Genomic DNA, 142,323 nt, shown 5'->3' on the forward strand with positions numbered 1-142,323 from the left:
CTGCGATGGCCAAACAGCAAACTGGACCTCAAAGTTGCTGTTGCTCTTAGCTGCTGATAATTTTGTTCCTTTGTTTATTCCGTCTGAAATCAGTTTATAGTTCAGCCCACTTCTGTTCCTGTTGGAGTTTTTGCTCCATAAACTGTATGTCTCCCTGGCTGAAAAGTCAACAGTTAATGCACTTTCATTTCCTCCTGCGAGGGTGAATCATAACCAAGCAAGGGCTGTAAGACCAAACAAGAGGAGAGAGAAGTAATGTGGTGGATCAGCTTCTCCAGGCTGTGTGAGCTCCGCAGGCTGCCCTTTACAAATGCAGTCCATGAACTGAAGCTGAAATAGTTTCCTTCGCAATGGCTGAAGTAAACTGACCCTTGAAGGTTTGCTTGGTGATTCTAGTCAGATGAACTGGAGCTTTCTAAGGAGAACAGCCTCACAGCACTGCTCTCCATGATTCTTGCATGTACCCTTTTGTACTCATCTACAGCAGCAGCAGATGGGCTTGATGACTTAGGAGACTCCAAGCCTACCTCTGTGTCCTCTGAACATTCAGAGACATGTTCAAACATGCAGCAAAACATGAGCCCTAAGCTGGGACTGTGAATGCTTGTCTGCAGTGGGGGTTTTTTGAATCTCTCCATTCTGAATCAGCTTCTACACTGAATGAATGTATAATGGCATTATTAGCAGCTTTCCTAAAAAGTTTCTTTGGAGGGCATAACTGCCAAAGCAGTGGGGTTTGTGTGACTTTATCATTTCCTTTTAACATAATTTGTAGCTATTTACTGCTTATTTTGATAAACTACTTCCCCATGCCAGCAGGGTAGGGCTGTTGCGGAATATCATGCCAAGTTTGGCTTATAGAGAAGAGGGGAAGACAGAATACATGTTCAAATCAACAAATATATATACGTGTGCATGTGTTTAAAGACTAATATTTGACTGGAAAATATGAGTGTAAAAAAATTATCTCTATTTTCATTGACATTTTCTTGAGAAAAAGGAGTATTTTCTGATCAGCTTCAGACTGAGAAATAACCTGAAATTTATTTCACTGAGAAATTTGCTTTGCTTTCTTCTTCCCAGTGCAATTAAAAAAAAAAAAAAAGAAAAAAAAAGCCAAGTTAGAGATCTGGCATGGTTTTCAAAACAAATGGGTGTTCATCTGGGACTATGACATCTCAAACAAAGGTAGCCCATGAAAGTATGAAAGCATCAAATTGCATGGTGGTGTGGGGGATTGCTCAGCTGGACACACTGATGAAAATGCCAAACAAAATGTTCCATTCAAGGGCAACAGGCATCGCTTGTGTGTTTTCACTTACTCCATTGCAAAAAGGAAGCAGTGTAACTGTACTGCAAGTCAGTCTGGGGTGAGTGTAAGTCCAGAAATAATTTATACTGAGGGACTTTAAGTCTCACGGTTTGGACCTTCAGGAGATGCCACCTTACTTGAACTTGAAGTTTCTCTGAATTTCCTACTGTAAGTTAATCATAGCACACATACTCACTAAATGGTGGTATCAAAAATTTGGCAGATGTTTGGGAAAAGATGTTCTGCAGTTTGTTGAGTTTTGCTGATATCTGAACCCTTTTTTGTCCTCTGTGGCTTGGTCCAATGCCCATCAGTGTTCATGGAAAACTCCAGCTGAAGTGGATGAGTTTTGCAGATCCGGTTCTGTAATATGACAACTTTCTTCCATTCACGCTAGAAAGAGTGGAAAGTGCTAAACAAACTGCAGGAGGTGGGTGACCCTCGTCTGTGCCAGGTCCCCAGGTTCTGCCTTTGGATATTGAATGACAAGATAGAAGAGAAAAGCCAGTTTCCCTGCAACGGTTGAATTCTGACCTGAACCAGCTCTTAGGGTCATGTAGGCTTTTGAAGAACTGACATTTTACTCTATGAATCACACGTGGAATTTGCATCTTATGTCACACACACACTGAATAGTGGAAAGAACATGACTCAGTTATAATCTTTTTATGAATTGAACTCTAAGACAAGATGGTTTGCATTGTTTTGTTGAGGACTCTCTGTTCTCCTCCCTTACATCTCCTCCAACGCCTACCCACTCAGAGGCACACACACTTACTACCCCTTACTGTACCACACATTCCCACCGCTCTTTTGCTTTGACTCTTCTACTGGAAGCTGTTTACTGTTACCTATTCCCTTCAGTGACAAGTCACTGCTGTTATTACTGTATAGTTATTATTATTTTTGTGCCAGCCACTCATCTGGACAGGAAGGCTTTAAGAACCTTAATTACTTTGTGGCCAGACATGGAGCTATATTTCTAAAAGTAGCTTTTCTTTTTTGGATCAAGTTCATTTCCTACAGTGTCTGGTTTTATGAGTTTGCTAAAAGCTTTCAGGTTCTCAGGAACCCCCGTACTTCCTTCTCAAACACACACAAATAAATATATATAAAGAGTTGAAAATCTGGAACAATTAAATTGTTTTCACCTCCTGTCAATCACCTACATGGTGTTATTTGCAATTTCACATACACACTCTGCTTTCACTTCTGGGCTAAATACCTCTCTAAAATGATCTTTGTGATTATTGTATGCTATAGTTCAGGACCCTTCCAGCTGAAATGTTCTATAGAAAATATCACTGTTATTCTTGAAATGTAATTTCTGGCATGCACCACCAACTATGTTAATTTTTATATTTTTTAAGAGAAGTGCAGCAGAACTGGCAGAGAGATCGTGAGTAATTCCCTTGAAGCTATGTCCCCACTGATTTGATTTTTCCTTGACAGCTTATCCATCATGCTATATGCTTATTTAGACAAATAAATAAGAGGGCTGTTATCTGCCAGCCTGGCCTGAGGGCTTTTAGCAACACCAGAAAGTCTGCCGGCTTTCCTTTCAACATTCAACAAGACGATTAGGGAATCACATTATGGTAAACGTGGATACTACATGCTCAAGTGGGAAAAGAAGAGCTGGTCTGAAACTTGTGAATCCATGAAAGTCCAGTGTTGATTACACAGTAATGTACCTCTGACCTGCAGCTAAAAGAAAGGCCCTCTGAACAGGGATCAGAGAGCCAGCTGAAGAAAAACTCAGCTCTAATTCTGTGTGGTGAACAGAACTGTTCTGGGATTTATTGCTAGCACTGGGAGATATATTTTGATAAAACATCATGCTCTGAAGAAAACAGATTTGGGTCAACTGAAACATTTTGTGAATTCATGTTCAACTTAATGAGTTGTTTCATTCTTAAAATTTAAGCAAGTCAAAATGTTCCCTTTCAACATTTTTACATGAAACACTACACCTTTCAGAAATGTACCCGGTTTTATTTTTTAAATGCTTACAAGTGAAATGATACCTTTTACTTCAAACTAAGTGACATATTTTACTCATCCTAAATGATTCATTTCATTCGGTTAGAACGGGGCAAAAAAAAGCTATTTCCTTTTGAATCTACCCTAAAACGTTTTTTCCACAATTTTTCAGTACAATTTTGCAAATAACTCCTTCCCCTCCGTGACAAACCCTTTAGCGCATCCACAGAAACAGCCATTCCTCCACCTGGTCTCCACCTGCACTCCAAGGGAAATTTTCTCTCTCTCTTCCAGTGAGAATAAAACAGCTCTTCACCAGTCCTAGCTGGTGGTAACTTGAGGACAGACTGAGGGCTGAAATGAACCTGCTCAGTCTTTATGCTGTTCAGTTAACTGACTTACTGTCTGAACACGGACAGGCTTGGAGCTTCTCACAGTCAGGTAAGCTAGGGGTGAAATTACAAGCAGAAATTTGCTCAGTCCTAAAGCTGTGGGCTGCATTTTCAGAAGTTAGGCAAATAAATTCATGCAGCACTGTATGTCTGTTTGCAAAGTAAAATTCCAGAGAAGTTGACATGAAATTATAATTAATAAGAAAGTCTCATAAATGTTTGAGTCTAGCTCCTTTGGTCCATATTGTATGCAAGCAACTCCCTTGCATGTGCAAAGAAGGCCCACATATACTGTTCTGATTTTCTGCAAAATCTAGATTTGACTGCACAATCTATCCTGGAGGTTTTCATAATGTGGGATAATGGGATAACTGTGAATTAGGCAGAAAATCAGCTCTGAGGCACAGCCCTAATACCCATGTGAAAATGTGCATCTTTACCCAGGTAATCATAAAAAATTCCAAGCTGAAATAAAGCATGGAGCTGTGTCTATATTTGTATGGGTGTCTGGAGAAGACCTGATCTCATCTGACCTGTTGAAACGTTGCCACCAACTTCGTAAGGCTCTGATAAATAGTAACTTTCCAAGGATAACTTCATTTCTTTCTAAGCTTGGTTGGAAAGCTGGAAAAACCTGCCTTATAAAAGAGAATGGTCTCATCAAAATGAAGATCTCCCCACGTTCTAAGACCTGAAGGAGTAACAAATTTTATCTTCCCTTAGCTTTCTAATAAATTCATTTCATTAGGGAAAGTTTGAAGTGACAGCTTTTAAAAATCACTTTTCATTCTTTGCCTGTTCTCTTTTTCAACAACACAGTCACACCCCAATTAACTAACTGTACTGCTTACAATAAAGACTAATGATCCTCCACTGGCCCCCACCTCCATTAGCAGCTTCAGAATCCCACCAGAACCCCAATTAACACATTGATTTGCTTAAAAGAAAAATAGTGATCTTTGGCTGTCCATTCCACCAGCTGTGTGCTCCATCACCTGGTCTCCAGCAAGTCCATTGATTTCCTTAAAATAAAACCAGTAAATGTCCCATTAATTGCCCTCCCCTAACTGCAGGGTCCCACTCTGATTCTTCTTTTTGCCAGAGTTCACTGGGACATTTTATCTAAGAAGCTTAAAGACTAATATGCTGTGTTTCTCTCCTGCTGACCCACTGGTTCATCAAACTGATTTCAACTGACTGCTAGTGTGGGACCGAAGGAAAATGCTCAGTGAGGATGTTAGCTGCATGCTGCCAGTTCCAACTTGGTGAAGCATCTAGATAAACTGGGTAAAGAAAAGGGTCATGAAAGCCTGTATGTTAAGGTTGTGTCCTCTACAATCACACTCTGATAATTAGACTTTGTAATGAGGGAGCCCTCATTATCGGAAGCTATACAAGGAGTTTGCAAATGTTATTCTTGAGGCTGGCTGGAGGTCAGGAGGGAGCACATCCACAATGCTGACTTGCCCTGAGGCCCAGCAGAAGAGCGGCAGTTCTTGTGTGCCCAAAGGGACTCTGCTTAGGGATTCCTTGTGAGAGAAAACAGCAGAAGTTTGATGTGCAAGAAGTTTCCTGTTTGACAATACTCATCATGCTGTGCAATGCGCTGCAGATAGAGGTTATAAATAATTAGGAATGAGTGCTCAATTCGGATAATAGAACCAACCTGCCTGCAAGCTCTTTCAAGCACCTGCCTTCTGCCTGGGCTGCCCAGCGTTAGAAACTTCTTCGGGACGTGCATGAAACAATAATGCAGATGGCTTTTGGAGTAAACGTCACTAGGCATCTTTTGATGTTTCATCACAATGTACAGACTTCACAGATGGAAAATACCAACTTCCGCTGGCCACCTAAGTACCTGTTTTTCACAGGCAGGCTACAGTGACAGAAGCTTGCTCTCCAATTGCTAACGCCAATACCCACAAGACTCCTGTAGTAAAAAGTGCAATAAAACCCACTGTGAAATAATAACCAAGTGATAAAATTACAAGTAGGAACACATAAAAAAAAATCACATGCACTGCAGGAACAATGATAAAAGCCCGCCTCTCAACCTGTCTAATCTCACAAGCAAACCACACCCTTGGGTACTGCCAACCAGCTGAAAACAAGAGTAGGAGCAGAGTAAGTGAAACCACATGAATGTGTGATGTGTAGCAACCATTCTGAATCCATATTATAGTGTTTTTCTTTTACTGCTTATATGAGGTTTCTTGGGAAGGTTTCCTCCCTGGCTGGATTTGAGAACCAGAAGTCAATGGGACATATACAGACATCTCAGGGTATTCCACAAAATAGGCTTGACATACTATAGAGTTACTACTGATAGCTGCATTGTGCCAGATTACTTGTGCAAGAGGCTGTGATACTTCTCTTAGGAAGGGTTAGGCTGTACTTTTTTGACATACGTTTCAGGAGACAGCTTCTGTGAAGGGGAGAGAACAGAAAGCATAGGAAAGGCCTACTTAACAGGTACAAGGAATAAATAAAATAGTGATGGGCACAAAGTATGTCCTATGGATATTATTGTAAAATACGTTTTCCTCTTGCTTTTCTTGCTGACTGCCCAGTCAGAAATTAAGATCTGTGTTAATTTTCAATCAGAGTTGAGTCAGTCTTAGCATCTTGCTTTACATCTCCTGTGTCAGTAAAACAGGTTAAGGCACAAACCGTCCAGCAGTGATATCTTATTCTTAATGAAGTCAACAAAAAGTTTGCTAATGTGTTAGGCAAAGTCAAGATTTCACTAGCCTTATACTCCAGTCTTCCTGAATGCAAATTTCTTTCCCTACAAGGTGATTTGAATAATGTTCACCTTCAGTTTTTATGGAGAGAGCACACTGGGGCAGGCCAAATCATATGCGGTTATTGAATTCAAAACCAATGCTTGCATCAGTTTTATTTTGGTTTTATGGTGGGGTTTTTTACTTTCCTAGCATTTACTGGACTTCAAATGCAAACATAGAAAAAGTATATATAAAACCTGGCTGCATTCCTCTTTTCAATTAGAGAGATCATTCTACATACTGAATGAGATTAACACGCTGCAACTTGAAAATGTATGCGGCTTTTAGGTTCACTACTGGATGCCAGCATACTACTAGAGATTTGCAGATAACGACAGGGCATTAGACAGTCTCTAAATCACAGCAATTATTTTCAATGAGAATAAAATGAAGATAAAGCTGAAAATAGCATTTCACTTTCAAAAGAGTGATTACAGGGCCTAAAACCTGGGCAGCAAGGTATATGGATTTTAGCAATATGCAAACTGAATGCTAAGGAAAGCCTTGCATTTGTCATCATTGCAGCCAAGCCCAAAACCAAGCACCCATGGCATGCACATTTTGAAACTCACCATTTTAAGGGATTAGTGCGAGGGGTATGATCCCAACCACACCGAACCAAAGGCAGCATTTTCTTGCTTGGTGGATGAAAGTGCAGTTTCTGCTTGCTAAGTTCTTCTGTACACCCTCATCTAAAGCCTACTTACTCACCAAAGTGCCAACTCCAATTATGAAGGCCCAGCCTACCTCAGAGTTTGCCAGCATACCTGGATCTGCGTCTGTTTCCTTCTCACTCCTTTTCCCCCTCTTTAACACTAGAAAATTATTGTCAAGTGATTAGCATTTGCAGTTAGAAAATGGTTGGGTTAAACAATTGAAGTTTTAATTCTGTTCCAAAACATGTGATCATTTGCAGAGCTTAAAGAGAATTACAAACACTAATTGAGTCTGACAGTGCGCGTGTGATGGCAGATAAGGAATATTAAAGCCATTTCACTGATAGGTAAACAAAAGTAGGTAAAAGTAATATAATTTCCCTGAGTTCACACAGAAAATCTGTTATGATGGTGAGATGAAAACTCAACATTTCTGATTGTCTACTATCATGTCCTATGTAAGAGAAAAGCTCTCCATGAAATTGCAATCTCTGGTTATTAATTTCTGTACTGTGAGGACTTAGGATCTTGTTTTCAAAATAACATCTGCTAAAATACACAGGCTAATAGATACATCTGCATTCACAAGGAATAATGTAGCTCCACATTCGGATTTCCACATACAAATCTTGAATTAGTCTTCTAACAAGTTCATTATGTGAACGATGTCTAATTTGCACATGCTGTTTTGGCAACTGTCTGTGCAATTTTCAACACGCAGAACTGCATGCATGGCCTTTGGAAACAAGCTCTTTAGCAACCCTTCCTGTAAAATTCCCTATTTTTCTTTCATTGAATTAAGCTGGTCTGAGAACTGTGAGCTTTTATTATTACTTAAAGGGAACCAATACAGAATATTACAAACAACATCCTTAAAAATGAGTTAAGAGTATGATTGACTTTGAAATCACTTTAGTCTTCTAGTTTTTAAAGAGGTTTATTCTGATTAACTGACCTGAATGTTAACAGAACTGAAATTTTAATTTGTATTCAGACTGTAACAATATCATGCACTCAGATGAGACAGTGTTGTTTAATTAGGTCTAGTAGTTAACTCAGAAGAAAGTAAATGTACTGCTAGAGGTTTGGAAGACTGCTACAGGCTCCTGGGATTTGCAGGAGTTTGGAGAAGCTTAAAAATAAGAAGTCAGTAGTTTTAGGAATTAGAAATGAGTGCTTAGAAGGTATCGGAAAGGTTCTGCAAAGTCTGTAGTCAGCATCTTTTAACCTTGTGCCTCCCATTAGCGTAATGACCTTGGAAAGACTTAAAATTTTGCAATCCAATAAATAAAGTAAATCATATATATGTAAGGTCCAATTTCTGTGATTCCAAAGAAAGCCCTCAGATATTATGATAAATGTGGTATCTACACTATCTTCCCCAGGATTCTTTGTGTTTCATTTATGATGCGAATGAGCTGTGAAAATTAGAAGTAATGTATACACCACAGACAGCAGCCATTAATAGCAATAGAAGAATATTAACTTCACAATTATGGTTTGAATCTTTGCAGTTTTCTCTGTAGTTGATAAAATAAATTATACGTATTCTTTCAAATTACCATGCCCACATAGTTTAATACATTGTTGAGACTTTGCTTCTGGTTTTGCTGCTGCTGCTGTTGTTATTTTGGGGCATTTTGTTTTTAATTGAAAGAAACACTGCAAATTACAGACTGACATATTTTTGATGAAATGACAAGGCAAGCACAAAGCCATACAGAGCTGACAAAATGAGATAGAAAAAGGGAACTATTCTTTAAAGTTATAAATGTGAAAATTGATTCAAGAACACTAGCTGGTTTCAATTTTTTATTACAACGTATTTTAAAGACACCCATGTTCTTACAAACTGGAGTTTATGTTCTGATATGAAAATATAATTAACACTTAAATTGACACTTTATGTCCTGTGGAGTGGAATTTTTCTGCTCTCAAATGCGAGCAATTTGTAAAGAAACATGGTGGCAGTACAACATCTAAACATCTTAAATCGGGGTGTCCCTACAGGAGCCACTGGCATGGGTGACTAATTTGAGTAGCCTGAGTAGCTCACTTTGGGCCTGCCTGCACCTGGAGAAGCAGGAACAGTTTATCTGATGGGGCTGGCTGGGAGGCTGTATGCTTGGGCTCCAGGGGCTGCCACGAAAAGGGTTTGCATGTCACCCTGCAGCAAGTCATCTGCAGATACTTTTCAAGCACCTACATAAGGTGCTTTAGGGACAAGGCTGGAGAGTGGTTGTGAGCAGGCTGACATTTTTGCATGGTTAGTTTCCGTGGCTTTCCAAATATGCTGTAGAAGGACAAGTACTTGGTAGTGTATTTTGAGTTGTCCACTGGACTTCCCTGTCACATCAGAAGGGTATTTGGAAATAGTCATATTTTCAAATTCCCAATTCACTTTTCTTCCCTGTGTTCATGTATATTCCCTAGGGTTTGCTGGCTGGCTTACATGAAAGCCTGTGCTGCAGAAGATACTTGCTAGACCAAAGGGTCTTTCTCAAACTGCCTGAAGTAAATGGAAAGACTCTCTGTAGCAAAGCAGCACAAAAAAACCCTCCAGACACAGCTGTCATTGTTATTACAGCAATGTTGAGAGGCTCGGCTAGCTGAAGTCACAAGTGAGATGCATTTCTATAAACCACACAGCAAACATCCCCACAGCCACACCTGAATTCTATATAGAATGTGTGCAGGGAGGGCAGGGGCTTCAGCACAGCACATTATTAGTTGCAACAGTAATTTTCCAAAGCCAACACAAAATGTCTCTTTTAGAGCTAGAAAGGTCTGGAAGAGAAAAGGTATTCTTCCTGTTGCCTGGAAAGATAACTGTAGAATCACAGAATATGGATTTCATTGTCTTTACATTCTAACATCGCAAGCTTCATTGTCAAAATCAGTAAACACAGTGTTAAAACAAATCACACAGTGGGGCTTTTTAGATTCAGTCTTGTATGATTGCACAGTAGCTTCATCCTAATATCTCTGCTTAGGTAGTAGTGAAATGATGCACTCTTTCCATCAAGGTAGCAAACAAAACCTCATTTTGCTCAATAGAGCAAAGAAAAATCAGAAGGCATTGTTCTCTGGTGGCAACAGATTTCTACGAACTCGATAGAGATGACAAACATGGGTTTCAACTGAGAAAGATGACCAAGATGACCAAGGATGGTCTGCATCCCATGCACTCAGAATAATGAAATTAGCTGATAACCCTTCATACAACCACAGTATGCACTGCACTGGAATAGTGCTCGACTATGGTCTTCATTTCCCATATGTTTCAGTGGGTTGCTATTAAATCCCTCCCTTCTTTACCATGTAATGCCAATAATCTGATCAATATTTGAGAGTTATTCTGCCCTCACCGTACTGGAAAGTCAGTACAAATGAATAGGTAGCTGGTAGCACACGGGAAGCGCAGCTAAGTGCTGAGCTTTGGAAACACTGGGCAAAGTTAACAGAAATATTTCCTTCAGGGTACACTGTGCATCGTTAGTCCTCTGGGAAGCTGAGGAGGTTATAACATGTGACTGTTTCTTCTTTGCGTAAAGCATCTCCGATAGGACACTTTTTCAACAAAATGTCACAAAGCAGGACACCTACATGGATAACATTCCCCTCCCTAGCTTTTATCGGCCCTTGTTCAGAGAAGAAGTCACTGTTCTCCTTTCCTGTGCTGATGAGCAGTGTGAGAGGATACAGCAATACATTGGTTGGGAGCACAACACGCTAGGTCCAGTTTCGGAAACTTTCAAAAAAATAGAGACAAAATCCCAGGGAAGGGACAACAGGAACTATCTGAAATTTAGATACTGTGAGTGAGAAGAAAAGATTGAAAGAACTGGATTGGTTTCGTCTGGGGAAAAAAAGATTAAGGGCGGGCATGATAATAGCCTAGTACTATGGAGAAGGTTGATTTAAAGAGGGTGATGGTTAGTTATTTCCCTTCTCCACTGGAGGTAGGACATCAACTTAAGAAGAAATCAGCTTAATTTGCAGCAAAAAAGATTGAGATTGGATATTAGGAAAAGCTTTCTGCTTATTAGGAGAGTTAGGTAGTGGAACACACTCTCTAGGTTAGTTTTAGGTCTCATTCTCTGAAACGTTAAGACTGTTACATAGACAAAGAAGACAGCAGTACACCAGGGATAATCCAGAAGTAACTTAAGACTGTACAGCAGGAGAGGATGTGCGAAGTTTGCTTCAGATCTTTGTGCTCTCCTTATCAGAATAAGTGGAGGTAGTTTAGCCTAGGGAAGGTGTGTATAGCTATTCAAACATGCCGCTAACCTGACCCAGTTTTATTGAAATTTTTATTTTATTTCACACAAAAACGGGAGGCGATAGGAAAAGTTCCATTTCTGGGATGAATTATTTCACTTTTAATTTTCCTTATAGTAACTTCTCAAAAGTCTGCATCAAAACATACATTTTGGGTTTTGAAATAAAATTAAAAGCCTGAGTAAAAATTATATTTACCCATAGTTTTCAGAGAATTTCAGGATTTTAGGTTCTTGTTTGGAAAAGAAGCAAACCTCAGAAGTGCTAAGCAGTTTGTATCTTGGAAAATCTCTACCCTCCACAGCACTTGTGTGATCTTTGGCCTCTGGCAACTGGCAGGGCTCCTCAGGGTGCCCAGGGGAAGTACGGGAAACTGCACTGCTCAGAGCTGCCAGAGATTTGTGGGCTGGATTGGGCTTCCTGTGCTGCTGCCTTGACCTCAGCATCGCCAATGCCCGCATCTCCAGGGAACCTGTGGAAGTCAGCCTGTGAACATCTTCTGCAGTTCCTGTTTCCTCTTCCCTGGTTTGACAAAGGCTTTAATCATCCCTGTAGGTTTTGCGAGACTCTTTATTTCATTTAGGGGGGGATAAGAGAAAGGCATGAGAATCTTAGAGGATTCTGTGACTGAATCAAGGCTAAAGTTCAAACAAACTACTTAGTGCACTGGAGTGGCCAGGCAGCTTCAGGGACTGCAGCAGCAGCTGCATTCCTGCAAGTCCTGCAGCGTGCGACCTTGGCGGGCAAAAGGCGATGTGCTCCTGAGCTGACTGACATTATGGTGGTTTATTCTCCAGAGCAAGCCCAGACTGGAGAGTTTCATTTAAGACATCATCAGCCATCTCCTCATGAAGTAATCAGCTAAAGAAATAAGACTGGACAGATGAAAACCTGGGAAGGTAATAGAAGCTAGGGGAATGGAAGTTGGTGCCTGAAACAATTAAGAGTTCAGAGGTGAGTCAGAGAAAAAACAACCGCTTTTTATTAAAAAATCATTTCAATTTCATGGGCAGGCTGGAGAAGTAATTCCAGCACAGTCTGACTTCAGAGAAATGCCTCCCAGATAGCAGGATACAGAATAGCTAAACAGTACCAAGAAGACACAAAGACAGAAGTATTATCATTAGAGCAAACTTCTACCAGCTAGACATGCCCTGGCTGAAGAACACTAGAAAATTGACGTAAAATGTCCTTGGTGCAGGGAAATTTACAGGCTCTTCTGCAAAAACTCCTCTCACCAAACTCCAAAATCATATCAGGTCTATTATCTCCGGAACCAATGATGCACCAGTTTGAAGCATTACATCACCGGCACCAGGCTTCATTGGCTGGTCCTACCCTGAGGACAAGACATTCCTTCTTGCACCTTTTCAAAGCTGCTGCTTCTCAGGAATTAACTCTTTGAAGGATGTCACCTAGGGACAAGTCTAAATTTTTGACTGATACAAATATACATGTATTTAATATGAGAGGTTTGGTTAGCCACAGCTTGAAACCCCAAAGGAACAGCCATGCCTCTTCAGTTCAGATTATTTCTCAACCTTCACTGCAGAAAAATGAACTATATCTTTTCTGTCCTTCAGGAAAAAAAAAATCAAGTTGTCAGTGATACTATAAAAAGCAGAATACGCTGAATCAAGAATACTATGCAACCTCGGTAAATAGGGAATTTCTAAGGGAAAGAGAAGGGCTGCTGCTGCTGCAGTATAACAAAAAATTCCTCTAACTGGTTAATTAGATTAATCGGTGGCACTGCAAAAAAGATGCTGCAGATGCAGGTTAGCTCTGCCTTGCTTGAATTTGTATTGCTCTATTTCAGTTTGCATCCAAAAATAGCTGATAGATCTAGACAGTGTTGCAGGAAGATGAGTGGGGTACATCTGTGTGTGTATATATTTTGTGTGTGTGTGTTCTTTCCCTTTTCCAAATTTCCAGTTTGCCTAGTAAGTGTGAGAAATCAGTTTCATAAGATTACTGCCCAAAATCAGCTGATGAAACCCATTGCATTCTAAGTAATTTGGTTATATAACTTTTCAAAAAAAAAAAAAAAAAACACCCCACAAAAAAAAAAAAAACCACACAGAAAGATGCAAGGAAGTTTCTGGAAGATCATTTCTTGCCTAACTTTTCTTTTTTTTTCTTTCCTTTTTTTTTTTTCCTGAAGAAATGTTGTTCCAGGGAGTGTCTGACTAGTTCTGCAGCTTGGCAAAAAAGCCAGACGTTACCTCATAGCTGTGGCCAGACAGCCCATTTCTATGCCAGGCAACCACTGCAGAAGCACACAGCACAGGGCCCTGCTTGATTAGCACTTCTGCTGTTTCAAGAGTCCTGGAGTGTTTTGTTCAAGGTGGGCTGCTGAGTGGGGACTCGGTGTGCTTTTGTGCAAATGAGCTTGCAGGCAGGGGGAGGCATGTGGGGTGCGGGCGAAATTGGGGGAAGGGGGAAGGGAGGCAAAGGGACACAATAGGGGAAGTCTGCATTAATATTCCGTATTCATGTTATCTTTGGGAAACAGGATCTGTTTGATCTGACCTGGTAAAAAAAAATAATAAAACCAACCCACGAAGTACCACATCCTAAAGGTCAGAGTAAGAGAAAGAGATGGGGAAACAAAGAGCTGTAATGACAGAGCAGGTCAAACTGAATTAAATGTTTAATTGTCTCCCTTGTGCCTCATCAAATAGCTGTCTTTAAAGCAAAAGGGATCTTTTCTTCCAGCAAAAAAATTACCAATTCATCAGTGAGTTGGAAGGTGACGAGTGTTTGTAAACATTACAGTCAATATAATTTTCTCATCCTCTCCCTCATTGTTGATTTACCTTGTTTAACTGTGTCATTTACCGAGTAAAGCTGTGTCTATATGCTGTATACCATAAATGCTGGGGTCCCTGCACAAAATTAGAGCTGCCCAGCATTACTCTGATGTGCTTTTTAGCAAACTGTACCATTTGCACAAGAGATGGGCAAATAGGAGGGCACAGAGTGGGCAGAGATGCTCAGCCCTGCACTACCGCACCTCCTCCTGGCAGTGTCCTAGGGTGACTTCTTGCAGCAACTGAGATGTGGTTCAGCACTCTGCAATGGAGACAGTCTGTGCAATGAGCTGGGAAAGCACGTGGTGTGTCCGCCTAATAGCCCAAGTTCACGTACTCATGTTGCACGTAGCTGTGGGAATGCTATAGGGCACTGGAGCTTCATGATCTGTCCTGATGTATTGCCTCTGTTCTTCTAAATGGTGGTAGAAATTTCTGTTTGGAAGAGAAGAAACACATTTTAATAATTTTATTTTATTGGGTGACAAGATAACTACTAATACACTCACCCCTCTATCTGAGAGTACTGCATGATTGTCAGCAAATTTGATATCAGAAAATGTATGGGTTTGGATTATCTTTAGTAGCCAATTTTCCAGATGAGAAAAGTTATAGATAAAGAGGTAAAATTAATTGGGTTTGGTCATCCATAAAATCAGTGGGCAGCATCAAACCCTTAACAGCTCTTGACTCCGAGTCTTATATTTGATCCCTAATGCAAGATGTGCGCCCATGGGAGGCATGAATCAGTCCTTATTCAGGACAACTTCTCCTGAAACTTCTTCCAAGCCTTTTTTTTTTATTTTGGGGGGCTTACAAAGAAAAGCAGATCCCCAGATTTTTAGGAACATCAACTGCAAGTTGGAAGAGGAGTGAGAGGGACTAAAATGTTATGCTAATGGATTTAGGGTAAAGGTGGGATCCATCTGACCCAGTTAAGACCAAGTCCAACTGCTGCATTATAAGGCCCAACAAAATGTGTCAACACCAGGGATGGGGAAACCTCAAGGGGAGATTTTCCAAGATTTTTAAGAAGAGATGTGCCCTGGATCTTCCCAGCTTCACATGTGGGCTAAGAGGCTTGTAATTCCAGTCCTCTCTCCAGTTACAGCACTGGAGTACAGTTGCTCCAGCCAAGTCCTTCTGCTCAGGATGCCACAGAGATCTCCTGGAGGGCTGTGCTCTAGAGGTGTCACCTAGGTTGTGTGCTTGCTAGAAACATCACAAGCTCATTGGGGGCAGAAGAGAAGGAGATGAAGATTCCACCACTACCTGCAGTTCTATCATCACACAGCCAGATGCACAGCTACTGGGCTTTGGGTCTGTGCTGCGGTCGTAGGCAGCCTGACAGGTTCAGGTGTGACCCAGTTTGCAAAACCAGCACCGATTATAGCTGGGAAACTGGAAGAGCCCATGAGACAGAGGAGAACGGTGGACACCCTCTGCATTTGGTCTTCTCAGGGATTTCCCAGAGCTGTATGTTACTGGCGCTCAGACCACGGCCTGGCTCAAAACCATTTGGCTGCTTGGCTGGATGTATGTAGCATGGTAGTGGTGTTTGTGGGTGTGAGTGTCTGTATCAGTAGTAACCATAGTATTAACAGAGCTTTCCTATGGTGCAGAATCCAGCTGATTCCCTGGATTCTAGGGAGCCCCATGGGGCTATGTGGAGAATCCAGTCACAGGGCTGCAAAAGAGGAAAAGAAGGAAATTGCTTTTCTCTTCCTTTTTGGCAAATAAGAAGTTGGAGCAGTGAGCAGGGTGGATTGCTGGGTGCTGTGAACTGTGCTGGCTATATCCCTCTGCATCCCTCCCAAGCTCTTCTCCAGATCACTTACACAAATACATTTAACTCCAATTTTACAGTCACCATAGGACCAAATAATTTTGGGGCCAAATTTCCTTTTTTGCATAGTTAAGTTTAGTGTAGAGTAACTTTCCTCAAACTTTGGCCTGGTGCTTGAAAACACACTAGTAACCCTTGGCACATGGGAGCAAATCCTAACCTACTCCTAACTCCTCTGACTTTTTCCCCAGTGTGAGGGGATTTGCTGTTTCTTACAGTTTCTCATATCAATGGTGAACAAAAAACATGGGTGTCCCAGCTTCCAAGGATGTTCTGAGCATCATTTGGGAAGCTCTGGACTTTGAGTTGTTCATGAACTCCTCATTTGGCTACTTTAGAAAATCTTGCTCAGGACAGCCTATGTGGAGCTCCTGGCAGGCTAAACACAGGAGAGCATTTCGCAGCTCACGCTGAGTCTGTGCTGCAGCATCCTTGCACAGATTTAGTATAGGAGATGAGGAGGCATTTGGTCACACCTCTCCATGGGGCACACGCGAGTGATCTGCAAGGTGGTTGGGGTATGGCAGGGGAGAGCCCACAGCTTTGCTCAAAGCTGTGTCAGCCCCCATAGGACTACAAGTACCTGAAACAGCTGCAGAGACCTGGCTGGGCAGAAGAACCTCGTGAGCTACTAGTCACTCTCCCACTGCAGCAGAAACATGTGCTAAGAAAATGCATTTGGAGGAATTTAGGGCATTGGAGGTCAAGGTACGCAGTGAGAACCTCAAGGACGGTCTCAACCGCAAGCACAAGGTTCATCTTACCAGCCTACAGCACAACACGGAAGGATGGTTCGTACAATGGGAGTGGGAAAAACTAGTTAAATATATTTATGGGATACAGTGGAAGAAGCGCATTAAAAAGTAGAATTCCTTGACTCTAACCAGATCCTCCCTTCCAGACAAATTGGAAGCAGTTGGTGAAATGGAGACATGCAGGGTGATGGACAGAAATAAGAACCAGCCCTGCTTACCCTGATCAGGAACGGCAAAGCCATGAATCCCAGATGTGGTCAGGAAGAGGTTATATTTGTACAGGGAACAGGAGGAGGAGGACGCTCATTGTTGTGTCTTGGTGTGGATGCTAGGAGTTTAGCTGTACGCATAGGCACTGCCCATTGGGAAATAGGTATAGATGGAGCTGCAGTTTCCTTAGAAGATAACAGAGGTATTAACATTAAATAGTAGAGATTGTTTAGATTGTTTGGGGAGGAGGAGAAGGGAATGAGAGAAGAGAGCGCTATTTGAGAAGGAAAGGATTTATTAGCCTTTGAAAGTGGGGATCTGAGAGGGCTGGAATGGGGCTGCTATGTCATTATGGGTTGCAGTTGGAGATGTTTCAGAGAGTAAACTAGTAATAGAAATATTTTATAGGCCACCTGACCAGAAAGAACAACTGGACTGTGAAATGACTGTGCAAATAAAACAGGCGTGTAAAAAGGAGAGAGTGGTAGGAATTGAAGATTTTAACTACCCAGGCATAGACTGGAATACATTAAGGGAAGGGAAATAAGGCTGGAGGTATGTTTGCAGATCAGACACAGGCCTGCTTTCTAATTCAGTCTGAGCATCAACTGCACAGCTTGGGTATTACAAAGGGACTGCATGAGGACATCACAATAGGGGAGAGCCCTGGGGAGGCAGCTTTGACAGGCTCCGGGGGAAAAAAGATTTTTAAAGATGGATTGTGAAGCAAAGGATAAAGAAACATAACAAAACAAAACAAAGAAATAGTGGGTTTGGTCTGAGTGGCCTTAGAGCTTGAATTTCAAATATTCGGGTTTTACTGGGCTCGCAGTTCCACAGAATCAATCAGTGGTGTGTCTCCAAGTGTCAAATCACGACCCACTAATGAATTAAATCCTGCAATAACCCAGGTGAAGGTCTGTCTGCCATTAGTTAGGCCTGGGGAAATCGGGCCTATAATGAAATCCTGGCCCCACTGACACCAGTGGTAAAAGTCGGACTTGATTTAACGAGGCCAAGACTTCATACCTGATGCTCATAATCCCGTTGGGCTGGAGGATGATTAGGGGAAGTGGGAGTACAAAGCTGGTGTGAGGAACCATGGAGACTCCCCAGTGAGAAGAAGGTCTAGGGTTTCATTGCCTGCCATACACGCCTCTTAAAGAGTCATCATGGAGTGAAAGACCCACCATTAAAGGTAATGATTTCAGACCACTAAGAGCAAAGCTTGAGACTGTTAGTGTCTGCATCTCTGAGAGCACAACCAAGAGGACTTGGCAAAGGTTCATTCACTAAAAATGGCTTGGGTGGCCCTGTTCCACATCCTCCATGCATTTCTGGAGATGTAGCCATCTCTGCAAAAATGAACACTTGAGTCTGGAGTCAGCTGCTGCCTACAGACTGCATTGGTGAAGGGTCTTGCTCCTTGCTAGGAAACTCTGAAGTAACTTTGTAGGGACAGGGATACCTCCAAAGCTTCAGTACTGCAGCCCATGTGACCTGCTTGTGTTTATAACTTAGAACTATTGAACCACCCTGAAAGCATTTGGGTTTTTTTTCATAATTTTGTGGACTCCTGCCTTGCTAATTCTTTTTGCTGGCTGACTCAAAGGTACTGTTACCAGCTACATATGAACATAACTGATTTTTTAATTTACTTTTTTTTTTTAAATCAGGGAAAAATGGATCTTTTCTAGGCAGGGTATTGTGTATGTACATGTATAAAATGGTCAAGGAATAGCTAATTTTTGAGCATTGTAGCTGTTGTGAATCATACACTGTTTTCTTATAGCCCATATGCTTGACTTCACCTCATATTTCCTATCTGATGAAAAAAATAAAGATAAATAGCATGGTAGGTAGATTTGAGAGGTTTTAGGAACTTGCAGATGGGTCTGAAATAGCTGTAGGTATGACACATAGTAAGATATGAATTTTACTACAATTGTAGAGCTACTGCCAAAAAATAGCCTTCTCATTTTATTCCTTTGTATATTTTAAAGAAATAAATATATATATGTGTGTGTGTTTAGGGGAAGCAGAAGGAAGAGGTTGTAAAGAGTGAAAAGAAACCTCAAACCCTGGATACCAACAGGTGCCAATGAATCACAGATCTCTTAGTCACCATTACTGGCTGCATGAATCAATAGATGACTGACTATTAAATAAAGATTCAGTCTTTGTATAAAATATTAACTGATAACCAGTCTGTATTCAGTGAATACCTCATGAAAGACTCAGACTGAGACCTCCAAAGAGAGACAGCTCTGTGCACAATCATTTAGCAGGAGAAGCATTTTAAGAGTCTTTATTAAAAAAAAAACCAACCAAAAAAAAAACCCCAAACAACAACCCCAAAAAACAATACAAAACAAAAAAACGAACAAAAAGCCCCCTGCTATTATTACAGACATAATTTAAGTTTTTAATTGAATGAGAATGAACACTCCAGTAAAATTATTTGGAGCACAAAGGCTACCAGAGAGAAGAAAGGTAATTATATTTGTGTTGCAAATGTTTGCTTAGCAAGATGAAGCATGCTGTGACAGGGGCCCAAACTTCCAGGGAAGCTGCGGGTCGTGAGTGATTCAGGTTGTAGCACCAGAGGGTGAAAGCAGCCCCTGTGCTGCGTGCCGGGCAGCTCGGTGCAGGGGTGCAGCCAGAAACCCCATCCTGTGCGGGCAGGCACTGCCTGAGCCCCCAGGCCTCAGTGCCGCTCTGAACAACAGCAATCGTCAATCCAAAAGCAGCAATTTGCAAACTATGTGGGTTCATATTTGTGCCCAGCAATGGATGCTGCTAGTGTCCAGAGCCAAGGATACATCCATTGTGACTACTCCTTGCAAAAATGTTGAATTGCATAGGAACACACCTTCCTTCCCTTCCTGTCTCTCCCAGACTTTTCAGTTTGGCAGACAAAAGTCCCATGTGTGTCCCCCAAATACCACTGAAAATAGTGACTATTCAAACAGATTTTCTTTCAGTTGGTAGTATTTTTTGGAGGTGAGGAGATGTGCGTTTGTTCATTAAAACTAAGATTTTCTTCAAGAACAAACACGATCTGTGACAATTGTCTCTGAGTTGCTAATCCATTTTTCTACCTCCCGCTCCTTTAACATTTAGTGGAGAGTTTTCATCCATTCTCAATAAAGACTACTCATTAAATGAATCTTCTAGCAGAACTGGCAGAGTGTAATAAAGAGATTTTTAATCCCTTTTTACTCCGAACAACATATGGGCAACAGATATTTTCAGTTTGATTCACCTGGAGTTGTTGGGGGGGCTCTTAAGAATCTGGTTGCGTTTCTCAAACCTACTCGGAGGATTTTAAGCAGCAGCCGATCTCCCAGTTCCTAAAATGTAATTTGTGACAATGCTTTCGAGATGCTTAAACTTCCTAAAAGGCTCCTGACTGCCAACTCGTAGTCAGAGAGAAAGGCAGCCCTTATCTGGCTGGCATGGGGGGACGGTGCCGTTGCATGTGGCACGACGCAGAGGCAAGCGCTATGCCGGCTGGTGCTTGCTGAGACCTAAATCCAATTTGGCCTCTGCTGTCTGCAAAGCTGCGCCTGCTCCTCCTGCAGCAGGAGCCGCTGGGATGCTGCAGTCTGTGAGAGGGCTGGGATTTGTTCTGCAAGAGCCAAGCGTTGATCTGTACTGCTGATGCTTAGGATAATTAAACAATAGAAGCAAAATGATTAATAAGGTTCTTTTCTAAGTCGTGGAGAAGGCTGAAGGCCTGGAGAGGGGCCACTGAATTTGACTAAATAAACTTAGCAGAATAGGAAGATTTTCAGCAATTATTGGCTCATTTTTTCCTCGGGCTTTCTAACCCGTCGCTTTAACTTACTGGCTTAAGACACTCCTTACACCCACATCACATTTTGCCTTGGGCCATTTTGCTGCTTTTGACAGCTGTCTAGGGCAAAAGGAAATCACCCGACCACAAACGTTTGCTCATAACTTCATAACAAGGGGATCTGAAGAAGTCAAAACCTTGGAGGTTCAGACCCTGCTTTAAAAAGCAAGATAGCCTGAAAACCAGGCATTGCCCTCTGCCACCCTGGCTATATATCCAGTTGGGCTGCTGTGTACGCAAATTAATAGCAATTAGCAGCAGTTTGAAAACGGTTACCTGAATTGCTGAAGTATTGGTGATCATTAGAAGCCAAATCATAGCCACTCGGTGCTGCTGTTATGTACGTGGATGGCAATGCAGATCAATGGGGAAGCGCTGGGATGTGGCTGGCATGGCGGGACCTCTGCAGGGGCTGGGTCCCAGCTGCTGATGGATGGCAGTGTCTGGGGATAGGTCAAGAGTGGCAGGGCGTGTGGGCAGAGCGGTTTGCCCTCTGGCAGTGCCAGGTGGGCAGGACAGTCTTGATAGGGTGATTAGTGATCAAGCTAAATCATGTTCAGCACTGACCTGGCTGCTGACCATCCTGGTGTAGGGAAAAGAGAAAGATGCCTTTGAGCCCGCCCAGCCCTTGTGAACTGTACCAGAAGATGCAGAGCCATGGTCATACGCCTCACCATGGAAGCAGGTCTTCCTTGCGTAGGCTGCTTGGTTGTCTTCATTGTGCATATATATGGGCTGGCTTCATCGATGGCTGTGAATGTGCCTCCTGCGCCGTGCAGCATGTTTGTGTTAGCCCTGCCCGCAGCACAGCTAGTCACACCAGTGGCAGCTACTCTCATGGCATATTTTTGATGCCTAGTGGAGATTTACGTTGTTGAAGGTTTCAGTACAGTATCACCTCTATACTGTAGATGTTTAATGTTTGCTGTGCTGTACATCCGAAACACGCTGAGTAAAGGGTGTCTGTGAGGGAGTGACATTAAAGGGACTGGGAACAAACACATGTCCTGACACTGTGCTTGTGGACATTACAGTTCAGTGATGTTCAACTTGTGCTCCATTGTCTGCTGATGGTCCCTACAACAGGTGGATCAAGGAATGAATAGAAAATAATAAAAACCTGCTCTGTCTTCCCACACAGACAAGCTAGCAAACAAACTTCGGGAAAAGAAATGCAAATTAATGAGCAGTCAGTGTTTAGGGTCTTTTGTTTTCTCTGCAAATGGGTGCGAGGGAGTCTTGGGACTGCTTGGGGAAGGTCGGGGGTCCTTTAAATGTCAAAAGCTTGAGGGATCCAGCTGGATCTCACTCAGATGTCCCGGTCTGAAGACAAGGCAGACAATGAGCTGCCTTTTAATTTCTTCATGTGTTATTTAGACCTCTTCTTCCTTTGAATCTGTTTAGAAAAATGTACACTCAGTCATTCTTCCACACCTCTCTCTGCTTCCGCAGAGAGGAGAAATGGGGAGGTTGTTTTGGTTTTACTGCAAGTGTGACTCTGCCTGTCTGAACTAGTAAGAGATTAAGCAACTTGCTCAAGGTCACAAATAATTCACTGACTTTCCCTGATGATTTTCAATACAACATGTGCTCCAGCACAAGTCCTCTTTGGAGAGTTTGTATTTCAGTTTTACTGTGGCTGCCTGTATATGATGACTTTCCCTTTTTTGGACAATTACCAGTGCTCCGCCTGAAAGCCCAGTTTGAAGGAAAGTTGGTATATTGTTCTGGGAATAAATCTGTCTGCAAAGTTGATAATGGTTGAGCACCTGGGCCTTTCTGTCTTCACTCTTCTTTTTCCAAACTTGGGTTGGAAAATTTTGAAGGGATGTTCTTGGGGCTCTGAAATGTACTGCCCAGTTCTGATTTCAGTCTGCAACTATGACGTGGCTGTAAGCTCAGCTGCACGCATCCTGACCCCCTTGCTAGCTGTGTGGTGAAACTCTCAAATCTTGGTGGAAGAACTGTTGGAGGTTCATGGTGTTGCATCCAACAGGGACAGAACAAAACTGCAAAGCAGTAGCTACTGGCTATTAAAAAGCATAATTAAAAATTTAATTACTTCTGAAAAGAGTAGTGTCACTGGCTAGACATGCAAATCCCACTGCAAGCCAAGTAAGAAATTCAGGTTTCCAGGAGGACCCTTGTTGGGTGCCCTTAGGAGAGTGGAGTGAGAGGATGGGATCCTGGTAAGACGGGTATTGGGTGCCATACCTGTCCTGGTTAGATCACTCTCCCCAAACTGCCTTCCTTCCCTAGCAGTCTGTCTGTCCGTCTGTCTGCCTTCCATTGCTGTACTTATCTGATGGTCGAAGTCACTTACTCTTATTTACATTGCCCACAGGGCATGTTGGATTGGAGCACATTTCCTCTCTTGTTACAGTTGATGAATGCAGCCCTATTAAAATATCATCTCATCCTCACACTAGATTGCAGTCTAAGATAATATGTGTTTTTTCTATATCGTTTATACAAGAAAGATTATGTTAAATGCCAGACCCAGTAAATATTTCAAGATCCGCTGCATTGCTGAGAACAGTTTCTCCCCGGGCATATGTTTCAGAGCCAAAGAAAACACTTTAAAAATTTCCTTCCTGTTTAATTTTTTTTAAAGGGCATTTTCCCTATATCTCTTACTGAAATGACAAGTTGTCATGTTCCATGAGCTTATTACAGTTGCAGATGTAGCTCAGCAGGGAATCTGCCCAAGTTTACATTTAAAATCATAAGACTCTGATTCTGATCTTTTTTTTATTGGTTTAAATCTTTCTATGGTGTAGGACTTCCAGCTTTACCTCATTGTAATCAAGATCAGAATTGCTCCTAATTATAACACTTAACTCCTGTGTAGTACTTTACACTTTCCAGGCTCTATATTCATCAATTAATTAATCCCCAAAGCAGTATTACATTCCCACTAGGAAAATGGGAAACCAAAGCACGTGGGTGAGAAGAACTTGCCAAAAGGCAGAGGGGACGGAGCTGGTGCTGACACCATCAACACAGTAGCCTGGGTCCTTCCCTGATTCTCCCCAGCTGCCCTCTCCTGACCGTGCTCTGATCACACAAAACACCGGAGGGTCCTGGAAAGATCCCACAGTGGGATCTGGGTTCCTCTGGATTTGGGGGACTAGGTGATGGTTTAGAAAAACAAAAAAGCTTGGAAAATCATCTGTCTCTACAAGAGCTTGTAAGGTGTCTTGCTGAGGCCTGCCAGTCCATGTGCATTGCTGAGCTTTTATCAGGAGGGGACCAGAGGGATGGCCAGGCACTAGAAATAAAACCTCAGACCACTGAAACCTTCCCTGAGAGAGAGAGAGAGAGAGAGATCTGGAAAAGCACATTTAGGAGTAGCCGTATGTCTGAAAAGCTTACAGATCTGTACACCTAATGCAAGCAAAGGTGATGGCCTTTAACCTCAGTGGAACCAGATTTGTCCTATGTTTCAAGCATTTGCTCCATGCTCCAAAGACCTCACTGTCCTGGGCTGATGTTGAGCAAGGTTAATGACAGTGGTGAGCGAAACAGCTCAGGGAAGAAGAGAATGGCCCCAGTTTTAGTCCCAATATCTTTTTGCAGTTCATTCTCTTTTAAGTCCTTAGTGGACGGATAGTCCTTCCTAGCGTGCCTGGGCAGGGAAATTTGCTTGCATAGTTGTGTCACAGTAACTGCTCTCTGCAAGCTGCACCAGGATAAATCCCTGCATGGGTTCTGCAATAAAAGCCATGGCTGCACAGAGACGTGCTTCCAGAATAAGAGAAATTTTATTCCAGAATAATATCCAGGCAGGATATTTTACTGGCCTAGCTATAGGGATTAATTATTCTAGTACAGCTTTTCTGGGAAGGTATTTCCCTGTAGACAGGCCCATGGACGGTAAAGGGGAAATGTGAGCTTGTTGAGGGATTAGGCAGAAGGGTGGGATGTTTAAAGGTTCAGTTAAGCTTCAAATAGATGAATTGAAACCTTTGGAGGTTTCCCCATTGCTTCTCATGGAGATCAGATCACTTTTATCAAAGAGAGAACAAAAAGGACTGAGATGCAAATTTTTTCTTACTAAGTTGGTTAGTTGGAGAGGGAAAAAGAGAGAAGTGACTTCAAGAGGAAAAGCAGGTTACATGGACTTTAGATTATGTGATTTTGGAAGGTGTGAGTCATTAGGAAAGAAGAGGGGGGAAAAATCATTTTCTCTGGTCGCTATGCAGTAATGCAGAACAGTTGTTCCTGTGTTTATTTCTGTGTTTTCCAGCACAGAAATTGTTGGCATGCACCATTGTGAGATAGGGATAGTGCAAACTCAAAGAGAAAAGCAAATATTCACCAATACAATAGCAGCTGATGCCAACTGTAACACCTGATGCAAATATGTTAAACAGAGAAGGGGGGATCATTAAATGAAACAAGTATTCTTTTAACTTTCATTTCCTGAAGAGTTTTTGATTTGTTTGCGTTTTTTTAAGAATAACTGGAACAACTGGACTGGAAGTGCACACCAAGTAAGGGCAGAGAGAAGAAATCTTTGATTTCTCCTTTTGTATTACAGAGTCTGAAAACAGAGAAAAGTACTTCATTAAAAATAGGGGCAGCAGGAAATTGAATGGTTTATTCTTCTTACAGTGTATTAGTATTTTGAATCAATATTTCATTAATATAATTCACTCTTACACTCCTTTCTACTTTTTCTGAAGAAAAATTGAAAATCAAATACAAGCAAAACCAACTGTTGTTTGTGTTCCTCCTGAAGGTCCTCTCTCCTGTGCGTGTTTGTCCCTTTCCCCCATTTTATTTTCTTTTTAAACCCTGAGGTTGATGAAAGTCAGATTATTATCAAATTGTTTATATTGCTGCCTACACTAAAACCAGCCCTTTTCAAGGAAATTGACTTAAAAGCAGCCAAGTCTGCTGACATGGTATCATCTGTTGAAAATGCCTCTGGTCACGGCTCTTTTCTCAGATTGGTTACAGGTACATGAATCATTACAGCATTTTTCTGTTGCTTTCTCTGACCTTGCTTTTTAGTTTGTTTGTTTGTCTTTTGGGTTTCTTGAGCAGATTCATAGAGCAGAGTCACACAGGAGATGTCGCAGCATTAACCTGGGCTGCCAAGGAGCTCTTCGTTCCACACCTTGTACACAGAGCGTTCAGTGCCACGGCTGCTCCAGGCCCCGTTAAGAGTTCATATTCCTGTGATTGTTGTTAATGCTTGTAGAGCAGCTCTGTGGCCTCTGGCCTGCGTGCCGTGTGAGGCTGCAAGCTCGCCGAAGCTGGAGCAACCTCAGCACCGGTCTCTGCTGTACGGTAGCTAGTGCTTTAGCCTAAGCATCCTGACTAACAGTGCCAGGGCAAATCCTTGCTCAGGTTATTGCGTCCTTGGTCTTTGTCTGTTTACTTCTGCATATGAGGGCACTCTGCGCAAAGGCAATCTAAAGCTCACCAGACTGAGACATGGTTTGCTCAAGGACCCAAATGCAGCAGTTCTCCTCCCACCTGGCCCACCTCTCCCTCGTGGCTTGGCTCCCCATGGTTCCCTCCCTGGGGAAAGCAGCTGCTTTTGTGCAGACGTGGGGCTTGTCCTGACCCTGGGTAAGGAGAGAGCCGAGAGCACAACTGAGAGCTCAACTGAGAGCTCTCAAAGGCTTCTGGGTTCACCTGTGCAGGTACAAAGTACACAGCAGGAGAACATCTGCCTACAGGGAGTACTGTGGAGGACTTGTAATGCTTGAATCATTTTTGTCTGCTCCTCTGGTGCAAAATGGACAGATTCCAACCCAGCACATAGCAAAGTCAGATGCTGGATTCTCTTCTGGCTGGATACATTACCACTGACTACAGCTCCTTCCCATCCTGGAGGAATCCTTTGCTCTGCGGACGGTAGGGCAGCAGCACAGCGCCCAGGCAAACTGTGTGCTGTGAAGGACCTCTGTGTGCAGTTGTGCGCCTTGGCAGTGCCCCACATTTGGAGGCTTCAGACCCAGGGTGTTTGTCTGTCCTTAGTCTCATGAGAGGGACGGGAGCGGAGCTCAGATCCAAATACGGATGCTAGTCTCCTGTATAAAGAAAAAACTGGGGTTTGGGGAAATTTCTCTTTTTGCATCTCTAGTTCCAGCCTTGAACTGTCCCTCCCCATGCCACAGAGTTACCATCTCCCCTAGCATGGATGTATTTGTTTTTCACTGGTCCTTCGATAATTGCATTTCTTCTCTCCCAAAGTTTAACTCTTCTACAACAGAGGCTCAAACGTGTTTTCTCTATGTTCATGGCTAGCCTAGCAGAGCCATTCAGACAAGCTAAGAAAAGCCAGCCAAGCAGGTCAGAGAAAAGAAAGCCTTCATGTGCTTTGTGGATTCCTCTCATGGTTGGTGAAACTGGCAGGGCAGGAAAAAAAAATGTGTTTGTCTGTGTGTGTGTATGTGGAAATCTTTGTAGCTCCAGTCTAGACCTTCCCTGCTGTTCAGGGAATGAGGGAAACTGCAGCTGAAGCAGCAAGGCTGGGTGAAATCATAATAGTTCCATTGACATCAGCCTGCGCTCGGCAGACGTGCAGACCCAACACCCCGTCAGGGAAAATGTCCCACACTCGCACTGACACTGTTGTGACTGAGGGACGCTGGCTAGCACCAGTTGTGCTGCTTTCTCATGCAACAGCTGAAATACCAACCAGGACACTTCCTCTGAGCCTTAAGTAGATCCAGGAGAGCTGTCAATCAGATGTTGTGTAAGTAAACAGCACTTTAGCACCCCATTTATACAGGAACATGTATGAGGTATGATGAGAGTAGCTTTTCCTTCCGTAGTGCCATCAATGCTCTCCACTTCTGATGTGAGAAAATCACATACGCTACCCTGGAGACTGAAACACGTTGAGGTTGGCCAAAGACGGTGCGTTGAGCCATATGTTGACCCAAATCATCAGGAGATTCTGTGGGTTTCGTGTCCCAGCTTTGTTGTGTTCAGGCCCTCCCTTGTGTTTGTCAGGCTTCCAGGGACTGATGTCTGCCGTTCCCACCCTGTCTGCCACCCAGTCCCAGGGAGCTTTTTTTCTGGAACAGGAGCCTTTGATTTTTCATTTTGAAATAACTTTGGGGGTTGAAATTTCTTTCCTGGGTGTTTTTTAAGATTTCAGATGAAAAGAATAAAAAGGCTGTATCCAAAACAAAACCTTTTACGTTGGGGGCAAATGAAATGTTTCCCCTTTTTTCTCCCCCCGCCCCCCTTCCTTTTTCCTAATTTGATAACGGTTTAAAACACAAACTGGAGTCAACCAGAAATGACGTTACAGTACTATTATCCTCTTTTTCCTCCCTTTCCTTGGCACTGATGTGTTGCACTGCATGCATCCTGACTTCCCCAGAAGACACTTCCTGGGAGCCTCTTTTTCCTTAGAACTCCAACTCCAGCTCCCCAGGTTGTTCCTGTATGTACCAGATTAATGACATCAGCTCCACCAGTCTGTATTTGCGGCTGCAAAAATAGCAAGGTGGTGACTCAAAATGAAAAGTGCTTTCCAAGTGGTTATGTTGTATTTAGTATATTAACCACCACCCCTCAGAGGAGGCGGATGAATGTGGAGGAGGAAGAGGTTGTTTTGGAGATTTTGTGTGAAACTTCTTTTGACTGACAGCATTCTGTGACAGTTCTCAAAAGCAGTGCTTTTTACTGGCTCCTGAATTCGCTTATCTTTTGGCAAATCTCCTCCCCAGCCTGCTGCCTCTCCTCCTTGGGATACTGAGACATTGTAAAGAAACAACAAAAGAAACACCTGGCATGCTACCCCCGTGGCACAGGGACACAGGATGAATGCAGCTCAAGAGTCAGTTCTCAGCAGATGGGCTTGTAGCGGAGCGACGGCTCCTGCAGCCTTCAGTGTCATTTTGGCCCTGGTGACCTGAATTTGGATCATGTGTCCCTGATTATTTTCTGAGCTGCTGCTGACTTTTAAGACCTACTGCATGGCTAACTGATGGAAAATAAAACCTTTATAAGCGCTACTGGCAGCAAGGGTGGGGGAGGATCTTATTATGAAAGCCATATATGGCACGCTGGCCTATGCTATAACTGTGTATTTCAATTGTGCTCTGCAAACTTTGCCCCTGCAGACTGATGGAAAATGGCTAGATGGAGCACGGATTCATTTTCTAAAGGAAATGAGGATATAAATTCATTTAAGAAATGACATGCCAATTTTTCTTGCTCTGTTTTCCTCTCATAATAAACGGTACAGCTGCCAGGAATTTTTGTGAAAATAACACTTGCTTTCTTTTTCCCTTTTTTTTTTTTTTTTTTAAATCCTGCTTAAATGTTGTAAAAGACCCAGAGCCAGATATATCCTATTCAAGATCTCAGCAGAGGTAAACCGCATTAAACAAATTAAGAACTGTCCCTGTCCCCATTGACTGCTGACAATGATAGCAACAGAGGCTGCAACATTATTTCCTCAAAACTTGGAGAAAATATATAACCCATTTACTTAATGGACTGAGCTATAATGTCATCAGTTAAGTGAATTCCGTGAATAAAGAACAAGATGAAGTAATTGCTTCCAAAACATTTCTGGAATGAAGTAAAGCTTCACAGTGACTGGTCTCCTGGGGTCCCATTGATAAACTCTTTTGAGCAAAGTTTTTTCTTCTGTGATGCAGAGATCCTTTTCCAGGTGTTATTAAGGACTTAATTCACTAGCCAGTGTTAAAGGGGGCAGCTTGATCTAACCCCACTGTGCCTAGGTTTGTGGATTGCCATCTTAGTTTGGTTTGAAACATAGCAGCTGGAATAAGAGCCCCCTCTAACCACACTGATTAAAATTGTTACAGAGGCATAGTGCCAAGTGCTGTTAAGCTTGTAAGGGGGTATAATAAAGTCTTAATGCCTCCAAAATACACTGGTCTAATGATCTAAGCACAACTCCAGAAGTCGGGCCACTTGACCTGTGTCCCATGAGCACTATGCAGAGCTGGGAGGTCGTTACTGGTATGTGTAACCCGTGCTGGGTGGTGCAGGCGGAGATGCATGTACCTTCATGAGGTTGGTACTTGCGGCAGTGTAGACCAGCACTGGAAGAGCCAGGAACCACCACCACCGCAGAAAAGTGGCTGTTGTGCCACTAGGATCCAAGCCCATGCCTCTTTGTGGATACAGGGGGCTGCTGGCTTCAGCCTGTAACCCAGGGCTGTGCTGTGCACTATGGCCGCGGCTTTGAACACCAGCCCCATGCCTCCTACTCTTCACCTTGCCTCTAGTTCTCCCTGTGGCTGAATTCCGGGGGAAGAAAATCTGAAGTGTGCAAACTGGCATGCATATGCTGTATTTCAGCTATGTTTCTGGAGGTGCTGAGCACCTGTAGGTCCTATGTACAGCAGTTATAAACACAGCCAAGAAATGACACGGAAAGCTGGGGTGTGTGTCCCAGCTGAGACAGTTTCAAAACAAATGAAGAAACTCTACTGGTCTAATGTTGCAATCGTCACTCCTTGACTGCTGTGGGAGACCAGCAGAAGCAAGGTCTGCAGCATTTGCAGCTTATCTTTCACTTGACTTTGGCTTTTTTCTTAAGAGGCAAATAAAACGGGAGAGAAAAGGCTAGTATGCCATCCCACAGCAAAAGCAGAGAATGAAAGGCTTACCTTGCCAAGTAGCTTGGCGATCTGTCTGTAGAGACCCTCTCTTTGCTCCAGGATTTTAGGGGTGTTGAGCCTCTGAGATCTAGGTCTAGGGCTTTTTTTGATAATGAAACAACTGTTGGAAATGCCATTTTTGTAGTCCACAGGATAGAAGAGTTGTTTTCCTGAATCTTTGCAGCTTTTACTGGTAACCTGTGACAAAATCAGAAGACTAGGTTGGAAGGGACATCTGGGGGTGATCTAATCCGACTGTCTGCTCAGGGAAGGGCTATTTTCAAAATCAGATCAGGTCATATAAAATAATCAGTTTAGCCCTTCATTATAATTTTTAGAGATTTCTGCCTCTGTAGCCACACAAAGGGCTAATCTGGCATTTGGCACAATGGATTAGGCAGAAATTTCCAGCTCCAGAGCAAAAGGAAGACAGAGGCAAGAAACTCTTGAGGTAGGTCAGCTGTGGGCAGGATAGCTCATTTCTTTGTCTGTGGCAGATCCATTTGGCAAGGTTCCCACTCCTGATTCCCATCTTCCCTCTTGTCCCCACTGCCTGGCTGACGAGGGTCGTGGGACCCTCATGGCTGTGCAGAGTGCGAAACGAAGTGTTTGTGTGGCTGTGCTGCCGGGGTCAAAAACCTTGGGGAGCGGGAGCAGGAATAGGAGTGATAATTGTTCACCAACTGTGCTTACAAAGCAAAATTAGCAGCCTTCCCTTGTTCCTAACTCTCCTTCCTTATCCTTTGCACAATGCGCCTATCTGCCCTTCTCATGTGATTTTTGTATTTCTCTCAGCAATATTATTTGCACAATGTTTTTTTTCCCCACATGCTTATTTTTGTGGCTGCTTCACATTGGCTGAAATATTTAGTTCTTTCCATCTGACTTAGAGGTTTCTGATCTTACAATTACTCTGGAAAAATTTAAGTGCTTAATGAACATGCAGCTACTGGAAGGGAAGAGAAAAAGGAAATATACAATCACATTCTTTTTGTTTGACAGAGAGGAGAGCCCTGTGGCGCAAAAACGGGTTTCATCAAGAGATCTGGATTCCCTTCCCATCCCACCGCCTTGTGTGATTTCCAGCCACTGCCTGATGTCTCTAAGCCTCCTTGCCTACCTCCTGCTATTGTGTCTTGCTTTTCTTTCCCATTCACTTATTTTCCTCTCTGTTGAGGTGGTGAGCAGCTTAGGGCAGGCACCATCCAACCTAAAAAGTATCTGTGTCAGCTAGCAAAGCACCTGCCCTGTGATCCCTTTGCACTCAGTGGGGAAGAGAGACACCTCAGAATGATTCAGATCTTGAGTGGGATAAATCACAGCTCTTAAAAAGCCTTTTTCGCTCCATTAGCTGCAGTGGGAACCTAAAGCTACTGTGTTGCTAACCTGGACAAAGAACAGCTAGTGAGAACCTATGCAGGCTGGAGCATATGCAGTGTTTATCACAAGCAGCTCAGCTGAAAACTTTAACACCTAACTGTAACAAATTATAATGCTAGGAAAAGCTACTTTTCCTGGGTTTCTTTCACACAAAGAATCTCATTGCTGAATATGACTATCAAAGCAAGCAGAACAGAAACGACTTGAGCTCTTTTTTGTAATAACAGTGAAGGACTGTAAGCAAAATCAAGCACTGTTCTTCTGGGAATAAATAAAAGAGCAGGGATCTGTGTTAGAGCAACCCTTATGGAAACTTAGAGGAAATGTAAGGCCTGATACCGTGTTTGCAAGGTGAAGAAGAATAATGAAGATGCAGTGATTGGAGGGGGGGGCTTGACCTGGCAGATCATTCTTTAGTGGAAGCAAATATTCTGTGTAGCTCTGCAAGATGAGCAGACTGCCTCATTATAGCCAACCTAGGTGGAAGAATTACTGTGAAGGGAAAGGGAACTGCATGGTGTTTAGCTACCTGCTTCTAAACAAAAAAACTTGTGGGATTAAGATAGCGAAATGTTGAACCAACAAGGAACCCTCACTTAAAAAAAAAAAAAAAAAAAAGAACACCTACCCCCAAACCTCTCAATAGGCCAAATGGCCTTTTGAAATGTGGTATTTTATCTGAGAACTGCAATAACAATGGAACATTGAAGTCAGTAAGGGGTTTCTGAAGGCAGTTGCAACTGCTGGGTGTGAGGATGGAAGAACAGGTCTCTGTTAGCTGATCTGGTGGAGTCACCTCTCCTTGTCCACCCTCGTCATTTTCCATACACCCCTGCTGCCCTCTTCCCCCCTTATCTTTGCTCCTATTACATCTCCTTCCAGTTGGATTGGTTTTGATAGATACACTTGCTCCTCAAAAAAGCACATACTCATGAAGATAATCTGTCATTTGCCACTATGACTTTGTGTGGTTTGTTTCCTTCCTACTGTGTGTTGGGGTCATCTTTAGCTTTAGCTCTGGAATATGGGAGGTCTTTTTCTTTTCTTCCTACCCTGTGCTTGTGCAGTGCCTAGCACCACAGAGCTCTATTCTGCTGCCATAAACTCTACAATGAACCACTCCTGCATGTGCTGAGTTGGAGGACTCATCACCCAGCAAGTGGGTGACGGTCTCTACAGTAGCTAACAGAGCCACTGGTTAGGTAAAATAGCAACAAATTTCTAATAATTAATTTACTAAAGCCTCTTCTCATGGACAGATTTCCTGCTACAAAATTATGACTCAGGCACCACCATTTTCAGTGGTCCATTCTTCAAAGGATGAATGTTTTTCACTCCACAAGGTATTGAATCCATTCCCTAGGATGTGTTAGGTATTTGTGCAAGCACCATGTCGAGGTGGTGTTGTTATGGTAACTCTTCTGTATTAGTCTTGATTCCGCATATAGCGCAATTATGAATGCTGTTGTTTTAAAATAATCCGAGCTGTCTCCAGTCCAGGGAGCCAGCATTGCTCAGTAAGACCTGCACATCCACACTGAGGCAGAGCTGCTTTACCATATGTTGTTAAAATAAAAAGTTGATGAGGGAAGATAACACATCAGAAATATTTCTGTGGAAAATCAATGGAGAAGTCCACATTTCCCGTGAACTTTTCTACACAGCTATGAGACAAACACCTACTTTTTTTTTCCCCTTTAAATTGATTCAGCCTTGGTTCTCAGGTAATCACATGAGTCCAAATAAGCAAGACTGCACTGTACTAATTGAAATGATTATATGAGGTGTGATACTTACACAGAGGTGCTTTAGAAAAGCCCACTTTTGCCCAAGTCTGTCAAGGTCCAGAAATTGTACACCCATGCCAGACCTTCCTCAGCATATCCCCCAAAAGCTAGAGGAGGGAGCTGGAAAGCAGAGGGGCATGTGCAAACCGATGGTGTCCCTGTGTGGTAACTTCCAGGGTTCTCAGACGAGGAGGCAGGGCCAGCGGGAGGCCCAGGGCAGGGTAAAACCCGCTGACCCTCACCACTACGCGGGGACGTGCTTCTTGCCTTCTCTAGCAATAACTGTCTGCCCCGAGGCAAGTGATGAAGATCTCGGCAAGCTCACCTCGGGAATAGCTCCCTCAGACTTGGTCAGGAAACTGTTAACCTTTATCTCTGTAGTAGAGATGGTCCAAGCCAGCATCCTGACCTGCAGAGCCCAGCGTGCTCAAGCTGCAAGCAGTTTCTTCAGATCAAAGTCTGAATTTCACAGCTCCGAACTTCCTCCTAACTTGCAGCCTCCAGCCCAAAGCCTCTTGGTCCTGGCCAGCGGCTACCTCTGCCACCTTGGCCATATACAGACCCCTCCTGCGAGGTTTGTGCCGACACTGACGTAGTGGCCTACGGTGCAAGGACCTCCTCTTGCCCCCTCCCTTTCCAGGTTTAAGCCACTTTTCACTTCTCTGGATGTGAAGTAGCTCAGATCTCAGTGCAATATTAAGGACACACAAAACCACTGAGGACTGTGGCTCCAGCATCCACAATTTGCCTCAAGGCTCCAAAACATTCCCTGGATGTTGCCCAGGGGACTATAAATCCACTTCTATCTCTCCAGACTTTGAAGGACAGACATTTTCTCTTAAATAGACCTCTGTTTTCATTCCCTTATTTATCTGGAGCTGACACTTTAACACAGTAGAAGCAGCCAGGCACTAATAACAAAGAGAACCTCAAGTCCTTGACTTCTTCTGAGACTTGCAGCCTGTTTAAGACGAAAAAAAAAAATAATCTAGCAAACAGAGAAAGCGCTTTTACAGATTTGTTTCTTTGGCTTTTCTAAAACATCAGATAGGCAGAGCAAAGATTAGTGGTTTCTTCTACTTCATGAGATACTAAAAGAAAAAAAAAAGAATAAAAATATTCACAGAATAAAAAAAGAAAGAAAAGATTCAGTACACAAGGTGTTCCTTCGGTTTCTTGGGAAAATGTGTAGTGAGGCTTGAGATTGTTTGTCTGCATTGCAAACCTTCACACTGAGCTTTTGAAAAATGTTTCATTTAACTAGATACTTGACCATTTGTGTGGATAATATGTCTCCAAAATGAAGGGAGGAAAGGAGGAGGCAAGGAAGAAGAAAGGAACTGTCTTTGCTCCTATTATCTTCAAAGACTGCAATGTTTCTGCAGGGTTTCTAGATAAACTGTGAAGGAGAGCTCTCCCATCCTTTCCCCCTGCTCGGGGAGACGTTGTCCTCCACCCGGTCTGGTGGAGGGCTGATTTCACTTTCTAACCATTTGCTGCAGCATGTTTTACCAGGCCTCAGCTGCAAATAAACCAGATTACCCAGCTGGGCTGGCCTCAGCAGAGAGTATTACCACTTCCAAAGACTGAAATCAAGGCATTTCGCTTCATGTTCAAGTACTGAATAAGGCAGAAACCAGTAATAGGGGAGAACGGTAAGATGGCCAGACATCCAAAAGCGCTCCGAGCTGCATGGGATAAATGGTATCTCTTACTAAGGGAATTTCCTGTTCTTGCGCAACTTTGCGTGGAAGTGCCCTGTTTGCTTTTGCTGCTAACAACGCGATGACCGCTGTAGGTGTGAGCACTGTTAAGTCCTGAGAGGGTGCAGAGAGCAATTGCACTGCGCTCAGGTTGGGCAGTCAGAAATGAGGAAAGCAGTGACCAGAGAGGAAGGCAGCTGCAAGGACATAATTTGGCCCAAAAGCAGTTTGAAAAAGTCTGGAAAGCAGTTTGGGTGTTGGTTTGGCAGACAGTGCACTAGTCATCCTAGCAGGCCTTGCCATACCCTTCCTACATCAGTGAGGGCTTCACAGTCTCTGTAAAACCCAGCCATTTATTGAATCACTCAGATAAGAACTTAGGGGAGTTTCAGGCAGGCAGGTTTGAAACTCTTGGCCCTGGCCTTGAAGAGAAAAATGAAGCTGGTCCTGAACACGGTGGTTCTCACGTGGGTTTTTCTGTCGCCACCATGTGAGGCTAGCGCGTGCATGCAACAGGCACGGAGCCACAGCCACCAAACACATCCAGACTGCCAGCTGGACTTCAACCAGACATGCAAAGGTGAAATCTTATCTCCATGCCTGAGAGAAAACAGGAGGAGATGCAGATGGTCCCAATAAACCATTGCAGGAAACAAAGTACACTTGATAAGGAGCAAGGGAAAAGGAGGACGAGAATTCCTAATGTCAGTGATTCTGTTAAAGACTTTGACCATGCCTTATGGGAAACTGCAAAGTTAAAATATAAATAAACTGACTTTAAAACCTCAATATTGCAACAGTAGCGGCTGAGTTGAATTTAAATTACCTTCTGTAGTTCTTGGAATGTCTAATGCTCTAAGAAAGTGTGATGTTTTTCTTACCTCTTACGTAACTTTATTTTTTGTCAAATTTCTGAAGCAGTGTATCGATTTTATTTTTTTAAGGCAGAGATTATCAAGCCTGTTATCAGCTGCTTACAAATAAGATGCAAGGGCTAGGCATAAGGAAGGGAACTAACAATTCAAAGAGTAGGGGATTCTTCTCAAAGTCTTGTCCAAGAATGCTAACTCTTTTCTCAAAAGTCCCTGAGTATCGAAGATAGGGATGGAAGCATCATATTAGTGAGTGTCATTTTATTTTATTTATCTGCTGAGTGCAGTGCAGAGAGGGAATCATTTCCCAGCTCTAAATTACTGTAGGTCTTGTCCACAAATAGGACCTAAGTGCTGCAGACTGCATTGTGCATTTGCTTTTTGCATTCTAAAAGACCCGTTGGCTTGAGAAAAAGGCAGTTGTGTATCTGCTCATAAACAGTGAAAACCAGACAGCCGCACACGTAAGATCTAATTTGACGGCTTAGTTTTGTCTTCACCATCTGAATAGGAATGAGCATTACATCAGCAAGAGCACAGTCTAGCCTCCTCAATAGCTCAGCATTTTGGGGTAAGTCTGTGCAGACCTGCAATATTCTGTCTTACGGATTAGAATTAATTTAATAATACTATTATGCCTCTACTGAACACAAAATGATTCTATAAACCCTGGTGGGTTTTTTTTCCCCCCTTCTAAAACAGTATATGAGAGAAGTAAATCTATGGGACACTCTTAGACTGACTGCTGATTCATTTCTGATTCATAAAAATAAACAGATAGCAAGACATATGTCTGAACCAAACAGCATTTACTCTGTGGGAACATGTAAATGTAATAACACTCTTTAACAGGGTTAAACAATATTAGCCCTCTGATTTGTCATTATTAGTGTCACTAATTCTAGTTTCATGAACATCACTGAAAATATATGGCACGCAAAAAACAACTACCATAATGTGAGCACATCCATCTGTCTTTCCAGAAGAAAAACAGGCTTGGCAGGGACTGCAGTTCTGCAAGGATTTGAAACAACAACTTTTTATTCATTAAAATGTGGTTATGGTCTGAAAATGGACTTGGGGGAGAGGAGGAGGGAGGGAAAAAATGATCTCTCATTACAGACAGCATTTAGCCCTTCCAGTTCGTCTTCCATTGGCAATCTGCACTGACAGATACAATGGCTTATTACTGCCCCCATTGAAGCCAATGGAAAAATTCCCTGTTGAATTCAGTGGGAGAAAGACCAGACCCCAAATCTGGACTGCTGTCAACAGTGGGGAGCCAATGTCAATCTAAACAGAGCAAATTTGGTTTCTTTTCTGCCCCGTGTGTCTTCAGCAAATTGCCAGCTAAGTGTTGAATCCAGACTCTTTATAGCTCTTGAGGAGAGCGGCTGGTCAGGCTTTGCCAAGCTTGTGGAGTTTGAGGCTTTGTGAACCTCGTGAAATATTTACTAGCTTTGCAGAACGTGATTGACTTTTGCAAGCCAGTTCTCCTCTGACTTCAGGTCAGGGCTCACCTCTTTACCAGGACGCTACTGTTTTGTCTGGATGTCCATGTGCATGTGCACATGAAGGCAGTGGTCGAAATGTGGCACCCACACAGGGGTGCGCTTTCCCAAAGCCACAACCTTGACCAAGTCTCTTCTCCAGTGCGTCCGTGCCTTGCTCTCCCTCCCCTCCTCCCCTGCTACGCAGATTGTTTGTGCTGTGCCCACGAGTCTCACTTTGCACAGAGCCTGACACAGTGGGTCTTCCCTTCGAGCTGCGAGGGGCTAATACCAATAAATAACAGTACCCCGAGTGGAAGAAACGCCTCCGCTGCAAATGAAGGGCCAAGCTGTGATGAAGCACTGAGCTGGAAAGATGGACTGAGCCATCTTCTGCCCCTGTACGTGCCAAATATGCCCGTGATAACTGCAGCCTGCGTGGGAGCTTGGGCGTACATGGGTACCTTCTGAGGCCAGAGTTACCTCCAAACGGTAACTGTACCCCAATGGTCAGTGTTTCCCAGCAGGCAGCTCCAGCTTTTTCCCTGACCCTACCAGCAAGAGGACAGGGGCTGCTCAGGGTGAGGGGGGGTGACGATGGACACACACACAATGGATGTCAGCAGCAGCATCTGGCTGCAGGAGCTGAGCACAAAGCAATAGGAGATGGGGCCAGAAGAGGGTTTCAGAAGTACATGGCTTCTGCCTCATTAACCTGTTCTGAAAGCCACCAGTGCAGAGGAGGCACCAGAACTGCCTTAAGCAGTCTGGTCCAGGATTTCCCTACTCCTGTATGTAGTTGGAAGGATGTTTTCCTAATGCCTAACCTCAGTCATCTTTGCTGTAAATAAGGTGATTTCTAGGGAACAAGAAGAGCAGTTGATCATTGTCCTCTTTGTAACAAACTTCTGCATATTGGAAGACTTTTATCATATCTTTCCTCATTCTTTTCTTTTCTAGACTAAACAAACCCAATTCCTACAACTTTTCCTTACAGGTCATGTTTTCCAAGTCTCTTATCATTCCTGTTTGCTCTTCTCTGGCCTCTCGCCAATTGATCTATGCCTTTCTCAAATTATGGTGCCCAAAGCTGGACATCCTGCTCGTATTTTACTGCTTTGGATATAGGAGGACAGTGAGGCAAACAGAACTAGCAGGAGATGAGGAGCTGATTTTTAATCCCCTCCATTATCCCTGAGCTGGATAGCACTGCTGCAGGGTTTTAGGAGAAAAAGGAGCCAAAGTGGGAGCTCACTGAAGCACTGAACATCAAATTACATCAATTCCTAGTTATGACCAACTCTTAAATTATGCCAAGTCCTAATTAACCCTGAGGTTATTACTTTGCTCAGATAAATATTCACCTGTACATTCACCTCTGATGGGGTTTGGGGGACAGCGTGAAAAGTTTGCCTCGCTTCAGCTTGACTCCGGCCGGCGCCTCTGTCTCTCTGCTGCATTCCTGCAGTCCCATCGCTGAGTGGATCACGACAGATATTGCTGTACCGACTGCGGGAACAGGGGGAGGACACTGTTGTCATGTCCATGTTCTATCTGTCATCTACTGGTAGCTATTTATACTGCGCTTATCGCTGTGGTGGGGATGAGCATGGGGTAATGGTAACGCATTAGAGAGCCTTTAAAGCAGAGAGCTGAAAAAAGAAAGATACTGTTGGTTTTTTAACGTGCTAGACTGAGCCTGGCAGGGAATAGCTACCTGTCACAGCACAGGGACTGCTCTGCAGGCACGGCGTCTCCGCAGACCCACGGCCTTCCAGTGGCGCACAGAATCCCTGAAAAATCACAGTCTGCATCGGAAAAATGCAAATCCCTTCAGGACTGAGCTCCAGGGCTTTAATGGCAGCATGTTTTATTCAGCCTGTTTCTTCTGTGCTGTATGTTGTCCTTTATGTGTTTTCAATATTTAAAGCCTATTTCTCATGACAGTGTTTCTTCTGGCATTTCCACCCCAAATTTCTCTTTTTCTGTGCCTCTTCATTCCAGAAAAGGTGTGGTTTTGTGCACTGTCCTCCTACAGTTGTGAAATCTCTGGGTGTCTATTAAGATGAAAAGAGTGACAGAAAATTAAATTAGTTTTATTATCTATGGTAGCAGTGCTAGTGAAAAAGTGAGAGCCATATCTGTTTGGGCTGTGTAGCACAGGTAGAGCCAGAGAGCAGGACATGGCAGCACCTGGATTATTAATTTTGATTTTTTCTTAATTCTATTTTTCCCCTCAAGTGATTTGTAAGGAACCATCATTGCCTTTTATTGTAATAAACTAAGCTGTGCAGGAGGTTTCAAATGAAACCATTTAATTTTTTAATCCTCCACTTCCTTCATGAAAAAAACATTCCCCAAACACTATGCATTTGGTGCCAGTAGTGATGGGAAATCAAGGACCATTTTTAAATAGATTCATTTCTCCAGACAGTCCTGCCATTGACAAATCCAGTTAATAATACTACACGATTTTAGAGAACACAGAGAAATGTTATATCTACTCATTCACCTGCAGAATAACTTAACACTGCATGTCAGCATTTAAAGTGGATTCTCTGTAATTAGGCTGCTATAAAACATAAGTATAGTGGTCACAGACAATAAAACCCAAGGAAGTATCTTTGCAGTACGTCTGAGCACAGGCAGTTATACATGACCATAACAGTTTTTCACGAGAGACTCATACAGAAAAAGAATAACATGTATGTCTATATATAAATGTATATACACACAGGGATACACACACTACAGAGAGCAGGTCTGTCAGTCGTGTTAGTTATGTATCACCTCCAGGGAAAATGGAACTTGGGTTTGGGGAAATTTAAAGGAAATTTTTGTAACTGAGGATGATTACATCTACGTCTGTGATCCTGCAAGACACAGGGGTTTCTCTGTCTTCCTCTGTGTTTTCCCTGGAGACTATGTAGGAAAATGAACAAAGCAGAAATGCAGAGATCTGTGGCTGCTCTGGAGACAGAGGCAGCCTCTTGTACGGCATGGGAGAGGAGAGCCAACACTTCTTTCCATCAGGACTCCAAAGTTCCTTCATAAAGACAGATACGCTCTGCCAACGCAGAGGACATCCTTTGAGGGCTCTGGAGGCTTTGGAGTCACTCTGGACACTGTTGCTGGCAGGTTGCAGCCCCAGAGAGTTTTTCTGCCACAAGAACAGGGCTGCTTATTCCCTCTGAAACAGAATATCAAGGGGTAGGGAGTCCCAAATGACCGGGGTGTCAGGACTCTTGGGTTATATGCCCAACTGCACAGCCCCACCTGAGTGCTCCAGTTTCTTAGTCCTCTCCTTTGCCATGCAGGGATGGTGACCGGGCACTCTGGGGACTACAGAAGCAAAGTGCCATATCGCTTGCTTTGGTATCGCTCGGTATCTCCCGGTGCAGAAAGGCTCACAGCCGTGCCCACTGGGGAAGTGTGCCCAAAGTGCTTAACCTTGCTTCAGACCAGTCTAGCTGCAGCTTATCTACAGCGCTCGCGTCTGTCAGCTGCATGTTTAATCACACTGCTCTCTGGAAAGATGAAATATATGGTTGGGCAATAAAAGAAAAGCTGGAAAGAAAGATTTATAATCTTCCCCTTAAGCCTGTCATTCATGTCATTAATATAGATGTGATTTAGGAGGGCAACAACTTTTCCTTCTTTTTTCTTCTTTCTTTTTTTGCTAAAAGCTTTGTGTATGTACCCACAGTCTGACAACCAAATGGGTCTGCCTTTCTTTTTTCCCCTCCAATATGTGGATTGCTTCTAATTCTGTCAGTCAAATGGAGCAGCAGTTTCAGGAGGGGAGTGATTAAGGCTCCCTCAGAATAAAGGACTGCATGCTGCGCCTCTGCTATTCATCAGAGCTGGAGATGGAAGAGCGACTCCGGGCTCCTGAATAACAGGATTTTTTCAAACATACAAAACACACCTTAGAAATACTGCACAAACAAAGCTCAAAATCTCCAAGTGCCGTGCTTATTTTCTGTTTATTTCTTCATGCTTTATTTTCACTTTTCATCCTGTACTCCAGGACCCCACTCAGCCCAGGCGCTCGCTCGGTGCTTGACTGCAGACTTGCTCAGCAAAACACTTGGCAGTTCCTTAAGTCTGTGCTTAACTCACTAAAATCAAACGGATTTAAGTTTGTGCTTAAAATAAAGCCTTTGTTAAAAGAAACTCTCCTGATTAGAACTGAATGCATGGTTTTGCTCATTTGCGGGGGGCAAAAAATGCGGAGTAGTTGATACTGCAGTGTCTCCCAAACCACTGTCAGGTTACCAAAATATTTGTGTAAGGAAAAAAAAAAAAAATGAAAAAGGTGAAATGTTTTTGAAGGTGTTTCTAAGCAAAACATTGCCATTTTTTGCAAACTGTCATTTTGCAATTTCTTCCAGCATTATTTAGAAATGTTTAAAAACCACTTATAATGTAAAAAAAAAAAGCCTTTTTTTAATAGTCGAACAATATCTTTTATTTGACTTCAGATATTTTCTCCTTCCTTTTTGACTCCTCAAAGATTTTTGACAAACATTAATTTCAAGTTCTTCTGAAACAGAAACACGGAGTTGTTTTTAGACTAATATTTATCAACATTTTTTATTATTAATATTTATTCTTAACTACCAGAAAAGACTTTGTTTCTTTTGTTAAGCTGTTCCCTTAAAAAACAATATAAAAGCACTGGTGAACATACTGAAGCAGGAACAGTATCTGTGCATCTTTCCCCCCCAGCCCCTCGGGGGTGGCCAGCCCAGGTGTGCTTCTTTCCAACTGCTGGCAACTGTTGGAGGAGCTGCAATATGAGCTCCTTGTGTGCAGTGTGTGAACCCAGGGCTGCATCTCTCCCCAAAGCCAAGGAGATGTTTCGGGCTGGGTACCCTGCAGCTTCCCAGCTCCACCTCCAGCAAGCCTCCAACAGCGTTTTCCAAAGAAAAGGGAGAAGAGGGGAGCTAGTTCTGGAAGAAACAAAACCAAACAAACAAAAAAATAGAGTTGTCTGTATATGTTAGAATTAAAGTGGGAACATGGACTGATTTTTTTGTTTTCAATTCAGTTAAAAGATAAGCCCCATCTCCGTGTCATCGGATACGCTATTGTCATTCAGGGAAGCGAGGAGGTACCAGTCCTGGCAGCAGGGCTGGGAATGGGCTCAGGGCAGGGGAGCAGAGGCATTAGTGCCTTGTTCCGCAGATGGGAAGCCAAATGGCTGTGACTTATCAGGGGAGTCAGGGAGTCTATTGCAGGACTGGTAACTGATCCACAGTCCCCCAAATATCAGTCCAGCACCACTGTCATAATACTATCTTCTCCATGCAGTTAGGTTAAAAAATATAGATGACTAGAAACTGTACTCCTACATACCAAGCGTATCAAATGGATGGTGGAGGTCCTCAGACACCAAGCATTTGTTGAAATGCAAGATATTACTTCCTGATTCCCTACTATGTTTTATGGTGTGGCAGATTTATTATGGAGATAATATTCAATGCCCACACTTAACTGAATTTAAATCCAGGAGAATGTATCCAGGTCAGGTTTTTTTCTCATCACTTTTAATGGCTGCAAACATCCTGCACATGTGAGTGACTGTAACAGCATGTCTGCTGTGTTTGCTAAGGTACAATGGAGTGAACACTTCAGTACAACATGGTAAATGTTTCATGAAAAGAGTATCAAATGGACTGTCTAAAACCCTCAGAGACTGTCTGCTCTGCACTCAAACGCAGGACATTATTTCATGATTCCCTGTGATCCCTTTGGCATTGTAATTCTAAACTGTGCAAAGAGAAGTGGATGAAGGCGGATTACAAATTCTAGTCCATATAAAGAACCTGTAATTATTTGTTAAACTGTTGTGTTTAGTCTCCTGTTCTGCTCTCTCCAGACTGGGCTATGCAGTATTTTCCAGTTTAACTCCCTGACTGTATTACTAGTTTATAAGAACTATGTGTACCTCCTCCTATTTTCTCACAGGCCCGCAGATAAGATTTCTCCTTCAGATCCCAGGCGATAGCCTGAGCGCGTCTGCAGGTGGAGGATAACTGCCTGTGGGATACAAGCTCCAGTCCCACGCTGTGCTGGTGGGACACTTTTTGACCTGACAGCAGACATTTTTGTGTGAGCATTTTACACGTCTCCAGACATCTTCTCGTACTTTTTTTCTTTTGCTCTTGTTTCCCCTTAGACATGATAGGATTTGTTTTGCTTCAAGATAGAATTTCCTCTAAATGCCAGAAAGTATCTGCTTCTCTGTCTGTCCTTCCTTTCTCTGAAAAAGTGTCCCCTGCTTCATCTGGAGATGTGTGTGTGTCTGTCTATACCTATATATATGTATCTATCTATATGTCTATTCTTTCTTATCCTGTTCCACTGTGATTTAAAATAGCAACACTTTGCCAGTCTCTTCTCTCCCACCAGAGACAGGTAGGGTTATTTTGGAAGGTGCGAGGGTTGTTTGTTTTAATTTTTCTTTAAGTCACCAAAATGGTGTTAAATATAATTTTCATGAAATGCTCCAAACCCACTGCGTTTGCCTGGGTGTATTGTTTTTCAGGCTCTCTCCCACCTCTAATCAGCTATGATTCGGCACAGTTGGCAGTCTCTGCTCGGTAAGCAGACTGTCTGAATCACAACTCAGCCCTAGAAAGGATGGTCTTTCTAGGTCAGGGCTAAATATACTGACTATGGGGGTGAGGATGGAAAAGTTCCCATTCCAGCTGCTATCCTGCACTGAGTCTGCGGGGATAAAACTCCCCATCTTGCCGGCACATTGGGAAACTTCATTCACTGGGATCTGCAAGGGGAAGAGGGAAAGTCCTACAGTGTTCCTACCCTGGCAGCAGAGAGGTCCCCTGGGGACATGGCATTCACAAGTGATCCAAAGCAGCCTCGCCGTGGCTCTGAGCTGGCCAGAGAAAAGGGGCATCAGAGTAGCCACTGGTCAGCTCAGCATGAACCAGGCTCATGTCTAAACATCGCTCTTCCCTAGGACTCCGAACTTTGGTAGTAGGATCAAGAGGTCTGGGTTCACCTCCTCTCTGTGCCTAGCCAGGCAGGGTGCCCTCCGAATGCACTGGCCTGCAGGATGCTGCTTGTTCTCCAGTAGCTGCCCATCCTCAGGCAGTGAGGGATAGCTACCAGATCTTTTCCTGACCTTAGGGATGCTTCCAGGATGGCTAGCTGGCAAGGACAGCAAGCTCAGGCAACCTTGCTGAGATATGGCTGTGATGCGAAGGGCAGGGTATGGGTGACATTCAGCCATGTTTGGATGAGGATGCCCCAGCTAGTTCATGAAGCACCAAGGTTGGCAGTGTAGGGAGAGGCAAGTGCTTTCTTCAGGGCTGACGTTTGCATGATGCCTTCTGAAGCACGTCAGCTATAGAAAGAGAGCACTCACAGGATCTCCCTCCAGCATGGTCCAGCTATTCCTCCAGCCCATGGCTGAGACTTGGCAATCTGGCTGGAAAAATTAGAGCACAAATCCATGTGCTGTTTGAAGTCAGTAATGAAACAAACTCCCTTTTCCAGGAGTGGGGCTACATTTCCATTGGCCCCTTCCTATTAATTCTGTAATACCATCTTTCATTTTTATATAACACACTAGCCTCCTGCAAGAGTTTTCTTTCCTTTTAGAGGATGAAGCTTCAAGATTGTTACAGTTGCTAGAGGCAACTATTCTGCAAAATCTTTTTATAAAATGCTTTATCTAATTAAAAATCTTTTAACAGCACTGTGCCTGTAGGATCAAATATCTCATTTATACCATGCAAGGCTGGGGCAAGTATTTGCTGCTTCGGTAGAACCACAGCTAAACAGGGACTGGAGGGGCATAAAATGGCTGCTCCAACTCAGCTGATCCTAATGCACCTTTTCCAATAAGAAAGTGGGCTCTGAGATCTCTCTGGTTTATTATTGGAAGAAAAGTAATGGGGAGGGGGGAGGAGTAAGCTTATAATGGAGTCAATTCAATGTAGTTGGCAACAAGAGTAGAACAGCCTTACATCAGTGACATTTTCCAGTGAAACAAACCTGTTGTACAGAGAACAATTTTTAATTAACTCTGTATCTCATGTGTTGAGGAACGTGAGCAAACTTCTTTATGGCTTTACTTTTGGCTGCAAAGTATATCCCAGTTTTTATTCTCCAAGAATAGATTCATGAGGTGAGTGGCAGGGAAGAGAGGGTTTCTAAATATGCACATGAAACTCGGTACAAAGCAACTTTGCAAGGCCTTTATTGATTTTTTTATCTACTTCTTTTACATGATGTAAAGCACGGTTTATTAAACATTAAATGGTACTCAGAGAATCTTAAGAAGACAAGGCTTGGTTGAAGTTAGTATGGAGTTTGGAGAAATGAAATACTTGATGCTCAGCCTTGACGAGAAAGAGCCCGGGCTTCTCAAGATGGTGGCCAACATGGCCCCATCAGACCTGCCTGGGCATCTCTCGTGGCTCAAGGGAGCGGCCCAGGAGCTGCCGGTGGCCCAGGGCGGACATCCCTCTGCTCTGCTCTCCTGTCCCCACTGCGAGGGCAGGGCAGCAGGCAGCCTGCTGCACAGCCCGCTCCTAACTCCGACATAACGAAGGGTGAAAAGCATTTTCTTTCTGGTGGCATTAACCTGTCCGTGTGTTTGGCTCTTCTCCAGTGGGGCAAGAATGCTGCCTGGTAAAATGTGGGGGACAAAGCTCAGATGGGGTGCCACAGGAGGTGACTGTTTTCAGCTATTGGGTTGGTGTGAGCGACTTCTCATGTTTGAAAATTAAGGGGAGAAATCAGGAAGAAACTGGAGTGTCTGTGCCACAGCAAGGTTTCTGCTGCAACGTAGGAGCCACACTGAAGGCTCCTATATATATATATATAGGATAATGTCTGGAGATGTTTCTCCAGGAACCGAAGCTACTGAATCACAAAATGAAACACTTTCTCTGTGTTTTTTTTAACCTATACTAGCAAAATAACTTCTGCTCTTAATTAACTTACCCAATCAACACCAGAAAGCAATCATTGCTAGCTATTGGCATGTCTGGTTTGGCTGCGTTTCTGCATGTTGCTGAAGATGTGCACAGAGCTTTGCAAGCAAGAATGAGGCAGAAGCTTGCACTGGCTACAATCTGAACTAGTGTGCAGACAAAAAAGAGAATGAGTTTAAAAAAGCACATGAGCATCTCTTTGGCTTTGCACATCTTTTGACATTCCAGGAACATTGTTCAAAATACAGATTGCACTTACGGCCACAAAAGGAGGTTGATGATTTCCAGCCAAGCTGAAAAAATGAGTGTTTCATGGGGAGTTGAAAAGGAATTAAAAAGAACTATCTATAAACCAATTGGTTTCATGTCTGGTCCCGAGGCTCACTAGAGCTCAGGTATTTGTCTTGGTGGGCTTCCCTGCTTGGCCTGCACCCCCCCACTGCTACTCCCACTAATGTGTATAGATTAGAGCTGCGTTGCAGACGTAGTAATGGCATGTTGAACAGCATAGATCATAGGGCAGCTGAATTTGTATGCTTTAGCGCAAATTAGATTGCATTTCTAAAATCCTAATAAGCATAAAGATGGATCCAGAGGGATTGTTACAAACCAAACCAGAGTAATAAACTCATCCAGAATTTACCTAATGGACAAAAGGAGAGACGGTTCTCAAATAATGGGCACATCAAATGAACCAGAGAGCATCTCAGTAAGAAGAAATACGATCCTGTTCTGGGATGCTGGGGCCTGCAGTGGGACATGGAGGAACTTTGCAAATTGTAGCTGTGTTGGAGAGAGATGCCGATGAGTGGGTAGCAGACTCTCGCTCTTCAATACAAGAGTCAAGGAAGTACTTTATGTATGGATGAATAATTGCTTTTATGAGGCCAAGTCCTTCACTGAAGCTAATGGAAAATTTGTCATTGACTTCAATGGGATCGGCACTAGACCCGTAACAAGAAAATAATAATGGTCTTATCTACGATATAAAGCCAAAAAAACCCCAACCCAACAACAAAAAAAGAGCCAGCATTCACAGCAGCCAAGAAACTTCTGCATGGATCTAGGAACACTGTACTTGGTGAATCATTTCACTGTTAGATAGAGCATTTGGTCTGTTCCTGATTTATCTCCAAGCAAATTTAGATGACTCAAAATTGATTTGCTTGTTATAATTTTTCAATGCCTATGGGCAAACTCTTGGCTTCTGCTGTTTCCTATTGTTATTCCTGCCGAGCAATTGGTTGCCTGGCTCACGTGGGTCTGCTCTTCCTCCCTGCCTGAGTGACGCAACGTTATAAATAGAGGGCTGGTAAAAATCACAGCTACCCATATTTCACAGAGGTGGGTTGGCATGGCTCAGAAGTGCTCTGTTACACTACCCGTTACATGGTTAGCCCCCAAATCCAGAGATTTTTAGAGTAATTTCAAAGCACCTGTTCTTTAAATGAACTGGGTGCACATGTTAACAGGCGATAAGGAAAAGCAAAGCACATAAGGCAGCAGCTAGGAAGACCTTAAAAGGCTTTCCCTGGGAGAACCATTGAATCAGGAACCTGCAAATCTCCATTAATTAAAATTATTTTGCTGATACAGGTTTTTCACAATAATTTGATTGGGTTGGATTGGTATTTAGGAGGAAGGGACCTAAAGAACATTACTGAAGTGATCCTAGGGAGCCTGCTGAGTCTTAAGGCACTACCAGCCCCGTGTCAGCACATCTTATGGACACTGCTACAGCTCCTCTAGCTATTTTCTGGGTGGGATTCAAGCAGTAGCCTGGAGGGGATTTCACAGACCTCTGGCCTTTTCTGTCGAAGCTGCTACTTACCCAGGATCCTGTCCAAATTTTATTTAGATATTCCTATTTGGCCTCCCTGTCTACAAATTTAATTACATTTGGCTACTCTGCGTCCCATCCAGTCCAGTTTTGTGCTCCACTGTGTGCTCTTCAACACTGAGAATTCATTACCTACAGGGGTACTGAATGATCCTTTAGCCTTTATCACCTTCAGTTCCTCTGAAGTTTTGGGGGGTTACAGCCCTGCCTATCCCAGAAAACCTTTCACAGGAGATGTCCCATTGCAGGAGCAGATCCCCTGTTATTAACCAGAGTAAGAAGCTCTGTTCAACTGCACAGCCTGCAAGAGTGCCCAGGCTTAGCTTAGCTTTGTTACGTACAAGTAAGATGCCGTTTCTAACTCACACAAGTAACGTACAGGTTTGTCGTACGTCAGACTAAGCGGCCAATCTGATGTTGGGTTTAGCAGTAAGCCATCGTGCCTTTATCAGGATCCTTTGTTCTTGCAGTACCTTATACCAAAGACATTTTTTGGAAATGCTAAGAATTTGCATGATATTAAAATGCACGTTCCGTTGGGCTTTCCAGTTAATTCTTTCTTGCTTTTTTTTTCTTTTTTTTTTAACAAATAGGGTTCAGTTTTACCATTGTTCAATTTTTTCTTTTATTTAAGCAAAATTTTCAGCCATTCAGTGCCTCTGTTGAGATTTTTTTCTTTCATTACTTTATGGCAGATGAAAGTTAAGAGGTCCAATTACTAACATTTTATGATAGCACAGAATATTATTAAAGCACTTAAGAGGTTATTAACACCTTTTATGTACCTCATTATTTAAAAGCCTGCCATATTTAATCATTTTAGCACCATTAAATTGGCATTAACAACAACCCTATGACTTACACTCAGAAATGTCACCATTTGACAACACTAATGCAATAAAACATCTCACAGAAACATGGAGGCACCAGGTGAACTATAATACTTCGCAAAAAATTGGGCTTTTTCGTGGCTTTCAACCACAGAGAGCTGCAAGGAGTGCCACGGGGGTCCCCACCTCACCCTGCAGGCAGAGCCTGCTGCCAGAGAACCGGGAGGGAGCTGGTGCAATGCATTTGGCAGGAAAGCTGGGTTTGGTATAGGACCATCTGCAGTGAGTGAGAAACAAGGCACTGACTGGGATTTCCATGTGCAGAGAAGCAGGAGCTAATCCTAATTCAGTCCTCTGTGGTGTCCGAGCGCAGGTGAAGCTCACAGGTCTTTCTGGTGCATGCTGAGTCCTGGGAACCCTTTTGTCTCCCAGTGGGTGCCCTGATGATGGATGAGTAACTCTGATAGATAAGCAAGGGAACAGTAGAAAAGCCCTTCATTCCCTGTCCTGCTGGGTCCCCTTGTTTGTTGGAGCAGTTACACATGTACTACTCCCTCTTGTAAAGTTGTAAAATTATTTCTCCTGTGACTCTTCTCTTGGGTCCCTTTCCTTTCTTTTTTTTCCTCACTCCACTTTGCTGTGGAGGGCTGAGGCTGACATACAATCTGGTGGGTAGCAATTACACACTCAGTATCAGGCTCTACCCGTTGATTATCAAGGACAAAAAACAACAGCCGTGCAGTGGCTAAGTGGAACATCATGTTAATCAAGTCAGAAATATTATTTTTACAGCCTCCTGATTATTTCTAACAACCTGCTAAAAGCCAGTGGGACTGGGTGGGTCGGAAAAGCTCTGGCGACATTGGGAGCATTCCAGCCCCTGCTTTTCAGCTCGCAAGCTGAAACTCCAGGAGCAAGATTCAATTCATATGGGACTTTTTCCCAGCAAAATATGGGATGAATTGTGTTTTCTCTTTAAGGCTTACAAACAAATCGCTTTCCCATAATCATTATTTTCCTAGATGAGTGTTACTAATACATTTTGGCATTTTAAAGCACATCCTTGAATTTACTCTGGCAACAGCTATACAGCTGAACACAGAATCAGGCAAATCTATTCCATTACTTATCTGCCCAGACTTCAGTAGCATTCCCTTTCTTTGTGATTGCCTAACAGAAAAAAATGGAAAAGGTCCCAAAAGCCTCAAGTTTGGAGCCATAAAAGGCCTCCTGAGATGTTTTTCAGATACTGGCACTCAGACAAGTGACTGTGTCAAAAACCCCAACAGGTCTATGTACAAAACATATCAGTCCCATCTGCTGGAAGGATGCTACCACCACTATCAGTATATTAGTTCAGCCATTTTGGAAGAATAAATGTCAGTATTTGTAACTCAGAAGGGTCAGGGCATTCTGCTGTTAATGAGGCTGCCTGGCCACAGCCAAATCCCCCCTGTGTACGTGATCTGTGGGTGCTTCCCTATTTCCATTGCCCTTGGAGAGACGGATTAATATTCCAGCCCAGCCATGCTTGGGTTTGTTTTGCTGTTTATATTACATCTATATCTGCAGCAGTTAAATGCTGGTAGGTCTTCAGTCTGTTAAACAAATTATGGGAGCCTTTACGCATCATGTGCTGGCCTTTATCCCCCACAGCCAGCACGCAGATCACTCAGGTGCGAGCGGAGAGAAGTGAATAAGGCTTCTTGCCAATCCCCTTCCTCCAGCAGAGCCAACTCCCTTGTTATCTGGAAAGGCGGGGGGGGGGGGTTAATTAGCATGTATTACTGTAGGGTTTAACAGCAGTGCCCTGGCCCTGAGGATAGCGCTGTGTCTTGTTTTCTCCTCCAGGTCTAGTTCCTATTTCCCCAGGTGCCTCCAATCCCTCTGGAGTTCCTGGCCCCTCCTTCCTGCAGCTCTCCCACCTTTTTTTAAGGCTTTTCTTTTTTTTTTTTTTTTTGGTTGTTTTAGCACCCTTCACTAGAAGACTCCTGCTAATAAATGAGCTGAAGCAAGAGAGGGGTGTAAGGTACTCAAAACAGCTTAGAAGCAAGTGCAAATTTTACTGAGATTTGAGCTCTTAATTAATTTGGCTCTTTTGAGATATGTCCCTTTACACAGCCAAGGGGTTTCTTGAGCCTCCCACCGTGCTGGGTTTGCCGTGACCTTCTCCCCCTCTGCCTGCTCTGCCGTGGTGTTGTGTCCTTGGGATCTGGGCCGTGGGGTGCGTACCTGCTGTGCTCGCTGCAGGACCCTGGGGAGAAGGAAAGCTGTGGCTGCCTGTGTGTCTGATGTGTCCCTGCCACGACTGCCCTCGCCATGTGCTTGTGCCAGCTGAGGTGGATGGAGAGATGAATGTCTCTGCGGGGTCAGGAGCAGCTCTTGCTTGCCAGCTTGGGCAGCGTGTCTGTGATGCTTGTGCGATGGCTTTAGTGGCAAAGTGAGTGATCAAAGTGGGCGATGATTGGGCACCAAGGGGAGGGAGACCAGAGGTGAAGAGCTGCTATATATTTATGTATATTATACTATATAATGCTATTCTTAAAATGGCAAAGCCCAGATCCTGCCTATGTGAGCAAGTTTTATCTGTTATATCAATACAGTTGCAGCAACATGTAACTGTACTCTATTCAATGCTGTAGAATAGCTCCCATGTGGACTTTCCTTACTAAGTCTTCATTGCCAGAAGAGGTGTGACTTTTATTTTTTTCTTTATGAGCAGACAGCTAATATATGCTAATTATTTTTCTGTAAAATCTAGTGGAGATGAGACTGAAGACCTAAATGCAGTGTTGCTAGGTGAGACTAGCCATGGGCCACTTAGCGTCGCGCAAGTGAAATGGTTTAGTCCCTGCGGTTATTTCAGACTTGCTATTGCTCTTTGCCTGATGAGTTAACTTAAAGACCCATCTCAGCATTTGTTCTGCTTCCATAAATGAACTTCACTGGGACATTCATCCCAGCCTGTGTAGCCAAGCCAGCAGAAGTTTCTAGTTTAGCCTGTCCTTCATTGGTTGAGGGGACCGTCTCCTCAGCAAGCGGAGCTAGGCAATTTGGCTGTGTTTTGCAGAGTATCAGCCCAGGCTGGTGCAAACCCAGGGTCATTTATCATCTTGGTGTATGATGGATGAGGTGATATGAATAGGTGGCTTTGGTCCATTACTGTTGGAACCAACTGATCTCCTTATTGGCAGTCTCAGCAGAAAGTCTGGGAAAGGCTCTTCATGCCCTGTGGCACCTTCCCCTCCTTGGAGGAAGCCGCTGCCCTTCAGTAGGGACTGTAAGCAATCCGCACAGTGACCCTTGAGATTTTGCCGCCTCTACTTTCTGGAGCCCTTCCCTACTCTGCCAGGGCTCGGTGGATGCTCCCGATTGCTGGCTGCCAGGCCCAGAAGCCGGCTCCCCAGTGACTTCTTGCCCAGGGCCCCCAGGCAGGTGATGCAGATCCCACAGCTTCTTTCCAGTCGGAGATTTGCATGTCTGCTTAGTGGCTGGTTTGCAGCACTGAGGTATTTGCATTTGTAAGTGCGTCTTTTTTTCTGCCCCAGATCCCACAGTGAGCTCTGCTAAGAACTGCTTCGCCTCACACGCAGCACAGGCGAGGCTGGTTCACTTGCGTAGCTCACCTGGTGCTCGCTGCAGATTCGGCATTTTAAGTTAAAGTTAGCCCTGGCTTTTAAGGTCTATTCCAACCCATTTAACTCCTGAGCTTTTTGTGAAAAACAAGATGGGAAATATAAAAGCTTACATCAGCTCCTGTAACTCGCAAAGTAAATGGGAAAGCTACAATAAATTTACAGTCAGAAAAAGAAGAGCTGTGCTTTATAAACTCTCACTTCATTCAAAGATAGTTTATTATCAAAGGCTAATTTTAGGTGGCAGTTGTTGCTGGGGTTTTTTGTGCTGATTTTTTTAATTATTACTACTTTTTTGTTATACAGCATCATTCTTGAGCAGATACTCAAACAAGCAAGATTGGCTCATCATTCCTCTTTAATTCCACATCATGTCACTTTGGAAGGGAAATGGCTTGGTAAAAGCCAGAGAGTTCAGATATGATGCTGGCAGATCGTTATGAAATATTCACAAGACATTTAGTTTAACTTGGTGCTAATTGAACACTGACAGCACAAGTTACTCCTGCCTGCAGCAATAGTCTATCACGTTTAAGCAAGTGGCATTCCTTCCCCTTTGATGCTCTGCTGGATAGAAGACTGCGAGGGAGCACAGTTAACAACCAGTAAACACTTGGGTGAGCAGCATTAGAGCAACACTTGTGGTGCAGGGAGAATCCTCCAAAGCTGGTGAGAGTTTACTTGCACAGGGGCTGTGAGAAGACTTCAACTTTCTCTATGAAAATGCTCAGTATTATGTGAGGGGTGAACTGAAATTGATACAGATTTTTTTTTTTAATATCTTCCTCAGTGAAGACACTTGAAAGCAAGACTATTTGCAGATTAGCTAATGTCACTTTTCTGAAGCCATGGCCCAAAAGCTCTCCTTGCCCTGAGATGAGAGGGATTCCAGGGCAGTTATAGCTATACTGGTATAACGGTGTATTTTCCTATGGAGGGATGGCCTTATTTACTACTTTCATTTTTATTTCTATAGCTCAACATACTGTTTGCTGATATTTGTGAATTTGTTTCTTATTTGTCAGTTCGGCTTCCCCGTGGACATTTAATAACAGGAATTTTCCTACCATTTTAATTGTCTCTTATTCCAGAGCCAAGCAGAGTTTGAAACAGAGTATTAATGCCATCATTTTAGTCACCAGACATGATGTGTGGTCTAAATAGCTTGGATCAAAACTCAGTACCCAGCTTTGCCTGAAACCCTCTGCCCATCTGTGGTTTAGATGCAGTCATCTGCCTTGGGTGCCTCAGTTTCCCAGCTATGGAGAAAGGTCAAGTTGTTAATCAAGGACTTTTCTCATCTTCCCATTTGGAGGAGTTCGCTCCAGGCTTCTCCTGTGTGGTTAGCACAAGGGGTGCCCAGTGGGAGTGTGCAGGAACGGCTGCCTCGGTAGGGACCTTGCTCCCCTCTTTGCACTGCAGTCCATGCCAGCCACATTTTGTCGCTCTCGGTGTAGGTGAAGGACTAAGTGACTTCTACTTGTAGCAACACGTTAAAAAAGTGACGCAGAATATTTTTAATCCACCGGGGGAAATGTCCCCATCTGACCAATTCACCTAGTCCAGGGAGTTAAACTGGAGATGGAGTCACATATGAGAAGGCGTTAATGAAAGTAATCAAATATTGAGGTGACAGTGACTTAGATTACATGAGTTCATCTAGCAAATGGTGTGGTGACTCTGAGCTCTGCCATGAGCACTTGCTGGATGTAGAAAAGCAGACAGTAGTGCAACCACCATGACTGATCAAAGTAGTAGTAGTACAACAAGTAGTAACCATCTAAAAGCTCCAGCAGCTCAAAGGAGTGAAGATCCATTGTTCAGTGCTTGTACAAAAGCAGGGAAAATGGGCATCGCCTTCCCTGTAGTCCTGATGGGAACCTACAGATGGGTGTAAACAGCCAAGGAAGACGAGTTAAAATGTGAGTAATATTGCACAGGCAGTAGTCACAGCACACACTGGTGCTGAGGGTTTGTTTTTCCCTTTTATATAGGAAACATTGGAAAAAGGGAATGTTAAGAAAGGATTTAAAGGAGCTAGCTGTAACTTCTTTGAAGCCTGGGGTAGGGTGGAGGGTGAAGGACAGTTTCTGAGCTGGGCAGATTGGAAGCAGCAGCTGCTGACTTACCTTTGGGGTGATCCCCATTTCACTCGCCTCTAGCACCAGGACTGGCACTGGAGGCGAGTGAAATGGGGATCACCCCAAAGGTGCTTCTGTCCGAGGAGTGGGCACCCAGCTGGTATTGCAGGGATGGGTGACCAGGTAAATATAAGCAACTGAGAAAAAGATCTTTTCAGTAGCAGAAGATCTTTTCAGCCCAAGCAGAATCTGGATATAAGGTCATAGCTGAGCTGAAAGCTATAGAAACTGAGCTTTTCTGCCTTGGAGTTTTATGCGAGTTGGCTAATTGCTGTAGATAGCAATCTGCTGTAAAAACACACCTTGCTTTCAACAAAGACCTGTTCTTAAACATATTTTCAAAAGCCAAGGATGCAATACTGGACTAAAAGAGCTCCCAGACTTCCTTGCCATGAACACCCCACTCTTAGATTGCTGACTATTGCTCTCCCAGTAATACTGCCCTTGGGAAGGCTGAATAAACTTACAGTCCCCTTGTGTCTGTATAAACCATCCTCACCAGAAGAAGTGGAGGGAGGGACATGAAATGTCCTATCCTCCACAGAGTCATGCTCCAACTGGCTTCCATAAGCATTGCTCTTCAGGAGGGAAAATAAATGAGGCTTTCAGAATTGTTTTACTTGATTCATTTCATTCTGGGCTACAGCAAGACAAATAGACAGTGGGAGGACTTCACCGATAAGGTATTTTTTTTTCCAAAGCAGAGAATACCAGAAGATAACACAACAGCAAATTACTGCATATTTTAAACCCTTGTAGCTAAACATTCCCTTTTGGGGCTGCGCCAGGTATCTCGTGGTGCCAGTGAAAATGGAATACAGATGTTCACTTGTTTGGATGGAGACACTGCAATAATTCATGCCTGCTACAAATGATAGGATGCCTCACGCTCACAAAAGTATACCCTGATCTTTTTGTCAATAATAACAAAATATATTCTCTGTACCTATATTAAGGAAAATAAGGCCTGTAAAAACTGTGAAGTGTGTTTTTTCAGTTTCCAAAATGTAACTTCTGTTGTAGCGACACAGGTGAAAGTGCTGGTAAAAGTGCTACTGCCACGATACTGACCAAAGGGTGTCATCACTCAGAGGGGAGTGAATCTGTGCCTAGGACAAGTATATGGAGTGTTAAATACCTGCTGCTAAATGTGTATGAACAGAGGACCTGAGCTTGCAGAACAGTGGAGGTTTAGGGTGTTGTGTCTGAGACTTTTTTTTTTTTTTAACTTTAGCTTTGAATACTTGCTTTTTTTTGTAAGATTAATTTAGGTGTTTTTAAAATGTTACCTCTGAGTTTGAACTCATTTGTGGTGAAAATAGTCTCATTGAAGTCCATGGTAACAGTGTTCAGGAATATCATCTGTCCATTTTAATGGACATTATGGAAATGGGAGCTGTATACCTCCAAAATACATAGGGATGGGATAGGGAGAAAGAAGAGCTGAGCCCATCACGCTGCAACATAACAGCAGGGCTGACGCTCACTTTCTGCTTTTTCATGTGTAGCAGATAACTGCAAAACTGGCATCTGCCAAAAGAATTTGTTAGCATACCTGAATAGTTGCACCGCTGGTTTCCCCCTGTTGTGCTCCTGTCAGGAGAGGTACAAACAGGTTCACACCTGCTGTATAGCTTCAGGTTGAAGGAATGCATGTGCAAATTTGGCAGGTAGAAATTGCACTCTTTAAATTAGACTCTAGTTTTTGAAATCGGAGCTGCTTTCCCTGCCTGCTGTTCTATTTTTCACTTTCTTCTTGCAATGCCCATATTAAAATGAAGATTTTTTTTTTAATTTTTTTTTTTTTTAATCTTCTTAGTTCATTTTCATGGTGGAGCTGTAACTGAATCCAAAATCACACTTCTGGGAATCCAGCACCAATGTTGTATGAAGGTTTTAAAGGTGTGCACAGTTTTTTCTCTCGCTCCCCTGAATTTTACTTTCTCAGTAATTTTTATGAAGTGGGTTTGGGCTTGACACAACTGGCACAGTTTGGGATGTAATGACTTATTCTTCTGGTTTATTTGGGAGGCGTTTAACCATTTGCTCACCTTTCTCAAGTTGTATGTTGACTTTTAACTGAAAAATCTCATTTTGAAACAAAAAAATCCTGAAAATCTTTTGATTCAGTAGCACTTAAATGCTGTGCTTTATTTCCCTAATTTTTTTTCAACTGTCTTTCTTGGCTTAAACCACTCACCAGATTTTTTTTCCAATTTAATGAAAAGTTTTGGCATTCTGAGATGGCATCTTTTGCAGGACTAGCTGTTAACTGATTGTTTTTTCCCTGATACTGTTTACTACATTGCTTTTTCACATCAGTGCAGACCATGGACAACCCCAGCTAGCCCTATATATTAGGGCAGTGATTTTTCAGTCCTCATCAATATGCAAACCATTCAAAACTTTCCAAGGGTAATGTGGGTCCCTGGATAGCAAATTACAGGCTGCTAACAGCTGAATACCTTTTCTCATATCTCTGTGGACTCCTTGAACTCCCCAGGCCCCTTGAAGTTCATGGAGCACAGCTAAAAACTACTTCAGGTTCACTGCCATTTGCTCATACAATGTAGTAGTTTAGCAAATACACGCTGCCCCACTGGTATTTCTTCAGTGGAGCTAGTCTCAGCCAGAAATAAAGGCAGGGTCTATTTTTTTTCTTCTGTAAGTATGTTCAAAACATGAATTTCCATGAGTTTCCAACATAAGACCTATATATGCATGGTAAGTAGAGTCACTTTCACTTGCAAATGAGGTTGGATCTGCTAAAAAATCTGCTAATTTGCAATAAAAATAGCATCCATCTTTGCTCTGCAAATATAGCCTCTTTGAAAACTGTCCCATTTTCAGAACTGTAGCAGCTTGTAGGAGGGGAGAAAGGGGAAGGAGGAAATACCTTGCATTTGAAGTCACTTCGTATTTCTCCAGGACTATTTCACACACCTTTAGTCATTATGTTGTGTTTTGTGTTGTCACATTAATTTTCACAGCAACAGACTGATATAAACAGTGTGACTGCACTGCAGAAGCAAGGGAAGCTGGATTGATTGGGAGGGAGAAGGATTTGTTCAGACATAAATATCTCCTGCCATATTGAGGGGAGTTTAAAAAAAAAAAAATGGCCAGCCAAGAAATTGCTTTTTTGTAGGAACGTTCTGTTTCTTTCTTTTTCTTTTTTCTTTTTTTTTTTTTTCTTTTTAATGCGTGCTTCAGTGTGAAAGACCAAGAACCAGGGGGAACCAAGTGGCTATTTAATGAGTCTGGGATGCTGAATGCAGCTGCTCTTTCAGGTGGGTGAAACTGCAAGGCATGGAAGACAAGGAAGGTGAACATGTATGCAGAAGATGGTATTAAATAAGGAGGCCTGGTCATGTAAGGTCTTGTTGGGGAAACCGCTGACTTTCTTGCAGGTTAAATGCTTGAAGGAATTGCAGAGTCAGGCTCCAAGAAAATGAGGGCATACACCAAAAAATCAGTACCTCAGCACACAAACAGGTGAAAATACCAGGTGCAGAGAGGAAAACCAGTGCAATGCCTTCTATCCCAATCTTCCTGCACCCAATGAAGGATGCAGAGATTGCATAGAGAAGAGCAGGTATTGTTGTACCTATAGAGCAATGCCTACCTGGCCATCACTTTTATCCCCTATGTATTGGGTTGCTATATGCATGTCTCTAGGGCTCCAGACTTTCAGAAACCTCCTATAAGGGCAGGATGAGGTGGATTTCTTGCTATGTAGTTTCCCATCTCACCTGTTGGTGATGTTTCCCATGAGGAACTTGGTGCTCTGGGGACTAGGAAATGTATGGCATCAGTCTAGGATTTCAGAGTAGTGTAGAAAGTGTCAGTAGTATCTTCTAAGTTTACATTTGTAGGACTGAGACCTTCCCTGTTCTAGGACTGTCGTGGTTTAACCCCAGCCAGCAACTAAACACCACGCAGCCGCTCTCTCACTCCCCCCCACCCAGTGGGATGGGGGAGAAAATCGGGAAAAGAAGCAAAACCCGTGGGTTGAGATAAGAACGGTTTAATAGAACAGAAAAAGAAGAAACTAATAATGATAATGATAACACTAATAAAATGACAACAGTAATAATGAAAGGATTGGAATGTACAAATGATGCGCAGTGCAATTGCTCACCACCCGCCAACCGACACCCCGCCAGTCCCCGAGCGGCGAATCCCTGCCCCCACTTCCCCGTTCCTATACTAGATGGGACGTCACATGGTATGGAATACCCCGTTGGCCAGTTTGGGTCAGGTGCCCTGGCTGTGTCCTGTGCCAACTTCTTGTGCCCCTCCAGCTTTCTCACTGGCTGGGCATGAGAAGCTGAAAAATCCTTGACATTAGTCTAAACACTACTGAGCAACAACTGAAAACATCAGTGTTATCAACATTCTTCACATACTGAACTCAAAACATAGCACTGTACCAGCTACTAGGAAGACAGTTAACTCTATCCCAGCTGAAACCAGGACAAGTACTCACATCTGCCTGGCTTGGCAATGCTGCTTTTGGCCTGCCGTGGCCAGTGTGATGACATTCAGTGCAGGCTGGAAATGTTCCCTGTGCTCCCATGGCTTTTCCTTTAAGGGAGGAGCTGAGAGATGCCTCAGCTTTGGAGCTGATGATTTGAGTTCTCTGTTGGCACTTGTCACTCCTTGAGTATTTGGGGCTAGAGCTTGTGGACTCCTGTAAGAAAATAAATCCACCTGTAAGGAGGTATGAAGAATAGTCCCGGTATCTGATCAGACGTTTTGCTAATAAGGATGGGATGGGTTGCAGCTCTAGGAATGCCTTATTCCTCACACTTCTCCTGCGCTAAGTCCAGCTGTGATGGGTCACACCGTGCTTTGCACAGTGTCTGAGCTTTGAACTGAGGTTTCCGCTTGGTATGTCCAAGTTTCTGACACCAAAAGCCTTGGGTGGAAACTTGCTTATGTCTGGATGGTTTGCAGCAGGCAAAGCTCTTAGAAGAAGAACAGCTAATTGCATATTTGTAATGTAGTGGATCTGTAAATTCACCTCTGGCCATGCTCAGCAGCATCTATCCCCAGCCTCTGAAAAGCATGGATCAAGAGGAGCTTTTTGGCCCTTTTCCTCTGAGAAAGAACCACTAATTTCTTCAGTTTGAGCCCATTATTATTTTTTTAACAAAAGACCATGAACTGCTCTATATACCAGTTGGTAGCAACGTGATTTGTGTCATGAATACCAATATGCGTTTGACAGTATCCTATAAATTCAACACGTTTTGAAGAGCGTTAACAAGAGTTGTAGGAGCTATACTTAAATTTTTCCCCTACTTTTTTTCAATTAAAAGAAAAGGAAGCTAGCACGAGTCTGTATTTGTATCCAAAACAAATATGGCTTGGGTCACGGCAAGACTGCTGCACGCCGTGCTAGACCTGGGTCTACAGCACATTCATTGATTTTTGTCTCCATGAATCACCCTAAAGCTATAGGCAACAAAAGCTGAAGCTATGTAGATGTGATTTCTAGTTCATTTGTTGTTCATTAGAAAGATTTTCTCTCTCTTATTTGCGGCACCCCTGCTGCTGCATGTTCATTAGGAGAATGGAATGTATTCCAAATATTTCCTAGCTCTGGCAGGGCAGATGGTGGAAAGTAATTTTCCAAACTCTTCTGGAAAAGGGGGGAAAAAACACACCCAAATAATCCCAAGTCACCCCCTGCACACCAGAATAATTCGGTATTTCTGAGTGCAGACATGCCGTACACTTTCTGTCTCTCTGGTTGTACAGTGCTGTGTGTCAGAGTGGTGGGAAGTGTGTATGAATGGGAATGTATCACATTACATGTGGGATGTTAGCAAGGCTGGGATTTTTTTTTTTTTTTTTCACAGGAAGCTGCATTTGCAAAGAGCACACAGCAACATGCAGTACCCTAAAAGATGTGTGTGAAGGAGTGAGCGAGATTCATTTCCCTAAATCTTCTGGGCAACCCAATGCCTAAGGGAATCCCAGGGAGGGAGGACAGAGCCTGGGCCACACTCCAGTTTCTCCATCCAGCCCTGCGCAGAGGCATGAGGCGAACTGGAAGCTCCTCAGACACCCCGTCCCCATCCCCTGCCCTTCACCAGCATGGGCAGAAGGATGTCCAAGTGCTCAGACAACGGTGGAGGAAGCGGCTCTGGCGTTTCCCTTCTGCTCCCTGGGGAGTCGGGGGAGCACACAAGCCAGGGCCAGATTTAGCTCTTGGATCCACATGAAACATCTCTGTGCCGACTGCTCCCTTCCTTCGTGCTCAGCCTCTTGTCACAGGAGTGGAAGCCGCACACACACACGGGGAACAGAAAAGCCGAGTCAATATGCAGCAGGCAGAGCCGGGAACACAATGCGGGCAAAACAAAGAGCGGGGCTGTATGTACTGCCTTCCCAGTGGCATTCACTTCTCGTGCTTGGAGCCGGTTTCCTCTTTTCACGAGCCTCTTGACCTGCAGATCCCTCTCCTCGGCAGACAGACCCCAAAGCCCCGCGGCTGGATCCTTATGCCTCTTCAGATCAAACCAGCGAAACACTTTGAACACAGAGCCTGAACTGTGTGTTTGCATCGAGGCTTTAAGCTCCTTGGCGCTGGCACCCGGGGTTCCTACTTGTTTTCTAACTCCCGAGGACAGCAATGGTGCTCTCTAAGTCAATACAAACAAACCAAGAGAGGCTCGAGGCAGCGCAGCAGAGCTTACCCCAGCGCCGTCCCCGGGACTCTGGCCCGTGGAAGGAGACTCCGGCACCGATTTGGGCTGTCAGCTCAGGCCAGCACCCCCAAAATCCCACACACAGAAATCTGGCAGAACAAGGAACTTCCTCAAAAGAAGGGCATCGGTTGCCCCGTCTGTGCCACCAAGACACCCAGCTTTGGAGGGAGGCACTGTGACAGCTGCCGTAAAACCCCATCAGATTTTCGAAGCCTGCTCTTAGTGATGGATTTTCAAGCCCCCTCTTTCTCCAGGCACTCTCAGGTTGCAGAGTGCGTGGGTGCAGGTGGAGGTGTTGGGGCCTCTCGATTCATTTCCACAGCTGGGCCTTTGGGTGCTGATGTAGGCACAAGCGGTCCGCAAGCAGACGTCTGAAAAGGCACTGAGAAAGGGTGTACCCGCCGGGCACAAGGCGGGAGACCCCTCTGAGCCTGCGTTCATCTTTCAGGCAACTCTATCCCGTGGCATCCGACCGTTCTGTAGGCTCAGTTAAGCATTAGTACAGCAGGGCTGTGCACATTGTGCGACGGCTTTGCGGAAGCGGAGTTGTGAAACGGATGCCTTCTGTAGCCACCGTGACCTTAAAACCCACTGCTCAGTCACCCAGCAGAAAAAAAAAGGGAGAATTCCTTCCGAACAGCCGAGTGCTGGTGCCCTTCGGGAGCTGGCTTTTCCTCTTTGGCTAGCCAGAGCTTCCGCCAGTCAGGACTGTCTCACCGCACTGTGTCAGCTGAGATTCAGGAATTTGTCTCAGCTACATCTGATACCTAAACCTGTATTTTTCACAGCCTGACAGAGTTTTAAACTCCTCTCCATCAGCTATGGGCAGTAGCCTTCAGAGATGAGCAGTGGCTGTAATTGATTCATCAAGAGTCCTGCTAATTTGTTTTTGCTCAATTGTTGCAATATATTTGATTCCCGATTATTATGCTCTGGAGTCAAGCTTCCTTTAGGTAATTTACAGTATAGCCTACATATGTGTAAAAAATACATCACCATCGTGTTTTTAATTAAAATGCATACGATAATACCAAAAGGAGAGAGGGGGAGGAAGGGAGGGAACCCAGATTAAGTTTTTAATTGTTTTAATAGTGAGATTTGTTTCAGCGAGAACAGGGCACACCGGTTTCCTTGGAAACATTGGCGATGTATTAGCTGTATAAAATCTAGCATAAAAGATTTGCGAAAGTGAAGCCTTTAGGTTTTAACTGATATTATAACTCTTTTCATCTGGAAAATCGGATTCACACGTGGCCCCTGGAGTCCCCAAAAGGTGTCTTTTTTGTGTTTTCTCTTAAGCCTTAGAATTAATAATTTCACAGATTATCAGAATCATTGGAAATCTAAAACTGCAATAACAACAACAACAAAAAAAGCCCTTCAACAATTCAATATCCCTGATTCATACGATTTAATTGGATGTGCCTGTAAGTTCTCTTTGTGCCAAGCAGTGCTGGGCTCAGGCAAGACTCCACGTGATTGGAGAAAGAAGTACAAAAATTTGGCTTTTAAATGTTCCAGTAAAACTAGAGATTATTGGTAACGGAGCAGTAGGTGATGTTTTACATCCATCCCATGTTCAGTTATTTTATTGTACACAACAGTGATACCTGGATATACGCTATACAATGCACTCTAGCCAGCTTCAAGTTCAGAGAATCGCTGTAGCTGCTGCTAACAATCTGGCCTCACACACAGTCTTCGATGCCTCTATTTTTCCTGGCGTATGTCTTAGGAAAGAGAGTACCCCCCGGAGAGCCTCATCCCCGGAGACAGCGTATCAGGTTTGGGGCTATGACACCCCAAGGCGCCACAGGAGGTCAAAGGTACATTTTAAGGTTGCTCTCATCTGAAGTTAAAACATTCTGTTTTCATTGTTTTTGAAAATCAGGCTCCCAAATTACCAATTTTCTCTCTTTCGTGTTAGAAAATAAAGCCTTGTGAGGGAGGATTCAGCTCTCTGCAGTCGAGTGGGATTGAAACAACCAATTTTAATATCTGTGATTCACCTCTGAGCCCAAACTGTGATGATATAGTGCATCTGGGGATCAAATACTGCGGAAACTCTCTCTTTTAAACAAAAGGGGGGAAAAAAAGACTGCAGATAAAGTACCAGATGTAGGATTTTGGACTATCAGAGAAGAGAATGGATGCCTTGGTTTTAGCATGTAAGACTAATCACTCAGTTGAAATCATTTCAGCAGCTGAGTAAATAGACTTACGGAAAAGGCATTTATGGGAGCATTTGTGTTCCAGGATCCTCCCTCTTTCCTAGTCCTCCTGTTTGTTTGTTTTTCTGTCTCTTTGGTGTCGAAGCTTCCCAGTTAACAGGTTTATTAGGTAGCGACGACGATGTCAAATGTGCGGCCAGGCAATCCCCACGGCCCCTTGACCGCACCGCAGCCGCGCGGGCCGAGCAAACGGAGTGCAAGTTCAACAGCCCGTCCATGAACAATGGGCCTCTCTGCAGCGGCGGGGCCGTTCAGCTGCGTGCTTGGCTCGCCGCCACCCAGAGCCATGACCGCTCGAGCACAAGCTCGGCCTGTACCACACACGCGCACGCATCTCCTCGACCTCTCCTCCCGCTCCGCTGTAAGGCCCATCGGCAGCACCCAGCTCCCTGCCCGGGCCTTTCCCAGCAGGCGGCCCGGGCCCGTCCCAGGCGGTGTTTTCCAAGGTGTCACGGAGAGGCACTCCGAGGGTATAAAATAACTAAGGCCTAGAGGAAAAGAGAGTTCAAGGGCACCGTCCTGGCAGCGCGGCAGCCTCCGCCAGCCGGGTGCAGGCAGCGTCCCGGCCGTCTGTCCCTTCCCGCGGCCGGGCGCGGCGGCTCTGCCCGGCCCACGGTCAGCCCTCGGGAGTTCCCCGAGAGACGCTGCTGTACGGTAGCGCGTACTGCGTGCTGGGGACGCGTAAGCCGGCTTCGTGAACCCGTGCGGGAAGCGCTGCAAGCGCTGGGGGTGCAGGGACGCGCACCCCACGCAGAACTCGCGCCCTTCTCCCCAGCTCTGCAGCTCCTGGCCGTCCTGACGGCCCCCGTGTGGCCCGCACACCGGACCCGGACCCGAGCACCCCGGCCGGGCCCCGGGCTAGGGCCCGCCGCTCCCTCTGGGGGTGCGGGGCGCGGGCGCGCGCGCCGCCCTCGGCCCTGGCGCTTTAAGGCGGCGGCGCGGGAAGGCGCGAGCTGCGCCTTTGTCATGGCACCGGGTCACCGCGCGGTCACGGCCCCGCCCCACGTGGAGTTAGAGCCCGCATGGCCCGGCGCGCCCCGCCTCCCTCCGCTGACTGGCTGCCTTGCGCCCCGGCGGCCGGGTCGCCCCGCTTCTGATTGGCTGAGCGCGTGCGTCGTTTACATGCTGAGGGCGGGGGAACGCCCGCCCGTGACACCGGCCGCCGTCTGGGGCCGCCCCCGCGGCGTCGCGGGGGGAGTTAAAGGGGCAGAGCCCCGCCGGGCCGGGCCGGGCGGCGGGCGCTCCAGGCCACCCGGTTCTTCGATGGGAGCCCCGAGGGGGCACTACTGGGGAGAGCCCCTGCGCCCGGTCCCGGTCCGCGGGGGTTCGCCGTGCCCCGTGGGGGCCCTGGCACCAGCCGTGCCCTCCCTGCCGGGCCCCGGCCCCGCCGTGGCGGGCCCGGCTGGGTGGTGTGAAGGCGCTTGCTGGGCGTGAGGCGCAGGGCCAGGGCGGGGGTATCGCAGCGGGGGTAGCTCAAACCGGCGCCCGTGCGATGAAACCCCTTGTGGGCACCCCACGGCCCACCCGGGTGAAGCGGGGAGGAGGTGCGAGGGCTCGCCCTTGAGCTGGGCGCCGAATGGCGTTTCGGGCCAGGGGCGTCTTCGGAGCCTCCATCTCCGGGTCCCCCCCCCCCCGTGTGGCCGGCACGCAGGGGCTCCGTGGGGCGATTCCTGATCGGGTCGGGGCATCGGGCTGTGGTGGCTGCGGAGCGATTGCAGCGGTCGTGTCTGACGGGAGGCGAAGGGCAAGGGCGTCCGAGCGGTACCGGAGCTCCGGCCCGGTCGTGTGCGCCGAGGCGGAAGAACGGAGGACAGGGCCTGGGCTTCTCTCTGATCAAGAACCAAAAGAAACTAAACGCAGAGCAATTGGGTTTTGGCAGATACGAGTACGTTCACGTGTACGTATGTATCTAACCACGTATGTGAGTGCATGTGGGTGTGGATGGGCATAGTATAAGGACGGTTCAATCCGTGAACGGTTTGCAGCTGCTCCACTTCTAAACCACTCTCCAGAAGGAGCCCAGCAGCAAAGCCGATGCGAGTGGTTCAGAGCTGCCTTTCAGAACCACTCAAGTGCTTCCTCGGGTGAGCTCAAAGTCTGTACTTTGGTACGTCAGCTCTCAGTCGAGGAGTTCAGGGTCACCTTCATTTGCTTTCCAAAGCGCCGTTCCTCTTTCCAAAATGCCATCAAGTCAGGGATTATTTTATGTTTATGAATTCAAAACTCTTTCCTTAGCACTGTTTTATTTTACATATGCCATCCTGGTTTTCCTAGCACAAGAAAATGAAATGTTTTCAGCTGGGGAGCTGTGAATTCAGAGGGTGATTATTTTTTGTTAGTGAAGTGATATATTTCCTACCAGTGCCTCCAATAAAATGTAAAGGTAGGGTGGAGTCTTTCCAGTGACGTCAGCCGGAGTTATATCAGGCCCCAAATGAGACAGAATGAGTTGGAATAACATTCTGGTGGCTTCAGTAAAAATTTTCATTACAAACAAATACTCGACTTTTCAGCTCTCCTGGTTGGGAACAAAACCTCCTAAATGGGACCCAACCCAGCGCTGTGTAGAGATGGAAAAAAAAAGCACTTGGGAGGCAGCCGTGAACTGCCTGGGTTGGTGACAGCAGCTCCTGCCCCAGGGTCCTCGATGCCTCCATGGGAAGGAAGGAGGGTCCTGGCCTCACCTGCGGGGAAGGGAGGGAGTGGGTGGGCTGAGGAGGGGCTCCCAGTGCCGGGGAGGGAGGGTATTTCGGAGCCTTTTAGGTGGAATATTGTTTGAGGTAGGTTATTGACACTTTAGCAAATGGGATGAAGCCTTGGAAGGAAGATGCTCCTGCCGTTCCAAACAAGGATGAGGGCTTGTCTACCAAAGACTTAATTCACAGTATCTCCTACGCTTTAAATCGTACCCGAGATGTAGCTGTTCTGACTTTCAAAGGCAAACAAGCCCTCAGCTAAAACTGGCGAGCATCTGCGTCCCTGCCCAGCATTGTTCTCTGTCGTGGCAGCGACCTTGTTCTAATTGTCGGGGAGAAAACTTGAGTTTCTGGTACCAAATAGTTAAAAAAAATAAACTTAAAAGAGGTTAGTCACCAGAAAGTGGAAACCATGTCTGGAATTGTTAGAAATAAGGCTTGCTTGAAAATAAATATAGAATTATTCACCATGGTAACTATTGCCCTGTTGCGTTAGTGCATATCAATTTAACATTAATCCAAAGACTAATGCTGTGAAATATTTGGTCTCTTTAATGGACAACTGTTTAGTTAACAAAGCTTTGGGGAGTTCTGGAGTTTTTTGTTTCATTTTTCCTTAGATAGCCTCAACCACTTTTGGAAGAAAATGATTTGACACTCAGGGTTACTTACTTCTCACAAGGATCTCTCTTCCCAATTACATTTTATGAATTTACCCTTAGTGCTGCACTGTAATGATTATGTGGCGTCGCTCAAATCTTTTAACTAATGCTCAAGTGTTGCAGTGAGGAATAAAAGGAAAGATTTAAATGTGACTGCACAGGCAAATGCCTGAGTTCTGGCCAGGCAATGAGTGAAATTACATTATAGTCCAAAACTAGCCAGAGCAGACCGATGCGTCCGTGTCGCTCAGTTTGTGCAAGGACCTCAGGTGTTACTGAAGCTCCCGTGTGTCCCTTTCTGTGGCTGAAGAGCCAGAGGCCCAGCGAGCAGCCCCAGCTCACCCTGAAATTTTGTGGCAAAACCAGGAAGCGAAGAGAGGTCTCGCAGTGCCAGGCTCATCCTGGAGCCATCAGAGGTGTCTCTAGGGAGAACGTAAGAACCAAAAAAAGCTGATCAGTGGCAGAATACAGGAGCCAAAATCAACAAAAGCATATCCTACCAGCCGAGCAGTACTCGCTGCTGGTACAGAAGAAACTCTGACAAATGGCAGTGGGCTGGAAGGTGGATAGCATTATTACAAAGAACAGGGTGAAGCATTTAAGTTAGCTGATGTACTTTTAATTTTTACAAGCCCATCTGGGATGACTTTAATTATTTGTTCTTAAATCATGGTGGAAAAATGCTGATTGTTCTTAAAGCCACATGAGTCGTTCAGATTAAATTGGGATGGTGGTAAACAGTGCATTTTTAAACCAGCATCGACTTGCAAACAGTTATTTTTCTTTTTTTCTTTTTTTTTTTTTAAAGAAGGTTAGGAAGATGTGCGAACTTGCAGCAGCCTGCATCTGAAACTGGAGCCTTTATCAACCAAAGCTTTGCAAACTTGTAAAAACTCCCCCTAGAACAAGCTGGCTGATTCACGGGGTGAGGGCGGACGCCTTTGCCCCCCACCAGAACTGGCTTTTCCACAGCTCAGTTGCAACCTGGGCACCGGGACCTCCCAGCCTGGGCTTGCTGAGCCATCAGAGCCCGTCAGGGTCTGTGAGATGCCTCCACCACGGCTCCTTCTGCCACAGTGCCCATCCCCAGCACGTCCTGCCTGCGAACAGGCCTCCAGCCGTGCCCTTCCACGTGCAGCCCCGTCTCCCGTTCCCTGGGCCCGTGGGTGACGCCGTGCCCAGTTGTGGAAGGCAAAAGCCGTGCTCGCTGCGGCAGAGAGAGCGGAGAAGGACTCTGTAACCCACCGCTCAAGTAACTGTCCTGCCACAGAAGAATAATATATTACTTAGAGCTGCACTTACTTGCTTAAGACCATTTAAGGACGTACCATGTCTGTGTCTTAAAATACAAGAATCCTGAATCAAAGACGAACTATGGCTGCATCCGCACAGCCGACGAACCCGGAGGGCTCGGCAGCGGTGGCAGGGCCGGTGCTGGCAGGCTGCTGCCGGCTGCTCTCTCACGCAACACGAGGAAGCGTGTAGTGTTCGCCTTGACTTACTTATGGTGGTGCTATGTATTTTAAGTGCAAAGGACTGTTAGTTGCAAGCTGGTGGGCTCAGCTTAGCTTACAGTCACCTTTTCCAGCCAGTCAAGCAAGGTCTGTTGGAAATGGGTCTCTAATATTCAGCTGCCAAGTGTTTTAAAAGAAAAAAAAAGGTATTTCCAGCTAAATAAAAGTTGGGTGATTGATAAAGCTATCTGACCTGGCATTTGTCTTCAGAGTTTTGACCGTGCACGTGCCTTGCTTTAACTTTTGAGCTGGCCTTTCTGGGGCTCGCGGGCTCCCGCCTGCCCGAGGCCCGAGCCCCTGTCACGGGGGTAACGCTGCTTCACATTTTCATGAAGCATTTCTAGAAGTCTGCTTGGCACAAAAGGAACTGAGACTCCAGGACCAGCCTGAAGGAAGTGGCCAAAAGGCAGGCAAGCACTACCCCTTCTTTCTGCGTTACCGATGCAGAAACTGAGGCTGGGAACAAAATGTAAAAACAGGATTGGAGATGCTTTATTTCCAGTTCTAGTGTAGATTTTTTTTCAGGTAACTGTCCCTCCTCTCCCAGGCCTGCACACTAACCCCCACCTCTGGTGCCAGCCCTGGCACCGCGCAAATGCGGCGCTCGGACCATAATTCATGTCTGCGCAGCACTGGGAAGCACAAACTTCTCAAAGCTCATTTCTATCTGAGCTGCAAGATCCTCTTCCGTGTTTCCTTTGGATTAGTAATTGTTGGGGGTTACCATCTGTCAAGCGGCAAAGAGTAAAAGATTAAACAACCTGGCAATTCCTTGTTCCTTCTCTTCAGGCATTTTCACAGGACTGGATGGGGCCACAGGAGTAAAGCGCAGGCACGTATTTAACATTAGTTTTTAAGTAGTCATGTAGAAATAAATTCCATTTTTGGGGGGGGGGGGGGAATGAAGGTTAATCCTTACCAGCGAGTGCCACCGTGCCTGACCCGACTCCTGACACCACCCATCTTGTCTGATTTCTACAGCTTTGTAGGAAAGCTTTTTGCAGATTTGGGTTGGTAGCCTGTCTGCTTCTCGGTGCGATCTTCCTGGCAGCATCTCTCGGGAGTGCAGGCCCCAGCTGGGGACTCTTCAGAGACTCCCAAATCCTAAATCAGAGCTATCAAGAATTATGGGAAAATATGCTTTCTTAGAAGATAACACTGAAGCTGTCTTTATCTCCCAGTAACAGGATTCACCAAGTATGATTGCAGCTACTTTGCACCACTACAGCTAAGCTTGTTTCAGCATTTTCATTATAAACCTCTGTTTTCACAGGTTTATTTCCCAGGAAAAAGAAAATAATTTAATCTCCGTCTTGACTAAAACTTGGCACACTGAGCACTCAGGGAAGAGATGATGGTTTTTCCTTTCACCTGTCTAAAAAGTGAAGGGGGTCACTCCATTTTAAAGCGGTCGGTTTGAAACAAAACTGGGAATTTCTCCATCTTAAATAGTTTCTGAGCTTAGCATAAGAAAGCAGCATTGTTGGCATTAACACTGGAGCCAAGGGCAGAATTCGCACCGAGTTCAGCCGTGGCCGAATCGGCACTTACAGGTTTTTCCCCCCTCACATTTCTTTTCCAATCTTTCCCATTTTTTTTTCTTTGAAATGCTTCATTTAGGAACTGCCAGTGCAAAAGCTCCGTGGCTCTGGTGCCCGGGGGCCGTGCCGTGGGGGGCCCGTGGGAGGGGGGGGGGGGGGTCTGGCCAGTCGGGCCGCCGTGACTTGGGTGGGCGTTGTGGGACCGAGCCTGGCTTGCACGTGGTTTTCCTGCAGGACGCCCAAATCCAGACGCTTTTGGGGCCGATTTGCCCAAATCGCCGCCAGGTCCCAACCACCGAGAAATAAAAAAAAAAAAAAAAATTAAATGCGAGGGCGATTCGGGTGGGCGAGACCCTCACTCCTCCCGGGAAAGCAGCCGCCCTCCCCCGCCGGGGCAGGGGGGGGTCACCATTACCTGCCTTCGCGTTTCTGAGCGCCAACTCGGCGCCGTTCCCCGCGGGGCGAGTCCCACCGGGTGTCCCGTGTCCGTGTCCCCATCCCCCGGGCACAGGCCGCCCTCCTCCAGCGGCTCCCCGCGGGGGGGGGGGGGAAGGGCAACCCGGCGTGCGCGAGCCGGCGCGGATGCCGCGTGGGGCAGCCCGGGGCGCGCGCGCCCGCCTCCCCCCCCCCCCCCCGCTCCCCTCCCTCCCGCCCGGCGGCGGCGGCGGCGCGGGGGAAAGGGCAGTCCCCGTCTGGCGCTGACGTCACGGGGCCCGCCCGCGGCTGGCGGCGGCGGCGGGCGCGCGGCCGCGTCCCCGTGGCCGTGAATGAGCGCGGGGGGCGGGAGCGGAGAGCGGGGAGCGGGCGGGCCGCGCTCCCACCGCGCTCCCGCCGCGCCGCGTCCGCGCCGCGCCGCTCCGCCGCGCCCCACAAAAGTGCGGGGTTTGCCGCGGCCGGGCCGCAGCCCAGCCGCTTCCCGGGCCGGAGGGGGCGCGGAGCAGCCGCCGCGCCGCGTCGAGCTGAGCTAAGCCGAGCCGAGCCGTGCCGTACCGAGCCGTGCCGCGGCGCTGCGGGGGGCGCTGCGCCGCGCCGGGCTGGGTTTTTTTATTTCCAATTTTTGATCGCAGCTGCATTTCCCTCCCCCCGCCCCCCCGCGCCGAGGAGGAGCCCCGGCTTTATGTGGTGCTGCCCGGAGAGCGCTCGGCGGCCGTGAAGTTCTTTGTGTCGCCGTCGCCTTCTTTTTTTTTTTTTTTTTCTTTTTTTTTTTTTTTAAATGTATAACTTAATGGGTCTGAACAGCACGGCCGTAGCTATTCAGCCCAATGTGTCCTGCACATGCAACTGCAAAAGGTCTTTGTTCCAGAGCATGGAGATCAGTAAGTACTCGTCCTGCTGCTGCCGCGGGGCCGGCCCCGACTTCCCCGGGTGTGAGTGCGAGTGGGTGCGAGGGTGCGGGTGGGCACGGCGGCTCTGGAGCTCGGCGGCGCCCCCGCCGCGGGCTGGGAAGTTTCCGCGGGGGCTCCCGGCAGCGCCGGGACCCTTCGCTGCGATGCGCTTTCTCGGAGTGCTGATTATTTTTTATCTCCCCCCACCCCCCCGCCTTCTCCGTGCGAGCTCTGGTCTCTCATCTGTTGCCGTTGGGGTGTCTAGTGCGGGTGTGACACGGCGCGAGTGGGTGCGTGACACGGCGGGCCGGGGGCGGGCGGGTCCCGGCGGGACGGGCTGGCGGAGCGGCCCCGGGGCACAGCCTCCCCCCCCCCGGACACAGCCTCCCCCCCGGGGCTGCCTGCGGAGCGCGGCCGCTCCCGCGCTCTCCTCTCCCCCCCCCCTCGCCCTCCCCGGCATCGGTGTGTGGAATCCCAGCTCTCCCCCATCTCGCCTCCATCACCACCCGCATCTCGGCCATTCCCCCGCGGCTCAGCCGCGGCCGGTGCAGCCGCCACTGCCCCGCGTGTCTGCCCCTCCTGCGGGGGGGAGCCCTGGCCCCCGAGCCTCCTCCGGGGGTCTTCATTAGCCCCGGTGTAAATCACCTTCCTCTCGTTACTGGGGGGGGGGGGAGCGCTGCGGTCCGGACACCCGAGTAGGGCTTATATTTGGAACCTGTTCCCCCCCCCCCCCGCCTCCAGCCCCTGGGGGCTTTTTGCTATGAGGGGCTATTTGCCTTTTTTTAGTAGTATTTTTCAACCCTCGCGGAGCAGCAGCGAGTACAGTGCCTGACCTAAATATCCACTACTTTTCTGTTTGCTCTTTCCCTCTTGGAAATGAGGCGCGTGGAGGTGAGAGAGAAGAAATATTGCTGAGGAAAGAGAAATGGGTTGGTTTCTCTGGCAATTTAAAGCGAATGGTATTTTCTGTATAAAGGGAAGGTTTTCAAGGCTTCCCGGGCTGGGTGGGTTGTCAGGATTGTACCCCGCTTAACACCTTGTTCTGTGCCGAGGAATCTAAACCCTACACAGACTAATGCAAAATGGCCCAAAATGAAAACTTGGGAAAGAGTCTTGATTTTGCATATATTCCTGGCACTGCGATGGAGCAGGCTCACGCTTGGTGCGTGGAGGGGAGAGTCAGCTGAGCTGTGCCTGTTTCTGCTAGCACAGGATTTGCCCCATTACCTCCAGCGGGGTTGCAGAGCAGTTTTTTAGAGCCGGCATCTGTCCCTTCGTATTTTGGATGGCTTTTGTCCAGTGTCATCTGCCTTCGCTTTCTCCAGTTTCATCGTTGTTTAATTCAGGTGTCTGAGTCCTGGGGAAGGTCTGTAGGCATTTGTATACCGGGTACTAAAATGTGTTCATTCTGAATTTTAGCATAAACCATACCCTTTGTACTGTATGCACATTTAATCTTGATTTAATCTCATTCGTGTTCAGACAAAACTAAGCTGGATTTCCCTGATTTTATTAACACTACCGGTACTGAACAGACCATTATTCTTTCCTGACTTTAACAGGCCGGGCTAGATGTGCATACCAATAGCAGTGTATAAATAATGAAGATACAGTTCTTTTTTGTGTCAGCCGGTTGGTGAACATAAACTGTGTCCCACAGAATTGCAAGGATGAGAGACTTTACTTTGTGTCTGATCAAGGCTTATGGTTATGATAAAAGTTGTGAATTAAAATGTGTAATGTCTTTTGAAGAAAAAGCTTCTCTTCCAGTCTCACTCTTGGCATGAGGTCTTGTTGGAACAACTCAGGCTTTTAATTTCATTGCCTGACTTTTTAGAAATAATGTATTTTATAATTTTTTCCCCCGTTTTTTCAGCATATGAAAGGCTTGGTAGTAGGCAGGTGCCAGTTATGGATGGGGCGGGTGTGAGAGGCTGTGAGTGAAGTACGCTGGAGGACACCTTGCCTGAATTCGGACGGGTGTTGCGGGAGCCTCGTGCCTGATGCCATACGGCTCCCGAGGTCCTTCCCCAGCTTGTCCCCTGCCAGCGCTGCACCCGTCCCCCTGCGTCAGCCACTCAGCTCTGGGGTCCTGACACTCAGGCGCCAAGTTCCCATTAGCTCCCGGGAGCCTTGGATCGAGCTCCCTTAGTGCTGCTCTTCCTTATTTCATTTTCAGCTAGGTTTCTTTATCGCCAATGCTATTTATTTATTTCCTGCCGATGGCGGGCGGCGTTAGCTCACCTCGGTGCTACAGGAGGGCTTTGGTTGCACTGCAGGGGCTGTTACCTGATCACTTCCTCCACCTGGGTTCGGTGGAAAGGATAGAGTTGAGCCTCCCCGAGATGAATTCATTATACAGCTTTTTCCCCTCTCCAGTCGCTTGGTTTTATTTGTCTTTCTAATACGACTTTGAGGGAACCTCGGGGCAGCTACCACCAGATGCTGTTTAATTTTCTAGCCAAAAGTTGCCATGCAGGAATGCTTCGGGAAAGTGGCATAACTGTAAACTCTTGTAATTTAACCCTCTAATTAAGTTAACTGCACAACTGATCCCCAAAAATATTTCTTTGCAGGCTTTATTCCATACGGCAGGCTGCGGCGCTGCGGTGGAGGAAGCAGCTGGTTTCTGTGCGTGGCGCTCCCAGATTAGGATTAGAAAAGGGCTTTTTGGGGGCGGGGGCGCGGAGTCTCGCCCGCCGCCGCCTGGGCTGTAGTGCCAATATGCCGGGCGGCGTTAAGCAGCCAGACGTCTGCGGCAGTGGTCTCTAATCGCTTCGGCTGGGTGAAAGAGGTCAGGGGTGATTGTCGTGGCGGAAGAGTCTGTAAATAACTAATTATTTGGCGCGGGGAGCGGAGCGAGGCGGCCTGCCTGCCTCCCCGCTGGCTTCCCCGCTCGCTTGCCCCGGCTGGCTGGGATCCTGCCGCCGGCTGGGTCGGTGGGAACCGCCAGCGCCTGCCCGCCGCGGCCGACGCTGCGGCCCCGACGGCGGGGGGGACCCCCCGCCTGTGCCGGGGCCGCTTCGCACCCCGCGGGGACATCTTCCGGAGGGTTACGGGTGCCAAGGCTGGGGATCCTGCCTCCGTGGGCACCCGAGCATCCCCGCGAGAGGATGACTTCAGGCGTGGGGCGCGAGGGCAGGTCCCTCTCTGGGCTGGGTGGCCCTCGGCGGAGGCTTTGCTCGTGCAGTAACGTTAGCCGAGGCGTTCGGGAGTTTAAGAGGTGTCCTCACTTCTCCCCGAGGAGAGGAGGCCGTTCCCTCGGCTGGCAGCCGTGTGCCTGGCCGGTGGAGGGCTGGGGCGAGCGAACCGTGAGAGCGGGTTTCCGTCCAAGCGAGGACTTCTAGGTTTTCACATTCTTTGGTTTAATAACAAACTGAACGCAGATGGCTCAACCAGGGATCACGTCTCCTTTCTAATTCAGACTGCTTTTTTGGCAAATACGTTTCTTTCCTGACGCCGTGTCAACGGCAGTTACGGCTTCTTCCAGGGTAGAGTGGATAATAACCATGTACTTCTTTATTCCCCCCCCAAGTTTTCCTCCAGGAGGTGGGGACATGGAGGGAAGCCAGAGCTACTGCCAGCGTTTCAGCAAGCTAGAGAGTGTTTGCACAGAGTGTGTTCAGTTTGTGGCATCTCAGTTTGACTTCAGCTAAACCAGGGAGTTCCCCGTGTCCGGCTCTGGCCATGTGTTCATGAGAAGCGCTGCTTTCTGCCCAGATCAGCGTCCCGAGGTGCGACCCGAGCGAAGCACGGATGGCTTTTGCTTACGGTGGCCTGAGAACTGTCTGTGTGTGCCCTCGGCCGTTCCCGGGGACCCCGGCGGTCTGCGGTCCCAGCTCTGCAGGTCCCACCTCTCGTGCCCGGGGCAGCAGGGAAAGTCCTGGTTCCCTGAGCCTGGAGACCACAGGGGTCTTAAAATTACAGTTTTGTTTTGTGCCCTCAGGCGGTGATTTTAATCTCAGTGTTTTATAATCAGTGTTGAATGGGAGAATGAAAAGACACAGAGGAGGAAATGGAGGGAAAATAGTCAAACTTTGTTTTTTTCCTCTGGGTGAACACCTGGATTGCGTTGTGCTGCACGGCAGGACGGGCACACACGGCACCAGAAGTGATCCTATGGAATCGGAGGTGATCATATATAATGCAAAGTGACATGGCTAATTCTTCCTTTTCCGTCAGTATCAGGGTATATTCACAGGAGGATGTTCGACACAGTATGTCCTGTTACCTTCTGCCACGAAGGCGTCCTCTACCCCCTGAATAAGCCTTTGGCTTGCCTTCGTTTTATTTAGTAGTATGTTTTCAGATCCTGGTTGTGAGAGGACTGGCACTGAAGGGTGTGTGGGAAACAGCAACCATACTGCTTTCCTTAAAGCCAGGAATTCCCAAGGTAGGGTCTGGGATCACCTCTGAATTTTCAGGATATTGAATTAGCCGAGCTACCGCGGCTTCCATTGCAGGTGGAGAGAAGAGTACCTACAAATGTATTTTCTTACTTATTTTTATTTGCTGTTGCTCACCAAATATACTAATATTTTTAGATTTCCCCGGCTGAGAGTTGGTGGCTAGATAAATCCAGTTTTAGAATGAATTTGTAAACCTAAATTATAAATGGATAGACGTGAGGAGACCTTTCCAAGGGAAGTACCAAAATACATGGTGTCACTAATAGACAGTAATTACAATCCAGCTTCTTTCCTGAGTAACTCATTGTACAGTCATGTCTGTTGGTCTTGTTTCAGGTAATAGCAAGTCTCAGAATTTGGTAACCCTAATTAGCTAAAAAAGGTCATTTATTTGCAATGGTGTTTCATGTAAAAACTGACTACCAGTTTGCTTCCTGGAAGGAGATCCCATGCGTGGTATGCAGTTTGTCTTATCAGATCCGTCAAGTTCCCTGATACACAGTGCATCTGTTGTTGGCGTGTTTCATCAAAGTAATAAAGCCTGGCTGGAAAGCTTGCGAGGAGGGAGGCAGAAGGGCCACTTTGCTGCAATTAAGTGGAAACTTGGTTCACACCATGAGCACGCTCCCAGACGTCCATAAAGCAAAGGAATCATTAATGTCGACGGGGATGTTTTATGCAGTGTTCTTCCCGTCTGTGTAGCTAAACTGCCGGGTGATTATTTTATAATTATTTTGGGTAGCAGAAGGTAGGTCACTTGGCTAGATCCCAGGTGAGGAAACACATCAGAGACTTGTTCTGGCTGCACGCAGTGTGGCCAGAGGAGGATTTCGGCACAAGGCTCTCCTCCGTGAGAGCAGGATCTGACCCATCATTTCTGATTATGTGGGCTGCTGCATTGCTGCTTCCTTGCTGCACTAAACGTAATAGTGGTCTTGGAGGTCCTTCAGGAGCGATGCGTGAGCACAGGGTGTAGTGGAGCGGTGTAACAGCAATACCGGCGTTAAGCACAGTGCCGCGGTGGCAGGAATAGCTTACCTGAGCTGTTAGCACTTCGGTGCTTGCAGGGTGAGACCGTATATGTATACACCTCTGAGAGCTGACAAGTTTTCTACTGTCTGTGTGTGTGTGCAGGCATAAACACATTTGTGAAAGTTAATTGATTTAGTAATACAAGAAAGTAGTTCAAAATGAACTGGTTAGTGAAGTAGTGGATAACCAGAGAAAGGAGTAGTGGGGTTTGGGCTTTTTGTTTGGTTTTTTTTTTTTAAGCAGATAAATTTCAGCTGTAGGAGTTTATCATCCAAATCAGAGGATTTGGGGAGCTATTGAGAGTAAAGAGATCTTTGATGATTTGGCAAGGAATACAGCTTCTAAGGCAGCACTTTGATCTGCATTTTAAATGCTTCTTTGTAATGACAGTTTCACAATTTCTTTTCTCATTTTAAGTCAGTTTTGCAGAGGTATGTTTTGAGAGAAAATAGTAACAGCACACATTATTCTTGTTGGCTTCTGAGCCAGCTAGAACTTGTAGTTCATCCCAGATCTTTTGGCTACTATGGTAAATTTATGATTACACTAAAAAGGAAATTAGTAGAGATGTTAAATACCAAAGCTTTGCAAATCTTTTGAAATATCTGCAGTGTGAAACCTAAACTTGCATTAGCATTTTTGCTGCGGTATGTTGTACGGTGTTTATCTAAGCATCCACCTAATATTGGAGGTTCCTGATTTAGCTTTTCTTTCCTTCTAAAGGACACACTACTGTTTAGCACATGCATCCTTTTAGTCTTGGGTTGCACCTGAAGACCTTGATTCTAGGGACTCCAGCTTTCTAAAGACAAGCTGGTGCTGCTGTAGCGGTGCTATTGGGAACCTTTTTCTTCCCCTTCTATCTACAGCACATCCTCAGATAAACTCTCGTTGGAGGGAGAAGGTTGTTGTCGCCTATGTATTCTTATACAAGAGAGCTTGTTGCGTTAATTTATGTAGTATGGGTAGAGTAGGAGAGAGGGTAGGAATTGGGAATGTTTATTAAGGTTTTCATTTAAATCTTGCATAGCATCTTTCCTTCTTGTAGCCAGTTTGGGGTAGGGTTTATACCTCTCTTGGGAAATCAGCAGCCTTAAGAGTGAGGACAAATAAGCAAGTTTTCCCAAACTGATTTAGAGCTGTGTAGTAGCTCTTCTGGTGCTGTTTTTGGCCTCTCCTGAGCTGTGACTAAGCCGTACCAGGCTGGCAGCTCTCTGCTTGTGGACTAAGTTCAGCTGGTGTGTCGAAGAGGGCACATATTTCATTTGCAAGCTAAATTAGCCCATGAAGTTGGGTCTTCAGTTACATGTAAAGGGTAGCATCACTGTAAGACCTTAGACAAATAGCATCGCATATACATTTAACTTTCATCCTTTTCCTGACTGTCAGTGATTTTGTTCAGTTGGACATTATCCTTGTTATTCTGCATATCTCTCTGGTACAGGATGCTGATTTGGAGCATGCAAGGCTGTGTGGCCCTGAGACTTGTAAGTTTAGCCGTCACGCTTAGAGATGCTACAGCCAGTGCACTGGTGCATATTGCAGGCCCAGGTTGGCACCAAATCCACCGTCACCTTTACATTTTTTTAATTTAATGCTACTTTTTCACTGCGTACAGCAAGATAGCATTGCTAAGGTCGTAATCAATGCAGTATCCCCTTTTTTCTCCAAGTAGTCAGACTTCCAATTTCTCATTGTTACAAGACTAGGCTTATGCTCCGTCTAGAAGAGGGTGTGTTTTTCTCTGTGTGGTGTAAGTTAGTGTTGTCACAGGCTGTGGTGTTACGTGAAGATACCTTGCACATATTTTGAAACTTGCCTCACAAGTTGTCAGTGTTGGTGGATGTCCACAGTACTTTCAAATGCTTCACACATTTGTGTTCAGTGTATTCAGTCTCGCACATATCTTTAATAAAATGCCTCAGACTGGCTAATTTTTCACTTGCAGTATACATTCAAAAATGTGCATGTAGAAAGGCAAGTGCTTTTGCACGTGGCAGTTCTCTGATCCGTTCACGAGACCCTGCTCGTGCCCGCAGTGCTGAGGAGTTATACCTGTGATGGTTTGCTGGCGTGAAGTTTGTGCACTTCAGCAGGTGCAACAGGATTTCCCACATTTGCAAACTTGGCCCAAGCAACCCAGCAAAGCAGAATTTAGCCTTGGAGAATGAAAGCTGATTAACCCCCAGGCTTGGAGCATACCAAGAATGAAAAGACGTACTTGCACAAAAATCAATACTACTTTTCAAGAATATATGCAGGACGTGGTTTGGGGATTTTTTTCCATCTCTTCATTCTGTCCAATATGTTAAGTAGCTGGTTTGTTACTCTAACCCCCTACAAATGATTGTCAGTAATAATTCTGTAAAACTATGAATCAACTCTGCATGACTTTGTGCAAACAGACTGAGTAATTTCTTTGTTCTTTTCTTCTTACTTTGTAATTGGAGTCTGTAAAAGCCCAAAGGTTTGGTCTTGTGGAAAGCATGATTCATTTATTGGTGTCTGTGCCGACTAGTTATCTTTCAGTAATTCCAGAGTGCTGCTACAAGCCAAGAGTGATTCATACATGGCTAAGTGCACAAACAAATGGGGTCATGGCCATCTGCAGAAACTTTTCTAATCTATTTATGGTATCGGAGAAAGAAGTGGGTGTATTAAGGATGATGGAATAGGTGTCAATTACATTAGTGAATATAACCGGTTAAGTAACACTAACCATTACTCAAAACCACATCTGCTCATTGCTAAAGATCACGACAGTAGGTCCTATTTAAATGTTAACATAGGTCTGATAGGAGAGTTGGGTTGAGTGTCTAGCTTGCCTCCTGAGGAACTCACCATCATAACTGCTACGGTGGTTTCTTCTACCTTCCTTGAGATTGAGACGTTAACTTGCACTATGAGTATTTGTAGTAGCAAAGTCTGGCTGTTGCAGACCTCAGTCATTATATGCTTTACATGCAGAATTTGGCCTAATGCTTAATTAACTTGCCGTTGATGATCAGTGGTAGGGTTTTTCATTTGCACACCAGGCAGAACGGCTGTGCAACATCTTAGTAGAGACAGTGGTGGTCAGGCGAGTCGGTTTTCCTTCCAAATGCATCTTCGGTGCTTTAAAATCTCAGAGGGAAGACAACCTGCATCTTACGAGGTAGCTTTCCTCTACTTCTGTCCCATTTCACTCATTGTGAGAATTATTAATTTTCCCGTTCATAACTCTGATAACAAAACAGCCCCGTCGGAATTGCTTTGTTCGGATTTTAGTCTTTTACTTTTGGGGGAGGCAGTTTGCTCCTGCCTTGCTCGCGAGTGGAGGAGCTGGGCCCCAGGGCTGGCGCTTGGGTGCCTGAGTTGATTGTGAGAAGGAGTTTGAGACTCCTTCAGAAAACAGCAGGGGCAAGAAGTGTTCCTGAGGCGTGTGGATGAGGGCGGCTGGCGGGCTCGCTCCGGACTGCTTACTGCCAGTGCCTGCTTACTGTCAGTCTTGCACACTGCAGCCGGTTTTGCACCTGAGATACGTGTATCCAACAAGATCTTGCCCTTGCAGAGCACGTGGTGGTCTCGCAGTGCTTTAGAAACATCCCACGTCCGCAGGATGGATGAGCATTACTCCGGAGGCACAGGTGGACCAGTGCCGTGAGGTTTGGAAGCGCCTGCAGCCCTGTCTGCCCGAGCCCTGGGAGACTCGTGCGGTCACTGCTGGCTTGTGTTTGATTTCAAAGGACTTGACTGGAGCAGAGAGCTCATGGACTCAAATTTCTGTAAATTGAATTTAAGCGTCGGTGCTGGCCAAAAATATGGAAGAATTTGGCAACATGTCGTTGTTGCCCTTCTGCTGACGTTTTGAGCGCTGCGACCATTTCTGCTGCACCCTCGCCGCGCATGGTCTCACGGAGGGAGACGGGGCCCTGGCCGACGCACCGAGCGTGCTGCGCAGGGGGGAAGTGACCCAGACTTTTGCCCAAAGGACTGATGAGCCTCTCCTGATGTCTGAACAGCTTTCTTCTTCTGCCCTCGCTTTATTTAAGTCAACAGATTGTGTAAGCCACATGCTAGATTTACCTGCAGGGCAAGTGGGAAGGAAGCAGTGCCATTTGGATGAATTCCCAAAAGACGTCTAACCGCTGAGCGTTAAGACTAACATTTCCAAGCCCGAGTCGCTACAACCGTCCTCCTGAATCTGCTCACCGCCTCCTCCGTCCGTGTGCGATGCACCCGTGGCTTCAGCTGCCGAGGATGAGTCCCGGGGGAGCTGCCTGCTGCGGCCGCTTGCTGGCGGGTCTGCTGCAGGTTGGGCTCTGGGCTGAGCGAGCTTAGACATTCTCCCCCTTAGCGGTTTCTGTTTAATATTATGATTAATATTGTTATTTCTTATAAAAACAAAAAATCCCTCTCCAAAGCGAAGCCGAGCCTCCTGCACCCTCCTGTGCTGCGTTTCCCACGGTGCTGAGGGTACTGGCTGGCTGTTAGAGCTGTGGGGGTGAAACCCACAGCTCAGCACCTTAAAGGACCCAGGGTTGGGCTTGTTCTTGGTGCACGCTCCAGACTTGAAACCGGGCTGGATTTCCTTGTGCTCTTTGTACAAGTATCAGTGCAATGAGACCCAGTTCCTCGAGAGCTGGAGAGCATCGGTGTCCCCTGCGCTGGCCTGGGCTGCAAGGGCTCGCCTTCGCTGAAGGCAGATGTCTTGGCTGCTTTCCTGGAGGAGCAGGTCCTGCTCTTTCCGTGTTTTTTTTCATTCTTTCCACCATTATTCCACCTTACCAAGGGTGGTCTCTTGGCTTCAATAACGTAGCATATACAGATTAGGCTCTTTAGCACCGAGCTCTGAAAAGTACCTTGGCCTGCTAGGTGCTGCCCTTAGGACAGTTAAGGAACAGCATGACTTATGGACGCTTGTTTCACACAATTCAGAGTAAAATTATCTTAAATTGCAATAATTTTCCATATAATAAACAGAGATCTCACTTTTATTGTTACACTTACATTACTGTAATGGGACTTTGCTTGAATTGGAAGATACGTTTTCGAGTTCAGTGTCTCCCTCTCCAGCATGCTCAGACACACACGAGGTGCGTAACACTTAATGATACTGATCACTGGTGTGTAATGCAGTGAACGTTTTATATTTCTCTAGTGTGACTTATTCACAGCAGTATATACAAATTTCACCTTTTTCAGCTTTTGCTGTGAATGCAGGTGAAGGCTGTCCTATTGACTGATGTGCCAGAGATCGGCTCAAGAATAAGGAGAGGGAGCAGAGGTCTTTGATGGGGGTCCTGCATGCTCCCAGTGAGGCACAGAGCAAACTATGGGGTTACAAATGTATTCCGTCTTGCTGATAGCTTTTAATCCTCATCATTCTCATGGGTTTTCCTGATAAATACTTTTCAACATCTACTGACTTGCCATCCAGGCCTGAATTGTAAGGAACAATAAACTTAATGGACAGCCTCAATTTAATAGATTCATTGTGAGCTTTTTATTAGTGCAGCTTTTTTTTAAAAAAAAAAAAAAAGAAAAAAGATGACTGCATTTATTTAATTTAGGTTTAGAAAGTAGCTCTTTCAAATCTGAGGGAAGCATGCCTGAGTGGGCTCAGTTCAGCTAATTTGGTTGTGCAGCGAGGGAAGGATCTGTCCTGCTGTGCAGCCTGCAGAGCGCTGGCTGGTCTTGAGTGGGTTAACAGCCGCGTGCCGATGTTCAGGAATTTCTGTTTTGACTTGACCATGGGGTTTTGCTGCTCTTCAGACCACAAGTGCACTCCAGTCGCAGCAGGTTCATGGGTTTGGAGATGCTTTTCATCCTCTCCTGTTCCTTCTGTTCGCTCGGGAAGGGATCGCGCTGTATCTTGCAGCCATGTGTCTTCCTTGGTTACGCTTCTAGAGATTTGCAGACCCACATTAAGCATCTATTAAATTAAGTAAAATGGCCTTTATAAAGCTACACTTCAAGTGGAAGAAATGCTTTATGTAACGTAGGGGTATGTGAGGGGACCTAAATACAAGCTTAAATTGGCTGTTACAAAAATAGGTATAATTGGTTTTTTGCACAGTGATTTTATGGCTTCTGAGCTTTAACGTCCTGATGAAATCCTGCATCCAGTCCACACACAGCCAAGGAGATGGGAGTTGAGGACCCCGAGTAATGGGACTTGTTCTAGGAACAGCCTTGGCCTCGTTCGCAAATTCGGACATACCTGTCATTTGCTGAGGCTCTGCTTTGTCTGAAAGGTGTCTGGAGCAGTGGGTTCCTCTTGCCTGTGTTTGCCCTTTGGTCTGTCCCTCAGCCACCCAGTGTCAGGGCTGGGCAGGGGAAGGGGCTTCTCCTACTATCCTTGTAACTACTTGCAGGTGAAAAATGCAGAACTCTTGCAGCTGTAGCCTCCGAGCTGTGCACATGCCAAGAGCTGCAGCTTTGTTTTCCAGGCTGATCAATGCGGATAATTTAAGTTGTTGGGTAATTTAGTCGCTGGAGGCACTTCTGGGGGCTTGGTGTGAGAGCGACTGCTTTGCTTCTCCCCTTGGAGAAGGCTGGGGACGGTTTCCCTCTGAACTGAGGCTTCCCTGGTAGTGGCCAGGGCCAGGCGATGCTGTGGGGCTGTCACCCAGCCGTTCTGGGATGGGGAGCCTGAGGAAGTGGAGGATATCGCCTTTTGACCTTGCATCCTCATATTAATCCAGATAGTCTTTCCTGTTTCTATATTTAAAGCCTTTCTGTTCTTCTGTCTGGAGAGACAGAGTGTCGGCTCTCTTGGGTAAAGATTGTCCCACCCTCTTTTGGAAAGCTGGTCCCCAAGTAGCTTTTCTCCATAGAAAACAAGGCTCCTCTGAATCTTGTTGGCAGGAATTGGGAGAGTAATTTTTTTATTTGGTATATCTTCAACCAGTTAGGACTTAGAGCTGGTTTTCTTTCTAGCTTACTAAAGGTCTTACAAGGATGAAAAAACTCTATTGCTTTCCTAAGAGCGTCTTAGGCAACACATGGGAGGAAAGCCTGGCGCTGTGAGACAGGGCGGAAAAAGCTGAAATAGGATTTGCTGCTGCTTTGAAACTATCCCTTTTTAATTGTCCAAACAGCGTTTCAAAGAAAATCTCCGCTCTTCTCTATCTTCTTCCAGCATTATAATTCTATATAATCAGTTTTCTTTCTCAAAAAGAATAGGGTGTGATTTTTTTTTTTTTTTTTTTTCTCTCCAGAAGGAGGACGGGATAAATTCCAGATGTTGCTGGGATACACTTTCTGCCTCTGTTTAATGTTTAGTGTCTTTCAGTAAATAGGCTGCAAGAGGTGGGGCTGATGTTTTTATTTCAGGACGAATCATCTACAATAAATCCCATCTGCCGACGGGGGAGCATCTCTTGGGTGTGACTTGGTGCAGTTAGGAGCTGATCCTGGCTTTCCTGCCTTGCAGAAAGGCAGCGAAGGCTGAGGCCGGCCTGAGTGCTCCTTCGGGGTCTTTGCCCTTGGTCCTTTGGGGTATTTGCTCTCCTCTTCCCACCTCGCTCCTGAGCTCCAGCTCCGTGAGTGAGAAAGGCCATGCGGGTCCCGTCCCCTGCCCATGCAGAGCCTGGCATGGGAATGGGCACTTCTGCTCTAAGCTGACTCGCTGCTTTTTTGGGAGCAGCTCCGATCTGCAGGCAGCCCTGGGTGGGCGAGGGCTGCCACGTCCTGCGTGCCGTCCTGCGCGGGATGCCTGGTTTAGCAGGACTCTTCTGGCCGTGCTACCAGCAAGCCAGGCTTTTTTGGTGCTGGTGTTGCAGCCCAGCAAAGAGCATTCGTGTGTCCTGCACCACAGTGCAAGGCCAGGTCTGGGAGCTGGGCTCTGGGAACGGGCAGTCCTCTTCCCTCCTCCCACAGCAAAGACTTGTCTTTTCAGTGCACACAATGCTTTTACCTGCTTTTGGAGCCTTCTCGCAGATTAAACCAAAAATCATTTCCCGGCATGTGTTGCACACAGGCGTCATGGGACAAACGTGGCAGCTCCATTCCCTGTTTCATGTTTTCACCTGTTTAGACTAAGTACATCTTTGTTTTGTTGGCAGCCTATTTGGTTGCACAAACAGTGTAAGACAAAACCACTAGCAGGTGTTGGTCCAGCCAGTATAATTACTGGTTCCTTGCTGCTGCTGCTGGTAGGCAGACAGCGTGAGCCACCCTTCACATGGAGTCGTCTGGCAGGACTGTGGCTGCCGAAGGGCTCCGGGCACTGATCCACAGGGAATATGTGCCGACTGCTCAGCCACTCCTCTATCTCTTCCCTGCTGCCGACTGCATGAAAAAAAATAGTTGTGCATATATGGAGGAAGGGAGGGGAGCCGAGGGTCGCTCTGGTCAAGTTTAAAGCACTGACTTTAAGTGCAAATCCTCATTTGCATTTAAAAAGTTGGCAAAATGGGTGGCTAAACCAAAAGGCCAAACGTGAGCGCATGAGAGCGGGCGAGCTCAGAGAGAGGCGAGGAGCAGCATCCTAAAATCCCGCCTGACTCCACAGGGTTTGGGCTCGCGTCTCCCACGCATCCCAGGCCATTGCCGAAACATCTTGGGCGAGACGTCCCGTGACGGGGCGACGTGTCCGCGTGCGCACGGGCTGTCACGCCTGGGGTGTGCCCAGCGCCCGCAGGGGCATTGCCTGCGCTGCGGAGCCGGAGCCGGAGCCGGGGCGGGGGAGGGAGCTGCTGCTTGCTACGCTTGGGGAAATTTAACCAGAGAACAACTGATCCTGACCTGGCCAGCCGCAGGCACGGAGGCTCTGCTTCCCAACCTCTAACTTTCCTTTGGAATCCTGCACCTTTCGGGCCTCCCAAGCCCTTTTGGCCTCCGCTTTGTTTCAGCCTCTACTTTTCTGTTGGCCTCCCACCCATTTTCGATCTCTACTTTTTCTCAGCCTCTGCTTTTCCTTCAGTTTCCCACCTCTTCTCAGCCTCCCACCACTTTTGGGCCTCCCACCCATTACGGCCTTCACTTTTTCACAGCCTCTACTTTCTGTTTCGGCCTCCCACCCCTTTTCGGCCTCCACTTCTTCTCAGCCTCTACTTTTCTCTTTTGGGCCTCCCACCCATTCTCAGCCTCTACTTTTCCTTCAGCCTCCCACCCCTTTTTTGTTTCCCACCACTTTTGTGCCTCCCACGCATTTTCGGTCTCAGCTTATTCTCAGGCTCAACTTTTTCCTTTGGCCTCCCACCTCTACTTGGCCTCCACTTTTTCTCAGCCTCTACTTTTCCCTCAGCCTCCCACCCCTTTTTTTCTCAACCTCCACTCTTCTTTTGGCTCTTCACTCCTTTTCAGCCTTCGACCCCTTTTTGGGCTCTGTGCATCGAGCTGGCTGCAGGGGAGGAGGAGGAAGAGGTCACAGCTTGTTGCCACCGTTGGTGTTTGGCTCAGCAGAATTAATTCCTTTCTTTTCTTTCCCATCGCGATCAACGTCGGTGCCACTTCCAGCAGGGCGGTGGTGGTGTCGGCGCTGGCGGAGGCTGCAGGTGCCGCCGCACGTTTGCACGGTTGCTTTTGAATGCCTCCTGCGCGCCAAGCATTGATTTGCCGTATGTCTGAACTCGTTCCTCTAAATCAGCCTGACTTAAAATCAGTGAGCTGACTCCGAGCCTGCGGATCCCAAGTTATTTAGCTGCTGCAGTAATTTACAGCGACGCTCTGACCCTTCGTCTTTTCCTGGGGTGAAGAAGCTGCTTATCTCTGTCCTCTCAGGTGCACGGAAAATAACTTTTTAAAGCTTCATTTGGGAGGGATGATGTGTTAATATAACCCCTCGAACCTCCCAGCCCACTCTCCTGCACTTGTACCTGCAGCTGTCGTGGCAGGAGCAGCGTGAGGAGCAGTGGTGTGGGAGCACTGAGGTGCAGCAGCCTCTGCATGGTGGGTCTGGCGGCTGGGAGCCTCCCCTGCTCTTGGGTTAAAGGCTACTTTTATAGGCCAGTAGGACTCCTTTGCATCAGACTGTGGCAGGTACTAATTAGTACTAATTAACCATTATCAGTGACACAGTCCTTAACGGGCTTCATGAAAAAGTCCCGCAGGCAGTTTTTCTCTGGTGAAATCCCAGCCTGCGGTGGCTCACAGCTCCTCAGGCGTTGAGGTTGTGCTGGTGGGGTCAGGGGGGGATCTGTGTCCCGTCAGCCCATCGGTTTTGTGGATGGTAATGCACTGCTGACTGACAGGCGAGAGAGAAGTCATGAGTTGTCTTTTACTCCAAACTTTTTGCTGCTTTGCTCCTCACTTGAAAATACATCTGCTGGGCATTGCATCTGGGGTTTCGTGTAAGATTTTGCTGTGGGTCTTCAGCACCTCACAGCCTCTGCCCCCTCACTGGGGACGGGGGTGTCAGGAAACCCTGAGCTTTCACCAAGGCTCAGCAGCACCTGGGGCTCAGCTACGTGTGTTTGCAGAGAAGACAGCAACACGACAAATAGCCCACCAGCACCTTGAAGCGCAAAGTGCTGCCCAGGACCACCGACGGGCAGTCTGGCACTGTTGGGTGTGGGGGGAAGGTCTCTGGGGTGGGCTGAGTGATCCCAAAAACTTAGCAAACCTTCGTAAGGCTTTGGCATGTCATCGGGCAAGTTGGCCGCGAGTGCTGGAGGAGAGTGGTCCCGGGGAAGCCAGTGCAGTGGCATGGCTGGAGAGGAACGGGACCTCGTGCTGCAACTCCTGGTGTGGGAAAAGCATGTGGGGTTGTTACCGGGAGTGATGAGACCCGGCTTGTAGTGCTTTTGGACCTCCTGGCTACTGCGGAGGTGGTAGGCTTGGGTGCGGATGTCAACCATGGTTGGCTAGGGGGGAGCTCTTGAAGAGCGAGTCCCCAAGAGGGGACCTGGGGTGTGTGTTGTAGCTGGTCGGAGGTGGCTCCCATCACTGACGGATGCTTTCTGTTTTTCTTTCAAATGTCTCCAGGCACTGAATGTTTAGGTCGCACCTTTCCAGGTAAACTGGGTAAGTGAAGTATTTCAAGAGTTGCCAAGATCTAATTATGAAGGCTGATTGCATGATTGCAGCTGCTGTACTATAAACACCCCGGTTACTCGCTTGACGGAACGGGTGGTACATTGCCTTGCCCTGAGAGCAGCAGGTACCTGCTGTTCGGGGTGCAGAGGGGGATGCAGCGATGTCTTCAGAGGCTGATTGATAAATATTATCCTGAAGCTATTGATAAATAGCTGGCTGCACTTTGGTAATCCTGGATGGGATTTTTTTCTTCTGCTGCTCAACGTAGAAACATCTTCAAAGGCTGAATGTCTCTTTAAGCGCGAGTACTCTTCCATTTGCCGTTACTCTGGCAAACTAATGAGCAGCATTACATCGAGGAAGAAAACTTTCACTGTATTTTGTGAAAGTAGTTTGACAACCTGAATCCTTTTAAGTCACACCATGTCGGACTTATGTGGAGCGTGGCAGGAGCTGCCCATGTTCAGGACAGGCAAAACCAGGTGTCGGGAGCCCTGTTGAACCAGGCGGCTGGATTTGAGCTGAACCTGTTTGCAGAAGAGCCTTTGCTGGTTTAAAAAGACATTGTTGTAACCTTTATGGGTCTCTCTCTCTCAGTTTAGAATTGAGTTTTTGAGAGTACCTCAAAATTAAGGCATCTTTGCTCAAATGTGGTCTTCCAAGCCTGCTGGGGAAGAACCGACTAAATAAAGTGTTAACAAGTGGTGAGTAAATGATTTTAATAAATGGCTAATCAATTGTTATAGAGCCTGGGAAGTCAATAGAGCTTATGACCTTGGCTTATAACCACGCTCAGACTTTTAACGTGCTTACAATACCTACAAATCATTCATTAGGCTTTTATCAAGCACCTATTGGTAAAAGTCATAACCTAAAATAAGACAAAAAAAGCATTATTTCAGTTGCTTTGTTTCGAGCCTGATGGCACAATTCGGTTGCACAGCAAAATAGTCCTTGCTTGTGTAAAAAAGCTGTAAGACAGCACCGGTCCCAGCAGCAGCGTTATCGTGGTGCAAACATCAGGCAGGGGAACAGCAGGAGCCCGAGGCTGGGAGCAGCCGGTGCATGCAGGGCAGCCGCAGCCCTGGTGCTGGGACACTCATGCCAGTCCGTAGGGAAACTGTCCTGCAGCAGTCAATAATTTATTTATATTTACTTTCTATTAATGCCTTAAAAGACAGGTTTCAGCAGATAAGCCGGGCGGCCGGAGGGAGCCCGTGTCACTGCTCTGAGCAGCGTAGCTCGGGGCGTTTTCACTCTAGCAAAAGGTGTTTGCTGTTCCTTGACTGTTGTAAAACTTGAACGTGTTTTCTTGTCCTGTGATTTAGGAAAGTGTGTGAGCAGGGATGTGTTCTAGCTGTGCTGCTCTTCCTGCTTTCCCTGGTCTTCCCTGTCCCATTTTGTGTGTATGTTTGTGCCTCAGGGAGGCAGGCAAAGATGCAAGTGAAAACATGCGGTTTTCTTAGAATATAAATAACAGAAAATTAAATATAATTTTTTGTTGTTGTTGTAGAGTTGTTCCCTGCAGTCTACAGTTGCTTGCTCCTTTGCTGCGCTCTTGTACTCTTCGAGGGTTTTTAATCTTACTAGATGAGTACTATTTGGAGTATGGTGTAGGACACTTCAGCTATCTTGCTGCTAGCTTAATTGTGCGCCCAGCGAGGAGCTGTGTTTGCAGACATGGGTGCATGCCCAGAAAGTCTCCCCGGGCTTCTGAAAGCCGCGGTCTGCCAGACATGGCTGCCTCTATCGGATGGCTTTTTGCCTTGCCTTTGTTGTCTGGGTCCTTGTCTGCAGCTACAGCCTGGGCCAGTATTGCCAGACATCGCCACCTCCACCACCCGCTTCCTCCCGGAGCACCCTGGTGCTGCCTGCGGAGCCGGGACCCTCGGGGAGAGATGCCCGTGCCCATCCCTGTGCCGCCTGGGCTAAAGCCCTGCACGTGGCGGGTCAAAACACAAACCCTGGGCAGGGAGCACCACCCAAGACCGGCTCAAGGGAGGTTTAGCTTTCGTTGTTGGTTTTTTTTTTTTCTTGGGGTTTTAAACTGTTCCACCGCCTTCCTGGTAACTCCTGGATGTCTTTGGTGCGGATGCCAGACTCTTGAATTTCTGTAAATGACTTGTGGCTCGCTCTCGCCTGCTGAGAGGGGAGCAGTTCGGCTGAGCTGCAGCCTCTGCCCAGAGCTGTGCATCAGGGCACGGTCAGGCGCTGCCGTGCTCCCCGCAGGGAGCAAAAAGGGGTGCTGCAATTTCTGCTGGGTTTTGTGTTGGCTCTCCTGCTTCTCACAGAGGGTGGCTGGGAACGGGTACAGAGGGTGAAGAGGAGATGCCCTCAGCAAGAAGCCACTCATCTGATTTAGGAGGACGTGCAGTCCTTGAACTCTTTAAAATGAAAGGGCAGGGTAGAGGGTTTGCGCAAAACAAAATTCACATGGCAAAATATGTAACTAGGTGAAAATGCATGGTCTACTGATTTCTTGGAGGTTTGAGTGGATTCTGTCCGAGTGGAAACATAGACCACCCCTGTTTCCCAGAAGCTGGGTCATGCTCTGTATTCACTGCAACACTCCCTTGTGAAAATGCCCATATGCATCGTTCTTTATTTTATTGTCGTGGGTTTGGGCATTTTGTTATATTAGTCTAAATGGGTTTGTTTCCATAGCTGCGTACTGCTGATAAAATCCCAGTGTAGGATCTCTCAGTCTCCCTGTGCATGTGTACCAAAAATAAATCACACGCAGTTGTCAGAAGATGAGCTGCTGCCGCGGCAGGTGCCGAGCTGTGAAGAAGTTTGGGCTGGACCTTGCTGAGACTGCAGGTGCGTGGCATCTTGCCCCGGTGCCACCACGCAGCGTCCTGCTGCAGCTCCCAGCTCTGCAGGCAGCGTTGGTGCCTGGGTGGCCCAGAGCACCTGGGGAAGGAATTTCTGCAGGAGGGATGATGTTTCAGAAATGGGGTAGGAAGTGGTGGAGGCAGGGGGAGAAGAAACTCCCTGTCCCTCACCTTTTTTCAGGTAGAAAGGTGTGGATACGGTAGGGTGTGCTGGTGAAGAATTGGCATCAAGTGGCCACTAGGATAACAAAAATCTGCTCTTGCTCTGAATTCAGTGTATTCACCATCAGCTGTTAGTATTTCACCTCTCATCAGAAGGGGGGGGGGGGGGGCTTTTAATGGCTATATAAACTATCTCAGCTGCTGGGCCTGCTTTTGCTTGGCTTCAGACTGTAACTCCAAAGGTCCAGCCTGGGGGGGTGGCAGGAGGATGGATGGTTCCCCCGGAGGTGGCTGCTGGTTGTTCCCAGCGTTGCAGGTCCCATGTAGAGTGGTGCGCCTGGGTCAGTGGGTGCTGGTGATGCCCAGGGTGGTACTGCACCAGTGCCACCGCTTCTGCGCACGTGGAGTCCCTCTGGTTTCACTGTCTGTACAGCTGGGTTGGAGCCCATCTTCTGGCAGAAAACCCTGTTTCTAGGAGGTAGTTATCTTTCCTTTGGGAAGAGCGAAACTAACGGTTTTTGTTTTGCCAAAAGTTCTGATCTGCAGGTCGGCACTTTCTGGTGCGGGACCAGCCCCGCTGTCTGCTGGGAGCGCTCGGGCCAGGTGCTGCTCCCGCTGCCTGCAGCGGCATGGTCAGGGCATGGCCAAGGGCATGGCTGGGGTGTGGGAGCCCCCCCCGGCGAAAACCTCATCCTGAGGGTGCGTGGGGGGTGGCTGGCCTGGAGTGCTTCCCCTCGCTGCCCTGCCAGGGGTGTCCCTAAACCCCCGGCTGCTCTCTCTCCTTTAATGCATCTTTTTAAGTACTGGGTAATAGTGTTTTCTTTCTGGCAGAGATGAAGGAGGGCTTTTAATAGGTCTTTTGTTTTCTCTTCGTGCAGTTCCCTGGCAGTAACCTGCCATTAGCTCTAGCATTTATTTAGGGTATTTGTATTTTTATAAGTGGGGACCTACAATGCTGAGAAGCCAAGGGGCTTGTCCAGGGTCATGTGAGAAATATGTGGTAGAGCTGGGTCTCAACTTCAGCTTTTTTGAATGTTGAGCAGACCTTTTTCTAGGCTCGGTGGAGAGGGAACATCTTGGTTTGTCTCCTTTTAACTGAGACAGGCAGGGAAAGCAGAAAATAAAGGCTTCGTGGAAGGAAGCGTATTTTTTTTGCTCTCTCCTGTTGGCGATCTGCACGGGTATGGTTGCATTGGGGAATGTGAGGATGGTGTGTGTGAAATACACGGAGGCAAAGGGAAACCCAGGGCCAGTCAGGCTGGAAATCCGATGAGCTCCTTCATCTCCTCCAGGCCCAGCTGTGCTGGGAACCGGGAGCTGCCCCGAAAGCTGCTGCTAAACCCTGTGCCGGCGAGGAAGGGTGGGCTGTGCGTGGCCTCCCTCCCTCAATAACCTGGTGTGTTTTGGGGGCGATGCCCGTCGATGGCTGCAGCTGGGGTTTGCATCGCTGCTCCTGTCCCACAGCGCGTGTGTGCCTGCCTTGTCTGCGGCAGCCCCTGTGTGCTGGCAGCACAATGCTCGCCTTCACTCGCCATCAGACTGGAGGTCTAGACGCTCTCCCTGCCTTTTGTTATCAGGGTCACAGGTTAGGGAGTGTTCCCAGCTCCTTTTCCCTCCGCTGGTCAGGAATCCTTCCCAGAATCGGGCACTCCACTTAGGACTGCAGCCACGACCCCTCTGGAGGGAGTCACCCCACTACCCAAACACGCTTAGATTTAAAATTATTGTGGCAGCTCCCAAAAAGAAATGTGCTTTTGAAATGCAGTCGGGATCACCCCCACTCCAGTTCTTGCAGGCACAGATGCTCAGCTGACACCAGCTAAATAGGAGCCTTTTAGCCCTTGCCAGTAAGTCTAGAGCAAACTGCCAAAAAGCATCGAGGACCAAGATACAAAACGAAGTCAGGCCTGAGCAAAGTACTTACAAATGAAGGATGGAACTGATGTGCTCTGTCTCTTGATTTTTTAGCACGAGATGCTTCAGTCCTGGGGTTTTGTTGAAATACAAGGGTGGAATTTTAAAGATTTTCAGCAGATACAAAGCAAGTAAGTCCCCTAGCAACAAAGGAAAGGATTTTTTCTCTTGATGTAGACTTTTTTGACATGAAGCATTTGTGACACACCCCCCCCCCCCCTTTAAATCAAAGATGAGTTTTGCTGAAAGAGATATTTTTAGTGGCTTTTAGACATATTCAGAGATGGGACATGAACCCTTGATGTGCATCTGCTTGTTCCCCCAGCCCACCCTGGCTGGCTGAGTGCTCCGGCAGCTTCAGCCTTCACCTGGCCCAGAGGGTGCTTTTGTGCTGCTGCTCAGGAGAGCAGCTCCTTGCCTGGGAGGGTGGGAGGTAGCAGGGATGGAACAGTTGGATAAATAAGTTGGTAGCAAGTTTCTTGCATGGTTTCTTCTTTTTTTTGTGTTTTTGTTTTCGGGGTTTTGGTTTTTTTCCCCTCCTGGCAAGAAGATGTAACAAAAAATTGGCAGGTTCATACTTTTTATTATTGAATTAAAATCTATTAAATAATAACAGTGAGCCAAAACTTGAAATCGCTATTAGGCAGTGCTCTCGGTGAAGTGAAATGCTTCTGGATCTGGCTCACTTCTGCATTTTGTGTGTATGTGCATGTGTATTATGTGTGAAGAATGAGTGTATGAAGCTCAAATAGAGGTTTTAAATAGAAATAACACTGGCAGCTCTTTCTCCGTGAATCCAAGGCTATTATGTGTCTGGCTCTCGCCAACACGAATTGCAGAGGAAGTTCATGTAAACTCCATGGCTGATTTGACAGCTGCGCAACCGTGGCTGGTTCGAAGCGTGGATGTTGTTGAGCAGAAGCGATGGCGTTTTTCTATGTATGGTGATTTACCTCTTTGCAGAGGGTGCGGTGGGACCAAGGGAGCCTGTTTCCCACCCCAGTCCTGGCACCCGCAGCGCTGGTGCGGAGATGGGCACGAGCTGTGGGGCAGTGGTGGCATTGCATCCTGGCGTCGTGATTCTGGAGTCGCCGAAAGCCGCGACGACGCAGGTGCACAGGGTGACTGCAGCTGAGCCTTCATGGGGGAACTCATTTTATCCTTACGGCAAAACCCGCAAGTTACGGTCAGGTCAAGGTTTGAACTCCTTCCCTAAAGCTTTATCGGTGGTCTTGCATACTTCCACTGTCGGGTGAATGTCACTGACTTGCGCTGCCTGGGGACCGCGGCGGGGGACATGAGCTGTCCCGCTGGCAGTGGTGGAGACGCATCAGCTGGGCAAGGAGTCAGCTGCCCGCTCCTCTCCCGGGACAGCTCTGCTCCGTGCATCCGAGGAGGGGCTGGGCTGCAGAGCCTGGTGGTGTCGGGCCCCTCCAGCACCATGTCTGCAACCTGCAGAGGCAAACCTGCGCTTTTAGCCCCTGTGGAAATCCTAGTGCAGCGCGGGGAGCAAAGTGCACCTGTACACAACGTGGCAGCGGGAACAATTTGGGGTTAATTTCTCTGCGAACCCACAATGCACCGAATGATGCTGCCTGTATGGGGTGTGGGGGGAAATAATGTTAAATTAAACTCTCCGTAAGGGAAGAAAAGCATCCAGCCCCATTCTTTACTGCTCATTTTAGTAATTTCTTCCAGATAACCTACACATCTGTGTCAGTGCAATTAAAGCAGAAATTCTGTCTAATGAACAGTTGTAGCCCTTGGGCTATTGCGGAATGAACAGTGAAGTTGGAAACAGTCTTATTAAAATAATAATTAAGAAACAAGGGTGGGGAGACGGAGGTGCCAGTGAGGTGGTGGTGGGATGCTATAGGGTGAGGAGCAGAGACTGCGGTCAACCCAGTTTTGAACTTTCAGGGGTGACTCCCCACTGTGACCCCCCCATAGAAGCGACTGTATGGTGTGGTTGGACCCGGGGCTGGACACAGCCCAGCCCTGCTCCCTCGTCAGGGGCATCTGGTCATGCCATGTCACAACAAAACAGTCTTTAAATCCAGTCTTGCACTCTGTTAAAAGTGGCTGCCTGTAGGGTAGCTGTAGGTCTGCGGGATGCTTGCTCCGTCGTGGGCAGCGTTAGCTGCCCTGTTAAGCCAGATCAGCTATTTTGCCTATATTTTTTTTTGAGATTTTGGTTGTCCAGCAGCTGATAAAGCTCAAGAAGGGAGGAGAATGTTTCTTGTGTTAGACAGGATTATATCTGGTTTTGCTTTATCCAGAAAACTGTCCTTTCTCAGTAAAAAACCATGCTGTGCACACCCACATAGTTCGCTTTAACTTTTCTTTCTCTTGCTCTCCTGAGGACAGTGACTGTCCAGGCTGAACTGTATCAGTGATGGAGACTGGCCAGTTTATCTCATGTGAGATAGTTTATTCTTTTGCTTTTAGGTAAATAAATAAATAAAAAATTCCTTTTCGGTGTCAACCCTTGGAGTTATAATAGTGTCTCTGTGCAAGCCATCGTTTTATATCAGTTGAAACAATTAATACTTGGAGCTGGCTTTTTTCAAACTTAATGTGCTCCTCTTTAGAAATGCATGTGCTGCAGAAAGCTAGTGACATCTCAGATTAACAAAATAAAAAAAAAAAGCAAATGCCATAAGAAAAAAAAAAAAAGGCCAAACAAATCCCACTGGAATGATACATTGGAATGATTTTAGTGGGATTTATATCTATGAGCTGTGGGGTTTTTGTGGTTTTTTTCTTTTGAAATGGTTGTGAACCAGAGTGATTACTTATCATTTTCATTTTAACTCCATCTGACAAATCGTTTTAGATGGAGAAAGCAATACTGCATCTTTAAATGGCTACTCTGTCAGCGCATCTTGCAGGGCTTTAAATGCCCTTTGTTATCGCAGTCTAGACAGGACGCAGGCGGAATATTTGATATGTTATAAGGCAAAGATTTGACAAGGTTGAATTAATTTACTGGCTTATTTAAAACTGAATTTGAAAACATTTTTCCTTATGAACTTGTCTTTCTCTCCATCCTATTTTTTTTTTTTTTCCCCGAAGTTAGGACAGTATGTTTCAACCATTTAGACTGGGAGAGGAGACATTAGCTTACTGCAGCCTGCAGTACTTTAATTGCCCTTTTTATGACTGTCTAGACATCATGCAGATGCATGTTTGTGGTGAGAAGACATTTCTCCCTCTGGTTATACGATAGTCTGAAACCTTTACATTGCCTATCTCCTTACCCCCTCTGTCTTGGAATGCGCTTTACTCCCTCCATCTCCGAAAATCACTTTTTCCCCGTTTTATTTTTTTTGAAGGACACTTCAGTCCCCGTTTTTCTGTTCTTTCCGCGTGCTTATTTGCAAATGGTAATGCTTTCTGGGGGAATAAAGGTATGTGGAGCAAATGGCTCTTGGAGCCTCACCGGCAGGTCACGCTGCAGAAGGCACGGCCGAGGGATGGCTTTGTGCGGGGTTTGTTTCTGTGCTATGTCCTGTGTGTACCTGCACCTCTCTACGAGTATAGCAATACGTATGTATGGCTGTGTTTGTTTGGGTTCCCCTCGCCATAAGAGCACAGCCTTGCAGGCCAGGTTTAAGAATGAAAATATCAGCCAGGTTTGAATGGGTTCAGTTATAGTTATGCAAATGGGATGCATTAATTAACCCCGTTGCTATAGCTACTGCTTTATTGTTAAATGCAGTGAAAAGGGGACAGGCTGTGTCCATGGATAATCCTCTCCTCTCTGCTCTTCCCCCCTTCGCCGTCCTCCCGAAGTCGCCCGCCGCCCCGGTGCGAGGGCAGCTGCCGCTCTCCTCCCGGGGGCCGGGGTGCCCACCCGCCGCCCACCATCCTCGTCCCCCATCGGGCAGGTGGCGGGTGGCCCGAAAAGCCGAGCTAGGAATCGCGTCCATGGAGGGGATGGGCGAGTCGGGGGGGGCTCCTGGCCCCCGCGGCCTCTTCCCTCCAACCGCCCCCAAAAACCTATTGTCGGGGCTGACCTCGAGGGTCGGCTCTCCACCGCTGCCCCGTGTCATCAATCTGCTGTCTGGGGGCTGCGTGGGGACGGGACGGGACCGGACGGGGGTGCTGGGGACAATGGGGCGGGCAGGAGGGACGCAGATGTGCCAGGGGATGGGGACTGGGGTGGGGAGGGTCGGCTCATCCTGCCACGGCCGGGCGAGAGGAGGGCATGGGAACTCAGCCCCGTTCTCGACTCCCCAAACTCTCTCTGCCGAGCAAACGCTGCTGGGTTTTACAGGGGAGGACAGCTTCTCTTTTTGTGCATGCTTAAAAACTTGCAAATGCGAAACGCTGCAACAAAACTCAGACTTTCCAGCATATCTGCTGTAGGAGTTAAAACCTTTCTCGGGCTGTTGCTGCAGCTGAGGTGGAAGTAAATTTATTACCTTTAATTTTGTCAGATTTGGGGCGTTCTTACTCACCTCCCCCATTCGCTCTGGGGGGGGCGGTGTGTGTGTGTATGTATAAATATACTTTTTTTTTTTTTTTTTCCCCACATCTCTGTGTGAGAGTATGCACATGCATTTGCTCCCATCTGGTGCTGTTCAGACCAGTTCAAGAACTGAACTTGAATATTGCAGTGACCAAACGCAGTGTGTGTGTCTGGGCATTTGCATGCGTTTTGCATTTCTTTTTTTTTTTTTTTTTCCTGCAACACATAATCATGTCTGTAACTTAAGATTGTCCTTGTTCCATGGGAGTAACTTACCTTGTGAAGGGTCACTCCTTTTGTAAGGAAAAGCTACAAAATGATACGGATGATAAAGGCGCTTAAGCAGAGGCAGAGAAGTGAGAGGTATCCTGCTGATCGGCCCTGGACAGGGCTGAGGAAATCCGGTTGCAGTTCCAGCCCTGTCATGACCTGTGTGGCTTTGGCCAACTTGCTCAATCCGTGTTTCGACACCCGTCTGCGAGCCGCGCGCCGGGGCAGCCCTTGTGGCACTGCTGCCCGAGGGCGCGTGTCCCGGTGCCCCCGGGATCGCCATGGCCTCTGGACGGGGGCACGGCGGGGGTCCCCGGCACCCATCCCAAATGCCGACGGGCTCCTCGAGGCTGCGCCGGGTTCGATAAGCGAGACGGCGCGGGGGGAGCCGTGCTGATTCACGCAGCAAAAAATGCTGGAGGAGCAGAAGTTCCCTGGCTACAGCTTGCGGTGTTCCGTAGCTTCTCTGCGCCTGGGCTGCATCCCTGAGCCGGGCGCTGGGTGTGAGCCGATGGGTGTTGTGCTTGTGGCAGGGAGGCACGGGCGTTGCTGCTTGTCCCCGTGTCCCTCTCGGGGTGCCCCGGCTCGAGTGCTGGTGCCACAGGACTTGCCGGGCACTGTGCCGGGGCTTGGGTGCTGGTGCTGGGGCACCTGAGCCACAGCTGGGCTCTGGCGGGGCCACGGGCGAGCATGTTGGGAATCAGCCGATGAATGGTTTTCCCAGGAATAAGTGGAAATAGAAACTTTCTAGAGGACAGCCAGGGCGGAGGGAAGTGGAAAGGGAGGACACGGGGGAGGGAGGCCCGGTAAAACCCGGTATATACAGTGTTCAGCTGGGAGAGGCTGTGGTCCATGCTGATGACAGCCGCAAACCTCCATCTCCACACCCGCGTGCCGTCACAGCTGGCCATTTTTCGGCAGGGTGTCCCATGCGGAGCAGGAAAGCCTGTGCCATCTCACTGCTTTGCAGGCGAGGAGAATGCTTTGCTGCTGCCTTCCTTTCTGCGCGCACGACAAATGCAGCGTACTGGATCCTCGTGACCTGCAGAATTAAAGCTGCTTTGTTTTGAGGGGCCTGGTGACTAATGAAATGCCTATTCCTTAGCATCTCCGCAGCAGCAGGAGGAGGGAGCAGGCTATGGCACTGCCGGCAGCGGTTGACGATGTGCGCCGGCCGACGTGGTGCGGGCGGCTGTGGCTGACTGTGAAGCTGCAGGTGCCCCGTCGGTGCGAGGTGGCTCCATTGCAGCAGGAGACGGGGCTCAAATGAAGTTGGAATTGGAAACCCAATCCCTGTAATTGCTGTTAGCTTTCTGGAAAGGTGGCGAAGCCCTCCCTGGATGGAGCACTTGCTCTCCTTGGAGCGTCCGCGACTGGCAATTTGTCTGTCGAAACAGATGTGGGCAGTGAAAAACATCTATTTCTATAACTAGAAACAAATTTGGTAATTGCCTCTTTCAACAGGACTTGCTCAAGCAGGAAATGAAATTCCTAAATGGCAGTTAGCAAAAGTATTTATAGCTAAGTTCATAAATGAGATGTGCTTTCCTTTGTCATGAGTTTCTGCTGCGTGGAAGGAAAAAAAAAAAACCTCTATGGTAGCAAGCCACATATTGATCAGGAGTGTTTCCAGGGTATACGAAAATACTTATTTATTAATGTGTTTATTTTTACTAGCTGTAGAAATACCCCTGACAAACAAAACCCCTTTGGTCTTTCAGGGTCAGCTGGCAGGGTTTGATCCGGATATTGTGTACTGTTTTTTTCACTCATTTTTTGCTAGATTTTTTTTTCCTGCTTCATGCTATTTATGATTGCAAACTGTAAACTCTTTGTTCCTGTGTCCCTCTCTGGATGCTCCTGTTCAAGGGGGTGGGTGACGCGTTGCCCTCGCCCCTGCCCCAGGCATTGTCCAAGCCTGATGCCATCGTGCCGCCTCTCGGGGAGCAGGAGATACTGTGGTTGTTCTCAGCTTGGTGGGGGCCGTGAACCTGGCTCAACGCTTTCTAGTGAGCAAGCAAATTTACCTATCTTTTAAGTGCAAAACCAGAATTACTTTATGCTTTTAATCCAGTTTATCTGTCCTTACCCTTGGGAGTAACTTCAAAAGCAATGGGCTCCTTCCAGTCGTCTCAGTAGGCTGGGATCAGGCTTACTGTGCGTAAAACATTTTCTCAAAATCCTGGAAAAGGGGAGGGTGAGAGAAATAGGCACAAAAAGGGAGAGAAGGGGTTGGCGTATGCAAGATTTTAGAGAGTCTGAGTGTCCCAGAGAACCTCATTAGTTCTCATTGCTCTGAGGGAGCTGGTTAACGTCTTTAGTAGTTTCTCTAAACAAGTCTCCAGTTGACAGGTCTCTGCTTGGAGCCAGGAGGTGTCCCAGCTGAAAGAGCTGCTGACCCCAGCTCTCACATTTGCAATTTCCATGTAAAAGCTGAGTGCTGCCTTGCTGATCCTGCCTTTCTGGTCTGTGAATGCAGGTCCTGCTCCCCACAGCTGCCACTGTGGCCATGCTAGCTCAGGAAGGACACCTTTTGAGAACAGGCACAGTGGCGTGATTGGGACGGTTACTGTGTTTTAAGGACTAAAAAATTTTCGGAGGCCCAACCAGTCTGATGCTTCTGTGGCTATAAGTATGAAATGGGGCCATTTCCTTTAAAACAAACAAAAAACTGGGGGTGCAGGATGAGGCCATCATTTGCCAGTGACTCAGAGGATGTGATGCTTGATTACCCGGGGTGACAAATGAAGAAAACAAACTATATTAAACACAGTTATGGCCTGAGGATTGACACTACGAACTTGACTTCTTGGGGCCCCATCACCCATTTTCCAGCAATGTTTTTTTTTCTCAAACTGGCTCCTTTTCCGAGTCCCACTTGCTCTCTGCCCTCCTGCCCTGTTCTCAGTCTGCCATCACTAGCTCGCACGGCGTTATTTCTGCTTGCTACATCAGAACCGGCCATGTTGAATCTGGAAATGCAATTTAGCTGTTATAACTGTACTGATGATGCATGAAGCAGGACCAAATCCAACAGGCTCTTCCCAGCTGTCCTGCCTGTTGTCACAGGCCTGGTCCTGCTCTCTTTGATGACTTGGTGTTGCTGCTGCAGCTCCAGCTTCACGATGCTGCTGATTAGTGCCAGCAGTGGCAATATCAAGATCATATTCTGTATCTATCTGCAGTACTTCCTGTGCTGCCTTGTAAACAAATACAGCTGTTGACAATCTGATGGGCCCTTCATATGTGGTTTTATGGAGGTATTATTTAGAAGATAAATGTAGCTGAGGCTAATACACGAATATTGCAGTAATGACTTCACCTGGTCTGATGGCTTCTAAAATGACCTAACAGACGAGCGGTGGAGGGTGAGTAATCTGCCGTCTGAAGTTCTTTGTTCTTTCATCTCTTCTTCCCTGTCCACGGTCTCTGAGAGAAAGAACATTTGTCTCTTTAAGGAGTGGAGCTCGGCATCTGGTGGATTAAATGGCCTCTCTAAACCAGGAGCAGTGTTTGGTGCACCCTCTCTGGCAGCCTTTGGATTCCAGCTGTTGCCTGGAGCTGTTTTGGTTCTTGCTTAAATTAGAGCAGTTCAAATGTAATGTTTAGCATAATGGGCATGTGCCTTTTCCAAGCAGGGTTGGGAAGGATATGCCAGGGCAGAGCTCCTTGCACCAGGCTGCGTTGCTGCTGTGCCAGGGTGTTTTCCTCCATGCCGTATGTATGAAGAGGGGAGGGCAAGGGGCCGTGGTCAGACATGGTCCCAGCACTGACCCTGCTGCCTCTCCTGTGGGATGCTGCAGCGTCTGAGCCCCTGCAGCTGCTCACTGAGAAGTTGTGAGTTTATTCCCTACTAAAATCACAGCTCGGAAGGGTGACCAGATTCACATGGCTCTTTTCAAATTCACATTCTTTAGCCTTGAGTAGAAAAAAATGAGGTCCGCTCTTTGGCTACATTGCTTAACCCACATCCTTTTACAGAGGCTTTGATGAGCATCTGGCATAACGACCACACTTTGGCTGGACTCGATTCTGCTGAGTTTAACCCTCGGGTCCTTCCAGGGAGCCACATGCAGCTCCAAAGTGTGCCCAAATTTTGCTGTAACATCTATCCCCTGCTCTCTGAAAGTATGCTCGCAGCCAGCAGGCACGAATGCAAGCTCTTGGGGCAGGCAGGGCTCTGAACTGAGCACGAGGACCGGGCAGAACTCGGGCCAGCTCTGTGGACCCTGCTTTGGTCCAGGCCTGCTGTAGGACCAGTTCAGTAATGTCAACTCTGGCCTTTCTGGTTCTCTGCTTGCAAAAGACGGCGTGTCGGTATGCGTAAGGCAAGGCGGTACAGGGTGTTCTCAGCTTTCATTTTCCGAAAGTGATTAGGACTTGTTTTGTGCCCTAATTATTGGGGCATGCAAGGTAGCGGTAGGCTCTCAGCTGTTCATGGCAAGGACTGTCCTTGTGTGTCTCCTTGCTCTCAATGGTGCCTCTGGGCACTGCTGAAGCTGTGGTGCTCTGAAATGTCAGCGAAGACTGGGGAGAGGAGCGGGTTGGGCTGTCAAGTAGCTGACAGAATGGATAAGGGTGTCTCTCCTCCTCCTCCTCCTCTGCAGCTTGCTGGTGCCCAAGCCCCTGCCCTTGCTGCTGCCTTCAGCCGGAGATGTGGGTGCTGAGAACGGCTGAAAGTTAGACCCATCACTTCTGGTTTAGGGCAGCGTCTCTGCCTGCCCATTGGCAATAAGTTTCGTGCGAAGACGGCAGCCCAGGTCTGTTGGAGAAAATGCTGGGTCATATCCTTCTTCTGCCTGTCAAAGCCCCTGGGTGGGTAGGGGAGCAGGCAGGGACCTCTGGACCGGTGGCTGAAAAGGATGCTTGCTATAGGATGCTAATGAAGCAGCCGAGATTTTGGGTGCTGACAAGACACTTACTGATGCTGGAAGAGGGGGACCTCGGTCCGCCCCTATTCCAAGACTTGTTTTGCATTTGCTCTTTGAGGAGCTGCACAAGCCTGTTGAGAAGCCTTTAAGGTTACTGGCCTGAAACCGTTCTTGGCTGAAATCCTTGAGCATCCCTGCTTGGCATCCCACAAAGCTTGTAAGTGCAGTATTTGGGGAATCATGGACAGGGAGGAAGGATGCGTGGATGCTCTTCAGCTCCAAGCTTCAAATTATTGCCAGTACCAGTCTGATTTGGACTTCCATTTCTCCCCACCACCTTCCTGCACATGCTCAGTCGAAAAGTAGCTGTACCCTTATTTAAGTCTTTTGCATGCTTTTTTTTATGTAACTAGAGTGCTGCCATCAAGGGCTACAAGGAACCTGTTCAAACAGAAGATACCCAAGGGTGGGGGTGGATGAAAAGATGAGAAAATTGGGAGGAGAGGGAACGGCAGTCAGGGCTGTGCACATCTCTGCTGTGTCTTGCTCTGAGTCATGCAGCAAGGGCAGCTCTGTGGGTATCAGAGGTGTTAATGGAAAATCAGGGATGAAAGTGCTCGCTGCAGATTTGTGAACACTTTTCATTAATTCATCTGGTTAATTTTGCCGTGTCTGGAAAGACTCCGTGTGTGTGTGTGTAGAGACCTTCCTCTGGGGTGTGAAGCGGGGATGCGTGGAGGACAGAGTGTTGCAGTCAGTTGAACTTATCCTAAATCCCCAAGGATTACGGAAGAAGCCGGGACATGTGGTGTGACATTACAGTGCCACCATATTTAGCTGATGGTAGGCAGCAATTCATTTATGGATTTCATAAGCTTCAGGACCGGGGGCTGTGCTGGAGGCCGGTACCGCTGCTGCGGGATGGTCCCCACTGAGGTGCCCCACTCCATGTTGCTGAGGGCTTTCGGTCGGAATCTGTTGAATCACGGTGCCGAGTCACCCGCGTGAACCAGGCTCCGTAAATAACCACAGGCCCTCCACAAAGCGGCCATGCACGGCGAGGAGTGGAAAGTGCTGCTTCATAGTCGGAGCGAGGGCTCTGGGGGCAGAGAGCAAGATGCTTTTTCTCAGCTCCGCTTTCTCTAAGCATCACCTAGTGCTTTGCACGCTGTCAACAGGTATCCTGCTGCCACCCCACAGGAGGCACGTGTTCGCCCAAGGGCTGGTTGCTGGCAGAGGCCTCAGGCGCCAATTTCATGCGATTTTCGTCTATTTCATGCCAATAGATTTGTGCCCAGTAATCGCATCCTGTTGCTGGTGAGCTCTTTGGCTCCACGCGTGCACCAAGGGCCATGCTTCTCCTGCAGTCCCAGGAGGGACCGGGTTCCTTGGCGAGGCCGAGTCAGAGCTGGGTCTCGTTCCTGGGCTGAGTGACCCGGGGAAAGACTTTGTTTCCCTGCGGTGGACCGGCTGGGAGCCTGGGCTCACCACTTGGCAGCTGATCTAGGTGCTCGGGGTCAGGGTGAGCGCTCCTCCTCCTCGCCATAGTGCATCTCCCAAGCCAGGCTTTGCTCCAGCCGCTTGCCCTCTTTGCCTTCCTAGGGACCTTAATTACCTCATTCCCCACTGCCAACCCCCTATATGTGAGCATTGATTCCATCCATAGGCTATGGCTCTGCCACCTGCGTGGGGAGGGAGGCTGCGGTATGCCCACCACTGTGGGCAAAGCCTTGCTCTAAAACCCTGCGTGGGCACCTGCAGGCCCTGCTGGGGTGGTCCGGGGTGCTGCAGGGACAGGATGGGGCCAGGGAGCTCAAGTTGCCTGCCATTAGAAGTTATCCTTAGCCCGTGTCTTCTGGAGGCTAGAGAGATGCTGCCCAGGTTTATACAAGACCTGATCACATCTCTTTGTACTTCAACAGGAAAGCTGAAGAATCTCGATCTGTTTCTGCCTGTTTTATCGAGGCTTGTTAGGCAGCAGGAGGAATCTCTGTACAAAACTACTCCATTCAGTCTTGGTGTAAAAGTTGTTGTGTGTCAGAGAAAGTGAAGACCAGAGGTGAAGGCACAGTACACGGCAAGGTTCCTTGGCTTTTGCATTAGGCACTTACAGGATGTTTCTCTGGGAACATAAATGACATTTAATTAAAAATAGTCCCTATATACGGTGGAAAATGACCAGTCTGGAAATTTCCATGCAGCTGGGTTGCAGAGTAACATCCCAGCATAGAAAAGGACTCTGTTATCTCGGATTGCAGGTGTTAGTGGAGGGTCTTCAACAAGATGGTCCTTGTGCTGTGATGGGCTAAAATGCAAGGCTGGGTGAAACACCCCTCCTGCCCAGCGAGGAGCCTGGCTGCTGGGAGTGAGTACCCATGTGGGCAGTGATGGCACAGTGGTGATTCAGGGGGAAACACTATTTCCACAGTTCTCTGAAACTTCTGAAATAGCAAAATCTGCATTGTTCTCAGCCCCTTTTTAGTCTCCCTGACTCTTACTCACTTCCTTTTGGATTTTTCTACTACTCAAATTCACATCAGTTTCTAGATGAGGAGAAACCACTGGAGTTAAGCTTTCATTTTAAACCCACTTTTTTTGCCTTTTCTGTGACTTGTGCTGTTGGAGATGTTGGGGCAATGTTGGAAGCTTCCCCATAGTGGTGGGGCTGTGCCCAACACCCCCAAAGCCTGATGAAGGCTTTGCCTGCCTCTGTTACCAGCTCTCCTATCTGTCAGGCACATGGAGCAACTTCAAAACACAGTTTTAGATGTATTTTTCCCAAAGAATGCTAATAAAACGAGTGATAATGGGGCTCTGATGCTGAGGGACCATCACGGGAGCATCCAGAAGCTGAGGCATATATCTCATCCGTCCTGGGTAAAAATTAACTGATGGCTCATTAACTTTCAACAGTGAGGCTTGCTTGGGAGGTATCTCATCCTGTCTGGCGTGAAGCAGGGCGTTAGATTGCCTCACACCAGGCTGATGTCCATCAGAAGATGAAATTAGCAGCAGGAGTTTTTTCTCCACACCCTTAAGAACTTACTTTTGATAGTCTGTGTGAGCTTGTGATTGGACTCATTGTGCTTGAACTGTCCCAGCAACCTGTTTCAAGTCAGAACTAAGGGGTTTTCAGTGATAAAAATACCCAGAGGAAGTGAAAGTGAACATAGGAGAAGCAAAGTATTCTGCAGGGGATTCTCTGCTTGCTTTAATTTTGTCTCAGCAAAACCGACTTGGGTTTTAGCATGGTGCACCACAGCATTTATGATGACTGGCATATTTTTTTTTTTAAAACTTTTTTCTTAGGAATTGTGGCTAGTACAGCTACATTTGTTCAGCTTAGCCATTATCTCCTGAGTAATTTCACTTCTCTTTCTCATCACTTCTGACACGATATGCAATTCCAGTATGTATAGAAATTGTAATTGAAGCTTACAGATAATTGTTTTGACCTGCAGACGTATTATACCCGGCTGAAAGCAAAGGTCATCTTGGCTGAGACCCTGTCTGAAAGCTGTTCTGTCCACTTGTAAATGATAGCTGGAGTACCCATAATTATTGCAGCAAAATGCAGGTGTATTTTTTTTTTTTTTCTCCTCTTTATACTTGCCAGTGCTTTGGAGCGTTGGTCTTCAGCAGTGATACTCTGTGTTGAAGGAAAAGCTTTAATAAAGTTTATAGTAAGCATTTTATGAACTGTAGTATAGCTGTAAAAAGTAAGGAAATAATGCATTTAAAGTATATCATAGCCTCACCTCCCCTGCAGCCATTGCGAACTGCGTGTGTGTGCAGAGGCTCAGCGCTCCCAGTGTCACCGCTGACTCAAATAGCTCTCCCTCCTTGCAAAAATATTAATGAGTTTTAAACCTGTGGGTGCCAAGTATTTTGTTTGTAGGCACTCGAGGGAGCTCCGAGATGCACCTTTCTGCAGCCGCTTCTGTCGAGCCGTGAGCGTGGTCTTTGGTGGGAGGAGCGGGACTGGGTGCCCCGGCAGTCGTGCCGGTGAGGTGCCTCCACGTCGGCGCCAGCTGCCAGCCAGCTGCCATTTTCATAAATTTCAGACGCTCTAGAGCCTTATCGTCTTGGTGCCCAGGCAGCAGCCTGGTGTGGGCAGCAAGGGCACGTGCTGCCTTCCTCCAAAAAGCCCTCTGAGCAGGAGAGTGGCCACAGCCTACAGGTTGCGGGATCTGCAGGCTTTGGGAAGCAGCGGAGTCTCCTATCGTTCATTAATGTAAGGCTATAAACGACTGTGAAACCCTTATTCAAGGCCGCATGTGGCTTAAAGTGGCAAGCGAGTAACTAACTTGAAGAATGGGATGTGACAAGTTATTTTACTTGATCACGAATATCCAGTTTCAGGATTGTGAGAATCGGGGGGAAAAATGCTTAGTTGCAAAACAGTTGCACGCGTGCTGACTGACTCCCAAAGCTGCAGCGTCTAGACAGAAAATACAGAAAAGCAGGTTGTGTCACTTAAATGTGATGTCTGAACCTGTTAGTTTGAAATGTATTCTGGAATAAAAATTATGCAAAATTAAATTAGTGTGACCTTACTTTGCATTTGGAGGCTGAATATGCCCATCTTGTAAAGCCTAGTGCATTTATAACACTTCCCTTGGGGAAAATTACAGAGAGAAATGGAATGAGGTCTCTTCTAATTGAAAAGTGACAATGATTAGGAAGCCAAATACAAAATGTGTTGAGTATTTTTTTTCTTGTTTTGTTGTGTGTGTGTTTTTAAGAATACCAATAGAATTATGTGCTTTGCAGTTTGGCTTGTTTTTCATTCCCCAAAGGCTTTTTATTAGCATAGCAGCTGAATTGCACTTGTATAATAAGTTATTAACTCAAAGTTTGGGTTTTTAATGATCTTTCTTCATTAGTTTGACTGAGCTACTTGGATAAAATCTTACCAAGTATATCCAGCTTTCCAGCGTGTTGGTTTTTTTCCCCTTTCTGCAAATGAAGCCCATGAAGACAAGTTAAAACAGAGGGAGAGTTGGCAGAAACTTTGGCGCCTCGAGTGGGTATGAGTCTCTTGAAACTTGAAAAGCACAAATTGAGTGTGTGGGACTTTTTTTTGGTTTGGTTTGATTTTTATTTTATTTTTTCCAAAGGCCAGATTGGGCAACATGAGCGTTCTTGGGATTAAAGCTCATTTCGATGTACCTGATGTGTTTGCTCCTAGGTGCTGTGAGGCTGCGCTGCTCCTCACAAGCTGGGCTTGCGGTAGAGCAAAACTCAGGGCACTGTGTGCCCTCTGCTCTTCCCTGAGCTCCTGCTGGTGCAGAGAGCAGAGGTTCCAGTGGGTTGGGCTGCCTCATGTATACATACAACATTGGGAAGAAATTTTAATTTCAGCAGCACCACCAGAGACGGCAGGTACATTTCTCGTATATGATACTTAAATGTTCGAGCCGTTGTCTGTGTTGCAGGACAAGGGTAGATGTGCTCTGCTGCAGTGATTGAGCTGCTTGCTTCCCTGTGCTAACAAAGGAGGTTGGAGAAGAGCAAGGCCATTGGCATGAAAAGGCTAAAGACCGAATGGGGGGAGCTGATCAGGTTTTATTGTTCAGACACATTTCACCAAACCTGTTTACAGAATGTTAATTTGCATCTTGATTTTCTCCCTCCTCCCGCAAAGTGAGATACTACAATCACTCTTTTGTTGATAACGCTAGTGTGATTGCCATAACGTTAAGCTAGATTCCACATCAAAATAACCCAGTTTAGAGTTTGAAGAGCAAGGCATGATGCATGGCCAAACACTGCCTGTGTCTCCTGTGGTCCCTGTGGGGGTCCTGCCTGTCCAGATGACCAGCTCCAAGAGAACATGGGAGGGAGAGATGGCGCAGGAGGAGCATCCCTGCTGGAAAGCAGTGTCTTCTTCGTTCTGGTAATCATACTGTGCCTTACTATTGCACCTCTTAGCAACTGTTTTGTAATACCCCAATTAGAGGAGTCCCAGAGCCAGAATAAGCAACATTCAGGCTGGATGGGGATGGATGAGACACTGGTAAGTTGTCCCAGACCCTGATGGAATTCCCACCCTTTCTTCTGCTTCAGGCTCTGCTAGTTATATATCTGTACGTGTGTGCAGGAAGCTTAGCTTAGGTAATTTGTAAATGACACGTCTCGTGTGTGTTCCTTCCTAGGAAGGAGTTAGGGCAGCGCTTCCTCATGGCCAAAACTTCACTTGTGTCACCAAAGTTCCATGACCAATTTAGCAAGGTTTGGTTTGTTTAAGCGACCTCTCGTCCTAGGAAAGGAACTTTCCTTTACAACTACCTTGGTCTTGTTTTTCTTCAGAAATATAACCTCTTTTAACCCAAAAGGAAGTTTTCCATCACTGGCCTCATTTATATTTTTTTCTTGTGTTTTCTTACTGTGGCCAAAGCACATGCTGCATTTTGAGGCTAAATTGACTCATCTTCCTAAAAACCTTGGTTGCTTTTTGTTTTGTTTTGTTTTGTTTTTCTTTTCTGTAGTGAATTCTGCAAAAAGTAGGCTCTGCACCCAAGCTGGGTGGCTGCTCTCCAGCCTGTGGGCTCTGCTGCCCACATCTAGGTGAGGCAGAGGGGCCCTGGGTCAGTGCCCCCCTGGGGTCTGGCTCTTTGTGGGTGACCTGGAGAGCACCCAGGGGAGCTGTGGGGCATCCTGTGCCTGGCTGGGGTGCTGGGGCTTCACCTCGCCGGTTGGGTGCTGGAGGTCAGCAGGGATGCTCTCAGTGCCTCTGGGTGCAGCTGGCACTAGGACATGCCTTTGGGCTATGTAGGGACACTCTCCTACATAGGGGGGATGACATAGGAAGAGGTGTTGTGCCTTTTTTTAGAGGTTTTGCATCATCCTCTTTTCCCAGCCCTTTAAGTTTTTGGGGTGTTTGCGAGTCTGGTTAATCTGATTTGTGTTTAGAAGAAATGAGCTCCCATTTCAGCCCGTTCCTGCAGCACAGGGCACCCGTGGCAGCTCTCAGGTCGGGTCACCTGTCATTCCCATGGGTGAGCTGTGCTGCTGCTTTGGGGCTGGATCATAAATCGTTGGAACATGTTTTTTTCCAGGCTCTTTCCTTCACAGTGGCATTCGGGCACCTTGCTGGGGTTGCTGTGAAAGACGCAGAGCTCCTCTTTCAAGAAGTGCCTTTAGCTAAAAGCATTTTTAAGGCAAAACTCCTTTGCACTGTTTAGCTTTTAATCCCTCTCTTCCCACGCCATGTGCAATCTTCCGGTGTAGAGGCAGCTGCGTTTTAGGGGTGCTGTAAGTATATGGGCTCCAAGTCACTCATACATCTAACTTTAAGTGACAGATAAGGCTTCTGCTTTCAAGGCATAATTCTGCTTTTTGAAGGTGGTGGGCAGAGCTGGTTAAGCATTTTGGGCAATGGCAGAAATAGCTGCTGTTTAGCAGAATGAGCTCCAAGGTAACTGGCAGCACTCACCACCTGGACTGTTTTCTTGACATTTATTTGCTTTTACTGGCACTTAAATGCCACCTGCCAGGAGAAAACTTTCCATTAAAAAAAAGAAAATTGAATTTGCCTGACTCAGCAGAAGCCACCCCAGCTGGTATGAGCAGTGTGATGCTGCCCTTCGAGGTGTGATGGGTCTTCCTGTGTATCTACAGATATGTGTGTGTGTGTGTGTGTCTGTATAGATAAAATACAGATAACAGCATCCACGATAGCTTAGGGCACAGCTTTCCAAAACTGGATGTTATAGCTGTCCCTACTGAGAAGCAACCAAAGTTTAAATCCCCAGAACTATTGAATTTTGCTGGTCTGGCCCCTGCTTTACGATGAGCACTGGAGTTGCTGCTGCCTGGTCCTGGCCATGGCGAGCTCTGGGTGCTGCTGGCATGAGGGGGCTTGGGGGGAGCGACCGAGTGGTTCGGGGATGGTGTCCGCTCTCTGGGTGCCAAATGCATGGAAATAATGACCCCAGTGCTACGTTTGCCTCCAGTACTCAATTTTCCTTAGCCTCAGAGAGGTGTGAGGAATTATTTCCTTAGGAAATTTTAGGAGCTTCTTCTCGCCGCCTCCTGCCAAGTGTCTCCGGAGTTAACCGGATGGTCTGTTGTTTGCTTGTTCTTGTTTGTTTGGAGGATTTTTGGCAGTTTTCCTTTATGCCAGTTCAAGCCACTCAAGCTGCCACTGTCAGCTGGCTGAGCCCTGAGCCGAGGGATGTCTGGAGCTCCAGGATGTGGCCCCCCATGGGCAGCCGCATCGCGCCTGTCTGGCGTCTCTCTGAAAAGCAGGAGGTCTCCCTGCCTGTGCCCTGTGGCGGATGGGCCGGCGTCGGGGAGAGGGGTCCTGCCAGCGCCGGTGCCTGCCGTGCCGTGCCGCGGGCTCCCCGTGCCGCTGTCCGACCCCTGTGACAGAGGGGATATATACCTGGTGTGAGGGTGTGCTGAGGAAGACTTCGGTCTGGTCCCCCCTGGAGGAAGGAGTGGTGGTGATAGGAGGAGAATTGCAGAAATTTAGCTTGTATTTAGGTAAATTGTTTCGTTAGGATGAATTACGCTGGTTTGTGGCTCCGTGGCCCCGAGTGAGGCACGCTCGGCCCTGAGATGCTGCTGGTTTTGTACGCAGCGGTGGGGGCATCCAGCACACTGCAGCTGGGAGGACTTTGGGAAGTCCTGACCACACTGTAGCTTGGAAACACTCTTGCTTTGTAGGTCATCTTTAAAGATCCCTCCTAGAGACTCTTCTGTGGCACTGAAAAAGTGAATTAATGAGTTTTTTATTAAGTAAGTAGCTGGGCTCAAAGCATGCAGAGCCCACATAGGCATGTGAGAGCTTTATGGGGGGAGGATGCGGCAGTGTCATTGGCGTCTCAGCCACATTAGTTCTTCTTGTGCTCAATTACCTGTTGTTTTTTCTGTTGGCTGAAAGTCTGTCTGTCTCTCTTGCAGCGGAGTTGGAGTTTGTACAGATAATCATAATCGTGGTGGTGATGATGGTGATGGTGGTGGTGATCACGTGTCTGCTGAACCACTACAAACTCTCTGCGCGATCCTTCATCAGCCGGCACAGCCAGGGGAGGCGGAGAGACGAGAACCTCTCATCAGTAAGTCGCACCCAGCTCTTCCACCCCACCTTGTCCTGCACTGTTTGCCAAATGATGTGACACTGGGGAAACATTAGAGCCAAAGGCATTCGTCTGGGTTGTGTTTGCCCATGTGCCACTTGGCACTGCATGAAGAGACACCCTCCACGTTGGGTCTTGGCATCATCTTCTGTGTCCGTTATGGGGGTGGGTGTCCCCTTTTAGGGATGTCTCTGGCTCTTTAGGGTGCTGTATGTTGTAACGTGTAGACAGCCATAACCTCTGCCTTTGCCCTGAGCTTTGCAGTTCAGACTTTACATCAGTAAAGTAACTGCAGGAGGCTGTTCTTGGCGTGTCCTGTTCCTGAAACCACCACGCACCCTCAGCTGGTTGGGGTGCATATGCCTTGCCTTTAACAGCCCCAAACTATCAAGTCCTCTGGCGGCTCCAGTTGGAGAGTCTCAAATGACTATATGAAAACTTAATGCCTGCCTTAAAGAGAATAGGAAATCCTGAAATACTTTCTCCAGTTTTCACCAGTGGTCCTGCCATTGCTGTGGTGGAGGGGTCAGAAAACACTTGTCAGCCAGACAAGCAGAAATCTCTCCAAGGGGGTGCTTGAGAGGTTCCCTGTGTAACCCAGGCTCCCTGCTTCATAAAAGCCTGAGGAGAAACGTGTTAATTGTACCTCTGACAGGGACTCAAGGCTGAGCCTCTCCAGCCTCGAGGCAGATGTTGGTTTATGCAGTTTCCTCAAATGCAGTAGCTCAGAGAGACTTAGAAGAACCTATAGAGAAAAGACATCACATTTTTTTGGAGGGTGAGCATGTACTATTCACTGCTGCCTGCATGGCTCTGTCTTTAGTGCAGGGGTATCTTGTACTGATTTTTTTCGTTGTGGTTTTTCTTTTTAGCATTCACCCTGAAGGATCTTAAAGCTCTTTAAATGATAGGGCTTCCTCAAGGTCACTACTTCATGCCCTCTCCTCTGCAGGCTTCCAGGGCAGGCTGAGCACATCGGTGCTGCCTTGTGGTGGTTTGTGTGGGGCCGTGCTCCCGTGTATCACATCCATGCTTGCTGCGGGAAAAAGATCAAATACCGGGATTGCTTGCTTTTTTCTTTTTCTTTGAGAGAGATATCTAACATCTTTTATTAACTAAGTCTTCAGTACAGCGCTGTTGAAAGCTGTCCAGCCAGCAGATGCCCAAGGTGCAGGCTGTTCCTCTGCTCCATAGCTGCTCTTTTTGTCACACGTTACACGCAGCAAACAGAGGTCCCTTATCGGACGCTCTGTGCCAAAGTGAGAAAGACACCCGTTGGGAAGGAGAGCTGTGCAAACCCCAAGCTCAATCAAAGCACCCTTCATTTTGTGGGCTGTGGAGCGCGTCTCCGGCAGGTACGGTGGTGAGCTCAGCTCGGGGTCGTTTATCGATGCTGTGCAACAAGATCAAAGTGCTGGGAGTGTGTGATCCCCTCCTAAACCAGCTGGTGCAAGGGTGGTGATCTCTGGAGCACCTGCCTGCTTTGGGGATCAGAGCTAAACTCCTTGCACGTATCCCGGCTCCTCCTGGAGTTACAGAAATCTTATGTCTCGTCTTACCATCCCGTGCACCCGCTTCCAACAGTAGCAGAATGTGGGCATCTGAGCACGTGAATTATTAAAAATAGCAGAAAGATTGTTTTCCAATTTTCAGATTTTTTTACTGTTTTATCACATCCAGAATGATTTACTTGAACAATACCAAAATGTTTCATTTTACATTTTCAAAGCAAATATCACATCAAGCCTTTTTTATTTTAATATACTAATTTCTATTTTCTTAAGTGGCCTGTTTTTTGTTTTCTTTAAAAAGAGGAAAGAAGGCTAACATGGAAAGAGAAGAGAAAATCACATGGAGATTGAACAAAAACTTCAGGTTGAATCAAAAATTGTTGACTGTTTAAAAAATAATGCCTTTTTCCCCTTTTTTCTTTTTTTATTTTTTAATTTTTTTTTTTTTTTAAATTTCACCTGGTCAAAATTTCCAGCCATTTTTTGGCCCAGTCCCCACACCAAAACAGCTCTGTTATTTATTCAGCCTTCAGACACATCAGTGATTAAATGGCTTTTCAGCCAAGGTTTACCTCCATGCCTCTGCTAGACCTCAGTGAGGATGTGGAATCTTCAAAACCTTTCTTGGAGCTAAGGAGAGAAATGTGAATGTACCATTTGGGTGTTTTTTTTTTTCCCCCTCTATAATTCTTTCCCTTCTCCCTGCCCCTGTCTGTGCTGCGAGGGCAGTGTTGATGGAGTGGCAGCCAAGGTTCCCTGTCGTCCGAGCGCTCTCCTGATGGGACAGAGAAGCCCCTCGTGCGCTAAGTGGGAAGCTCGTTACAGTGGGATCAATCATAATAAAGATCTTAAAGGTAGCTCCTTTCAGATTCAGCACAGCATGTCTTTTTGTAGAAAACAGCTCCAGTCTAAACGAGCGCTGGAGGCTGGCAGGGCAGAGGCTTTGCTGAACTGGATACCGGTTTACGTAATCCATTAAACTTGTGCTGAACTGGTGTTGGGCTTTTTAAATCCCAAACTTCACTTTGCTGTCGTGACCGCAGATGGGCACTGGAGCTGCATACACGCTTTTCATCTTTTGAAATATTGAAATAGTTCATCCCATGGTCAGGATGCTGCTAGGTCTGCCTGAGTTGTTGTTTTTTGTTGTTGTAGCTCAAAAATTATAACTGAAGGAGAAATTAATTTCCCTAAAGGTTTTTTTTAATGTGGTTCTCGCTAGCAAGGAATTCTTGTATTACATCATGTGTTTCTCCATCACCGCCCTTGCTGTACTTAAACTCTGTCTCCTTATGACAAGTACCTTTATTTTTCCAGAATTAAGAATACTTAAGAAATGCTACTAAAAACTTTTTTGCAATAAGAATGGCACTGTTCCTCCACCTTAGGAACAATGATGTCCCACTCCCCCCAAAAAAGTGGTTTAAATGCAATTTCCAAGCATACCTTTGTCCCCCAAAATGGAAAATATAAGTCCTCCTGAAGGCTCAGAGACTTAATCTGCACCATGCAGCTTTACAGAGAAAATTCTCTGACACTACTAAAACAAGTGTTTCTATTAAAGTCAAAGATTGATCTCTAAAAAGAAATTAAAAAGTAATTTTACATTCTGCAGTGAGTCCTGGAATACTTGCGGAGGCTTTTACAGCTGTATTGCTCATCAGACAGCAGAATCTCAGCTTTCATTTCAGAAAACCATAGCTTTCTAGACTCAGCCATTGTTGAGATGAATTCAAGTCCTTAATATTCCAAAAATCAGAGGCGAGCGAAGAGAGCCCCGAGGACAAGGATTTACAGCAGTGATGCTCCGTCACGGGACAGCGCAGTTTTGCTTGGCTCGGTGGGGATGTGTAGCCATCGCATGGCCAAAGCGTGAAGGCTAAAAGTATGTTTTCTGTCTCTGAGGCTTTGCCTTCCTCTGAATGCTGATTTCCAGCAACTTTAATCCCACTATTGAGTTTTTAGGAGTTACCCAGATGGGGTTCACAGCAGTGTGTGAGGCAGAGGGTCGGTGTTGGTGAGCGTGCTTGTGGTCGGTCAGCCGTGGGCACCTAAGCGTGTCCAGGTCAAGCCCTGGAGTCCCAGGAGAAATGGCTAACAACAGCTGCCAAGATCCAGCTCCTACAGAAAATGGGTCTCCTGTCTGATCCTTATCTCTGCAGATCCCGTTTTAATGTTGTTTCTACTGGTTTGCTACTCTTGCATCCGTGTGTTGCCTGGAGCATCATTCCTTGACCTCACCTGTACAAACAGATGAGTTAAGGTGTGAGCCAGAGCTTTTCTTCTAAACGCCTGAGTGGGATATTGGGTACAGGCTTTGGGTGAGTGGGTACTTAGGGGTAGGGGACGTTTTTGGTGGAGCGGCTCACGTAAGGGTGTGTACGTGCCCTCCCCATCGCCTGCCGCAGTGGGAAGCCCCCGCTGAGTGCGGTGATGCTCCGCACGCCGGGAAGCGCCGGGCTGCAGCCGCCCTCGCGGGAGCCAGCTGACATCACTCCTGGGAAAGGGGGAAGCAGATGGGATATTGCCATGGCACTGCCCACTGCCAAGTTAAATATAAAACATCTAGCAGAAGGCAGCGGGGTACTCGCTGCTCAGGAAGTCTGCCACGGGGGCATGGCAAAGTAAACAAATTTTTCAGAGTGCTTCCCGCTCCTGCCCACTGCTTCGGCATCCTTCGCGATGAGGTGAAGGGCTGGCAGCATGTGTGGCAGCGCTGGAAACCCTCCCCGTGCCCTTTGGTGCCAGCGCCGTGGCTTAGCAGGGGGTTAGAGATGAGGATTTGATCTGTGGCAGATGCAGTTCCTCTTGGGTCTTTTGGCTGCTGGGGGAGTTTGACTGTAGACTATCCCTGCAAGCAAAAAATACATGTAAAATGGACCAGACTAAACAGTTGACGCCTGTGTAAACAGTTGCATATTGAAGTCTAAAGGTCTGTATAAAGCACGGCGTTGCATCGCTCGGGAAGGGCTATGCGGCACACAGCTCAACCAGCGCATTCATTAGCTGTAGCTGGGGAGGATGCTGGTACTGCAGCACTTAACCTCTGCTCCAAGGAGATGCTCCCTAAAAAACACTGAGAAGTGGGAAGAATCTGGGCTGTCTCATTTCCATATAAATCACTGTTTTCCTTGCACTGGCAACAGGACCGCCTTGAGGTTTATGTGCAGAGCTGAGCTTCAAAAACAGGAACCTGATGGGATTCTCTCCAATCTGATACCATGTGTGATGCCACAAGAGAAAATATATTCGAAAGTTGGGGAAAATAAAGAAGAAAAAGGGGCAGGGGAGGGAAGGAGGAGGGGGGGATATAATGGGTGGCTGCTTTGGAGATTTTAACGTGGTGCTGGTGCTGCATTTCGGGCAGTTGGATGCGTGTTGCGGGATGCCTGGGTGCTGAGGCTTCTGCCACAGGGTTTGGGGCTGGCTCTGCCCACGGGGGCACCCCCAGTCTGGTCCGCTCTCGGAAGCGCTTCTGGGGGAAGCGGAGCTGCCGTTCAGCAGCTTACTGGGATAGCTGCAAAGGCATGCAGCAATGTTTTCCCTTGCGTGCCGCAGCCTGGTACGAGGCCAGATGTGCTTCACAGCTGGGCAAGGTCCAGGGAGCATCAGACAGGCAAAATCTCTTCTGACTTTATCAGTGAAGGTCTCTGTGGTGCTGCGGTACTGTTGCAGCTTTTTACAGGCTTTCACCGGGCTGCCTGGACCACCACCACGGTTATCACAGAAACAGGTATTTCATAGTAGGAAAGCTTGTGGTTTGCACATCTGGAGAGCCCTGCTGTGAAGGCTGGGCCTGAGAATGGCCTTTGGATGGGATACCTTAAAGGGAAAGAGGGGAAAAAGAAACACCCTTGGCATTTTTTTTTTCCGCTGGTGGTAAATACTTCTGCCTGTACCTGACTTGCTGGTGCTAGAACTGGAGATTCACCTGCAAGAAACTGAGAAGTGCCAGCTATTCTAGGTTATAATTACGAGCCTTCTGGCTTGTTTTCCTCCAGCCTGCCTGCCGGAGGGATGTTGCTATATGTGAATATTAGCAATATTTAAATATTTTAGTTCTTAAGGCAAAAGTGTCTAGGGTGAACTGTGTATGCTCAGAGTATCACCAGCAAATGGGAAGAACCTTTGTTTGTTTGTTTTGATCATGATTTGTAAACTAATCTCATGGTTTGGGGGAAATTGGCTTATGGCTTTATCGTGCCTGGGGTTGTTGGCACCTGGGTTTGGATTGCAGGATCAGGGTGATGCTTGCAGTGTAAGGAAGCTCGTAGACAACAGTTCCTCAGTCTGTTTAAACCAAGGACCTCTTATCCTTTTGGAGAAAAAATACTCTAGAACCATCCTGTTGCTGCAGATTTCTATTTTTTTTTAGCCAAATAAAATTAGGCTTAACATTTGGTTATTCACTTATCTTTATTTTCCCATGATTTCCTTGATTGTGTGCATCAGAATGTGGGTGTGAGGTTTTTCTTTTCTTTTTTTTTTTTTTTTTAATCTTGTCATTATTTCATGGAGCATTTTCTGATGTCTTGTGAATCACCCACGGCTCACAAATTGAAAAATACTCCTCTGGCGTGTTTGAACCAGGGAGAGAAACATGCTGGGTGGGTGTGGGTGGGAAGGGGGGGAAGTCTGCAAATGGGAGAGCGTTGTTTGCCGGTGTCGTTCTCATCATTCATTCTGCAAGTCATCTATTAAATATAAATGGAGGTGAAAATGGAGGGAAGTTTTAATCAGAAGTGTTGTTTTCAGTGGTAATATGCTAATACCCTTAGCATATACCCGTACGATACCCAGCATATATGATAATAGCCGATAGCCCTACTAGAGCTGGTTGTCTGCTTAGAAGAGGGTGCGTGCTGGATGCTGCTGCAGCTGGGGTAGAAACGCGTTGACGGCAGCGGCGTCTTACCTGGGCTCTGGTGCAGGATGAAACCCGGCACGAGCCGTTTGCAGCAGGAGCTTAACTGCTGCTGGCAGTCAGACTCACTCTGCGCTCTCTTCTTTCCAATGCAGGAGGGAAGCCTGTGGCCTTCGGAAAGCACCGTGTCGGGGAATGGAATAACGGAGGTGAGGGTGATGTGGGTGCGGGTGCCGCTGCCTTTCCCACTGTCCTGGGCCACAGTATCTCATGCTTCTCGCCCTCTTTCTCTCTCCGTTTTTTTTGGTTTTGTTTTTGGGTTTTTTTTTCTCCTTTCAGCAGCAAATCTACACCCCGAGACCCAGCGACCGCCTAGCAGTGCCATCCTTTCTGCAGAGGGACCGCTTTAACAGATTCCAGCCAACCTACCCCTACATGCAGCACGAGATCGACCTGCCACCCACCATCTCGCTGTCGGACGGCGAGGAGCCCCCCCCATACCAGGGACCCTGCACGCTGCAGCTGCGAGACCCTGAGCAGCAAATGGAGCTCAACAGAGAGTCGGTCCGGGCACCCCCCAACAGAACCATCTTTGACAGTGACTTGATAGATAACTCCGTGTATGGGGGGCCGTGCCCCCCCAGCAGTAACTCTGGCATCAGCGCGACCTGCTATGGGAGCAATGGTAGGATGGAGGGACCGCCGCCGACGTACAGCGAGGTGATAGGGCACTACCCCGGGTCGACGTTTTACCAGCACCAGCAGAACAACAACGGGATGCCCTCCATCTTGGAGGGCAGCAGACTCCATCATTCACAAATCAATGGCCTTGAGAGCACAACCGCGTGGAACAAAGAGAAAGAGAAACAAAAAGGGCACCCCTTTTAAAAAAAAAAAAAAAAGAAAAGAAAAAAAAGAAAAAAGCAAGAAAGTAAATGAAACACTCTGCACTTCTCGTTAAAAAGGAGAGAGAGAGAGAGAGAGTTGAGGAAGATGAGCAAAGAAAAAAAAAAAAAGCCCTTCCCCATCTCTCCATGTATAAATATTTACTTGTTATGTCTGGTCTGAATGCACAAGCCTACCAAGCTTGCAAAAACATTTCTTTATTGAGCTGTGTCTAGACGTTTAAAAAGGAAAAAAAAATCAACTGTAGTCCTTTTTTTTTTTTTTTTTGTTTTGTTTCTAGTTGAGCTGTGTGTGAATGCTTTTTTTGTTTGATTATTTCACTTATCTTTAAAGACAAAATATTTGCACAAAAAACATTTTGTTTAAAGATCTGCAATATAAATATATAAATATATATTAAAAATAAGAGAAAGTGTATGTGTAAGGAGCAGGAGTATTTTTGTATTAGAAGAGGCCTATTCAAAAAAAAAAAGTTGTTTTCTGAACTAGAAGAAAAATGGCAATTTTTTGAGTGCCAACTCAAAAAGTGTGTATTACATTGTAAAAAAACAAAAAACAAAAAAAAATCAAAAGCAGGGGTTTAGAGTTATTTATATAAATGTTGAAATTTTGCACTATTTTTTAATATAAATATGTCAGTGCTTGTGTTGGTCAAAGCCTCTATCATGTCTACCATGAACCTGTTAAGGGATATATGTCGAAGTGAAGAGCAAAGTAGCTGGAAGGGGGTGGAAAAAAGCTGAAGTGGAGATGCCAGCCCTGGGAGGAGCGGTGAGCGAGACTGCATCTTATGCAAATCCTTAATTTCCAGAGTCCCTGCGCGTGGCCGCCAACAGTCACGGCTTTATACATTCCCTACAAAGCAAGAGGAGTTGGTGTGTGTCTGTATGTCATCTGGTAGGATTATTGGAGTAAAAAGGTGAAATAAAAAGTCCCTGCTTCTGAGAGTCAGGAATGACTGAAGCAGACAAAAATTACTTGATTTTTTTTTTTTTTTTTTTTTTTTTGGACAACCTCTAACTTTTTGGAGGGGGGTGGTGGGGATGAGAATAAACTTCTGTGTCTGAAGGAACAAAGTGTTTTTTGGTTTATTTCTTTCAATGTTCAAATGAAGGGCCCTATTTGGAGTTAAAGCAGCGATAATCGAAGTTAATGTGAGTAGATGGTAACATACCCACCGGCTGCCTTTCAGCTGGGCTTTAAATATCTCACTGAAAGTACGAGCTGAAAAGTGTGGTGGTAGTGAAAGTCATTTTCATTTTGTATTAACCTCCCAAACCTCCATTTGGGATGAACGGGTGCAGCCATGGCTCTCAGCTCTGTCATCCCCCGGGCTGCCTCTGGTCATTGCTATTTTTTTACTTTATTATCCTAGCTAAAGAGGCGTCAGATACAGTAGATGGAAATGAGTCTGCTCCTGTGATGTATTAATTAAAGGCTAAAGAAATACGCTTAATGCTTTAGAAGCAAATCCCCTTTACCTCTTGTGAAGATGTCCTCATCCACAGCAGCATGGTCCCACCTGCCCTCCTACCCACCGGGTGTTGTGCGTCTGTAATTTATCTTGGTTTTGGAAGCATTTTGTCTTACTATGCTATTGTTTACATTTTTATATTGCGTAGGTGTCTGGTAGGTGTTTTACTCTCACGGTGAATTTGTATGTGACAGAGTAAGTGAGTGAGAAACCTGAGAGCGCGCGAGAGAGAAAGCAAAAGGGAAAAAACCTGTTCTCGGTCCCGTCTCCCCGGCCGGGAGAGCATCTCTCTGAGCGCGAGGAAGGGTGGGTAGGGGAAGCACAGAGAGCGAAGATTTTACAAGGGGGTGTGATTTCATTTTCTGCAGGATGCTATCTAGTAGAGTGACATAAATGAAAGATATAAAGGCAATAATTATTGTTTTTAAGCAACTTTTCTATTACTTGAAAAAAAAAAACCATGAGAACAGTTTTGAAGTTCTGACCATTTGAACAATATTTATATATATTTTAAAGAAGATGATGAATAGCCGAACTTGAAGTTTGATCATTATTTTTTGCTTTTTTTATTTTTGCCTAGAAATAGTCCTGTACCTTCTCAATATTTCAAACTGCTTTTCCACAGCTCTTGAAATCTTCATAGCTTTACAGTCGTGTAACCTAAATTTTGATGACCTAAAAAAAAAAAAAAAGCCACAAAAAAAAAAAAAAAGTCATGCAAAGGAATAAATCTAGTTTGTCACGAAAGGTACAAAACTGATGAATTTATACGAGTTTTTAAAATGTATCTTTCCTTTATGTAACATATCTATTTAGTGCCTTATTAAAGAAACAGTAACCCTCCCTTTTGAGAGAGGGGAAAACAAAATCATCATTAGCATCACAAGTAACCAGCGTCTGGTCTCTTGCTCCTTTGGACCTTGCATTCAATTTTCCAGTCCCTTCTTGCCTGGCAGCGCTGCCAGCTCCCCGGAGCAGCTCCGTGTGCCCGGCCACGCAGGCTGCTGCCGCTGCTCTTCTCCGGCTGTTTGTAAGGGAACTTGAACACGTTTATGCACATTATTCTACCAGGGGAGGTAGGAAACTGTGGCGGATATTGTAAATGAGATACCAGCCAAAAGAGAAACTGAAATATAATATCTACTGCCCTCTTGAGCCAAAATGTGTGAATAGTGTTGTTGGGGTTGGGGGGGGGGGGGGGTGGTTGTTCTGTGATCTGAACTAGTTTGCTACAAAAAAAACTGGTTACCTCAGCAGGTTTTGGGTGGAATATGCATCACACATTTAAAACTGAGCAGTGAATAAGGAGGTGTCGTGGGGACTGGAGGTTGTTAAGTAACGGGGTTGTCGTCTCGCGTGGCGTCACCAAACCCCGAAGAGAGGTCAGGGAGGGGGGTATGGTCTGGAAAGGCACGGAGGGGTAGTGGGAGGGGGTCTAAAAATGCAGTGCAGTTAAACCCAGCTCTCCTGCTTTGAAGTCCTCAAAATTTCAACCGATTCTCTGGGTTTTTTCCTTATTTTTTTTCTCTCTCCCCAATCCACTCCCCAGTCTGAGCTTTTATTTCTCGAGCATCACCCCAAGCATCTGCAGTTGAGCAATCAGTTTGTTGAGTTCCTGGGTCCGGTTTCATTTACCTCTTTCTCTAGTTTGGGGAATTCAATGAGCGTGAAACAGCGTGGCTCGTCAACGCTAAATTTCTATTGCAAACGATGCCTTTCAGTCCATGCCATGCACAAACAAAAACCAAGCTGCCACCTTTCCCACTGCTGGTGCAGGTCCCTGGGGAGCGGCTGCAGCCCCGGGTCCCGGGCAGCGGGTGCCACTCGAGTCCACCTCGACAGAGCCAAGGTGTCACCTTTTGTCTTTCTTCTGTCCATCCCTCTGCTTTGCAGTCCCGAGAAGTGTGCATTTCAAGTGCAGATACCAGATCTGGGGCCCAGATCAACTCCAAGTTCTGAATGGGTGTTTAGAAATAACAGTCTGTTCTTTTTTGTTATTGTTGTTGTTGTTGTTATTGTTATTATTATTATTATTACTATTTAATGTTACTTTTTTGCCTCGGGGTCCATTTCTTCCCAATTCCCGTGTCCCGTATTGCCACCAAGGCAGAGAATTTGCTTTGCACACCCTTGCTGATGTCTCTACTTGTTTCCTTCTGGCCTTCATGCAGCTCAGGAGAGAACTGTGTTAGAAGCTGGACTGCGGTCCTGCTCCATAGGAGTCTCTAGCATCTTGCAGCTGCCAGCAGAGAGATTCAGGCCCCTTAAGAATGATTTATTTTTAAACAAATACAGAAGAAACAAGGCATTGCTAATGCTTAGCAGCCTCTTGTCCTAGCCTGCCTTTTTGCTCGAAGTTTTAAGAGTCACGTTAGCTTTAAAAGGGGTTGTTAATCTTACAGTTTCTTAGCTTGCAGTATGGCAAAGAGCATCCTTAAAGTGCCCCCAAATCTTAATGGCCTGGAATGGGAACGTGGCTTTGTCAATCAGGATGGTGAGGAAGGATGGGTTTCGTTTGGGGCTGACATTGGTAAAACTTGTGTTCCCTTCACAACCCTCAATTGCACCGGTTTGAAGATTCAGTTTTACTAATCTAGTGCATTGTATCCATAAGTGTTACGAAATTCATTCTATCTCAAGTGGGGCTATAAGGAAATCCAATTGCTTTCTGGAGAATCACCCTTTTGTATGTGTATTGAACTATAAAATTGCACTAACTGCTATATTAAAAAATAAAGAAATAAAAGCCCAACATTTTTACTAAGGATCAGGAAAAGACTGAAACCAGATGTGTAGCATTAACAGTGCTAGGCGAGAACAGAATGAATTTTTAATCTCTTCTGTCTCTGTATTGCTCAGAGATTTTCTATGTACAACATAAAGCTACAAAAAACAAAAACGTTTTCCAGAAACCGTGCTTCAAATTTCTGCTGTACTATAGAAGCTCATGAAGGACAGCATTAAAGTCCTAATTTGCCTGCCTTATAGACACATTTCATTGTATTAATATTTTCTTAAACTTCCAGTTGCATTGCTTTGGCTTTGGAGTTTGTTATAGGCAGTCCTGTATCCTGAGTTCTGTTCAAGTTTAAACTTATGTAAACTATTGACAGCACATGCAATGCAGTACTTATCTATATTTTGCTGTTTTAGTATGAATATGTACTCTGATGCCAATTTACAAAAATCTGTTGTAAATGCTTATTGTGTAACAGTAACCGATAGTGGCAATTATATGTCATTCTAAAAGCTGCAATACTTATACAATAAATTTTACAATACTTTGGAAAATTTGCCTTCACCTTTTGCTTTGTTACCCAAAAATCAGAGTTTGCCAACACAATGTAATTTCAAAAGCTCTTCCTATTTTCTTTTCGAATATTGGAAAACTAATATTCTCGGGTTTGGACATTTGTGTGGTTTTCCCCCTTCCTTGTTAAGTAGCCTTCTGAATAACAGGCCAACCTCTGTATTGCCACGACGTGTTTTTTCCCATGAAGCTGTAGCTGTTTCCCGGTGTATTTGCATGCTCGGTCCATGTGTGCGTGTACAATTCTGTTTTCTTTTGAGTAGATCAGGTGTTGCGGCTTTAATCCCAGAAGAAGCATTCCTGGTTTGCACCAGTATGTCCAACACTTGCGATCCTGCCTTTCAGCCAAGAACATCACTGATGGTCAGAAGGTCTTAACTTGAATAACCATCAATCAACAAGAACTGTGTAGATTGACTCAAATCCTAAGCACAGATAATTTGTGTGACTTTTTCCTTTCTGAGACTGTGGTCAAATTGCAGTGATCACATTAAAATGATTGAAAACTTAAACATTTGCAGGGGGTTTTCTTTTTGTGTTTTGGAAGGATGTCCTGTAGATTCACCTAGACCTTGGGTTCCTCTTGGCACGAAGGAGCGTGTAGTAATTAATCCCTGGGCTTCGCCTGAAGGCTGTCAGCTCTGCCTAAGCCCTTGGTCTCCCCAGCCCTTCTCTCTGGCTGATGGCAAACCTCTGTTTAAGGCGGCAGCATTTTTGAAAGTGGCCCCTGGCTTTTACAAGCGGCCCCTCCAGCTGATGCGGATGGGCAAGTGGTGGACACATGGCTTTAATTTGGGGGAGCCGTGGGCACGAGGAGCTCCTGTGGACTTCAGCGGGACGTCTGGATGCTCTGCACGGCCGGTTACTTGCAACACAGCCCTGAGCTGATGGCCAGTTGGGAAAATATCACTGGTAATGACTGAAAGCAGCTTAATTGCAGCCCAGGAAGGAGAACCCCAAACCCAGCCCTCCAGCTCTGATCCTGGAACTGTGCCACTTGCCTCCCAGTTGCGGTTTATTTTGTGGGATTCCCAGTGTCCTCTGAGCATTGCTGCTGGAAAGACAACCCGGGGCAATACAGTACTGGAAAGCAGCTGCTCTGGGTTGGAACGCTTCAATTTTTTCCCATGGTAAGCAATCGGCTGCTTTTAACGCCGTGCCGTTGCCTGGCTCATCGGCGGGGCTCTCCTGGCTTCAGGGAACGCTCGCCAGTAACTGACCACAGGCTCTGATGGGCCAAATACCCGACCGAGTCCAGTTTGGAGCCCTTCTACCTTCAGACCCAAATTACTCAGCATACCCCGGTGTCAGCAGCTGTAACATGGCTGGGGGCATGTTTGGCAGGGGCCTCTCCCTGCCTGCTCTCCAAGCCCCAGCGAGCGGTGGGGATTCAAGCCCGGTGCCATCCCCATGCCCCGAGGGAGCCAGAGGGTCCCAAAATGCTGGGGTACCACTTGGAGGAAGAGTGTGTTGTCGTGCAGGCGAGGTTCATGAGCAGCACTAGGGGTTAAATTGCTCTCATTGCCATTTTAGACCGTAGGACACTGGCCCCAGCAGTCTGGGCTCCGGCGATGAATTGGCGAGTGATGATTTGGGGGTGTAAGTGGGCTTCTCGAGGCATCATGGACCACTTGAGGTGGTGTATCGGAGGTACCAGAGAGTGTGTTGGATGCAGTACTGCTCTGTGCTGCCAGCGTTCGGTGCCTTCCAGTCCATTTACAAACCACCACCTAGCCAGGAAGCCTTTTTTCCTCTAAATCATGTTTTAAATGAGCAGAACCCTGCTCACTCCATTTTAGCGACTGACCAATTTTCACATGAGTGTTTGGAGCTAAAATTTTTAACCCATTTGCACTCAAGAGTGATGCTTTGTCCTGAAGCCAGGCTCTCCAGGGCTGGATTTCTTTTTTCCTTTTGGGACAGTACCTTAGCAGCTCAAACAGGCTTGCAAGGAGGCCAGTGGCAGCTCCCGGCGGGGCTGTGCTACGGGATAGCTTTTAGGAAGCAGCATCTGCATTTCAACCTGAGAGCACAGACCAAAACAAGCAACTCCTCCATTGCGGGTGTTCGAGCAGGTAATGAAGACGTGAGTTTTGTCTCTGTTGCAATCTTCATTAGCCCTGCTCCTGCCTCAGCTGCCACGCACGTGTGAGCACGGCCGGGATTAACCCTCGATACGGTGGGAGCTCCGCAGGAGCTGACACGGCTCGCGGAAACCCCCATCCTGCAAAGACACAGATGTCTCATTTGATGCACCATGAATAACACAAAAATTCAAATGGCTTACTCGGTGTATAACACCGCGCACGGGAGTCTTGTGGGATCAGGGCCGGCAGGAAAAGAAAGGTGAAAACCCACGGCGGGGATGAGTTGATTTTCTTTACCAACACAGCGATTTGATTGATGAACGCGATGCCGCGGGCTGCAAGGGGCAGCATGGCCCCAGCGGGATGAGGAGCTCGGTGACCGTGGCGGGATGCCGATGGCCCCAGTGTTGGCTCGAGCGGCTCCAAACCTGCTTTCCCATCCCAGGTGCAAAGAAACACCAAAACGCTACATTTCTGAGAGAGGGGCAATGCCCCTGCCCCAACCTCGGGATCACAAGTATCCAAGTGGGGAACATCCACCTTGCTCCAGGCGCGGCGAGGTGGGGGAAAGGGCAGGGTTTGGTTTCAATCACTGGTTTGAAATGACATTTTTCATTTTTGGATTCATGGCTGAAACCAACATCTTCCCACAGAAAATGGGAACTCAGCTGAAACCACATTTTCCAAAGGGGAATTTTTTAAATGAAAAAAAAAAAGCCAAGTTCAACCAGCGCAGTGCGTGGGAATGGGCAGAGAAATATTGTTACTAAGCTACCTTTCCACGGCTAATGAGGTGATCCGGGGACACTGCAGCATGGCTGATTGGCAAAAGATTATTTTTAACCCTTTTTCTTTTTTTTCTTTTTTTTTTTTTTTGCAACTCAGCAGAAGAAACAATTTTGTGACTTTTGGAAACCACAAGTGGCAAAGCCTTTGATTTTAAACAGATTTCTGTGCTGCAAATTGAATAGGACTTAAGAAATCAGATTCAGCTTTCCCCTGTGCTTCCAGCATTAAAACCCTTTTTGCAGCGCTTCTGGCCCTCCCCAGCTGCACTCGCTGGAAGGTGTAAATTCCAACTTCAAAGTATCTGAACTTCACAGCAGCTTTTTTTTTTTTCTCCTTCGCTTTTTGTCTCCATATTTTAGCTGCTTGTCCTCACCCAAACTCTTCCCCTCTCTGCCAGCACCTCATCTCCGCCATCGCCCTCCTCGGGAGCTGCATTAACCCCCGCTCCTGCTCTCCCTGGCAGATCATTAAATTCTCGTGTGGTCTCAGCAGCAGCTCACGCCAAGTTGCTGCCTGCGCCTGCATTTAATCCGGTTTGTGCTTGGAGGGTACAAAGCAAAACCACCACCCCCCGGGCTTGTTCAGCTCCAGTCTGGGTGCTCAGGGATGGTCCCCACCAGTGATTCCCTCCCAGTAAAGATAGAGGAGATGGCTTTGGGTGCTTTGAGGTGGGGAAGCTGTGAAACCTGGAGTCAGCCTCTTGCTTTTTAATCTGCTCAGGCTGCTTTTCCCTTGGGTTGATTTATTGGAGGGTTTTTTTTTCTCCAGGGCCCCGAAGCCCTGGCGCAGGCTGAGACATGCCTCACCATCGAGGGAGGGGAAGCCTTGACCAGGGACAGAAACCCCCAAGTAAGGTGGCTGGAGGCACAAATTCTCCCCCCTGGCGAGTGTAGCAGTGGTGGGTTACACTGAGATTTATTAAGAAAGCAACGTGCTCTCACAGGAATCCTTGCTGTTGACTATCCTGACTGTAATGGGAATTTACTCCAAACACTTGCTTCTATCCTTTTTTTTTTTTTCTTTAAAAAAAGAGTCTAGAAATTCCCACTGCTTTGACATAAAACAGGACTGTGTAACAGTGTTAGTAGCAAAAGGAAAAGACTGGACAGGAGAAAAGGGGAAATAATTCCTGCCTTGTGCTCCTAGACATGATCAGGCTGGAAAATCACTGCTCAAGATTCACTTCATTTAAGGTCTGATGGGGTCAAAACTGCTTCCCTCTTCCTCTTTCCCCTTCCCAGGAGCCCTGCAGAGGGCTCACCCCTCTCCTTTGAAGCCAGCGCTTGAAGTCTCATGGGTTTTGCTGGGAGAGCGGGCAGGCAGGGGCAGCTGGTGGCTTTGACCCAGGTGGGCACAATCCTGCCGTGGCCGAGGAGGCAAATTCAAGCAGCTCCAGGGAGGGTGGTGGCTGCCTGTGGGGGTTTTTCTGCTCTTCTGCTGAGTAGGAGCTAAAGGAGGTTTTGAAGAGGGTGTTTCCTGACCACCCTTTGCAGCTGCATGAGGTGGGACTGGGTTTTGGTTCAGTGATACCCCAGCTTTCTGAAGCTGCCTGAAAGATGCAAAGGAAAGACAAATCCTCTGAAACAGCAGCTACTTCAGTGCTTACTCTGTTTGAGGTGAGACTGAGATTTATGGCATTTTTTTAGGGTACCCCAAACTGGGCTTCAGCGTGTTCTGGAGCCACACGCTGCAGGAGCTGTAGGTGTGCTTTTTCTTCCTCTGTGGCTGAAAATGCATCGATCATTGCAGCTCTGGGGTCTCCTCCCTGGCTGCCTTCCCCCCTGGGGGGACATGACCTGCTGCTCTCCACGTGAGCGGGGCTTGCTGCCCGCTGGAGAGCATCCCTCGGTGTTGCCCAGCAGGTCGGGGCGGTGGCTGCACCGCTCCCCAGCTTCCTCCCTGGCTCTGCGTATGGAGAGCCTGTTGTCAGGTAAGATTAAAAGGTGCATAAATGAGATTTAGAGCTCTGGCTGACCAGACTGATGGCTCTGGACTAGGCAGAGGAGACGTGACGTGAAGCATTCTACGCGGTGTACTTGGAGTGGGTTTTGCAATGCAGAAATGTGGGAGAGCGTTGACTGCCGGTCAGGATTCATTAGCTGTCAGCTCTTGGTGGGTGTTCGTTCCCCCCGCCTCGCGCAGTCCTGACTCTCAGTTCAAACGCACACAGTTGCTTTGAGATTGATTGTTAGCAGCAGCAATAAATCACAATCGCAGCAACCAGTGGTGAGTTTTGGATGCCAGTCAAAATGCAGCTCCTCGGAGTATTTATCTCTTGCAAAGTCAGGGAACCTGGACATTGAACAATTGGATCAGCGTGGCTCTGTGAAGTTGCATTTGATTAACAGAGTAACTCTGAAGTACAAAGCTATTGCTTTGGTGTTGATATGCGTCGCTAATAAGTAGCCTGGTTTTAAAAAAAGAGATTGGAGACTTAAATATAAAGCACCTCTGCCGCATTGCTCACCAAGCAGCACGCTGCACCAAGGCAGGTGGCTTTGCACCAGGCTCCCACCTTCTCCTTTCTGCTGCGGCCTCACTATTGTCAAGGCATAAATGGAAAGAAAAAGGTGGGGTTTGCTGCATTGGAAGCTTGGCACGGATGTCCTATCTCGTCTCCCAATACTGCAGAAGCTACTGGGCTACTTCAAAAGACCTTTAAGATGGATATACCTGGCCCAGGGAGGGGAATGGCTGTGCTGTCCTGGGGACCACAGCAGCTCTGCCAAGTCTCTCATCAGCAGGATGTGGCAGTGGCTGTAAGTCCCAGGCAGACATTGTAGTGTCACGGGTGGGTATTCGCAGTTTGCCACGCTGTGTCCCCTTTGTGTTACCAACAGAGGATGGGGCTGTGGCCACAGCTCCCGCTCTGATATTGTAGCGTTGAGTTAGTATCTTCAGTACCGAGTGCAGTCAGCTACCTTTTTGCAAGAGGTGTTTACAGTGGTTTAGTACTTGGACCCGTTAAGATGGGTAAGAATTAGGCATCCAAACTGCTTTAGGAGCTCTAAAATAGTCATGCAAGACCAACCCCTTCAGGGTGCTTCGTGGTGTTTTGAGGAGAGGCTGTGTAGGTCGGGGGCAGTCAGCAGAGCTGGTGTGAGTGCGAGGAGGGAGCTGGGTTGGGTTTTAACTCTGGGGAGTGCACACCGATGGCCTTCTCAGGGAAGATGATGAGCTGTAAGCACGTGTTCACTCCAGACAACTTATTAATGTACTTGTCCATCACAGTGCACACAGACAGATTTATTTTTTTCCTTGAATCTCAAACCAAGGCCCTGCAAGGTTCAGGTGAGCAAAATCAGATTAAAAACAAAACAACGCACAACCCTGATGGGCCCAACAGCTTTCTTTTCTCATCTCTATTTTTCTCTTGTGAGAGCTGCTGTTTCCTCTGCTCTTCTGAGCAGGTCTGTTGATTTTCTGTTCCGAGGAGAAAAGCTTGAGGTTCCCCAAGAGCCTGGCCCTGGTGGCGTGCCTCCCCGCTCCCAGGGCAGTCCTCCCAGGGGCATGGAGGAGCCAGAGCTAAATATAAGCTGGGGAGGAAAAAAAAGGGGAGTGAGGGAGGGTGAGCGAGAGGATCTGTTTATTTTCCCTCTGATCTCTGAGCCCTGTTATGTTTTATTGCTTTGCAAACAGGAGGTCTGGAAAGCTTCCTTTCCTCCTGTGCCGGTGCAAGGTCAGCTGGGTACATAATTCCTGCACTTGAAGGGGAAAATACTAAATATTACTAGATTTACAGTAATGTTGTAAGAGTGGCATGAAACTGGAACTGTATTTACACTCTGCAGGCCAGATTTTACTGTAAATGCCCAAATAAACTATTTATATAAACAGTTTCTGCAAATTTGCACAGTGCCTGGATGCGCTTGCATCCTTCTGCTGAGAATTTAGATCCGATGAGTAACCTGTGGCAGAAGAGCAACTTTTATTGCCGAAAAGCCCTACAGAAGGTGATGCAGGCAGGTGCTTTACGTGCAACAGATCTCGAGGAAGGTGAGGCCCCTTCAGCACACTTGCTCTTTATGTACGCATAAGGATGTGGTCACCATTGCCTATAGCCTGGCGATGCTTCAAAGGAGACTCTTCCGTTGCGGGGTGTGTGGTGTTTGAGAAGCTGTGTCGGAGAACAAAGGGACAGTATCAAGGAATATAACTGAGACTCCCCATGGTGTAGAAAAGCACGGTATGAAGCAAAGATTTAAGGAAGTAGACTAACTTTAAAAAATTTGTTCAAGTTGACTCAGCTCTTCCGATTCGTCAGAAGATACCCGACTCCTTGGTGAAGTTTCTGCCCTAAATCAAGGTCTTCTCATACTGAGTCACGACAAATGTAACTAGTTGTGAGTAATTGCTGGAACCAAACGTGAGTCTGGAAAATTGGCTTTGTCTTTTCTCTTAAAGTTTTGGTTTATGGGAAAAAGCATTGGTTTTGCTTTCCTGCTCTGGCTTTCAGTGCCTTATGTGGGTAAAAGCGCAGCCACAAGTCGCTGCTTCTGCGTGTGCTGCCCATGCGTGGGGGTTTTGGACACCCCCAGGAGACTTTGCCCATCGCTCACTTTCTGTCTTGATCTTCAGCTTCTGGACTGACTTTAGGACTTGGGCAAACAGCATGAATGTTATCCAGCACAGGTACGTGTTGCTTTTAAAGAAATTCTGCATTATCAGTCCTACGCAGAAAAAACCCAAACCCACAGGGACTGCATCATGTTGTCCTCCATCCCCATGTGCTATCTGTGTGCTGTCCTCCTCTCTGCTTCTGGGTTCCCATTAACCCAGGACTTGTTCATGGCTTGAGGAACAAGGTTCAGCTGCAGAAACAGCCCAGTCCCCCAGCCCTGTCCTTCGATGCATCTCAATGTCCTCATGGCAAACGGAGAGGTGGCACTCCCCACCGCTGCGACCCCTGATCTGCCTTTCCTAGAGACTCTTGTTTCTTCTCCAGGACTGGCAGAGATACAGGGTGGGAGTATAGGACTTGAGTGGAATCAAAATTGCATTTTAATTGTAAACATTTGTCCAGAAATTAATGTTTCTGAACTAATGTTTCTCTCCAACCAATGCATTCAGAAAGAAATGACTCTTGCTAATTGATTTTCCCTGAATAACGGGAGATGTACATGTAGAAAATCAGCCACGCATAATTGAAAATCGCCCTCTTTCAGCAGGTATCCGCATAATCACTCAAGTGATGTGTTTGCTTGTCCGCTGGCAGTTATCACCTAGGAGTCGCACGGCTGTCTGGAGGGGGTTAATTTTTCTAGTTTTTGTTTCTTGAGCTGAATTAAGTGTTGAAAATCACTATAAACAGACTTCCATGTCTAATAAGTTTGCTTATAGTCCCAAATAAGTATACCCATAGAGGGAATGTTATTGATGGCTTCCTCCCTTGGTTGGAAAGGTATATTTGATGTCTTTGCACCTCTGAGATTGGTAATTCCACCATTTGTCCCAATATGTAAAACAGTTTTGAGCAACATCCAAGGGCCGTTTAGCAGCTGATCGATGGCTCCTCCGCAGTGAAGGTACTCTGCTCCAAAGCCCCTGTCTCTGCCGTGCCAAACCAACTGCCTCAAAACCCCAGAAACCTAACATAGAGAACTGACAGTCTGAGTGAGTGGGAGCAGAGTATAAAAATAAGTGTAAAATAAGTTGTAAAACTGAAAAGCTGTGATTCATTGCCTCTCATTTAAGGCAGGTGCTGCAAAGCAGGTCTTGAAGGTGACAACAGATTTCAGTTGCTTTAGGAGGGTAAAAGCAAGTCCTGCACATAGCTGGTGCATAAATCAGTGTGTTAAAGAAGAGCTGCAGGGTCAGTGTCCCGCTCAGGAGCATCCGTTGCCTCCCTTGGCTGTTTTGAGTGCCTTAGCCCAATAGTGCATGAAGCTCTCCTGCCAGCGGAAAGAAGTTTCCTCTAGGAAGTGTAGGAGATGGTCAAAATGCAACAGCTATGCTTCATTTTGCAGTCTGGAGATGCCAAGGGGAAAGCAGGAAAGCCTGACTGGGGAGGGAGCAGAGTCAAAAGCAGCAAATTGGCTTTGACATGTCCCTGCAGGAGGGGGAGCAGCAGCTCCCGGGGAGCTGAGCGGATGGCTTGGCCCTTCCAAAGGGGCTTGTGGCAAAAAAGACCCCACAAGAATGGCACCTGGCCAGTGCAATTCGGAAAGCAAACTTTGCACGTGAGGAAGTCAGCTGTTTGCATGAGCTGGGTTTAACTTCTCATGTGATGGAAAAGCTTACAAGATGTTTGGGGCTCTTTGTGAAAGGTGCTGTGAAATCCAGGAATTAAGAGTTTGCTGAAAGCATACTTAGATGGGATGGAGCATTGGATGACATGGTTATATTTAGTGGCTGCCTGAGGGCCAAATTCTACCCGTATGAGATTTGTTAGTGGCCATGAGATTACAGGACTTGGCTTGTACCAGGAGTGACTACACAAACGCAGTTTTTGGCCCCTTTTAAAGCTGGGGATTACATGGAGCAACTACCCAGTCACTGACTGATCGCTGAGGTCTGAGCCCTGGAAATGCTGAAATCCAGGAGTGTGGAGGAAAGCGAGACCACAGCCTGGGGCAGCTCAGGGCGAGCGTCCCAGCTCTCTGGTGGCCACAGGCAGGGAGGGCTTGCAAACTGGGCTGCGCATTGTGCTGACGGCTGTCTGGTATCCTGGGCTATACGTAGGATGGATATACCTCTCGCAAGTGTATGGCAACAGCTCACCATGTCCTTGATGGTACTAGTCAACTTCGCGTTATACAACTTTCTCACTGCACGCCTTCAGTAACAGCCCATGATGGGTCCGAGCAGTTGTTTAGTATTTTACAGCAGTTTCCCTGTGTTGCTTTGACCTCTCTTACTATCAGCCTGAACAGACAAAAGTAATCAAGGTTTGTTCAAAAGTAATTTTGCATTAGAGCTTCTCTTGAGGAGCAGATAATCTGTGGTTTGGTTTTTTTTTTTGTTAATAAAGCTGCATAACAAAGGATTTCATCATTCTGGCAATACTGAATGTAATGTGCTGGCAATAATTAATGCCACTACTAATGGTGGATTGGAATTTTGCCTTAATTATATCATTAAGATACATTTCATGCATTTAATTGTTTTTGTAAAATGACAGCTAAGCTCTCCTGCCTTGCATTTCCCATTTCCTGATTCAATTACTTCACGTGCAAGGGCAACCTGCTAGTAATGGCCTTTCACAGCTTTTGCTTTCCAGGGGAAATCAAGTGGGTTTTGGTTAGATATGCCAATACATTTCAGGTTAGCAAAGCTTTTCTGTGCTGTTTGTCAATGTTAGTGGTGAACAGATGCACTGAACTCTCTCCTCCTCCTTGCTGGCCTGGATTTCATGAAAAATAAGAGGGGAAAAAAAAGTGTCAAGACAGGCCTGGGAAGAGCAAGAGGGTTAAAAATCAATCTGCTGGCCTTATTGCATGCCCTGCTGCACCAGTGGGAGGTTAAGTTTGGGTAAAATAAGCCATGTCTGGCCCAAAGGCAGGAGTCTCGGGATCAGGGACTCCAGCCTCGGGGTGACGTGTTGACCCAGGGATTCACTAGCAAAAGTTGCCGGGTGTTGATCACGTGAAATCCAGCTGCTGGAGAAGAGCTGGCAGGTCCATCCCCTGCTACAGGGAACAGACAGAGCTCAGCTATGAGAAACAGGATAGGAGCTTCTTCTGTGTATCCCCAGCTTCAAAGCTGATATAGCTTGCACAAGATAATGTGACTACACAGGGTATGTTCTGGAAGAGATGTTTTTGCAGGAAGACCTGGGAGAACTACTCTTTTCCTGGTTTGTTTTCGCATGGTAGTGCCAATTCATTAGCCATGATGGTGCTGACCTGTGGGAGCAGGTTGCTGATGGGAGATGGAGCTGCAACTTTGGGCTTTCTCGTGGGACAGCACCAGCCAGGAGGCTCAGGGCTTCCCTCCTGGACACATGCAAAGTTTCTTGCTTGCTCTTTGAAATTAAGTCAGCTTGTGTCTTTGCAAGGCCAGAGCCAGTCACCCACTGCAAGCCTAGCCTTCCGGCAAGGCATCTAGGAGGCATATGAATCAGTGTGGTCCACCGTGGTCCAAAATAGGACCTAGAGCCCTTGGCAATGGTGACATACGTGGATTTGTTTTGGATGAGTAAACACAGTTTTCACTGGACAGGAATTTGTAGTTATGTTTGCAATTCCCAGCTGCTCAGAGGGATGGGAGTGGTGTGTACTCTCTACTTTGTGCCTTTTCTGACTGCAGCTCCCTTCCAAATCTGTAATCATTGTTATATGACTACACAAAGGCAAAATTCAGGATGAGGGTGGTTAGGAAACGGGGTAATCTCTGGCTGCAGTAATCACTACAGATAATGTTGTTAAGTTGCCTTGAGGGGTAGATAGATTTTTGCTTGTCTTTAGCATCACTGCTGGATTTTGGGCCATCTGAGAATAGTCAAAACTGCCCCAAAGGCCATCCAGATGCTACTGCTGTTTGCATTGCAAAGCCAGAAGCCCACAGTGTTATACATGCTCTGTAATGAAAAGCAGGTAGAGCAAGCGGAGAAATGCAAGATTTGTGCAGATGACAGAGTGGGAACTTCCATGCCAGATGACAGACACAGCAACTGGTAAATACTTTGAAAACCTTTCCAAGTTGTTACTGCAACATTGACCGTGGGAAGCATTTGGGAGCAGGCTTTTGTTCTCAAGACTATAACCATGCTGCTGACTCGACGAGTCCTTGACCTCAATTAGCTGCATTCATTATTTGGAGTCCAGTGGGGATGAAGTCAATTTCTTTCTCTTCTTTCTTTCCATCCTTTCTTGCTTGGTATATGACAAAGCTGCAACTTGGCTAAGGCACAAATCCCGTGCAGCACTTGCCCTAACAGTGTCCTGGGGATCTGCAGAAGAGGCAGAGGAACCCTTTGGGCTCTGTAGAGCCACAGTCAACAGAGGGGAGTCCTGTATTAGAAATGTCCTGCTGGATAGGCTGCACATCTCCTTTGCTACTGGCCTGCTAGAAGCCTCGAGCAAGAAGCTTCACGGGTGTCTTTCTCATATATTTTGAAAGCGATGGGAGACATTCACGCACTACATCCTAGTCATATGAAGATCATTAGGGATAAGAGCTTAGTTACCGTCTTCATAAAGTCTTGTCAACCCTGAATGGTTTCAAGCCACTAGAACGCTAGTACACCATGACTTGTATCTGCTGGAACAGGGTCTATGCTGTATTGTCAGGTTCTGAAAGTCAATAACCTTCATGTTGTTTCTCAGGTAAAATAATTGCCTGTGTTTCTACATCAAAACAGACTTCAGAGGGCTTTAGGGGCTGCTTGTTGGAAAGAGAATGCAGAAGGATGTCAATCCATGTTATACAAACTGCAGAGAAAGAGCCTTGAATTCTGATCAGTCGGTTAATGACCATGCAGCAGGTATTGTTCTGAGATTTATTTTTTTGTTACATCAGGTATTGGGTAACACTTAAAGGAACTTTGTCTTTTTGATTATTGATACTTTCAATTAGTCAACAAAAAGTTCCCTCCCAGTTCTCTTTGGGTTAGAGAACACTGAATGCTCTTCAATTTTCTGATGCTTTTCTTGAGTTACTGATGCTAATGGTTATTGCTGGATTTATCTTTAATCTTTATGGTCAGGAGTGGGGAGGCTGGGTCTGAGCTGCCTGTGCTGTGACAGGGAAGAGGGCAGTGGGTGAAAGGAGATGGAGAAAACACTGAGCTCCTCCTCCTTTCCACCCTTTGTAAGACAGGGCTAAGTCTGAGACACCACGCCTTTTTAGCCCTATATAGGGATGAAGCATTATGAAAATACAGATTTATGTCAGAAAAAAGAATCCAAAATTAACTAGAACTTCCTTCTGCCATCAGGTAAGTCGCACTTGCTTTCAGCTCCTTCCTACTGATGCTTGGGCAAATGGCAGTCTGAGACATTAGAGAAACACTAGATACCAGAAAAAGCTAAATAAGAGGTGTGAGGAGCACTGATTTGCACTGTATAAAGTAGTGCAATACCATCTCGCATCTTTCTACTAGGAAGCTGAACTTTCAGTTCAATTTTGCTTATAGATTCTGTGTCTAGCGTGTTTTGTCAATAAATACCTTCCCCCCGACCCCCTCCTTGCTGTGATTTGTTAGTAACAAATTTATGTTGTCTTTTATTTCAGGTTGTCCAACAAATTTTGGAACAAAACTGAACACCATTAATTGTTGTTCTCGGAATAAACCAACAACATAATTTATCAAAGTGGCAATAACAGTAATGTTTGTATTTCCCAGTCTTGAAATACTTGGATTGGAAATGACAACATTATAATTGAAAATAATGGTCATTATCTCTCGGCAAAGGTGTTTTGCAGCTACATTCGATATCTTCTTTGAAACCAGCCACGAACAGAAGTCACCACAAGCAACAATAAACTAAAAATTAATTTTCCTAGAGATTGTTGCACTGCATCTGTTGTGTGGGAAATAACAACTCTGATTTTTGTTTTGTTTGGGATTTCAAAATGGTTTGTGGATGGGAAATTTCAAACCAATACCATCAGAAAAAATCAACTGCTTCTATTTAGCTAAATTTGAAATGTTATATGATAATATGAATGCTTTTTAATGCAGTATGTGTATGCATATATATATGTATGTACACATTGAGATCAATATTAATATGGAAACAAGACACTTACTGTATCAAAATGAGAAGGAAACAGCAACATAATTCTTCACACTTTCCTATTGAAAAATGCCAAATGTCGTATGTTGTCAAACTGTGGGCAATGTATTGAGTTGGATATGATTGAGCTGAGCACTGCCTGAGCCCAAGGGAACAGTTTTTCCTCCTGGAACCAGGACCCTCAGCACCTCTCACACCTGCCTTGTGCTCAAGGACCATGGGCAGGGGCTTGGTGAGGTCCCTCACCTGGCCCCAGCAAATTTTGGTTAGTTGGTCTAGAGCAGGTTTAAACTTCAACAATTAAAATGCATTCACAGTCCTAGTCCCTGGAAAATAACCTACCATTGCAGGGCAGGGAAAGGATGTTTTAGATTGCATTTTGTAGATATTCCTCCCTTTTTTTTATTGCTCATTTCAAGTAACACCACCCTTTTGCATTGCTGCAGTGCCAGCAAGTGAGACACCTGCTCCAGCTCCTCCTTTCCAGCAGGGACAGGAACCTCCCGGGAAGGAGCTCTACAGAGCATCACCAGTGGAAGGCAGAACCAAATGAGCATTCTGGACATTTCCAACCTGGATTTGGGGCTGGAGGTGGCAGGCAAGAGCTTCTGAAGGTGAGGTGGCACCCCACAGCTGGACTCAGGGAGGGACACCTGGTCTCAGGGTGGGTCCAGCACCAGCTCCATGCAGACATTTAACACCTTCTCCTTAGATCCTTATTTCACCTTAATCTATTGAAAAGATTCCCTTATGAACTAGTTCCTGATGTCCTTATTAACCAAGGATTAATTAATTATTAATTGAACAGCCCAGGCTACTTATTAATTCAGCTTGTTAATTAAGTACAGGATGCTAATAAGGCAGCTTGTTAATTGAGTTGTCGGGGGAAGGTGAGGATGATCTCTGCCTGTTTTGTGTGGCAGAGCCAGGAACGTGGTTCCTTGTGGGGCCATCGGTCATGGGAGCTTCCTGAGCTGGGTCGTGCAGTCACAGCTTGGGAGAAGTTTTATTTGTGGTTATTCCTGTTGTCTGCCCAAAGCAACCTGTCAAGAAGAGATTCCAGGACTTGCAGGCCAATATTTCAGTGCTTCGTGCAGGGCTAAGCTGTGTAAGCATTGGGATGGGACCAGCGTGACCGTGGGATGAAGGTAAGGAAGATGTCTTGGAGGTGTGGGAGGTGACGGGCAGCAGCGGCCTCCTGCTTTTGTCAGCCTTAATGAGATTCATAAATGGGAACCGTGTTCCTTGAAATGACTTTTGCTCAAGACGAGAAAGCTCTGCAATTTACAGACAATAACTAGAGCAAGACACAAACAGGAGTCGTCTTCTTCGCCGGAGCCTTTGCAGCAAGCAAGAGCCACGTATCTCTTTCTGGTACATAAGGTTAGAGCTCCCTGTGGTCTGCCCCAGCTCTGCTCCTTTTTCTGTTTGCAGGATCAGGCCAGAACCATAAGGATGGAGCTGCTGAGCTGTGCTCCTGTGTCTCCCCGGAGCTGTGAGGACAAGATCCTTCAGCGTTAAAGCTTTGTGAGATAACCCCACGCAAACATATTACTGCATATTAGCATCAGGTAGTCAGGACTGATACGGTAATTTCAGGATGTTTTCTCTAAAAAGTTTGCTGATGGGCCGTTTCTTGTTGCCAGCAAGACTCTAACGTCATTGGTTTGTTCCACTGCTAATGCCATTCCCCAGGCGAGCTGAAAATAAAACCATTTCTAATCACTTCTGAAAAGAACTGGGGGAGGGAGAGAACTAATGAGGAAAACACACAGCTTTAGAAACAGAAGTGCATTCCCTGAAGTCAACAGCCTAAAAAAAATTTTTTTTTTGAATATTCATTTCTACTGAGATTTTCTATCGCTATAATTAATTTGTCACAAATACGCTGACAAAGCATTTCTGGTGGAGTGATGAAGGCTACAGGCAGAGGTTTATTTAGTTTCTTTTGAAGAAAAATAACTAGCTATCAAATAACTTTAAACTCTTAAAGCTTTACTGGCCTGATCCTGCTTTCATTAAAGAATGCTACTTGGCTTTGAAGACAGCTAAAGCTATTGAAAAATTGTTAATATGGATTTATTTTTGGTTAATTCAGTCCCCTTTTGGTGTATTGGTATATTATCCATGGACACTTTGACAGGCTGTGGACACTTTTTTTTTTTTTCTCTTAATGGAGAGGGAAGAGACCAAAACATTTAAAGCACCCACAGCGTCATTCGGCGCTCAGTTCTGCTGGTTTTCCCCTTCCTTTTTGCAGTAATGTTGGGGTCCTTGGGACGCTTACCCGACGTAGAAGATTTCTGACAGCAGCCAAATAGCAAATTGATGCCGAATGTCTCAAATGACTGACACATAATGACATCTGCCTCGTTAGATCAGATCACTGCTCCCTGCCAGGCAGGCTTGCACCGCCAGCAGTGGTTAGTTTGGGGAATTAAAGTCTTCAAGGTTTCCTCCTTTGTCTTTCTACCTCCAAAGTAATTGCTGCATGAGTCATGGACAGGACATCCTTGCAGGACCCAGTGACTGACTCAAATCAGCAGGAATATTTTTTTGATGGGAGAAGAATCAGACCTGATTCTGTAACCATTACTCACCCCAAGTAGCACTAGTTCAATAAGCATATTCATGTAAGTAAACCCTCCCTGACGTGAGCAATGGTGGCAGATTCTGGCCCTGAGTTATTACATGAAACCATCTCAAGCTCAGGAGAAAGCTGCATGACTCAGATCTAGATTTAAAAATAAAAGTTTTCAATCCCAAGTTATGATGTGCCATTTGGCTCCTGCTGAAGTTGGTCTAAAAAGGCTGTGCTGAATAATAAAAAAGATCAAGCTTTTGATGTTAAGTTGCATGTTCAAGCATAAAATCCAGCCTTGATGATGAAGCTTAGCCTGGCTTATTTCACTCAGGCAAAGACACTAAACAAGAACCTTACACTATTTCTCACTTAGAGGAAATGCCTGTGCATTAAAAAAAAAAAAAGAAGTTTTGACAGATAAGTAATTAGGAAACATCTGGCCAAACCGAAGGCAACAGAAGTGATTCCAATCAAAGGTGGTTCACTGAAAGCTTTTCATCTTGGCTCCAACAGAAACGGCAAACTTAGCACTTAAGAAAAAAAATTCCAGCTTTCTGATGAAGTGTTAAAAAGTCAGACAGCAAAAAGTGCATATACATCCACCCAGCACAAGAGGCTAAATGGAGGAGGAGAGAAAATATTGGGCTCTGCATACGCGGAGGTGCGTGCCAAGGGCCCAGAGGCAGGGCCAGCATTTTGACACTGTTATGGTGTTTTTGATCAAATTCCCAGCAGCTGCGTGGCTCCAGGACTGACATGTTATGGCAAAGGCCGATTACCGAATGGTGCTGTGGTTGCCTGGTGGATCCCTGGTACCCGCTTCCAGCATCGCTTCGTGTACCGGCTGCTCTGCGTGCCCATACCTATGGGCACCATAGGGCAGGCGAGGCTTGCGTGGGCACTTCGTGGCTGGTCTGTGTGAGCTGGCTGGAGGTTACTGCAGCCCTGACAGCCCTTGTCTTGTTCCTTCTTTTCAAAAGCTTCATTGGAGCTATGCACAGAGTAATGGAAAAGCCTTATCAGGGATTTTGGGTGAGTGATGCTCCCTTTCAGTAGGGTCTGTTTCGCTTGGCATGGTGTTTTGAAGATCTTTCCCACATTTGGTGAATGCTGGTGGTTTGGAGGCTCCATTAAAAGAAATACTGGAATTGTGTGGATGCTTCCCTCAGCTAATTGTGTTGGAAGGACTTTGATGCACTCCTTCTCTCATGGTGTTCTGGTTGTTGCAGCACCTGCTAGAAATGGTCCTCCAGGCTTTTTTAAATTTCAAACAAGTTTCATTTTGAGTTTCTGTGCAAAGTTTTAGATTTTCTTTTTCTTCAAACCAACAGGTTTACATATGTGCAACCTCTTCAGCCTCCATGGCCCTTCTTTCACAGCATTCACATGTGGTATCTCAGCAGGGGCGGACAGGACAGCCACCTCCACCCTTTGCAGGCACTCGGAATCAAACCCTGGTGTTGGTGGGGGCTGGTGCTTCTTTAAACCGCCCATTTTCATATTTTTAACGCACCAGGCTAAAAGCCCAGAGCAAAACTCACTGCATCCAGCTGCAGACCTGAGCTCTGCCAAGCAGGGCAGGAGGGGCTGCAGGGCCCCGGAGAAGGGACGGGAGCGGGCGAGCGCTGGCCGTGCGTCCCCTTGCCTCCCTGCCCAGAAGAGGAGGAGGGGGGAGAGGATCAGTGCTCCAGCACAGCAGCCATTTTAAGCTGCTTCTTGCACAGCTGGAAATCATTGCGATAGCATCAGCTGCCAAGGAGAGTTACGAGATTTGACAGGGTTCAGAGGGGAAGAAGTAGCAGCTAAATCATTTGTGAATAGTAAGTGCTTCAAAGACAGAGCGAGGGGCCCTGGCTCACCGGTGGGTGCCAGCGTGGGTCCCACTGCCCGGGGCTTCGCTCAGCCAGGGCTGCCCAGCCCCACGGCGGGACGGAGCAGGACTCAGCACCGACCCCATTATTGCACCCGGGAGGGCACGAGGCTCCGTGCGGGGTGAAGAGCACCTGCAGGTCTTGAATTGCTCCTGCAGTTTGTTGCCCCACCAGTGTGTCCCCAAGCACAGACAGCTGGAATACCTTACAACTGGGATGGATTTATTATTGAGTAAGGAAATGTGTGCTCTGTAACCCCACCACAAAAAACCTCCGTAAAGCAAGAACAGGAAGTGTACAATATATTCCTTTCCAAATTAATTGCTATTATTTTGATTAAACACATTATCATATAAATATTTGATTAAGAATGCGATTAAATCTTTCTT

General features: G+C 46.5%; 1 protein-coding gene and 2 long non-coding RNA genes across 8 annotated transcripts; 2 read left to right on the top strand and 1 right to left on the bottom strand.

The window, feature by feature from the left end:
* The first annotated feature begins 12,255 nt into the window (after positions 1 to 12,255).
* Positions 12,256 to 63,084, top strand: LOC128141699 (uncharacterized). 3 transcript variants are annotated; one of them, XR_008235146.1, is made up of 4 exons: positions 12,256 to 12,367; positions 13,578 to 13,760; positions 58,371 to 58,447; positions 61,025 to 63,084. It is a non-coding gene; the product is annotated as an uncharacterized LOC128141699 (long non-coding RNA). The 3 variants fall into 3 exon arrangements; XR_008235145.1 differs by lacking the exon at positions 58,371 to 58,447; XR_008235149.1 differs by lacking the exons at positions 58,371 to 58,447; positions 61,025 to 63,084 and adding an exon at positions 25,949 to 26,454.
* A 3,722-nt stretch (positions 63,085 to 66,806) lies between these two features.
* LOC128141714 (uncharacterized) lies at positions 66,807 to 71,016 on the bottom strand. Its single transcript, XR_008235157.1, has 3 exons — positions 70,936 to 71,016; positions 69,899 to 70,094; positions 66,807 to 67,887 (listed from the first exon to the last, which is right to left on the bottom strand). It is a non-coding gene; the product is annotated as an uncharacterized LOC128141714 (long non-coding RNA).
* Positions 71,017 to 71,289: 273 nt separating this feature from the next.
* Positions 71,290 to 120,146, top strand: PMEPA1 (prostate transmembrane protein, androgen induced 1). Of its 4 annotated transcripts, none has more exons than XM_052786782.1 (5): positions 71,702 to 71,836; positions 88,198 to 88,236; positions 111,684 to 111,838; positions 118,390 to 118,443; positions 118,577 to 120,146. In XM_052786782.1, the coding sequence occupies exons 1-5, from the start codon at positions 71,734 to 71,736 to the stop codon at positions 119,120 to 119,122; spliced, it is 897 nt and encodes a 298-aa protein (XP_052642742.1). In that variant the 5' UTR covers positions 71,702 to 71,733; the 3' UTR covers positions 119,123 to 120,146. The 4 variants fall into 4 exon arrangements, with proteins under 4 accessions (XP_052642761.1, XP_052642751.1, XP_052642742.1 ...); XM_052786772.1 differs by having other exon boundaries at positions 71,704 to 71,836; positions 118,574 to 120,146; XM_052786801.1 differs by lacking the exon at positions 88,198 to 88,236 and having other exon boundaries at positions 71,290 to 71,836.
* Positions 120,147 to 142,323: the final 22,177 nt, after the last annotated feature.

This window comes from Harpia harpyja, chromosome 1, assembly GCF_026419915.1.
Source record: "Harpia harpyja isolate bHarHar1 chromosome 1, bHarHar1 primary haplotype, whole genome shotgun sequence".
Lineage (NCBI taxonomy): Eukaryota > Metazoa > Chordata > Aves > Accipitriformes > Accipitridae > Harpia > Harpia harpyja.

Excerpts from the sequence above, each read along its gene's own strand:
- PMEPA1 (XM_052786772.1), top strand. The coding sequence starts at position 71,734 with ATGTATAACTTAATGGGTCTGAACAGCACGGCCGTAGCTATTCAGCCC. Across the intron at positions 88,237-111,683 it reads CACCTTTCCAGGTAAACTGG|CGGAGTTGGAGTTTGTACAG; the intron begins GTAAGTGAAGTA and ends TCTCTCTTGCAG. Across the intron at positions 118,444-118,573 it reads CGGGGAATGGAATAACGGAG|CAGCAAATCTACACCCCGAG; the intron begins GTGAGGGTGATG and ends TTCTCCTTTCAG.